This window comes from Sorex fumeus, unplaced genomic scaffold (genome assembly GCF_029834395.1).
Source record: "Sorex fumeus unplaced genomic scaffold, SorFum_2.1 ptg000115l, whole genome shotgun sequence".
Lineage (NCBI taxonomy): Eukaryota > Metazoa > Chordata > Mammalia > Eulipotyphla > Soricidae > Sorex > Sorex fumeus.
In genome coordinates, this window is record NW_026606172.1 from 2,109,764 (window position 1) to 2,222,680 (window position 112,917).

The 112,917-nt window shown below is 38.5% G+C and overlaps 2 protein-coding genes across 2 annotated transcripts; one reads left to right on the top strand and one right to left on the bottom strand.

Moving 5' to 3' along the window:
* Positions 1-39,470: 39,470 nt before the first annotated feature.
* NSUN3 (NOP2/Sun RNA methyltransferase 3) lies at positions 39,471-108,995 on the bottom strand. Its single transcript, XM_056135457.1, has 6 exons — positions 108,935-108,995; positions 108,036-108,145; positions 93,857-94,200; positions 82,351-82,505; positions 81,468-81,589; positions 39,471-39,743 (listed from the first exon to the last, which is right to left on the bottom strand). Exons 1-6 carry the CDS (start codon positions 108,944-108,946, stop codon positions 39,473-39,475), a joined length of 1,014 nt encoding a protein of 337 aa, XP_055991432.1. The 5' UTR covers positions 108,947-108,995; the 3' UTR covers positions 39,471-39,472.
* Positions 71,374-72,377, top strand: LOC130043157 (glyceraldehyde-3-phosphate dehydrogenase-like). Its single transcript, XM_056135458.1, has one exon. It carries the CDS (start codon positions 71,374-71,376, stop codon positions 72,373-72,375), a length of 1,002 nt encoding a protein of 333 aa, XP_055991433.1. The 3' UTR covers positions 72,376-72,377.
* Positions 108,996-112,917: the final 3,922 nt, after the last annotated feature.

Sequence of the window (112,917 nt, forward strand, 5' to 3'; positions counted from 1 at the left end):
AGAATTTTTAGCAGTAGCCAATTTTTTAATCACAACTTTTGCTATTACATTGTGACATGAAATATTACTTGCAAAATTCCTTTTATGTTCATCACTATATATTGTTATTTATTGATCTATAAAAGAAGCATGTTAAACAACATACATTGTAAATCTAAAACTATATTTTAACATACTTTGTATCATTATAATGTCATTGGCAAGTATATTTTATCTTATTCCTTGAAAATTTTATTCTGAGAGAAGATCTTTGTGTTTATAAAATTGCAAGGTTGTAAAGGGTCAAGACCTTGATTAGATCACTATGAAGCAGTCTTACCTATTTTTTTGGCAGGGTGGAGGCACACTCAACAATGCTCAGGGGTTTTCCTTCTGGCTCTGAATTCAGGAATTACTCCTGGCAGTGCTCAGAGGACCATATTCCTGGGACGCCAGGAATTGAGCCTGGGTTGGCTTATTGGCTACATGCAAGGCAAACATTCTACTTGATGCAGTATCTCTATAGTTCCAAACCTGACCTATTCTGATAAAATCTAAAGCACTAAGAGGTGCTTTTAGACTTTCAAAACCAAGAAGTAAATCCAAAGCCAAGAAAAATCACTAAAGACATGACAATGTTGATCCTGTACTATTATATACGCACAACTGCTAGGGATGATCACTACTAAGACACCATTGGACCCAAACATCTTTAAAGATCATTTCAGAGGCTAGAGTACAACAGGTAGAGCATTTGGCTTGCATGTGCCTGACCCAGGTTCAATCTCCAGAATCCCATATGGGCCCCCCAGCATGGTCAGGATCAATTCCAGAGCTCAGAACCAGGAGTAACCCTTGAGTATCACTGGGTGTTACTCCCCCCAAAATGAAATAAATGAAATAAAATAAAGATCATATCAATGTCTCTTCATATAATTCTATACCTCTATGGCCTACTTCAAGCTTTAAACACATCTGTTCCATAGCTAAATGGAAAAACACATTTCTAGTATGGGATGATCAGCATCCATAGGGTTTACTGACTCACTTTGTCCTCATGTATGCTAATGATGTTTCCTATGTTTTTTATGATCAAAAAGGTCCAAAGAAGAATAATATCATGTGATACAACAAAATAATACAAAATTCCATTTTAATGGAATTAATGCCAATTAATTATGACTTATTATAATGTAACATTCCCATTTGTTTACAGCTTTGTTGCTATGCCAGCAGAACTGAATAGATGCAACAGAAACCATATGGTTTGCAGAGCCTAAAATATTCTCTGGCCCTTTACAGAACAAGATTGCCAAGTCCCGTTCAGGAGGAAGAAAACTGAGTTACGAGCCTCTGCTTCTCTGTTCCCATTAACGTCTCATCCTCCAGCTAAATGTTCCTTCCCAGTTTAACCAGACCTAAAATAACAGCTCCGTGGAGAGGTTGTAGTGTGTGCGCCACTCCACAGTAGCATGTCAGGCAAATCATGCCTGTAATTCACATTTTAAATGAGTTAATTATTTAAGTGCTCAATCTTTTAGTCCGTCTATCAGCCAGCATTACAACAAGGAAATGAATAAACATGAGGACATTTCATACTCCTCCCCCCATCATTCATTAAAAACCGTTTCGGAGACTCATTAGTCAGGAGCTTAAGCAGCCTTTATAGGGGCTGATCAGATGCCAGACATCACTCTCCAGACTGTATGAGTACCACATCAATGGAGGCAGCGCAAGTCCTATCAGCTCAGTAGAAATTAACTGTGACTCAGCCTCTGACTGTTTTTCTCTAACTCTTCAGGAAAATCTAATTCCATCCTCGTGATTTATTTAAATTGCTGGGGAAAAAAATGGTAAAGCGAACGAAGCACTTGGATGCATAAAATGATGTGTCACTTGCATACCATGGTGTGCTTTCTATCACCGGGGAATGAAAGAGTCAGAAAAAACTTGGGCAGTCTTTAAAAGCATTTTCAAATCAGAACAGTGCTGGCCGCAACTCTCTCAAGACTCCTAAAAAGCCCGCGGTGTACTTGCCCCTCCCCCCTTTATAGCATTAAGAGGACAAAAATATTCCGGAACTTTCAATTCACTTTCCAAAACACGTCGTCACTTTTAAACAGTTACATTGGCAGAGCCCCTGAAGTATCTTGCACTAAAAGGCTCATGATTGTTCACTTCCTGTTCTTTCTGCCTGCTGAGTCTCCTTCTGGTCCCACAGAGCACGCAGTGGAACAGTACAGAGGGCAGCCCCCTTAACAAAGGGCTCCTTAGATCCAGAGACTTTGGGTGGCATTTTGTCGTAATTAGTTTTTAATGGCTTCTTGCCATTTTTCTGGTCACATCTGGTTGTCGGGCTCATTTGGGGGTTATGAAAAAAAGAGCACTGCAAAAGAGAAAAATCACCTGGTTAATGAAGAAATCACTTGAGAAGGATAATGAGGAAGCTGGTTGAGCTTCTGTTTTGTAATAAAATGTCAAGGCCGGCGAAATGAGTGCCTTTTGAATGCGTATAGTTCTCACACTTAGTCTTCATGCTGCAAATCCCTCTAGTTCTATCTGGCAATGCCTCTGTGGCATTCGTTTAGTGAAGTCGGATCGGATTAATTTGTAAACTCTGGAGAGCTGTTTCAAGTTTCGAAGATTCAAAGTGTATGCCTGGTGGGAAGAAATGTTTATTTTGGGTAGGGAGGGGAAAGGACAGCATATGGGAATCAATATGAACAGAAAAGCCGATTGGAGCCATGTGTTGCTGTGTAAATTAAAGTCAGTCGACCTACCTCCTACCAAACGGTTGTACTTGGCAATAAAGTACTTCCAAGGGAAAATAATGAGCTTGCTCATTAAAAAGTAATAGTTGGTAAAGTAAAATTGCAAAGCATAATTAATGAGCTTGTGAAAAGTGCCAGGAAACAGTTGCCTAAATGTCAGTATCGGGAGTTACACAAGATTATATGTGGCAAGGGATAGTGGCTGGCAAAGCTGATGGCTTACCTCAAACTTCTAAGTTTTCTTTTATGAAAGTATTTTGGCGAGCCAGATGATAGCTGAGGAAGGGGCTCCAAATTCACTCAAAAGGCTCTCTTTGCCCACAATCCCCTGGGCCAGAGGAGCACTTCATCACCAGCCTGAGTACTGAGAACTCTGGCCTACATAGGCAGTCTGAAAATCTCCAGACATGACCCTGTGTAGGCCAGGGGGCTAAGCACTGTTTGTGAGGTCTTCCCAGGCTAGTCAAACTAGTATCCTGCAGGCCAGAAATGCCTGCAGAGGAGAGCTGAAAAGGAATAGGAAGAACTGAGGCTGAGATGAGAGAAGCTGGGAGTGGAGGAAAAGCCACGTGAAGATACAACGTGCATCCTGAATCTGCTTGTACTTGCAGTCATTTACAGCCATTGTCAGGAGGTAAATCAAAAAAAGTCCATTGTTTTGCTTAGGCTGGTTTGAGTCGACTTTCTGTCTCTTTTACCTTAAAAAGAGATGACAGACTGTCAATGAGCAAGATAATCTCTCATAAAGAGTGCAAAGGCTAGCTTTAATGAGACAGCTACCGAAACCTGATTTAATCAATTGCACAGCAACCGTAAACAAGGAAATGATGTAATTTCCCCTTTTCTAGTTAAAGAGAGAATATTGAATAGGGAGAAAGAAAAGATTAATGGGAACTAGCTACAGAATATAGCCTTATAAAATAATGCTGGCTGCACAGACCCCCTTAAAGAGGCCACAGAATTCATATAAGAAATTTCAAACTATAAAACAATGATTGATATACTTATTTTTCTGAGTTTTTATAATATGGTAAAAGTTTGCAGTGTTTATTCAGTGAACAGATATTTCTCCATATATATTCAAAGAAAAATCTGTTTAAAGTTCCCTGTCAATACATGATGTATGAAAACTGAGGCTATATACATAAAAACAAAGCAATATCTAGAGCTGAGTAGCTGAAACAGAGAAAAACAGCTTTTAAAATAATGATTTTAAGTTTGTGAAATCTTAAAATTTGTTATGTATGCATGTTGACAGCACATGCTTTTTCTCAGCAGCATAGACCATATCTGAGCCTAGTTAGCAAGACAAATTAGTCAAAAGGAGGAAGCTGCCAGATGGCGTACATTGTTAATAATGCCCATCTGTGAATTGTGTAGCTAATTTGCGGGTGCATGTGCTGCTTCTCTTCTTGGACAGCAAAGTTGCTAGAATCCCTTTGTAGAGGTGTTTCCATGCTCTAGAGGTTTCACAGGTAACTTCAGGTTTATTCTCAAGCTGTGCTTTTGAGGAAAAGTTGCTTCTTTCTGTTCTAAGAAGCAAAGTCTGTCATCAGTACTTGGGGATTATCATGAATTACTCCATCCTTTCAAATACCTGGAAATTTGTAAACCTAATGTTAAACTATAACCAGCCTGAGGATAGAAACATGCAAAGTTACTGGAAAAGAATCAGTACTAGTTCTAGTCCTTCCAGAAAATAAAGAGGAAGGAGAGGCACCAAGTTTTGTCTTGACAATGCAAAATATGGGGGGGGGGGGGGGGGGAGGGATGGCAGAAAACTTTAACACTAACAGATTTCAAATATTTCTGGTCTCACTGCTAATAGAAGGTAGAAGTGGCATAGGGAGGTTATAGGAAACAGATTTTGAGTTTGCAGGTAGATATATTCTTGTTTCTGTCTGATTCTGTTATCATTAGATAGCATGATTCTTTTGATTGTGTTTAATTCAATTTCATTCACCCCAAATTTATAACTTCATAGATGGTCTCATAATTGGTATAAATTAAAATTCTATAATGTAGAATTTTCTATTCATTTAAAATGCGAGCATTACTATGTATGTGACAGTAATTTCAAAGTTAATAAATTGATTATAAATATTATATTGCATATGCTAAGTTATTATCACCTTATAAAAGTGACAATATTTGATCTTTTGTAGTGTTGTGTACAAAATATACTTTTCCATTGATCTATCTACATTAAGAAAGTAAATTTAGGGCCAGAAAAATAATACAGTGGGTAAGGTGCTTGTCTTGCATGTGGTCAAGCTGGGTTCAATTCCTTGTATCCCATATAGTGCCCTGAGCACTCCAGGAGGGATTCCTGAGCGCCAATTCAGAAAGAATCCCTGAGCATTGCCAGGTGTGGTCCCTAAACTAAAATAAATCAATTTGCCTCTCACTTAGGGTATAGAATCACGAAAAGTCACAAATAGAAGGGATCATATATCAAGTCGCTTAATTCTCTCATTTTATAAAAATAAAATAAACCTCTGATTGGCTAAATGACTTGTTTGAGGGTCCAATTTTTTAGTCTCTAAAGGACCTGAGCATGCTTCCAATCCTGGTTTGAAGCATTCCAATCCAATGTCTGGCACTGCAGGCATTGGTCCCCCTAAGCACCACTAGGGGTCACCCCTGAGCACCACAAGGTACAGCCCTTGTCCATTCCCAACCACACCCCCCCAAAAAAAACCTGGGGGGTAGGGGGATGAACTGAAATAAAGGAAACAAAAGATTTGTTTCCGTATTTCCTCCCAGCTTCAACTGTTTCTGCTTTTACTATTAGCACTGTAAGCAGTACTGTAGTACCTACAAATATATTTCATTCTGGGTACCATTTTTAGGTATGTTAAAAAAAATTTTAAATATGAAATGTATTCAAAATAATTAAAATTCTCTATGATTTTACCCATACACAAAAAAAAACAATATTTATATTTGTATATACCTTACCAGAACTTTTTCAGACATACATTTTAGTGTTTACCCTCCCCAGTGCTGGAGTGATAGCACAGTGGTAGGGCGTTTGCCATGAACACAGCCAACATGGCCAACCCGAGTTCGATTCCTCCGCCCCTCTTGGAGAGCCCAGCAAGCTACTGAAAGTATCTCGCCCGCACGGCAGAGCCTGGCAAGCTACCCGTGATGTATTCAATATGCCAAACACAGTAACAACAAAGTCTGCAATGGAGACGTTACTGGGCCCGCTTGAGCAAATCCATGAACAACGGGAGGACAGTGACAGTGACAGTGACCCTCCCCAGTGCCTAAAGAATACTGAAACAGGAGAGAAGGGAAAAGCCTTGAGATTGAAGAACACAAACTCACAGCAAAACTGTTATCTGTGCCTACTGGGACATAGCCTTAGATAATTAGATATTTAATCAGATAATTGATTAGCATTTTGCCATTCATACAGTCAAGAAGGGTCTTTTTTGTAATAGTGACATTGTTTTCAAATACTTAAGATAGTGAAGGAAGTATAAGAATTTCTACAAAAACTACTGTAAGATAAATAGGTATTCAATAAATATTTATTTATGGGTAAGTAATTTTTTATTCATGGGTGCATAATTAAAAGCTGTATACCAAGTTTGCAGAGCATTGTATTGTAATGCCTGCTGTTTCAATAAAAAGTATTTGTTAGCGTATTTCTTATATTAATAAATTAAAGCTTGTTTTATCAATGTTTTTATTTTTGACTCAGTTTTCCTATTGATTTTCATACTGTTTAATTATTCCAGACAGCTACATAACTAGTGACCTCACCAACGACTCTATCCTGTCTCTGTGGTCACCGATTTCAGCCTTCACCAGTCTACAAACATGTTCTGCTCCTTTTTTTGTTTTCCCCACAAGGCCTTGCTCCCTCTACCATACTGTCACGGTCACGGTCATGGTTCTCCCGTTGTTCATCGATTTGCTCGAGCGAGCCCAGTAACGTCTCCATTGTGAGACTTAATTGTTACTGTGTTTGGCATATCGAATACATCTCCGGGAGCTTGCCAGGCTCTGCCGTGCGGGCGAGGTACTCTCGGTAGTTTGCCGGGCTCACCGAGAGGGGCGGAGGAATCGAACTCAGGTCGGCCATGTTGGCTGCGTGCAAGGCAAAGGCCTTACCCGCTGTGCTATCGCTCCAAAAAATAGATATTCTATTTACATTTACTTTTGTCTTCACTATTGACCATAAGTTCCCTGAGAACAGAGAAACTATTTTTTTCCTTAATATATACCTGGGCTGGAGCGATAGCACAGCAGTAAGGCGTTTGCCTTGCACGCAGCCAGCCTGGTCGAGCAGGGTTCGATTCCTCCACCCCTCTCAGAGAGCCTGGCAAGCTACCAAGAGTATCTTGCCCTCCCGGCAAAGCCTAGCAAGCTCCCCATGATGTATTTACAAACACAGTAACAACAAGTCTCACAATGGAGATGTTACTGGGCCCGCTGGAGCAAATCAATAAACAACAGGAGGACAGTGCTACAGTGCAATATATCCCTAAGTACCTGAAACTAGTTTTTTATATACTACATACAAACATGCAGTTTCTCCCTCTTGGAGAGCCCGACAAGCTACCAAGAGTATCCCACCTGCACAGCAGAGCCTGGCAAGCTACCTGTGAAGTAGTCGATATGCCAAATACAGTAACAATAACAGGTCTCATTACCCTGACCCTGTAAAAGCCCCTAATACACCACTGGGCTACACTAGTACGTGACAGGGCCGAATGGAGATGTTACTGGCGCCCACTGGAGCAAATGGATGAACAATAGGATGACAAGTGCTACAAGTGATACATACAAATATACTTAATACATCAAGCTGTAAATATTCCCTAAATTAAAAAGGATATCTCTCTTTTTTTTCACTATTATAAAAATATGCTGATTTTTTTCTCCATGGATTTTTTTTCACAACATATGTTTATATCTTTCATATTCTAGAAATGAAATTGCTCAATCAAATAATAGAACACCATTAAAGTTCCTACTTTTTATTACCAGTTTTCCCAGTCTTCTCCTAGGGAAGATTTACTCTGTGTGTGTGTGTGTGTGTGTGTGTGTGTGTGCGCGCGCGTGCGTGCATGTGTGTGTGTGTGTGTGTGTGTGTGTGTCTATGTGTCTGTGTCTGTGTCTGTGTGTCTGTGTGGTCTAACAGCAATGTTACCCTTCACCCTAAAGCCTTTGGTCAACTCCCTCCCCAGGTAGTGAGGATTTGCTCTCCAAGTTATGGACATTAATTGAGAAAAGCATAGACACTGAATAGTTGTGAATGATATAACTGTGTAATAAAAGAGACTGTATCTATAGTTTTCGTCTCTCAAGAAGTTGTCTATATTTCAGCACTTTCAATAAATGCAATTTATTGAAGCAGTTTATTGCTTTGATTCTGACTACTTCTAGTAGAGGTCTGGGTCTATAATTGGAAAAATTAACTAAAATTATAAACCTTAAATCCAGAGATCATTAAATCATTGAGTATGATTTTTTTTAGTTTCTTGGTGCCACACTCAGTGATGTTTAGGAATTACTCCTACCTAGCTCTGGGGACCATCTGGGGTGCAGAGGATTGAACCCAGACTAGCTGACTGCAAGACAAGCAGCCTACCCACTGTACCATTTGAATATAAATTTCATATGACAAAGTTAAAACATTTTGTTATCTTGAATATTACTTCATGTCTTCCTACTTATTGATTTACTACTCAACATGTAATGTCATATCTCAATAACTGTCTGACCAAAGTACTGCTCTCACCTTCTTCATTCTTGATAGTATTCTCTTATTGAAGACTGTCTTTATTGGTTTTCATTATATCCTATTGACTCAATATGCTTTGTGCTGAGTATGTCTCCTGTTTGGTTATTTGTCTAAACCCAACCTCCTTTTCTCTAGCCTTATGTCCTTAGAGTATTTTTCCTTTGCTGGTTTGTTTTGTTTTACTTTTTGAATTAGATTCAAGATCTTATTAAGTGCTAGTATCCATAGCAAAGTCAATCACATAACCCATAGTAGTCAATTTTTTGTTTCGAGAAATTTTGCCCAACTCTATTGTAATTTCATGTTTATAAAGAAGCATTGTTCAAAAGAAAATAAGATGGTATATACCATGCACAATCTGCAAGGTATTTTTCAGCATTTTCTATAGGAAAATTTCAAGTCAATTTTAAATGGTGTCTGTAGAAAACTGACACAGAAAAGTCAGCAAAATAATTTAATACATGAAGGACAATGGGTGTTAAAAATGGCACTATGAGGAAGTTTTTAAATGGTGGAAAGTAAGCTTGCAATATTTAAGCATTAACAGATTTTAAATTTGCACCAGTTTCACAGACTTGGACTTTGCATCTAAATCTCATGTAAACAATTTAACAATCAGAACATACATCTACATTACTTTGGAGGGTTACTGCTGGGGGAATTACTTTAATTACATATAATCCTATTTCTTGCTGATAGGGAGTTGTAATACTATAGGGATGTAGATAAAGTTAAGGTCAGGGATTATGTTCTTATGTATTTCTTATTTTCTTTTCTCCACTATTGAATATAACTATTCTTAAGATGAGACACTAAGATAGCAAACACAATGAAACAGAGGAATATACTGGTCACTCTCCTTTGAAGAAATTTACCTTTCTTTCAAAGCCATTCTTGGTAGAGATGTTTTGAAATGACAAAATATTTTTAACATTTTAAAATTACAACATCTGTGTAGCTCTCTCTTCTATCAATGTCATGATTTCTCCTCTCCTTCCACTGTCTAAAACTTCCCTATTTTGTGTTCATTCCATCAGGAACTTACTAGCAAATGAGGTTGTTAGCAAACTAACTAGTTCTTAAACTATTATACGGTAAGTTTTGTTTTACAAAGTCTATACATTTATCTGAGGTAGTTCTGGAAAAAAATGGGGACTATTTCTGGCACTCAAATTATCCAGGTTAGCTCCTCTTGGACTTATAAGGAACACAACTGAAAGTGGTTTGTTATCATCAAGTTTCTTTGGGACCATATTTTCACACTGCCAATAGTAGACTCACAATGTAAAAATAACTGTAGTCAGAGCATCATATGCTAGAAAATAATGTCTATATGCTGGTGGGAAATGTGCACTGGTGAAGAGACTGGTCTTGGAACATTGTATGACTAAAACCCAATCATGAACAACTATGTTACTATATATCTAATGGTATCACTGTATCACTGTCATCCTGTTGGTCATCCAGTAACATCTCCTTCATCCGAGGCCTGAGATTTTAAAAAGTGCCATATTCAAGGCTCTTTCAGGTCAGGAGAATGAGACCCATCATTGTTACTGGGTTTTGGCATATTGAATATGCCACGGGGAGTTTGCCAGACTCTGCCGTGTGGGCAAGACAATTTTGGTAGCCGGCCAGCTTCTCCAGAGTAAGACCTAGATAATAAGATGTCGCATGGCCGTAAATGTGGCTGCGTGCTTCTGGAAGCAGGGTTCTATAAAGTCTCTGGGTCTTGGCCATTGATGGGATCACACGGCTCCGGTGGCAGTTGGTGAGTGTAACGCCTGGAAGATGAGGGATCTGGGTGGAGGAGGCCCCAGACCCAATCCGAGCAGGCTTGGAGATCTAGACTCTGCTTGTTCTCTTCCGGGAGCAGAGTTTTATAGTCTCTGGGTCTTGGCTGTTGATGGGATTACATCAATGGGATTACAGAGTCTCCTACCTCCGTGCCTGGCTGTCACCTGGGCCCCTTGGAGGAGGGTGGGTTGAATTTCCCTCCCCACCCTGAGCAGAGCCCCAGCAGCTGAAGACCTCCGGTTCCAGCCACAGCCATGCTTAAGACCACTCTCCACACGTTCAGACAAGCCTCACACATGAAGGAACTGGCAGAGGAACCCAGGTGTGTGGGACCCGGGGTGTAGATCTCCAAGCCTGCTTGGATTGGGTCTGGGGCCTCCTCCACCCAGATCCCCCATCTTCCAGGCATTACACCACCAACTGCCCCCAGCGCTGTGTAATCCCATCAACATATCTAATAGTGAGTCAATTAAAATTAAAAGCATATGTTCAAATATTCTAGCCCCTTTATTCATGAGATGTGTGGCATAAACTTTCTGGACCTCAATTTGCTTCTCTGTGTAATAAGAATATGACAACCCACTCAAAGGATCTCTATAAGAATGAAAGCATATGCTTTCTTCTACATGGAAGGCATTCAAGAAGTGCAGTGAGGATAGCTACCTACAAAAATATAAACTCTGACCTCTGTCTAATTCCAGGCACAAAAATCAGATCAAAGTGGATTAAGGACCTCAATATCAGATATGAATCCATAAGGTACATGGAGGAAAATGTAGGCAGACTCTCCATGACATTGAAGCTAAAAGCATATTTAAGGATGAAACACCAATGACCAAACAAGTAGAAACAAACATAAACAAATGGAATTACATCAAACTAAGAAGTTTCTGCCCTCCAAAAGAAACAGTGACTAAAATACAAAGAGAGCCCACAGAATGGTGAAGAATATTTACCCAATACCCATCTGATAAGGGGTTAATATCCAGGATATACAAGACACTAGAAGAATTGTAAAAGAAAAAAACCACCAACCCCATCAAAAAATGGGGAGAAGAAATGAAGAAAAAAAATGGCCAAAAGGCACATGAAAAAATGCTCCACATCACTAGCCATCATGGAGATGCAAATTAAAACAACAATGAGATATCATCTCATACCACAGAGACTGACACACATTCAAAAGAACAAGAGCAGCCAGTGCTGTCATGGATGTAGAGGAGAAAGGGACACTCTTTCACTGTTGGTGGGAATGCCCACTAGTCCAGCCTTTCTGGAAAACAATATGGACAGTCCTTTAAAAACTAGAAATTGAGCTTCCATATGATCCCGCAATACCACTTCTGGGAATATATCTCGAGGATGCAAAAAAAAGCACAGCAGAAGTGACATCTGCACCTATAAGTTCATTATAGTACTGTTCACAATACCCAGATCTAGAAACAACCTGAGTGCCTGAGAACAAATGACTAGTTAAAGAAACTTTGGTAGCTCTACACAATGGAATTCTATGAAGCTGTTAGGAGAGATGAAGTCATGAAATTTGCTTATAAGTGGATGGACATGAAGAGTATCATGCTAATTGAAATGAGTCAGAAAGAGAGGGACAGACATAGAAGGACTGCACTCATTTGTGGAATATAAAATAATATAATATGAGATGGACACCCAAGGACAGTAGACACAAAGGCCAGGAATATGGCTTCATTGTTGGAAGCCTGCCTCAAGAGCTGGCGGAGAATGCAGCTGGAATAGAGAAGGGATCACTAAGTCATTGGTGATTGGAGGGATATTTAGGCATGGGAGATGTGTGCTGAAAGCAGATAAAGGAACAAACATAATGACCTCTCAGTATCTGTATTGCAGATCACAATTCCCAAAAGTAGAAAGAGAATATGGGGAAAACTTTCTGCTGTGGAGCAGGGGGAGGGTTGAAAATGGGGGGCATACTGGGGGCATTGGTGGTAGAGAATGTGCACTGGTGGATGATAGGTATTTGATCATTGTATGATTGAAAGTCAAACATGAAAGCTTATAATTGTATTGCACAGTGATTCAATTATAATTTTTTTAAATAAGTGCAGTGATTACTATATTAATCATATCATGAATTACTCCAACATGTCGTAGCTCAAAACAATAATGGTTATTTTAAAATGTCAGTCCTTATCAGTCAAGAACATGGATGCAACTTAGCTAGATGTCCCAGTTCAGAGCTCTTCATGAATCTTTAGACAAAATGTTAGAGAGAGATTCAGTCATCTAAAGGGTTGACTAGGACTGGAAGATATACTTGTCTAGTCAAGAGAAAGACTGATGGATTAGAAAGTGCACACCGGTGAAGGGAAGGTGTGTTTGGAACTTTATATGACCAAAACCAAATCATGAAGAACTTTATAACTGTTTATCTCACTGTACTTCAATTTTTAGAATATTTTTAAATGAAATGAAGTAAAAACTAAAATTTAAGTCAAAAAATAAAAAAAAAAGTGTCTGGAAGCACCTCAACATCTGGAACACATGCAAGGAACTCTTCAAGACTTTTCAAGGGAAGTGCTACCATATCTTTCTTCAGATGAGACAGCCAATATTCAGAAATCAAAGGATTTAATAAATGTCTGACTCCTTTCAAAGAGACTGTTCTTCTCATAAGGCATATCCCTTCTTCTAGAATCTCTTTGGATATGTGATGAGAAATAACTGCATTAGTAAGTATACAAAGGAGTCAAAATGTGGGACTCAGGAAGGACCACACACTAATGTAGAACTTTGTGACCTTGGACTCTGGGCTCAACGGGACCAGGAGAAGAGATCCTCTGACCATGTTCCGCAGTTTCTGGTGACCCAGGGGTCACGCCCATAAGCCACTTCCTGCCAGCCCCAGATAATCTCGTCATCGGCCACTGTCCAGATCATACACTGCTTCTCCAGAAAGGGAGCACAACATGAGGCCCCCATAACCATGCCACCAGACTCCACACCAGGCTGTTTCACATGGGGTGTCCCAGAGGGGGGTGAATGAGAGCCCTCCCCACCCCAAGGGACCCAGCTCCGGCAGATAAAAACCTCCACAACCCAACTGCCTCCACGCTCAAGGCCACTCCCCATGAGCTCAGGCCAAGCCTCACATATGAGGAAACATATTCCTGAACCACACGGCTGCAAAACACTCCCTACCCATTATCCATAATTACCACACCACATTTGATGGGATTCAGACAGTAGGCAACAAATCATAGAGAGACATATATGTATATATATATATATATGTGTGTGTGTGTGTGTGTGTGTGTGTGTGTGTATGCACATATACATATTTTCAGGCTGTAGCGATAGTACAGCAGGTAGGGCATTTGCCTTGCACGAGGCTGACCCAGACTGACCCCGGTTCGATTCCTCAGCCCCTCTCGGAGAACCCGGCAAGCTACTGAGAGTATCACGCCCGCACAGCAGAGCATGGCAAGCTACCCGTGATGTATTTGATATGCCAAAAACAGTAACAAGAAGTCTCACAAAAGAGGCGTTACTGGTGCCCACTCGAGCAAATCGATGAACAATGGGAGGACAGTGCTACAATGCTACGTATTTTCAGATATATATATATATATATATATATATATATATATATCAAAGCTCACATCACCCAAACTTGAACAAGATGTTGGTGATATCCTATAGAATATCTTAATAGCTCCTGCCAAAATAAAACAATCTTCACACTGTTTCCTATATGAACACTCTTATGTAAGCATGTTCAGCAGTTCTTCATAACAGACAATGCAAAATATATTCTTTCGGTTGTGTTTTGGGACAGGGATTGGGTTTCAGATGGAAACATCCCGAATTGGGTGGTAGGAAGGTATAACGGTGGTAGGAATGGTGTTTGAATATTGAATGTAATCAAATATTGTGAACTAATTTATAAAATTAAAAAATTGAAAAAAGTAATGTAGAGTTCATGCCCAATTCAATCAGCTTAATCAAAGGCTGAATAAATAGCAGTGCTTCTACATTATATAAAAAAAGGACCACTCACATTCATTTTCATTACACTAATAAAGCAAGGAGTATATGAGCTGATGTCCTCTTTAAAAATCTTCAAAAAATGTCCTTTCTTTCAAACTTAATTTCTTAAGCTATGTGAGGCACTATCCAAAACATGACTCAGAAGTGCAGTTCTCTCCTGAAGTGTCTGTATATATCATGGAAATGACAAGTAACAGAACATAGGGACTGTTCTGCACACATGAAACTTCAACACTTCCTTTTATGAATTTGTAGTTAAGTGAGAATATGCTCCACCAAACAGCCTGAACTCAGTATGACAGCAGAAGCTAGTCAACAGGAGGAGAAACTTTTCCTCAACCTTCCGAGGATGCCTTGCTGGGACTGAAAATTAAACTGACAAAGACAGATTAACAAGCAAAAAGCAAACAAATTTATTTAACAAGAACTTTTACAGGAAATTAGAGAAATGACCAAACTTGAGTGTTTTTACACCAGGTTTGATGAAGAAAAATAACTGAACAGAAGGATATGAGCTAAAGAGCAAACAGGGGCAAAAAAGCAATTTCTCATTCTCAGTGTTATTCACGACCCTTCAGTGATAAGGGTCCTTCCCTTCAGGTTTAGGGAAAGCACTTCCTGGGAGGATCTTAAAGGGGACAGTCAGAAAGGACTTTCTGAACATACTGATTCCCAAATTCTTTGAGTTTAAAACATTCACTATATCAGGTGCCCATTTTGAGATTAAAAAATCCCACCATAATGAATTTGGATCAAATGGTTTTCACTTATTCAGCCACTGACAAGTAAAGTCAAACTAATCCTTACTTTTTGATAAAAGTCATGTATGATCATACCCATGATTATTGCTTAGTTAGCATAGGTGATTCAAATTTCTTATTTTTGATGCACAATTGGTCTGGCAGCTTTAAGTAGCATGCCATCCTGAGGAGATAATTATAGACTCTGTGTGTGATATATGAATATTTCCAATTTATTTCTAAAAGTTAGTGTTCCTTCCATCAGCTTTTCTATTTGCTAAATATAAAGACCAGTCTTTGTAGTATTACAAAGTGACAGAGATGACAGCCAAAGAACTCACACGCTCTATGAACAAATGAATGACCTAGAATATCCATCACAACATAGAAAGGCAACTCTCATTCCGCAGAATTCTCTGGAGACTTCTTGCAATGGTCTAATGGGTAAACATCTGCCCTCATTTTGAACATAAACACCCTTGTCCTTGCTGCATGGTATTAAATAAATGTACATGGCATACAAAATGTATGCCAAGTATGAGAAGCCAACATTAGCTTGCCAAATAAATACAATTTTAATCCCATCTTGCTCTTTGTCAGGAAAATTATGTATTCTTATACATAAATCATAAGCCCACTATGCTCAACTTCATAATTTGACACCAATCTTTCCTCATGAGAGTCATTACTCAGGTTCTCATCTTTGAAATAGAATGGTGACATTTTTTGCTTAAAAAAGAACTCATTTTAATTTTAATTTCTACCCACCGTGCATTTTAAAGCAGGCAGAAAGCTGTGGGATTCTTGCCTCTGCCCTGTCAGGTCCAGGAAAACCAGTCCAAGAAAAAGAACGTGGAAGATTGGAAAATCCTGTCAAGCCTCTATGCACCCAAGGGTGTTCAGGACGGGCAGAGGGCCTTTCTGATCAACAGTTTTTGACAGATGTCGCATAACTATTGTCCTCACCCCTTTGCCAACTTTTAGCTTTTATCATATCCAAGAATTAAATTCTCAGCTTTGAAGTGGGGGGAAAAGAAAATGACAATATTTATTTCCCATACTTTTAGTTCTAGTTTGCCAAGATGATTACTGAATTGTAAATACTTTCTCACAGGGAGATATGTAAGTGTCTTCTTGGTCTTGTTAAAGATAGAAATTAAGGGGCTGGAGCAGTAGCACAGTGGGTAGAGCATTTGCCTTGCACACGGCCTACCCACGTTCGGTTCCAGCTTCCCATATAGTCCCCTGAGTGCTGCCAGGAGTGATTCCTGAGTACAGAGCTGTGATTCCCTGTGCATCGCTGGGTTTGGCCCAAAAAGCGTGCGCGCGCGCGCGCGCACACACACACACACACACACACACACACACACACACACACAGGAATTAAGTCAGAATTTTCTCAGGGTAGGCTGACTGAGAAGCTAAGGAGTATATTTCCAGTTATGTAGCTGTTTAAGATAATTTAGTAGAAATCCTGACAAAATAACTAAGGAGTTGGTGATTGCGGCCTTAGAAATAAGAGCTTCCTTATTTAGAGGCCAATAAAGGAAGTGAAAATGTGGTTCATGTCAGCAAGGCTCCTGTTCCAAGGAAACTCACCAATTAGGCAGCCTGACAGTATCACACACAGCTTTTTGAGCAAGACGTGGACCTTTGCTTAGCAATATTGGGCTGATGCTATGACACTGGAAGTCACTATGCCTTTGAAGCACTTTAATCTGGCAGTGCTAGAAATCCTTCACATTACATGTTATGAGTTGCAAGAACATCACACTCAAGACATAAAAATCATTATTGTCATAGTTGGGTTGAAATCTGTGATTAGAATGCTGCACATTTCTTGAAATAAGGCATATTCATGTCAAAAATGCAAATATTAAGTATTGATAAATCATTTTAAGCAGAAAACTTCTAAATAAAGCTGAACTTTCTGGTATATCCTTTTGTCCTCTAGGTTGCATTTCTAAAGAAACATCCTGCAAAGCCCGTAAGGGCAGAGTAGTAAAAGAATGTTAGAGGGCCAAGATACATTCTATCTACAACACTTTAACTCCATTTCCAATTCCAAAATTCAAAAAATGTTGCTGGCATCCATAGATTTAAACTCTGATCATTGAGATTCTCGGGGCTGGAGCGATAGCACAGCAGGTAGGGTGTTTGCCTTGCATGCGGCTGACCAGGCTGACCCGAGTCCAATTCCTCCAACCCTCTCAGAGAGCCCGGCAAGCTACCAAGAGTATCTCACCCTCAGCAAAGCCTGGCAAGCTACCTGTGTCGTATTCAATATGACAAACACAGTAACAAGTCTCACAATGTTACTGGGCCCTCTCAAGCAAATCAATGAACAAGGGGAGGACAGTGACAGTGACAGCAATTGAGATTCTCAATACTCATATTTAGTCTTAACTCTGTCACTAATTCTCAACTATCAGAATCTTAACCAATTCAGGTGTGTCGATATCCTTAACTGCAAAGCAAAAAGGATAGAAATTCTAATAAGATTTAGCTACGGAAGTTCTATGATTCTTCAAATTCTGTGTTCCTAGGTCAACTAGAAATGAGTATGCGTCAATAAGTGATATAATCCACACAGGTTTCTGCCATGCCCGTCTTAACCCTGCAAGACTCTTGTTATCACCCCTATGCTTAACAGCTCAGCTTACCTACCTAGTCACCTTCTTTGAATCTCAAATCTACGAAATCCAATCTGTTTGTGGTTACTGGTTACTAGTGTTTCCTATTCTCTCTAGCATTTGACTCTAAAGAACAAATAATTCTTTTTTTTTCTTATTTATTTTTTCCATCAACTACTTCTTACAATCAGTGCTTCCCTTGAGAACTCTAGAATTATCCTATTTATTTTTTCTCATAGTATTTCTACGGATTCAAATGCAACCCAACTAAACATCTGTGCTGTTAGCTTAGCCAGGCCTTTTTTTTTATTATAGGCTTTCCATGCAGACTTCAAGCAAAAATTCACTGTTCTTTACACTTGCAATGAAGGCTTCCCAGGTGATTCTATTTCAAAATGTGGCTTTAAATTTCATTTATGTTAAATCTTTAATCCAAAGTAACTATTTTTCCTTTTTTATATAAGTGCACAATTCTATATCCAACCCATAAGCACACCCACACCCCCCCCACACACAGAGATGGATGTAATTAAAAAATATTTTCAAATATTAGAAGACTAATATGTTACATATATTTTTAAATTTTTAAATAGCCCTGGGAGTATATCAGGCAGTATCCAAATGTGTTCCTTTCATTAATCAAGCAACAGCATGAGAACTATGGTCACATTTACAAATATTCTGGGGACTGAATCAAGAAAATTAAGTCAAAAGGGAAAACCAATGATCTTCATCCCCGTAAATCTATTAAGAGAGTAAAAAAATATGCAATATTTAAAAAAAATTTCAGATTAAACAATTTTGGTTCAGTTTACTAAATGCATAATAAAAATGTAATAGCTCTTTATATTTGAAGATCATGAATTAAAGAATATTAATTATTGCAGTAATAGTAACAATAGCTATTTGTGAAAAATCAGTCATCCCTCAAGCATATTAAATATTATATAGATAAAATAAAATAACTAAAATGTGCACACTAAGATGTAGGTACTTTTTTTAAAGGAGGTTTTGTGTCATACCAAGTGGTGCTCAGGGGCTATCCCTTATTCTGTGTTTAGGAGCAACCCTGGACAGTGCTCAGGAGACCATAGGCAGTGCTAGAGATTGAACTCAGGTCAACTGCATGCAAGGCAAACACTTTCTATACTTTCCCCCCTGTACTATCTTTCCAGCCCCTTTTATATACAGAAAAATAACATTTTTAATGACTGACGCTGGCAACTTAATGGTCACTTTTATTTACCCTCTCTCTCCTGTACCACTGGTCTCACTTATCTTCAACTCCCAGCATTTCCATGCTAAGTAAAGTTAGCTAGAAGAAGAGGGACAGATACAGAATGATCCCTCACATATGTGGGATATAAAGAGATGTAGTAAGGAAACTACAAATGGCAAAAGGCCAGAAGAACATGAGTACCACTCTACAGAACTGGGTGAGGAGGAATAGGATGCAGGGAGGGAACTGGGACCATAATGGGGGAGGGAAGTGGGCACTCTGGTACAGGGTGAGAGGGTGAGGTGCTGTACCAGTAAGAGTGAATTGTGAAGGTAAGTTTTTTAAATTTTTTTATGTTTAAAAGAAAGATAACCAAATATCTTCCTAACTATATACTTTTGATCATTTTGTTTCACCAGTTATCTCAAGGTGCCCTAGATGGTAACAGTAGCACTGTAGCACTGTCTTCCTGTTGTTCAATTGATTTGCTCGAGCGGGTACCAGTAATGTCTCCATTGTGAGACTTGTTGTTACTGTTTTTGGCATATCAAATATGTCATGGGGAGCTTGCCAGGCTCTGCCGAGCAGGAAGGGTACTCTCCGTAGCTTGTTGGGCTCTCTAAGAGGGGCGGTGGAATCAAATCCGGGTCAGCTGTGTGTAAGGCAATTGCCCGACCCGCTGTGCTATCGCTCCAAAATCAATGGTAATAGTAATAAGCATTTTTTGCTCAAAAGAAATAAAATCAGAGCTTTTCAGATATAAGATGAAATTTTGCAGTTAGTTACAACACGGATGGACCTTCACTCTCCTTGAGTGAAGTGAGTCAAAGTAAAAAGGACAATAGTCCCCTGTAATTGACACACTCCTCCTGGAGTGTCTCTTTGCTTTTACATTCTTAAATCAATGCTTTCTTTAAAAATTCTCTTTTTAAAAAGGTGGGAATGGGGAGGAGGCAGGGGAGAATGCTTATATATTCTCATTTATGCATGTAATAGGAAGAAATAGTAAGAGAACAACAGATAATGAAACAGATCCTGAGATTCTGCCTATCTCAGTTTGCTGAGTGGATGAGGGATCACTTAGAGCCAGTGGTGGAAGGATGCTAATACGTTGATAGAGGGTATCACACAGCAACAACAAAACCCTGAAATAACAATAGTGCCTAAATTAAAAAAAAATCACTTGATCACTTGATCACTTGACATCCTGTTCCTCATTGATTTGCTTGAGTGGGCACCAGTAACATCTCCATTCCTCCCTGTCACGTGCTAGTGTAGCCCAATGGCATCTGCTCGCTCCAGGAACACGAAGAGCCTCAAACCGATCGTTCAGGGTCTTGATGAAAAAGTCTGACCATCTTGTAGGTGGGCAGTCACACAATCTTTTGACGTCTCATGGAATCCAATCGGTAACAGCTCTAGTCCAGCAGTCATTTCCAAATCTCATTACTTGTCCAGTCTATCTGATTTTTGATGCCTTGGCAAATGAGACATCATCACTGATTCTCAATCGTGGATGGAGGTCAGAACTCCGTGAGTGAAGTGTGATGCTCCAAGCATAGCTCTTTCAATACTTCTTTGGGAGACCTGAATAGCGTTCTCATCCTGTTTTCATAGGGCCCAGGTCACTAAGGCGTATGTTAATGCAGGAAGAACAGTGGAGTTGAAGAGATGTGCACGGAGCTGGAGATTCTTTGTCCTCTTAGCTATTTCTTCGATGCTCTTGAAGGCATTCCAAGCTGCTCTCTTCCTTCTCACAACTCAGCTGCCAGGTCCACTACCTCGACTACCTCCACTATCCAGTTGCTGTCACGCTCCAGGACACTTTCTGGACACTTGGGCCAAGACTCACGCACAAGTGAAGCCCCACAGAACCAGGTTAGAGGAACATTGTGAATTTGGACTCCAGGCTCAACAGGATGCGGAAACAGAGATCTTCTGCCTGCTCCCACCAATCTCCAATGACCCAGGGATCACACCCAGATGCCCCACCCTGCCGGTACCAGAAAAATACCTCACCAGCCGACCTACACTACCTACACTACCTCCATTACACAACCGCCGCCACGCTCACGCCACTTTCTAGACACATCATTAAGACACTTAATACCCATCTTCCAAGATTACTGCACCATATTTGATGGGGTTCAAATATGATTTGAACCATGGGAATGCCTGCAAGGGTGATTAGAAGCCAGCCTAAAAGCCTCTATTTCTCTTGGAGATTCTGAGGCTACCAAGAGTATCTTGCCCACATGGCAGAGCCTGGCAAGCTATCTGTGGCGTATTCGATATGCCAAAAATAGTAAATACAGTAAATTTTTAAAAAATAATAATAAACCATAGGTTTCTAATATGTCAATAAATTTAACAGTCAATTTTTCTTCCAATCTAAGAAAAAAAATTATCTCTTCAATAGCAACTGATTGAATAGTTAATAGACTTGTCATATAATTTATATGGATGTAGAAGACTCACATTCAGTATGAAAAGGTACATACAGTAACAAAGTCATCAGGTGAGGAAACATTAACCACAAATCTGTCATCTTACGCTCACCACAGTACACACACTCAGTATGGAATGTGGGATGAAATGTGATTTTCTTTCTCTAGTTACTTGTTTCACAGTGTGTAAATGACTGTTTGGTGGGAAATTTGAAATTACTTCTGTGTCAGACAAAATTCTAAGCTGGCCTCTAAAATTCCCAGCATTTAAAAATACACATTCTTTTACAATTGGCCTTTGAGTATGATACAGATAATTGGATTGCTGATTGGCTTACTGTGAGTTCATTAAAAAGGAGAGTACCCTGGGTGAGCGGATCTAATCAGGTGAACATTTAAAGGAAATGGTGGATTTTATTTGAAGAAATTAAAAGTACCCTAGAATGGAAAAGCTTAAGAAGGGAACCATGTGGCAAGCACCTGCCGGAGGCTGTAGCTGCTGAGGCTTGATTTCATCCAACATTTATGTGAAAATTATACCAACAACCAGAGAGACATTGGAAACAATTCACTTTCTAGTCAAATCTCTAGAAGAGGGCATACCTGACTTACAACTTACAACTTTTTAGCCTTCTGAATTCACAAGCAGAGAGCCTAATTAAAATATGCTAAACTCAACTTTTGAAAGTTGTGAAATTATAAAATTATATTCATTTGTACAGACAAATTTGTGTCACAGCATAAGAACATGTAATACATCTGCTTTCTGTATAGAAACCAATCTACTAAATACTTTAAGTTCACCATCTTTTTATTTATTTAATTTAAATTATTATTACTTTGGTTTGGGGGCCGTACCCAGCAGTGCTCAAAGTACTCCTGGCTTTGTACTCAGAAATGACTTCTGATGGACCCAGGGGACCATACCAGATGCCAAGGACTGAACCCCAGTCGGCCATGTAGAAGGCAAGGGCCCTACCCACTCTACTATTGCTCCATACCTTTAACATAGTTTAATGATCTGTACTGTAGATCTAAGGAATCTAAAGTATAAAGAAGTAAAATAATTCTCCAGGTTGCATAATGAAAAAATAATAAAGGCATCATTTTATATTTATATTTGTTAATGAAGGACATATATTTTAATTGCTGCTAATAGAAAAGTGGAAAAGTTATGTTGGCTCTACTGCACGAGCTAATGTTCTGAATCTTAAACTCTTGTGCTTCCATCTCACTTTGCATGGATCCTCCGTCCTTGCTACTGAGAACTTTCTCATTTTTATAGGCATTGAATATAACCTGCTAATTTATTTTATTAAATATTTATTAAAAACCTACTGAAGGAAAGCAATGAATGATGCACTGGGGGAATTCAAACATTAATAAGGTAGCACTTGACCCTCATGTGTTCGGTTACTTACTCATATGGGAAAAAAAAACTCATAAATAATTATCACCAAGCAAAGTTATACTAGTTATTAGTACCACTCAGTTCCCAAAGAAAAATTTACCTTAAGATTTGATATTCATTTATTCATTCATCTGAAAAGGGTTGTTTATAGAAAAAACATAAAGAAACATTTAAAAGCTCACTTCAAACAAAATTGCGTGATTGTGTGCATTCCTTTCTTCCAGAGAGTTGATAAATAAAGGATTCCAGTAATGTTTGCTTCTAACTTAGGTGATAAGAGCAATAGTTTCACTTACTGTCTTCCTACTAGAGGCTAAGCAATGTTTTAAGTCCTTAAACATTCATCTCACTTAGGGTAAGGCCATGGATCAGCAACAGAATCCTGCATTGCAAGTGTGAGGCCTACAGTTAGACCCTAGAACCATACCAAGATGCCCAAATCTGAACTTTGATTTAGGGATTCCCGGTGCCACAACAAAGTATGTGGTCTCTGTTGCACCACATGTATGTGAAGCACGGCAACTAAAGGGTGTAATGCCCAATAAGCACAACAGCTAAAAGTGTGAACACTTAGTCACACACACTGAATGTGTGACTTCTGCCAAGCACTGCAACCAAAAGGGAGAATCTAACCAAATGTTCATCACAACATAAACAAAAACAGCAAAAGAGAGGGAAAGGAGGGGGCAGATTACTTCATACAGTTCTCATAAAGTCTATACTATTGATACCATTACTTTTATTCCAGTTTTTCTGAGGAGGAAACTAGGATTCCAAGAGTGACTTACCTAACATCACATAACCACAAGAGGCAGGGAGATAAAAATCAGAAAGTCTGTGGTCCATCCATACATATATACAGTGTATCTCCAAAAATATGACCATTTTATTTTTAAAGAATAAAGGCGAAATAAAAATCATATGGGGAATAGAGGAAAGAGAAGAGAGTGGTTTTTGCTGCATACTGTATACTGTTTCTCAACATCCAAAGAAAAATTAGAACATGATTGTTGGGTTTACTAATCAGAAAAGATTCACTGGAATCTAAGAAAAAGTAGTCTTTACATATGATAAGGGGACTTTGACTGATGTAATGCACAATAACTCAAGGTAAGTTTTTATGGTTGCTTTTTTTATCTGAAATTTACTTATTTAAACCAAGAACAAAATAGTAAGTGGAAGTTCTGTGAAGACATGTACAAATGAATCGACATAGCATAGTTAGGTATACTGTTATTTACATTGACACAGAAGGAAATGTCTGGATAACAGTGGTTTTCAATCTGAGTATCACAAATAATTATTGGATCATGAAGCCAATTGATTCTCAATCAAATATATTATGCATATATATTTATATTTTTTCTGCATGTATATATATATGTAGTGCTCCTGTATGGTATATTTCAAGTTAAAGAAGAATATTGTCTATTACAAATTTCATATATTATGTACAGGGTTTTATATATGTGTGCCATCTTGTAAATGTGATTCATATATTTTTTACTTTAGTTTAAAACAACTGCTTTAAGGTCAGTCTGTACCTGTGAGGTGAGTGCATCAGCAGCCTTATGGTGCCTTCAGACTTCCAGATACCCCAAAATGGCTGCTGTGCCTTTGGCCAGACCCCAAAAACTTTAGGCAAAGTTTACCAAGAAAGTAAATGGCCAAAAGTTAGGTATGTGGGAGACACACCCACAAACCACCTCCGGCTCAGCTATATAATTGGAGGCATGGCCTCTATGATTCCTGATCGAACTGCTTAATGGCCATGATCCCAGAGACTCAGAAACAAATCTCAAAACCCAGCAGCTTTTGGCAGAAATGTGTCTGGTTCCTGCAGTAGGTTACCGGTGCTGGACCAACGCAGGTGGGAATAGGTTTTGTGCCTTGGCCTGTTCCCCCCCGGTGGCCCAGTGGCTGCCATCCTTCAGAGGCCACTGGACAGTCAGGTTTGGGCCCCCAGTGATGAGAACACGCAGGGCCTCATGGCATGGGGGTGGAGCCGGTCCTGTCCTCCGCACCCCAACGAGACACCAAGTCATTGCCCACGAACAGCCTCTCTGGCTCCTGATCAAGCTGCATAACAGTCATGATCCCAGAGACTCAGAAACAAATCTCGAAACCCAGCGACTTTTGGCAGAAATGCGTCCAGACCGCGCAGTAGGTTACTGTCGCTGGGCCACTCCATGGGGGAAAGGGTGTTGTCCCTCCGCCAGCTCCTCCCTGACGGCTCGGTGGCCATCATCCTCCAGAGACCATTGGACAGTCAGGTCTGGGCCCTCAGTGACGAAACTTGTTGGGCCTCACGGGATGGGGGTGGAGCCGGGCCTGTACTCCGGCTTTTGGCAGAAATCCCTCCAGATTTAAGTGTTAAAATTTCGGAATTTCAAAATCACATGGCCCTACTGCAGCCACACGACATCATATGTTATTTATAACCAGCAATAGAACACAAATTGCTGTTGCCTTTTCAGCAGATCTGAGTGTTGGGGTAAAATCTCAAAGAATAATGGTGGGTCTGGTGTCAAAATATTGAATGTGATCAAAGTAGAGAGAGAATAATGTGGAAATCATCTACCCCACAGGTAGGGGGGGAGGGTCTGGGATGGGGTATACTGGGGTTTTTGGTGGTGGAGAATGGGCACTGGTGAAGGTACAGGTGTTTCATTGTATGACCGAGACTTAGACCCGAAAGCTTTGTAACTGTTTTCATGGTGATTCAATAAATAAAATTATAAAAAATGAAAAAAAAGTAAGGTGGAGTTCATGCACAATTTAATCGGCTAATCAGTGGCTGAATAAATAGCAGTACTCCTACATTAAAAAAAAATTTTAAAAAACTGATTTAACCTCAATAACTCATTTTGACTCTCACTTATCTCAATTTAGATCTTGTCAAAACTCCATAAAAAGTGATGTCAAGGGGCTAGAGAGATATTACAGGAGGTTGGGCATTTCCCTTGCATGTGGCTGACTTAGGGTTGATCCTTGTTACCCAATACGGGCCCTCAGCCTCACCAGGAGTGATCCCTGAGAATAAAGATAGGAGCAAGCCATGAATACTGCTAGCATGGTCCCCCAAACAAAATAAAACCAATCCAAAAATAGGTCATAAATAAGAAATGCTTGAGGTGTGGCATTTTGAGTTGCACATTAAAAGGAAACTCTTATGCTTTTGATATCAGATAGAGAAGTGAAAATTAAAATTAAAGAGATGTTTATTTGTGTTTGGATGAAGGAATATCTTATTTCCGGCAGAGAAAGGGCACTGCAAAAATGTGCACAGGGATGACAAATTCCTCATGAAGCCTAAGATCTATTCAAATGCCTGAGACCCCCTGTGCATATTTAGGGTGACCACAGGACTCCACCACCAAAAACTCATTCGCCCATGACAGTTCTGCTTACATATGTTGGCTTGGTGTAATTATTACAAGCTTGCCCATCTATCCTCAAAAATATCTTGGTTAAATTAAACTTACCTGATCATCTTTTCTAACTGCAAAGTGAAAAATATTTCTTGTTCAAAAAGTACTTCTATTATTTATTTTATTTAGACTCCAAGGACTCTTTTATTCAGCTTATGGCCACTAGAGTAAAAGGAGATGCTTTTGGCTTTGAACCAGATGCTTTTGATTTAGAACTTGATGGTTTAGAAAAAGACTGTATACTAAAGATGTTCTACACTTTTATTTAAAGTGTGGTTTCTCAATGCTTGTTCTTCTGGTAAACCCTCTGAGACACACTTGTCAGAGAAAACACACATCTTTCTATTCAGGATTGTCAAGAAAGACCAGAATGGTATTTCTTAGGCTGAATTTCACGGGCATAGGAAATCTCAGATGGTTCTCAGTTAACTGAGTTCCTGAGAAGAATTTGGTAATATTATATTTCATTTTAAGTTATTCTCAACTTAAAAAAAGTACAATTCTCTACAAAATCCAAAAAGGACAACTGTAAAACTATTTGTGGTATAATACCTCTTTGTATCATCAAGTTAAAATAAAGAAGTACTATTCTAATATTTGTCAAATAATTTTAAAATTCTAAAAGTGTCCTTAATACATAAATTCTGTATTCATGAGAAGTTAGAGACAAAAATTGGTTCACAGGACATCACAAAAATGAAGGGTTTCCTCTAGTTCAAATAGAGAAGACTGGTGAAAATTTTGAGAAATTATCTGATGTATGATAGGCATAGTACCAAGTCTTACACTTCAATAATAAGAATCTCTGACAAATGGGTAAAAAATAGAATATCCAAGGATAAACCCCATATACATGGTTCACTAATTTATGACAAAAGAGTTGAGAGCGTGAAATGGAATAAAGACAGCCTTTTCAACAAATAGTGTCGAAAGAATAGATAATTGCTTACAAGAAATTAAAGTTGGATTCATATCTCACACATTATAATATAATAATCATCAGAGTCCCTGAGGAAGGCAAATGTGATGAAGAAAAATAATAGTTAAAGAAATTATAGGTATTCCTCAGCTTTAATATTTTTTTTAAATGTAGGAGTACTTTCATTAAATATTTAAGTCACTAAACCTGCATATCCTAATTTTCAACAGGTTAATATCTCAGTGAGATCAGTCCTGAGATGGTGGAGTCCAGCTGGAGGTATGGTGGCAATTTTGTATCGTGGAAGCAAGCAGCTGTGGAGGGTTCTGCTTGGGCAGGCATCAGGCTGACCCAACCCCCTCCAATTTACCCCAGTCTGTTCAACCTTGTGCAGGTTTGACATTAACAGTGGCTCTTGATCTCTTTGAGATTTATTTGTGGGTCTCTGAAGCAAGACCTATGGATGAGCTTGTATAGCTGAGCCAGAGGTTGTTAGTGGGTGTGACTCCCACATACCTAACTTTTCGCTCTTTAATTTCTCAGAAAAATTAGTCCTGAGTTGTTGGGGTCTGGCAAGAGGCACAGAGACAATTTGTGGGTATCAGGAAGTCTGAAGGCACCATCAGGCTGCTGATGCACTTGCCTTGTTGGTTACAGGGTGACCTGCGGGTAGAACCACACCTGGTCAGCTTTAAATTGTTTATAGGATTTTGTATCCAAGGTTTAGATTCTACCTTCTGGGACTGTGAGTTACCATGGATGGTCTTGGTCGACATGATGAACTCAGACAGTCTCTCACCCTGTTTGTTCCATTCTAGGCCATGGGTCCCGATGTGGAGTTCTTCGGCTGATCTTCTCGGTCCTATCTTGGCATTAAAATCACCAACAATGATCTTCTAGAAGGTATGGTCTTCTTTATAGAACTTCTCCAGCTCCATATAGAACTTCTCGATTTCTCCTTCATCATAATTGGATGTTGGTGCGTAGACGACAAAGATAGAAACTGCCTGCGGTGAGCCACATCTATTCAACTATAATCGTCCAATTCGGGTTGTTAGGCATTCGAATGAATCAATGCTTATGGCCAAGTTCATGTTGACAAGGACACTGATGCCTTCGACGCCTCTTTTATCACATTTTCCAAAGAACAGTTCTTCTCCAGTGTCCAAAACGGTGTGATTTGATTGATGCCTTCTTGTCTCGGTCAGACCAATGATGTCATACTTGATCTTTCGTGCTTGTACCATCAGGTCCTCGATGGATGCATCTGATGCCAGCATACATGTATTGAAAGTACAGACAATCATTTTTGTCTTTCTTCGTTTTGGCAGCCTAGTTTGGCCTTGAGATTTTTATCAGCCTCTCCTTCCTCATCCTTCTAAATGCTGCCGTATTGGTGACTCCTTCAGGGTCAGGGGAAGAGACCCATTGTAATTACTGGTTTTGGCATATTGAATATACAATGGATAGCTTGCCAGGCTCTGCCATGCGGGCGAAATACTCTCGGTAGCTTGCCAGGCTCTCCGAGAGGGATAGAGGCTTTTGGGGCTTCCTCTAATCACCCTTGTAGGTGTTCCCATGGTTCAAACCATATTTGAACCCTATCAAATATGATGCGGCAATCTTGGAAGATGGGTATTAAGTGTCTTATAATGTGTCAGTCCAGAAAGCGTCCTGGAGCGTGGTGGTGGCTGGGTAGTGGAGGTAGTGGAAAAGGATTCAGCACAATTTTTTGAAAAGGATTCAGCACAATTGACCATATATACATGATAATCAAGCTCATTGAGGTTTCTCGGGAGTTCAAGATGCCGCTCTATCTAACGTTCATTGATTTAAAGAAGGTCTTTGATTCTGTTTGAAGCCCTAGCCAATCAGGGCATTCAAACTCAATACATCAGGATCCTCCATGAGCTGTATTACGGATTCACTACCAGAATCTCACCATTCTACAGGGAAATGATCACTGACATCAAGAGAGGGGTTCAGCAGGGTGATATCATTTCACCGAAATTCTTCAATGCCAACCTCGAGAATGTTGTGCGACAACTGGAATGGGAAGGAATGGGAGTGAAGATAGACAGTGGGCAACTACACCACCTCTGCTTTGCTGATGACATTGTTCTAATAACACCAAACATTAGCCAAGTGGCACAAATGCTGGCCAACTTCGACCATGCGTGTGGAAAAGTCAGACTACAGCTGAATCTCACGAAGACAATGTTTATGAGAAACAGCCTCGTTCCTGATGTTCCATTCACTCTCAATAGGACAAACATCTCCAAATGCAACAGTTATGTGTACGTAGGTCGAGAAGTCAACATGATGAATAACCTGACACCTGAATTGTGCAGGAGGAAGATAGCAGCTTGCAATGCCTTCAAGAGCGCCGAAGAAATAGCTAAGAGAAAAAAGAACCTCCGGTTCCAGGCATATCTCTTTGATTCCACTGTTCTTCCTGCATTAACATACGCCCCAGAAACCTGGGCCCTAAGAAAATAGGATGAGAACGCTATTCGGGTCTCTCTGCTTGGAGTATCACGTTTCACTCAAATGAGAGAAAGAATCCGGAGTTTTGACCTCTGTCGATGGTCCAGAATCAGGCACACTGTCTCGTTTGCCAAGGCGTTAAAAATCAGATGGGCTGGACATGTAATGAGATTTGGAGATGACCGCTGGACTAGAGCCATTCCCAACTGGATTCCACGGGACCTCAAAAGACCATGTGGCCACCCACCTACCAGATGGTCAGACTTCTTTGTCAAGACCCTGAATAATTGGTTTGAGGCTCTTCGTGTTCCTAGAATGAACAGACGTCATTGGGCTACACTAGCACGCGACAGGGACAAATTGAGACATTACTGGCACCCGCTCGAGCAAATCAATGATTAACAGGAAGTCAAGTGATCAAGTGATAGGATTTTGTGAGGTGTTGTATGAAACTGGGTAGGCAGACACAATTGTTACAATTTTTGTTCATTTCTTTTAAAATAATTAATAAAGTACTAAATTTTTCTATTTATAAGTGGCATTTATAATACTGGTTTAGTGTTTTTTATGTATGTGCATGTGACATGGGGAGTCAAACTCAGGGACTCACAAGCAAGTAAGACTCAACCACTGAGCCACATCTTTGGCCCTATCAAATTTGGAAATGTATAAAAATGAAAACAACATGCTAACAAATACAGATTTTTTTTTTTGCAAAACAAGCTAACAAAAAAAATCAGACTTCTGGCATGTTGATTTAATAAACAGGTCAGTTTAGGAAAATGAATGAAATTAATGTAGTTCAAAAATTTGAACTAACGTGGGTAAGCAGTTGTCCTCACAGTCTCCTCTGCCTGGTTTTTTCTTGCCTACCCCCTTGTCTATGTCAACCTTACTATCTCATAAACTCCTTTTAGACATATAGTTCTGCACCATGACTTCACTTTTGACTTTCATATGGAATTTCCTTCAACCCAAATTACAGATCAGAGAATTTTCTGAAAGAGATTAAATAAAATAGTAAGCATATAAATACCTAGAAAATGTCTACAGCACAACAATGATTCTAAATACATTCATAGTTATCAGAGATAAAGCATGCTATTTAAAAATATAAACGGGCAAAGTTATATAAAGATTAAGACCTATGTAAATGTTAAAGATCAAGTTAAAGGAAGAAGCAGTTCCAAATTACTCCGAGTAACTTATGTTAAGAAAAAAAAGCTCTGAATTTATAGATAATAATATTTTTTGTATAATTTCTGCAATGCTACTCTAATCATCTACTTTTGACTGTCCTTGATGTGCTGAACTACAATTTCTTTTTCTATTTTAAGACATTCTCATATGCTGTTCTGCCCTTGGATATTCCTTGTAGATTTGAAGTATCCTCCAGAAAACAATTATGGATTTATCTATTGGCATTCCAATCTTATTATTGAACCTATTTCATTTTGAAATTTTCCCACACTGTATGCATGCCTAAGCATGCCAGTATTATAGTGGATTCTCTATTTAATTTACATCTCTCAGTCCAATGCATAAGCTTTTGAAATTGGTTTAACTATTCTTTCTATTCATTATGGAAAAACTAAGCATTGCAGCTCAAAATATACCCATGTTATTTTCAGATAGAAGTAAAAGAACAAAAAATACTATTTCCAAGCACTAGATCTTTTTAAAAAACATAAAATCCAGTCTTCTAGTAGAACTCTGGATGATTAAAGAGCAAAAAATATGACAAGTCATTTAGAGGACATCCCACTCAATATGCTGGGACACTTACATTTCTTTAGTAGGCTTATGAAAGATTTTTTAAGCTAAAGAATATGTATATATTTATATATATGAAAGAAACCAAGAGTGACAGCGAAGGAGAGTAAGAAATTGGAAGAGATGCAGAAATCAGAGCAAAAGAAGCTAGCATGAAATGCTAAGTGTTCGGGTTTCATGCTGTAGGTAATGAGGTATCACTGAAAAAAGTTTAAGCAGGGTCATGACATAATGGGATTTTGTCAGAGTAAGAGCACTCAAGAAGCATTAGAAAGCTTAGACTCGTGATGTGTGAGGCAGGATGAATTGGGAAGGACATTTAATAGTCCAGATGACTTAATTATGGTAATACCAATGATATTGACTAAGAAAGAACAGTTTTTTTAAATGGTAACTTGTGTCTATTATCTGGAGACAAGGGTGCAGAAGAGAAAAGACTGATCATGACTCCCAGCTTTCTAACTTGTGCCACAAGGCAGCTGCTGCTACTTCTACATAGGATTAGGTGGGTCTCAAAAACAATAGTTGAGAACATTCCCTTTGGAGCTTCAAGTATCTCAGTTAAAAATCAAGAAGGGACATGCTCACCCTTCTGTAAGAGTGTTTCTATAAGAGAGTCGTAGAGTACAGTGGAAGTTTTTGAAAGGTTACTAATGGGAGTGGAAAACAAAACTGACTGAAAAATAGACAGTGATTGAGGGATGTGGAATTCTACTTGGTATGATTTACCTTAAAGACAGTCTTTGCAGATATGGAAATTTGTACTGACTTCAACCTGTCTTGCTTTAAGATTTGCTTTTTTTTTTTTTTTTACAAATAATGCCTGGCCATCTAACTTTACTGGTAGAAACATGATGGACTTTGAGACTGACCTAGAATTGTAAGTTTATTTTAATTTTGTTTCATTATGGGTGTTGGTGGGGAGGAGAAAAACTCCCCCACCTTCCTCCTAGAAAAGGTAGGGCTTACTTCTTGCTCTGTGCTCAGGAATCAGTCCTGGAAGGGTTAGTTGATTATATGGGGTACTAGGGTTCAAAACCATGTCAGCTGCATGCAAGGAAGCACCCTTCTCAATGCACTAACTCTCCAGCCCAAGAATTCTAAGTTTAAATACCACATACAATGGTAAGTAAAGGAGTGAAGGAGATAAAATACTGTGGGGAAAAAAAGGCTTTAAGGCACTAATCATAGGGCTCAAGATGGATAATGAAGAGAGACCAAGAGAGTAAAGAATTATTTTTTTGGTGGGGGGGCAGGGGACAAGAGCAGATATGACTCAAGGCTCAAATCTGCTTTGTGTGTACTCCAAGTGGTGCTCAGGAAAACTTCTGTGGTGCTTGTGACTGAACCAACACTGGCCATATGCAAGCCAAGAGTCTCAACCTTTGTACTATCTCTCCAGTGCTGAAGAATGAAAATCATAAGTGAATTATGGTTTAAAATGTACAGATATTTGGCAATTATACAGAAGCTTGAATGAAAATCTCTAAATAACTAATTTGAAAGAACAGGAGACACTGAGATAATATTTTCTGTAAAAGGAGAAACTGTCCAACGTGGTAACCACTAGTCATCTTTGGTTAATGGCACTTTTAAATTAAAAATGATATTTTTATCATATTAGTTATCTTTGAAGTAATTTTTAAGCCACAGAGTTGCCATATTTTCTGTATTGAATAGTGTAGACAAATAGTGTGGTATAGATAAAGATCATCATGCAGAAAGGACCATTGTAAATTGTGACTTGAGATAATGCCAAGTGCCAGGTGTTAAAGAGAATGACAATAAACGCTATTGAAAGAGATAGTAGAGGAACCAGGAATGTTATAGGTTTCAACAATTTTGCAGAGATGTTGTTTTCAGTCGTAAATAGGAGTTGGGCAAGAGTAAGTTCTCCAAGTCCTCAGTAAACATAAGGGGCTTGATGAGATTGGTGAACAACTAAGCTTTGGTAATGTGCTTGATGGCAGTGTGATCTAAACCCTTCAGGCTTAAAGTAGGGCACCAAACTTCTGAACCACGCTTGACTAATTCAATCCAGATCCTAATCCAGTGATGATCCAGAATCAGTGATTGCTCCAGTTCAACTTCACCTCTTCTAAATCTATTTCTTTCTCTTAATCAATACAAAATATAGAACAAACCTTCTGAGTTAACCCTATATGGCCAGTGTAACTAAACAGCTGATAGTAATACATATATACACACAGCTACAGCTTCACATGAAGATTTCACAGATTATTGTCTGCTCTAGGACACATGACAAAACCAGTCCTTTACTATCATAGCATATCGCTTAGTTTGTGTGTCTACTTTATTATTAAACAAATTTTCTACAACCTAGGATTTACAGTGAAGTATTTCCATGACCAATTCAAGGAGGATAAATATGAGAATGTGGTATGGTTATTTATGTTGGCTTAAAAAATAATTAGCTGTTAGACAAAGATGACTAAACTGGCTAAATACATAGTTTAGATACTCATGGCTAAAAACATCCCATTGAGGGACCAGAGTGGTATAGCACAGTGGATAGGACCCTTCCTTGCACTGCAACCACCCAACCAACCCTTTTATTATCCCGAACTTCCTATGGTCCCGAGTCTGCCAAGAATGATCCCTGAGCACAAAATCCAGAGTAAGCCCTCAGTACCACCAGCTCAGCCCCCGCCTCTGACCCCATTCCTGCTCGGAATACATATCCTATTGGATAATTTATAGTGGCATAAGCGTTAGCTGCAATTTCAGTTGCTTGATTCCTTTTTTTTTTTCTGCAGTGTTGAGAGCCATGAGCCGAAATTCACACTGAGCCTTCCCTGCAGAACAATTTGTAAATCAGTACAAGTTTCATCCTCTTATTCTCTGATCCCTCACTTTAGTGATTATCTTAATAACAGAAATGGGGGATGAAAGGTTGATCATTTTAGAAAGTTAACACTTTGTTTGGATGAATAGAGGGTATTTCTTTCTAAAAGCCAATAAATGTGTAGCTGAAACAAGCCAAATCACATTTTTTTTCTCTTAGACATTACTAATATCCTTTCAATTTGTTCAATCTTATTTATTCCATTACTGCATTTTTACTTGTACTTTAAGAATGAGGAAGAACCTGAATTCTATAGTCTTGTTTCTTATTTATCAATAGGCTATACTTTTTTAGACTCTGCTGATGCTGCCAAGCTGTATAGCTATTTGTGTGAAAAAGGCTCTTCCGTAGCAATATGCAGCAGAAAATTCCTTTTGACAAACCATAGCAAACTTAATTGAGTCATGAAGTATGCCATTAAGTAGCTTTCAATGAAGCAAACAGTCTTTTTCCTAAGGTAGCATATGCTAGCACCAAATTTTAACATGGCTGTATGGTCTCACATGAGTAAGGAAATTGCTTACTTCATTTATAAAAAGTCATGAAGTTAATATTTGAGTGAGCTATTACATCTTAAAGACGTAGATGCTCTATAAGGATTTCTTCTTTCTTAGATCTACTTAAGCCCGTTTAAAAATATATTTTAAAAATGTATTTTGGCATTGAATTTTTAGGTCAATATTTTTTTTCTTTTTGGTTCACACCCCAGCAATGCACAGGGTTTACTCCTGGCTCTGCACTCAGGAATTACTCCTGGTGGTGCTCGGGGGACCATATAGGATGCCTGGATTCGAACCCGGGTCAGCCGTGTGCAAGGCAAACGCCCTACCTGCTGTGCTATTGATCCAGCCCCTTTAGGCCAATTTTTAAAATCTGTCTTTGACTTTTGTTTAATCTTTCCACAATGAGAATCCAAAATCAACTTCTTATATTTTTATTTTACTTGAAATACTACATAATGATAATAGGATCTATTCTGTCATAATAGTATTTCAGGTTCTCCCCTATTGTCTTTGCTGTCTGAAACAATTCCAAATTCTTATGCTGCACTTAATATTTCAGGATGGCTGTTGATAGGGCTTTCAGCACAAGCAGAGATTATCAGCAGACATTAGTTATCCCGTGAAACTCTGTCTGAAAATCTTTCAGATACCCATAGGAGCTGGGTGATATTATAGCTCCAATGTCAGCCCAATGAGTAACATCAGTAATGGGCATCGTTCTTACTTGCCTCCCCAGTGCAGCAATAAGACAAGGAAAAGGAGATTGTAAACCATTGATTTGAACCATATAAATGGGCTGAAAATAAATTGGGCTATCTACTGTATTTGTCCCCAAAGCCAAATTTACCTAACACATAATACAAGTAGTGCTACTCAATTGCATCAAAGGGCTTCTTGGCATCTAATAAGATTGTTGTTACTGGTTCCAATTTTCTTTGTATTCCAGATGAGCTGCATTAGCCTATGCAGATTATCTGATGCTTATCTCTCAGGCATAAAGCCCTCCTGAATGAGGATCTATTAGATTTGTGATGACTTCAGTTAGTCATGTAGCAAGCATTCTAATATATTCTTTTATGTCTACTCACATTGTATCAAAGAATATTTTTCACAAAGCTACTAAAAGGGTAATGCGCAGTTTTGAGTACAAGGTTATATATGTCTATGTAACAGGATTAAGGACAATAGGTCACCTTGATTCCAAGCCACCTGTACATCAGATACTTTTAAAATTAATACAATTTTTCATAATCTGTTTCTGAAACTAGTGGCTGTTCAGTGTATTGATGGCAGAGTTAATGTATTTATTGATAAGAAACCTAAAGTTCTACAATGCAATGTTGAAAGCAACTCAATGCTGCAGAAAATAATCATCAATTATTCTTTACTTTTCAACTGATATCACAGGGCAGCTCCAAATTTTCACTCTAGTTCAGAATCTGCAAAGGAAAGGAGGGTGGAGAATACCTCCATGGGAGAATTCTGGGTATTCTAATCACAGGAAGCATTTCATCAAAGTGCCCTAAAATATTTCTAAACTTTCTTCCACAACCTCTAGTACTGATAAACGTTTTAATGTATTGAGAATAGGGAATTCCATACAAGTGGGAAAACTGAATGATGGAGGGGTATAAAGTCACTTGATAACCTTGATTCTTACAACCCACATCTTGGAGACAGCACAGTGTTGGGCAAAAGGTATTGTATTGGTAGCTGTTTGAATCTTGGCTCCAGCCTTTACTTCTCAGTGTAATACCTGAAAGCTATGAACAGTCTTCCTACTGACAAAAGGAGATTCCAATACTGATTTTTGGAGTGAGAGAAAAGATCTGTCTATACTTGCATGTATCTATACACATAATGAACTTGAATTCTGTTTAACAAATGTTAACTATTTCATTGTAATTACTGTTAATAATCAAATGAGCTAAGATATATATAGATAAGTAAATAGATATGCAGTTTCAGTAATTATGGGAAGGTCTAATCTTATAGAACACAGTATATTCAAATTAGGTTTTATGGTAGTATATTGGAAAAATAATAAAAATAATAAAAAATAATAACATTCAATAAATAGTACAAACAAACTTTTTGAAAAAACTTTAAAATCTACTGTACCTGAGGCTGGAGCATTAGCACAGCAGGTACGGTGTTTGTCTTGAACGCAGCCAACCCCGGTTTGATTCCCAGCATCCCATATGGTCCCCTGAGCACTGCCAGGAGTAATTCCTAAGTGCATGAGCCAGGAGTAACCCCTGTGCATTGCCGGGTATCATCCCAAATAATAAAAATTTAAAAAAATAATAAAATCTACTGTATTTAATATCAGGATTTCAAGTTTTAAAACAAAGCAATAGGGCTGGAGAGATAGCACAGTGGGTAGGGCATTTGTCTTGCACGTGGCCGACCCGGGTTCGATTCCCAGCATCCCATATGGTCCCCTGAGCACCGCCAGGAGTAACTCCTGAGTGCATCACCGGGTGTGACCCAAAAAGCAAATAAATAAATAAATAAAACAAAGCAATAAGCACAACACAGGACGAAATTTTAAAAACTTTTCCATTAAATCTTCTGTATTAAACAGTCTATCTGACTGGGTCCAAGAAAGCCATCTTTTCTTTAAATACATCAATTAAATATAAAAGAAAATGCTGTAAATGATACAAAGGTACCAAAAAAAGAAAAACCCCACTCCTCCAGGACTTATATGAACCCATTTATATATGCTTGCAAAACAAAATAGTTTATGAGTAAGCAAACTGTAGTTTAAAAGCAGAGAACGTAATAAACAATTGAAAAGAATTCAGTTTCAGCAGAATTTTGTGTTTCTGTCCTCAATTTATTAAGAAACAAAAAGCTCACTCACAAATAAATGTAATAGTTTGACATGTGCTATATGATTTTCCTTAAGAGTCGGTAAAATATATCTGGACTCTAAGTGAATAAGCAATTTCTGGAGAAAATACATGATCCAAACCTGAAGCTAAAACTCTTAAGTATATACGCAAAATTGTATCTAATATTCCCAAAGTAGATGTAAAGAGGAAGGGCCACTTAGTAAGTGGTATTGAGTTTTGATAATAATATAATCCACTAGCATTAGGCATCTTCCTCTGCACATTAATATATGACATCATACTTTCATGTAACATTTCATAAAGGAGTGAAATAAAAAGCTCCTCCAAACTGCAACCGTAGTATAATCAGATTCTGTAGTGCTCATTATGACTGCAATTATGTAAGAAAACTCTCCAAATATAGTTCAGTTATTGCAGTTATTAATCATTCTGGTTTTGTTTCAAGTACTTGCTTTATAGCCTGCTGGATAGACTCCATTATTCTACAAACTAAATGTCGAAAGTCAAACATGTGCATGTGAATCTGCTGTTCTAACGGCCTTTCCACATAATTTACCCTTTCAATTTGTATTTGTGAATGCATAAAAAAAAAAAGTGAAGAAATAAAGCCTGTGTCAATAGAGTCACTGACCTTTGCAGTAAACAGAAGATAGTCCTTAACGAAAAACAACTTGGCAAATAAGAAACCTATTTTGCTAGAAGTAGAAATAGTGTTGCTACAAAGTTATTCTCAGAATACCAATCAGTTCCTACAGAAAAAAAGGGGAGGAGGGGGAAGGAAACCTGAAAAAAAAAGCTTTATTTTTAATAAGGAGAGAACTAATGAGAGGCCAGGGCCAGCAAATGTGCATTTTTTAAAGGCTAAAACACAAACATCATGAATAGAATGCAGTTCTAAATGTTATATGCATAAGACTATGGATTCTGACTAATTCAACTACAAAATGCCAAGTAAAAGACAACAGATTTATTATACAGAACAAACACCATCTGTACTGCCTTAAATCACTGCTATAGTTACATTTCTAGGGAAAGAAAAATATACCTGGGACTGGGGAGATAACTCAAAGAGCTGAGGGGAAGGGCGCATACTTTATACATCAAAATCCCGAGGATCTGAGCCCCACCACCACATGGTCCTGAGCTTTGGCAGGAGAGATCTCCCAAGTCCAAGCCCAAGCCCCAAGCCAGGAGTAGTTCCCAGTATGATTGAGTGTGGCCCCCAAACCAATAAAGAAGAAAATGTACCTAGAAATTTCTTAAGCCTAGTTTCAGATTAAATATTAACTAAATGGGATTACAGACTCCAGGAAAGAGACATTGTAATTAATTAAGTACTAATATGAGGCTGGGCTGGAGCGATAGCACAGCATGTAGGGTGTTTGCCTTGCACACAGCTGACCCAGGTTCAGTTCCTCTTCCTCTCTAGGAGAGCCAGGCAAGCTACCGAGGGTATCCTGCCTGCAAGGCAGAGCCTGGCAGGCTACCTTTGAGGTTTTTGATATGCCAAACACAGTAACAAGTCTCATAATAGAGATGTTACTGGTGACCGCTCGAGCGAATCGATGAACAATGGGAGGACAGTGCTACAGTAAAACATGAGGTCAGAGTGATAGTACAGCAGGCAGGGCACTTGCTAGCATGTGGAAAAACCTGGATTGATCCCTGGTACCCCCCAGTTCGACAGGAGTGATGCCTGAGTGAAAAGTCTGGCATAAGCCCCAAGCGCCACTTTGCTAGGTGTGGGCCAAAACAAACAAACAAACAAACAACAAATAGTAATATGAGAGAGCTTAGACATTTAATAATACATTCTCATGGTTTACAAAAACACACATCACCATTTCACGAAGTCCATGATTTTTTCAACTTGGCTACATACATTGGGCCCCAAGCTTTGCCCTTTTCTGGAATCACTAAGAGTTCATATTCCTGGCCAGTGGGAGCAAACGAGAAGTCTTGGGAGCAAGTCGTTGCCATGTCCTTTATGTCCACAGGCATTATGTTACTGAAGGTGTTTAAAATTTCACTGACCACATCCTGATTTTCTGCCTTGGAAAGTGTGCAGGTTGAGTACACAAGTGACCCTCCAGGACGTAATACCTTGATTGCAGACCTGCAATAATCAGGCAAATGTAAAAGATAGGTCAGTACAATAAAACAAAACTGTTGAAAGCTAACCTGCCAATTCTATTCCAATTACTCTTTACTCTGATTTTGAATGTCTTCTAGCCTTACAACTACTATCTATGATATTTCCCAGATGACTGGGAGCACAGTAATCAAATCAATATGGGAAAGAGAGGATGTTGATTACTTCCTTATTTTATTCTTTCACAGAAAAAAGGGAGTAAGAACAAGGAATAATGGGTTGGTCTTTGAATACACTGAGTGAAATTTAAGGTTAGATCTGAACTTAAGGAAAGGAGTTGGGACCAGTAAAAATTGAAGTCATGGAAAAAAAGTAGACTAAGCAAAGATACCCAGAGAATGCCTATATTTAAAGGAAGACAGGTCACGGTCACGGTCTCGGTCCTCCCATTGTTCATCAATTTGCTCAAGCGGGCCCAGTAACGTCTCCATCGTGAGATTTGTTGTTACTGTGTTTGGCATATTGAATATGTCACAGGTAGCTTGCCAGGCTTTGCCGTGCAGGCGAGATACTCTCAAGAGCTTGCCGGGCTCTTCGAGGAGTGGAGGAATCGAACCCGGCTCAGCCAGGCTGGCTGCGTGCAAGGCAAACGCCCTACCGCTATGTTATAAAGGAAGACAGGTTCGGAAAACAAAATCATTAATTCATTAATATATGCAAACTTTGTTCATCGTTGCAGTTAGAAAAATAGCTAAGATAAGGAAACAACTCAAAAATCCAACTGCAGATGAATGGATCAAGAATTTGCAGTATATATACAAAAAGGAATACTATGCAGCTCTAAGAAAGAACAAAACTATGCAGTTTGCAGCAACATGGACGGAACTAAAGAATATCTATCATGCTGACTGAAGTCAGAAGGAAAGAAATCAATACAGAATAATCTCCTTAGTCCATGAAACTTAAAGATACAGATAAAGGTATAAACAAAGGTCCAAAGGCGTTATAATGGAAGAGCTGATCCACACAAGTGAGTTGGTGGGAAGAGGTCTTGGGTTCCTTGGGAGAAGGAGCTGGGTATTCTGGTGATGGGTGTGGTCATGGAATAATGTACATGAAAAATCATCACCTCTCATTATTAGAAAGCATTACAAATCAGAGACTCTCAATTAAAAAAATAAAGGAAAGCTTAAAAAGGAAATTAATAGATGAAAGAGAAGTTTCATTGAAAAGATGGTAAGGAATATTTTTTGAAGGTAGCTTACAATACCACTGAAGTTATTGTTTTTATAGTTTCAGAGTACTACTCCAATTCTTCCACCATTATACCAAGGCCTACCCCCATCATAGACCCCCTGCACTCAATTCCAAGTTTTGTTTTTGAAAAGACTTGAACATATGTGTAAAACTAGATATCAAAGATCAATCAGAGAAAATCAGACATCAAATAATGAGTTAGCTCCAGGAAAGAGGTAACTTTCTGGACCTTCACTGGAAACAACATGACGGCATGAACATGAAAAAGGACTTTCTGCAGACAGATGCAAATATGTGTCACACTGTCTAAACAATAAAGTGAAGGCGAGTTCAGACTATCTACTAAGGAGAAACTAGAAAATGACCAGAGAAATATAAGATAATAAAATACCGGAGAAATTATGAATCAGGAATTTTTCTTAAGAAATTGTGTTCCAGATCCAGGGATATATATAGCTTAGTGATAGAGTACTCAGCTTGCATGGGTGAGGTCCTGGATTTGATCCCACAGAAAGGGAAGGAAGGAAGGGGAAGGAAGGAAGGAAGGAAGGAAGGAAGGAAGGAAGGAAGGAAGGCAGGCAGGCAGGCAGGCAGGCAGGCAGGCAGGAAGGAAGGAAGGAAGGAAGGAAGGAAGGAAGGAAGGAAGGAGAGGAGGGAGAGAAGGAGAGGAGGGAGGGAAGGAAGGAGGGTTTTGTTTGACAGTAGTGTCAGTAGGCTATATCAAACCGTGTAGATGTGTATGTAGTAGACTTACTACTATACTAGGTGTGTATTATACTATCATTTAGGCTTGTATAATTACACTCTATGAGTTCACCTAACTACAGTTATCAATAGTGACACATATCTCAGAATATATATTTGTCATTGATCTAGGAAAGAATGCATGTAAAGATAGGATCTTGCTCAAATGTCTACCTAACACCATGTAAAAAAGTAATATCAAAATGGATTAAGGACCTTAACATCAGACCGGAATCCATAAGGTACACTGAAGACAAGGTTGGCAAAACCCTCCATAACATTGAAGCTAACGGTATCTTCAAAGATAACACGCCACTGGCCAAGCAAGTGAAAACAGAGATAGACAAATGGTACTATCTTAAACTAAGAAGCTTCTGCACCTCAAAAGAAACAGTGACCAAAATACAAAGACACCCTACAGAATGGCAAAGGATATTTGCCCAATACCCATCTGATAAGGGGTTCATATCAAGAATATACAAAGCACTGGTTGAACTCCACAAGAAGGAAACATCCAACTCCATCAAAAAATGGGGTGACGAAATGAAAATAAACTTTCTCAAAGAAGAAATACAAATGGCAAAAAGTCACATGAGAAAATGCTCTATATCACTAATCAGCAGGGAGAGGTTAGATCAAAACAACAATGAGATATCATCTCACACCACAGAGACTGGTCAACATCCAAAAGAACAAAAGCAACCAGTGTTGGCATGGATATGGTAAGAAAGGGACTCTCCTTTACTGCTGGTGGGAATGCCAACTGATTCAACCCTTTTGGAAAGCAGTATGGACGATTCTTGGGGAATTGGAAACTGAGCTCCCATTTGACCCAGCAATACCACTCCTGGGAATGTATCCCGAAGAAGCAAAAAGGTACAGTTGAAATGACATCTGCACTTCTATGTTCATTGTGCATTGTTCACAATAGCCAAAATTTGGGGGGGAAAAAAACCCGAGTGCCTGAGAACAGATGACTGATTAAAGAAACTTTGGTACATCTACACAATGGTATATCATGCAGTGGTTGGAAAAGATGAAATCATGAAATTTACATACAAGTGGTTCTATATGGGAAATATCATGCTAAGTGAAATGAGCCAGAAAGAGAGGGACAGACATAGAAAGACTGCACTCATCTGGAGGATATAAAGTAACAGAACGGGAATCAAACCCCCAAGAATAGTTACATAAGTACCAGGAGGTTTGCTCCATGCCTTGAAAGCCGGCAGCACATGCTGGGGGAAAAGGCAGCTCAGATAGAGAAGGGAACACCAAGTGGAGGGTGTTTGGAGGACTCGCTCGGGATGCGAGGTGCATGCTGAAAGTTGACTATAGACAGAACACAATGGCCACTCAATACCTCTATTGCAAACTACAAGACCCTGAAGGAAAGAGTGAGCAAAAGGGAATGCCCTGCCACAGAGGCAGGACGGGGTGGGGGATGGGGTGGGGGGTGGGAAGGCTACTGGGATCATTGATGGTAAAGAATAGGCCCTGGTGGAGGGATGGGTACTCGATCATTGTATAACTGAAACCCAAGCACGAAAGTTTGTAAGTCTACAACTGTACCTCATGGTGTTTTACTAATAAAAAAAAATCTTGAAAAAAGTAAACAGAATTAAAATTAAACAAAGCCACTGAAGTGTGCAGTTATTTATTATAATTGGTTTTCTCTTAAAATGAAGAAGCTTAGATGCAGATTACCAAATGAAAGACGAAGTGAAGAGATTTTTTTTCTTTTCTTTTTGGGCCACACCCAGCAATGCTCAGGGATTCTTCCTGGCTCTGCACTCAGGAATCACTCCTGGCAGTGCTCAGGGAACCATATGGGATGCCAGGGATCAAACCCGGGTCGGCCTCATACAATGCAAACGCCCTCCCCACTGTACTATCACTCCAGCCCTAAAGAAATATTTTAGACTTTTAACTTTCCAAAACTGATAAAATAACGTTTGAGTAATTCATTCTGATGAACTTTGCAAATGAATATAAAGTATATAGGCACATATAGGCAAACACACAGAAAATACATAACAGATGTAAAAGTAAATGTGTTTGCATGTGTGTTTTTATTTCACCATGCAATCTTCCAATGCCTACTGTGTGTCCTATTATTCGACTCAAATGACACTGTCCTCTAAAGTTCAGCATCAAATTACACAAATTAAGGGCTCATTCCTATAAGACCACCAACTAATTCATGTCAAATTCCAAGCCCAGGCATTCAGTACCTCTAATGAAAGGTTCTGTATCAGGGGCACCCACAAACCCCTGATAACACTCATTACCTCAGAAGATTGACATAGATCTAAGAAAAGCTTATTTGCTAGATCAAATATTATTTAATGATAGGTTCCATAAAGAAAATTCAACCAAATTAACAAATAAGGAGTAACTGAATGACAGGTAGATTATATATTTAACTACAATGACACTTCTGAAGTGACATTTGAACAAACATCTGAGGAGGTAAGAAGTTGTACCGTACAGATATTTGAGGGAAGAACATTTCACACAAAAGAAACAATCAATACAAGGAAGCATGTTCTAGGAAAGAGAACAGTGTAGCAGAAATAGGGTGAACAAGGGGGTAGCGGGATGAGATGAGAACAGGCAGTTAAAAGATGTGTAATGGGTTTTATATGATACTGTAAAACCTTCAACCTTACAATGGAAAAAGGACATCTGCACTTAGATGCAACATTATTGAATTTTAGAACTTTGAGAACAAAGGGAAGATGCTAAACGCCTCTAAAGAAAGAAATGGTTCACCTAAAAGTGTCCAGGAATCATACTGTCTTCAATGGATCAGTGTACTACTGCAAATCCTAGGGGAGAAAAGCAATTTATAGTGGACTCTATTTCCAGCCAGCTGTCAGATAAACACACAAGAAAGATATAGAAATTTTCAAGTAGCCGATGAGTCATAAATTTTACTCCTAGCAAAATGAGGAAGTACATTAAGAGGAGAAATATAATACAGAAAACAATGAATTACACATAGGAGAAGAGTGGAGGGAATGAAGTCCCAGAATGATCACTGCACAGGAGACCTACAGAGTAACTATTGAAATGAAGAAAAAAAATCTACAAGAAGAAGTGAGAAGGATGCTTCATGCGGAAGTAGACTATAGACTAAACATGATTGTCACCCACTTTTGCAAACCACAACACCCAAAAAGAGAGAGAGAGAACAAAAGGGAATGCCCTGCCACAGAGGCACGGTGGGATGGTGGGGATGGGGGGGTGGGAGGGATACTGGGATGCGTGGTGGTGGGAAATGGGCACTGGTGGAGGGATGGGTGTTTGATCATTGTATAATTGAAACCCAAGCACAAAAATGTGTAAATCTGCAACTGTACTTCATGATATCTCACTATTAAAAATAAATAAATAAATAAAAATAATAATAATAAAAGAAGTAAGAAGGAATAAGTGAAATGATTTAAAAATGAGAAAACTTGTAAGATCTGACATGTGCAAGGCAAGAAGAAAAGGATGGTGAGGAAGGGAAGAGATAGAAGAAAGAGATTTCCTCTTATGATCAATCTTCTTTCAGTAGCACTCTAATCTAAAATGAACCCATAAAGAAGAAATTCTAACATGTAGGTCCATTCTGCATAATTGTGACTTATAAGAATTAAACAATGTATATCGATTATTGTATTGTGATGACACAGAGCAATCTTAGCAATTTCTCAGAACAATATGAAATTCAGAAAAAAAGCTGTCAATCTTGACAACAAAACACCATTCAAGAAAAAAAAAAGAATAGAAAGCAGCAGACTCAAAAAAAATCCTCCGTGCAGAATTCCACCAAAACTTAATATATAACTACAGTTTAGTGTCTCCAAATATTAAAAAGAAAAAGTAGAATAGTAAACCAATCAGTATTTCCCAATAGTGAGGTAATATTCAGAATACCACCAAGCTTTCCCCTAAGGGAAAAAATATGCTTGAAACTGTCTTTTTCTGCGATTAGCCTTATCCTACCTACTTCTTTCTTACTATAAATTTGTCCATTTTGTATAGCCTCTTTGTAGACCCTTTCTACTTCCTTCATGGGGTAAGGCCTGCTTTATTAAGCATTCAAAAAGACAATGAGATCTCTACCAGCAGAGTAATAAAATACAGTCAGTAGAAAGGCAGAATAAATGGAAGGCATAGTGAGGGCACAACTATTCTTATCTTACAAAAAAAGAAATATGAAATACTACCTTGGTGGTTTCCTTAAAAAGACCTGCATCCTAGTTCATACATGGATGAACCTATACTTACAGTGAAAGAGGCAAGGGTTTATTCTAAATGCTTGATTTAAATGCTTTTCCATAAGCGCACTATTCCTCTACTTAAGTGTCCCACTCAAATGACCTAAACATTCCCAAGACCTCACCTCCTAATATCACCAACATCTTTGGAATTAGAGTTTGCAGATGGGACTATAGATCCTTCAATGCCGGCTTTTGGAGGTATACAAACATTAAAACTATACCACTTCTTAGAATCTCTGAAAGCTTTGCCAGCAACCATTCTTTTGTAATTCTGATTTCAAAAGGATCCATAATAGTATAATAAATTTGTATAATTTTAAGACAATGCATTTATGGCAATTTAAAACAGCAGCAAAAAGAAATACATAGCCGGTGATATCTTTTACTATATTCACAGAGCATACTGGCTAAGGCATCAGCAAATTTTTCTAAGGTTTGAATTTACTACACTCATTTTAAATAATTTTCTATTAACTATAGCTATAAAAACACAATTTTCAAAAAATTCAGATGCAAATCAAAACAAGTGAGATGCCTCAAACCAAAGAGAATAGCATATACCAGCAAGACTGAAAACAACCACTTTTGATGGGGATATGAGGAAAATAAAATCCTCTTTAAAAGTTGGTAGGAATGTTTCCTGTTTCAGCCTCTATAGAAAATAGCATGAGTACTTTTAAAAAAAAAAAGAAGAAAAAAACTTCTATACGACCCTGTGATCCAAAATCTTGGCATCATTTATCTCCAAAACACAAAAAACATTAATTTGAAAATATATACATACACCCAGATTCATGACAATATTTAGTACAATAACTAAGATATCAAAATATGCCCAATGACATACTCTTAGATTAAAAATGTGTACTATACACACATCATGGAATGCTATGCATAAATAAGAAAAGAACACTTGCAATTTTCTGCAATTCAGATAAAACTGGAGTGTATCATGTTAAGTGAAATAAGTTAGAGGCAAAAGAACAAATACCAGAGAATTTCACACACCTTTGGCATATAGAGGAAATAAACAGACACTACCAAATGAGGACAAATCCTAGAAGTCCTAAACTAAGATTACTAAGTGGGAACGGGGGGTGGGAGGCATAGGGCTGAGGAGGAAAAGACTGACACAAGGAGATCGGTGGAGAATCTTGAGTGCTTTGGTGGGAGTGAAAATGAAATAACTTCTTCAAAAACCATGAAAACACTACACTACTAGGTAACACCGTATTACCTAAACTGTGATTTGAAAAATGGCAAGGATTATTTGCCACAGGACTTATACTGAGCCTAGCTTCACAATTATCAAAGCCAATAACAATTGTGTAAGTATGATTCTCATTATAGTTGCATAAAAGTACATAGAAATTTTATCACTGACGACTAATATGTTCCTGGCTAACTACAAATTTAAATTAACCTCTCTATTATCAGTATGGGCTGATTCTTTTTTGGTCTCATTCTGGCATTCATAATATAGCTTTCTAAAATATATGATTTAAATGCTCACATTAATTTCTAATAGAAAACTGTGTAACAATACAAAGGCATATTAGCAAGTTGGGGCAAAATGGTAGTAGTTCTATCAAACAGATATTTCTGTTTTGCTACTACTAACTGTTTCAGTATCATATTTGTCTCTTTGCAGTAATTGTGATTTCAAAAGTATGTTTTTGGTATTCAAAGAGCAAGAAAAATAGGATCTCTTTTTTTTTTTAATTTTTATTAGTGAAGCACCATGAGGTACAGTTGTAGACTTACAAATTTTTGTGCTTGGGTTTCTATTATACAATGATCAAATACCCATCCCTCCACCAGTGCCCATTTTCCATCACCATGGATACCAGTATCCCTCCCACCCCCATCCCCCCCATCCCACCCTGCCTCAGTGGCAAGGTATTCCCTTTTGTTCTCTCTCTCCTTTTGGGTGTTGTGGTTTGCAAAAGAGGCATTGAGTGGCAATCATGTTTGGTCTATAGTCTACTTTCAACATGCATCTCCCATTCTGGGAGGATCCTCCAAACACCCTTTAAAATAGGATATCTTAAGAAAAAAAAAATATCTTCCAGAGTTCATATAGCCTAAATGCATTATACTAAGAACTAACCTATGTTACTATGTCACTGAATGTATTTTTTTCTCATGAACTAAACTAATTTATATTGAGGTCCACCACTGAGGAGAAAGTACAAAGCTATTCTTGTTATCAGCATTTACCAATACTCAAAGTAGGTTTTTCAAGTTTTGAGTTCATATATGGCAAAAGGTACTCAATTTATGTTTGAACATTTGCAAATCAGTAATCAGATTGGCTCAATGACTGAAGCCAAAAATATTTTATTGTTACTCTAATGAAAATTAAAAAACAAATTTAGCATGTAGTTTATAATATTCTCAATAAAGATTATCAATCACCTAAAACATCAGTATTTAAATATATACTACTTAGCCCATTTCAATAGAATTAGCACACATGTTTCAATAACAATTCACAAATATTTTGTAAAAGAACCAATAACAATAACTATTGTCAGAGGAAAATTGAAGCCACATCCAGAGGTGCTCAGGGTTTACCTCTGGCACAGTGCTCAAGGATCTCTTCTAGCAATCCCTTAGGGGACCATATGCGGTGCTGGGGATTGAACCAGGGTCAGTTACATGCAAGGCAATGTCCTTACCCCCTGTACTATCTATGTAACCCAATCATTATTTTAAATTTCACTCATCATGAACAGAAGTTGATATATATATATATATAAATATATATTTTAAATACATATATAGCACTGTAGTACTGTCCTCCCATTGTTCATCCATTTGCTGGAGCGGGCATCAGTAACGTCTCCATTGTGAGACTTGTTGTTGTTGTGTTTTGCATATTGAATACGTCACAGGTAGTTTGCCAGGCTCTGTCGTGCAGGTGGGATACTCTCAATAGCTTGCCGGGCTCTCTGAGAGGGGTGGAAGAATCAAACCCGGGTCAGCCACGTGCAAGGCAAATGCTGTGCTATTGCTCCAGCCCAAACACATATATATTTAAAACAATTAAACAGGTTGTACTACTTAAAGAATATTCTAATCAGAATGAAGTAAAATATTTAATAGGTATTACTTAATAATCTTACTAAAACTTACTTAACAAGTCCACCAATAAATTTAAATTTCTCAAAGATAAAATATTTTAGAGTTAGAAATACTTAAATACCAATTAAACTTGACAGTGTGGTAATGACCAGAGAAAAATATAACTCAGGATTAGGAAGAAAAACAGAATATATTGGATAAAAAATCTTGTGGAAGACAAAATAATTGTGTAATTATTTAATTAATATAAATTAAATATAAATATAAATGCTAATATAAATTTTGGTACAATGCAGTTAGTCTTTTTCTTTTTTCCCCTTTAAGAAGAAGGAAAACTAAACAATGTCTACTTGAAAAACAAATTTCCTCTACTAAACTTTTCCAAACAGATTATGGAAACTTTATTTCTCAAAAATTTTAAATTTTACAGAAAAGAATATGAATAAACTTCTACTTGTGCTAAAATACTAAATTGCAAGAAAAGAAACTGTAATGCATATGCTGCCCAAGCCCATGTTCGGCTTACACCATGTGGCTGAGCACATGCGGCACTCAAGCACATGTGACACCCACATCTCCCCTCTTGAGATGTGTACTTTCATGTTTTCACGTCTAATGCTGGGATGTGTCTAGGGGCTCTCTCTGCCCTTGGAGAAGCCCGCATTCTCTCTTGAGCGTCTCTCTCTCTCCCTCTCTCCCTCTCCCTCTCTCTCTCTCTCTCTCTCTCTCTCTCTCTCTCTCCCCCTCCCTCCCTCCCTCTCCCTCTCCCTCCACCTCCACACCTTCAAAAACCCTCCAAATAATGCTGGGATGTGTCTAGGGACTCTCTCTCTCTACCCTTAGAGAAGCCTACATTCTCTCTTAAGTGTATTTCTCTCTCTCTCCTCTCCCTCTCTTCTCTCACTTTCTCTCTTTCCTCTCTCTCCTCTCCCCCCCTCCCTCTCCCTCTCCTTCCACGTCCACCTTCAAAAACTCTCGAAATAAAAACTGTTTTAGAGAAAGAAAGAAAGAGAGAGAGAGAGAGAGAGAGAAAGAAAGAAAGAAAGAAAGAAAGAAAGAAAGAAAGAAAGAAAGAAAGAAAGAAAGAAAGAAAGACAGGAAGGAAACTGCAACTAACCAGGTTATATAAAGTCTAGTATTATTTACCTGTAAGTCATAACTGATGCTACAGAGATGGTCAGAAGAGCTTTCTAAAAACACAGGCAGAAGAGAGAAAAAAAGATGTTGTAACTATAGAAAATGAAGCAAAATATTATTTTGTTCAGATTAAGTAGTTTGATATAATACTTAAAACTTAAATGGAAACTAGTAGCCATTTATCTTAGGTTTTATATATTATTCAATATACAAAGTACAACTATAATGTAGAGCTGAGGAAAGTACTTTGAAAGGAAGCAGGATTGCCACTTAACACAACCCATCTGTCATTTCTCTGAATACGTATATTCCCCTCAGAAGTCAGCCTGAGTGCTGATGAGGCTTAACCCTACATGAAAAATGAAATATGATTCTATCTCACATCATGGCTATAGGAAATAAAGTTGGTCTTGATTAACAGGTAGCATAAAATAGAGTGGGAAGTGCTTTACCCCAAGTACTCCTAACTAAAAGTGAAGGACGGTTATTTAGCCATAGGACATATGCCAGACTCCCTTGCTTTATGATAGAGGTTGGCCATATAAATTTCTCCAAATCTTTGGTTGCCCTTAAATGTATTATGGAATAGGTTGCAATGCATTTTGGTCTTAACCCACAGAGTCAATAAAGCAGCTAAAAATAAAACAAAACAAAATGTATTCTTTAACAAGGTAAACTATTACATAAAGTATAATGTCAACTTAAAGTTTCCTGGCATATAAAAATAAAAGTCTTTATAAATGTATGGCAGCACAAGAGTGTATCTGAATGATACTTCAAGTCTACTTTTTCTTAAATTCCACTGTGAAATCAAAAGTAGCTCAGCAATCTATTGGGTTTTTTCCTTCTTAAGTTTGTGGCAGAATTGTTTGGCTTCAAAATATGATGTAAGGCTATTTTCAGTCAAGACAGCTCATGTGGTGTAACAATTTACAAATGTTTTGCTGAAAACATACTAATGTTTGAAAATAAGGTGCTTCCCAATCCTACTAGGGAAAGTGTTTGAAGTAATCTACCAAATATATACTGTGCCACCTTTTTGAAATCCAAAATACATTAGAATTCTGAAATGGTCTCAAATGTTTGAAATAAAATCTTGTACTCATCTTTAGATTCTAATGAGTTATACTATGAGCTATATAAAATATACGTCTAAGTGATATATTAGTTACAGAGCTACCTGTGAGAGTTCAATTACTTTTAAGAAGCAAATAATTTAAAAACTCATCAGATAGACAACTATGCTGTCTCTATGAGAAATTCATATGTGCATTTTCATTCTAATATTAAGTAAGAAAGACAACTTTACTGCATTGTGTTCCTTTAATACACCAAAGGCTCCTTGCTTTAGTCTCTCAAAAATTGATTTTTAGATTCGTAACTGTATTTAAAAAAAACACACAAAACACTGTACAATCAATAATTAAGTCATTTTTTCCAATGTGTACAGTACTTTTCATTGAATTTTTCTCATCCTTGATATATCTGCTTAGAGAAACAGAAAAATTAAGCCTCCAGAACCACCATTCAATACACTGACTTAAAAACCAGGCAAGAAACACATGAGGGAGACTACCTTCGCACTTCTGGATGACTCAAGTAAAACAGAAATCATTTTCTGAGTTTATTACCTTGAGAAAATACACTTGTTTAATGGAAGAATGAGTTTAATACCCTTAGAAAAAAAACTTTATCAAAAAATTAAAGTGTTTAGGGCCATATTGATGGACAGTAGATAAGGGGATTAGATCTAGACTCCCTCCTCGAGTAAGCCCTAAACTCCATTAGGTGTGGCATTATAAAAAGGAAAAAAAAGAAAAATATTACAATTTCTCATAATACTTGACAGCTATAAAAGTTACAAAGGAAAGGTACTTTGAACATAATCAAATTTAAGGCATAATGCTGGAAGATCTGCTGTTCCTGTGGCAAATCTGACTCTCCAGAGAAAATAATTTTTATAATTTTTATAAGAATCTATTAAAACAAGTATATGTTTACATATATTTAATTTTTCTGTTCTAGTTTTTCTGTCCTTGATTAGAAAGTTGGCATTTAGTTGGGGGTCAGTGTTAATCAGATCTCTAACTTTATTTTCTGCATTTAAAAAAAACAAACCCAACTTGTAAAAGAAAGCATCAGTACAGCAAGAGTGCCATCTTTTGACCAAAGGATAAAATGAATTTTCCCCCCTTTTATTAACTGCTCATGGCTTATCAGAGGACAAACTTTTTTTTTATTTTAAAGTTACAATCACTGTCTGTCCAACAATTTCTGATGCAAATGTAATCATGTAAAACAACTTACTCTCGAAAAATTAAAATTACAGTTAACTACCATTGTGATTAATGTATTAACTCCTTATCTTTCTTCAACTGAACTACTGAGGCAACAGTTTATGTTCCTTTGTATGTGAATATAGGTAAAGTGATAAGTGAAATAGACTTAAAAATCCTTTCTTGTCACAATATTAGCATCTGGTTCCCTTCATGTTAGAAATATTACATTGTATATTTTTTAATATCATGCAAGATTATAGTATTTTAAATGAACATAGGCATTAATCTTAAAATTATTGTTATTATTCATATTAAATTAATAGTTAAGATAGTATTCTATATAAGAATAATTTAAAACAATTAATTGCATTCACATAAAAAATAAAAATACTTATGTAATTACTAATGTTAGAAATGTGTGAAAACTATCAGTAGTATTTGCATCTCACTGAACAAATAAACTGAAAATATAAAACATATCTAGAGGACATTGGTCACCAGCACAAATTTCCCTGTAAAAACATTTTCACTCTTTCTTTAAAAGATTATTAAATCAATGGGAATATAACGTTGGTCCAGGAATCAAATGAGATGCTGACTTCTGTTAAATTTTACATAGAACTGATCAGTATTATTAATAATAATGTTTTATGTTTATCTGGTGTTCAATTTAAAAAGAATCGTACACAAACAGACTTACAAATACTGTGGGATGTAGAAGGAAAATTGTCTGACCCTATTTACCAAATGCAATGACCTGACCAAAGTTACAGAGTTAATTAATGTAACACAAAAGTGTCACTCTCATTTAACAGTATGAAAAGGACTGCAAGGTTTACCACCATTATATACCCTGAAGCAAAGTAAAAATGGTAAGTATAGAATTTAGGGCAATGAGACATAGGATACCACATACATATATTTTATCCTTTCAGCTTCCCATGTACTCAGTAAATGTAAAGAAATGCTATATATTTTAAGGTACTTTCAAAACTAAGAATTATTAATCTCTGACATGAAAATCATGGCTACCTACTGCTACTAGAATCAAGGCTAAGAATCAAATCTGAGTACTGTGACTACATACTTGCAAATGGCTACTAAAACATAAAATACATAAATCAGCACCTGCTAAAATGCTCTTGTACAGGGCTGGAGATAGTACAGTAGGTAAGGTGCTTGCCTTGTGTCACTGACCTGAATTCAATTTCCAGCAACATATATGGGTCTACAAACACAGACAGGAATGATTCTTGAGCACAGAGCCTACCGCCGTCCCCCACCCACCCCCCCACACACACACACAATAAAATAAAATGCCATTGCACAGGATTTGTAATGAAGTAAATGAAAGCATATGCCTCATGTTCAGACTATGCCTGAACTGCTTCATCACAGATTAACCATGGATACGATTGCTGAGAAGAACTTTAACATATTACACCCAACAGAAACTCAAACTTCTAAAACAATCTGACTCTAATTTAGAGCTATTTGGGAATTCCACATAATCTGGTAATTACCTAAAATTTGCTTCCATAACTAGGTAACTAACTATATGTTCTTTTCAGAAACTTCTTGACAAATTTATCACAAAACCAGCCTATCTTAAAAGGATTCTTTTCATACTTCATTTTACTATACTGTTTGATTCTGTGTTTCATCATCAATTTAGGAAACTTTTTTCCACTTCACTTCCTGGTACTCTCTATTCATCTCCTCCTTCTTTGAAGTTCCCTTTCAGCTTACTACCTTTCTTCTTCCTATCCCTTAAATATACATTTCTTAGAACTTTATGCTTGATTTCTCTTTTTTTCCCTAAATTTAGATGTTTTATATATTACCTCATTCAATCTTTAAATTCTGGGAAATGAATCATTATACTAAGTTTATAAATGAGAAAACCCAGGAAATAGTGTTAAGCGATGTGTCCAATGTGACTAAGTATCCAAATCAGGATTCATATTAAGGCAGTAAAGTTCCACAGCTCATGCCCTTCACCCATGATCCTAGACACATTTTTTTTTTCATTCCCACTCTAGATACAATCACCAAATTCTATAATTCTTCAGTAAAAATATGCTGCAAGTTTGACTACTAGTTTCTGTTCAATTCCTACTTACACATTAAGACCTCATCTACTTCTTGATTATTGAAGTATTTCAAATGGTCTTTCTTGATAAAGAAATATCTTATGAATTTCTTTGTCCTCTAGAGTAACTATTATCACAGACAAGGCTAAAAGAAAATTCCAAACTGTCTTTTACTAAAGGAAGTCATATAACTAAATTTTACCCAATATCTTTGTATATGTGAAAAGAATATGATGTAAAACATTATTCCTTCCTACTTGTTACTACAAAAATTTAATATAAAAAGCTAGAATCAGCAGCGTGGATCATGAGGTAGAAAACAGAGGGACTTTTGATGCCTAATGGCTGTAGAGATTAATAAACACTATTATTTTTATATTTTATTTTTATTTTTTGCATCACACCTGGCAATGCACAGGGTTACTCCTGGCTCTGCACTCAGGAATTACCCCCCAGCAGTGCTCAGGGGACCATATGGGATGCTGGGAATCAAACCCAGGTTGGCCATGTGCAAGGCAAACACCCTACGCACTCTGCTACTGCTCCAGCCCCAACACTATTATTATTTTATTCTTTCTCTCTTTCTCTCACACACACAGAGATAGAGAAGAAAAACTATTTCAAAAAAAATACTAAAAACATATACTAATTTTTCATCAAATAGTAGGATACTATAACAGAATCTAAAATATAGCACTGGCTTAGTAAGAAAGCAACGGTGGGTAAAGTCAAACAAATACTGCAGGTTAGAAAGTCTGTATAGACCCAGCCTCCACATTTCCTGTGCTCAGGTGCATCCTTCTGTGTGCTCCCTGTCCCGTCCAGCCCCATGCTCCCATCAACTGCCACCTGGACAACTCCCTGAGCACACTCGCAGAGTTCTGCAGTTCACCCACTCAGCCCCCGCCTCTCCTCTGCACAGGCCCTTGGACCCAGGTCTGTGGACTAGCATCAGGACTAGCTGGGGGCATGGCCTCCACTGTAGGGGTGTGGCTTCTTCAAAGTGGGCATGGCCTTCACTTAGCCGGAGTTATATTTCCCGCTCCCAATCCTCTTGACTCACATTCCAACTTTTATCACCTAATACTTTGGAAAAAGTCCTGGCTGTCTCAAACACAATATGACAATAACCCACCAGCCTACTCCGACTCCAACAAAAGACCAGTACGCAAGAAGGGGTACAAGCCTGATATAAAAGAGCACCTCCTCCAACACTTTACTAGATGCCTATCATAAGCCACAGATTAATGTCTGAGAGGAAGGACAAATTCTAGAAGGGGAGACCGACCTTATTCAGAATCCTTTCCCTCAATAAGAGGGAACAGTGCTAGTGAACTTGAAGGTTTTACCTCTACACAACTACAACAGCATGAGGGAACAGCGCAAAGAAGAGGACAAAGAAGAGTCCCGAACCCTCAACAGGGGTTACCCACAAATATGATCTCTCCAATAAAGAATTCTGAGATGAAATGCTGAAGATGTTCAAAGAATCAATGGAGCAGAAATCCAGAAAATTAAAGGAAGAAATGAAAGAAATAGTCAAATGGATAGTCGAGAAAATACAGGAAGAAATGAGAGCAGAAATAAGAAAGCTACAAAACAAAGTGTCACAAATAAAGGATTCAGTAGATGAAATTAAAAACTCAGTGGGTGCCCTCAGCAGCAGAATGACTACAGCTGAAGACAGGATCAGTGAGCTTGAAGATGAGCCACAGAAATCATACAGGCAAAAACAAACAATGGGGAAAGACCTCAAAATAGCTCAAAGGTGAATCAGAGAACTAAGGGATGATGCCAAGAGGAGCAACATTAGAATCATCAAAGTACCAGAAGAACAGGGAGTCAACCCCAATGAAAAAGCCACAGTGAAAGAAATCATTGCTAGAAAGTTCCCAGAGTTGAAGAATGCAGACATCCAGATCCAAGGAGCCAGAAGACTAAAAGAGACCCTAATAAAAACACTCCAGAGCATATCATAGTCAGAATGATGGATGCCGTGGATGGAGACACAATACTGCAAGCAGCAAGTTCAAAGAAGGAGGTCGTACACAAAGGAGCACCCCTTCGATGCTCCTCCAGGCCTGAAGACAATGGTGGGATATGGTGAAAGGGCTCAATAAGGTGAACGCCTCACCAAGAGTACTTTGTCCGGCTAGACTCTCGCTCAAGCTCGATGAAATGATACACCATTTCGTGGATGAACAACAGCTCAGGAACTTCATGGACTCAAAACTAAACCTAGGAGAAGGACTAAAAGGGCTCCTGTAATTCAAGAAGGAAAACACCCATAAGCACAACAAAACCCTTACAGAAAGATGGCACAAAACCCCATGACAATGATCCCTCTCAATGTCAATGGTCTAAATGCACCAATCAAGAGACACAGAGTGGAAAAATGGATGCAGAAACTGAAACCAACATTCTGCTGCTCACAAGAAACTCAACTGAACAGTCAGAGCAAACACTGACTTTCTACAGTTAAAGGTTGGAGAACAGTCCTGCAGGCAAACCACTCACTCAGGAAGGCTGAGGTGGCCATGCTGATATCCGACAATATGGATTTCAGTATGAGGAAGACTGGAGGGGACAGAAAAGGCCTTTTTCTACTTAGCAAGGGCGTGTACAGAAGGACAAAATCACACTCTTAGATATATGTGCGCCTAGTGAGGGACTGGCTAAATGCTTGGAACAATAGCTAACAAATTTTAAAGAGGACATTGCAGGCAATACAGTAGAGATCAGAGACTTCAACATTGCCTTAACACCTCTGAATAGATCAACAAGAACAGAGCTCAGCCAAAAAACACTGGCTTTGTGGGAGGAAGGAGAAAAGAGAGGGCTAACAGACCTATACAGGGCTTTGCACCCCAAAAAGAAAGAACACTCATTCTTTTCCAGTGCACACGGGACATTGTCTAAAGTAGACCATGTGCTGGGTCAAAGAACATACCTCAGTGGAGTCAGGAGGATTGAAGTTGTATCAACTACCTCTTCAGATAGTTGATGTGCTGAGGATAGAAGCAGATCACACGCGCACACGGAAAACCAGATTGAACACCTGGAAGTTAAGCAACTCAATGTTGAACAATGAGTGGGTCAGGAGGGAAGTCAAAGAAGAAATCAAAGAATGCCTGGAAACAGGTGAAAATGAAGACACGAACTACCAGAACCTATGAGACACAGCTAAAGCCGAGGTACGAGGAAAATTTATAGCTCTGCAAGTAATCCTCAGGAGGGAAGAAAGGGCCTATACAGATGGCTTCACTTCACAGCTCAAGATTTTAGAAAAAGATCAACAAAAGGAACCCAAGCCTGGCCAAAGGAGGGAGATAATAAAACTTGGAGCGGAAGTTAACAACATGGAAACCCAAAAAACAATCTGAGAGGTCAATGAAACCAAGAGCTGGTTCTTTGGAAAAGTGAACAAGATTGATAAACCACTGGCAGGAATCACAAGGAAAGAAAGAGAGAAAACCCTGGTAGACCAAGTCTGAAATGAAAAAGGGGACATCACAACAGAAACCAATGAAATTCAAAAGATCATCAGAGACTGTTTTGAGAGTCTGTATGCCAAGAAACAAGAGAACCTAGAAGAAATGGATAAATTCCTAGATTCCTACAATCTCCCAAGACTGAGCCAAGCAGACTTGGAATACCTGATTCAAATCAAGGAAATCAAAACTGTAATCAAGGAAATCAAAACTGTAATCAAAAGTCTTCCTAAAGACAAAAGCCCAGGTCCAGGTGGATTCACTAGAAAATTCTTCCAAACATTTAAGGAAGACCTGTTGCCAGTTCTCCTCAAGCTTTTCCAGGAATTTGAAAAAACAGGTACTCTCCCAGATGGTTTCTATGAGGCACATATCTCCCTAATACCAAAAGTAAACAAAGACACCACCAACAAAGAAAATTACAGGCCAATATCTCTGATGAACACGGGTGCAAAGATCCTCAACAAAATACTAGCAAATAGAACCCAACGACTCATCAAAAAGAGAATGCACCATGACCAAGTGGGATTCATCCCAGGGATGCAAGGATGGTTTAACATTCGGATATCAATCAACATAATCTATCATATCAACAAAAGAAAAGATAAAAACCATATGATCATATCAATAGATGCAGAGAAAGCATTTTACGGGATCCAACACCCGTTTATGATGAGAACTCTCACCAAAATGGGCTTAAAAAGAACTTTCCTCAAGATAGTCAAGGCCATCTACGACAAGCCTATGGCAAGCAATGGGGAAAGACTAAGGACCTTCCTTCTAAGATCAAGGACAGGACAGGGATGCACACTCTTGCCATTTATGTTCAGTGTAGTGCTGGAAGTACTTGCAATAGGAGGCAGGCAAGAAAAAGATATTGGGGGCATCCAGATAGAAAAGGAAGAAGTAGAGCTCTCACTATTCACAGATGACATGATACTATATCTGGAGAATCCTAGGGCTTCTACCAAGAAACTCCTAGAAACATTAGACTTGTACAGTAAGGTTGTAGGCTATAAAATCAATACCCAAAAATCCATGGCCTTCCTATATGCAAATAATGAGACAGGAAAGAGACATGAAAAAAGCAATCCCGTTCATAATCATGCTCCAGATAATCAAGTACCTCGGAATCAGCATAACTAAGGAGGTAAAGGGCCTCTACAAAGAAAACTTCAAAACGCTACTCCATGAAATAGAAGAGTACATGAGGAGGTGGAAACATATCCCCTGCTAATGGATAGGAAGAATTAACATTGTCAAAATGGCAGTGCTCCCCAAGGCACTATACAGATTCAATTTGATCCCTATAAGGATACCCATGAAATTCTTCAAAGGAATGGATCAAGCACTCCTAAAATTCATTTGGAACAACAAACACTCACTAATAGCTAAAGCAATTCTTGGAAAAAAAGATGATAGGAGGTATCACCCTCCCTAACCTCAAACTCTACTACAAAGCATAACAGCTGAAACAGCATAGTACTGGAATGGAGGCAGAGCTGCAGAACAATGGAACAGGGTGGAATGTCCCTGGACACAACCCCAAATGTATGAACATCTAATCTTTGATAAGGGAGCAAGAAATCTGAATTGGAGCAAGGAAAGCATCTTTAACAAATGGTGCTGTCATAACTGGACAACCACATGCAAAAGAATGGGCTTAGACCTCGACTTAACACCATGCACAAAAGTCAGATCAAAATGAATTAAAGACCTCAACATCAGACCGGAATCCATAAGGTACATTAAAGACAAGGTTGGTGAAACCCTCCACGATATTGAGGCTAACGGTATCTTCAAAGATGACACTCCACTGACCAACCAAGTGGAAACAGAGATAAACAAATGGGACTATATTAAACTAAGAAGCTTCTGCACCGCAAAAGAAACAGTGGCCAAAATACAAAGACACCCTACAGAATGGCAAAGGATATTCACCCAATACCCATCTGATAAGGGGTTGATATCAAGAATATACAAAGCACTGGTTGAACTCCACAAGAAGAAAACATCCAATACTATCAAAAATTGGGGTGATGAAATGAACAGAAACTTATCTCAAAGAAGAAATCCGAATGGTTAAAAGACACATGAGAAAATGCTCTACATCACTAATCACCAAGATGATGCAGATCAAAACAACAATGAGATATCATCTCACACCACAGAGACTGGCCCACATCCCAAAGAACAAAAGCAATTGGTTTTTGGCACGCATGTGGTGAGAAAGGGACCCTCCTTCACTGCTGGTGGGAATGCCGACTGGTTCGGTCCTTTTGGAGGGCAGTATGGACAATTGGAATTGGAAATTAAGCTCCTATTTGGCCCAGCAATGCCACTCCTGGGAATGTATTCTGGAGTTGCAGAGAAGTATGGTAGAAATGACATCTGCACTTGTATGTTCATGCTGCACTGTTCACATTAGCCAAAATCTGGAGGGAACCTGAGTAACCAAGAACAGATGGCTGTTTGGAGAGGCTTTGGTACATCTACACAATGGAATACTGTACAGCAGTTGGAAGGGATGAAGTCATGAAGTTTGCAGACAGGTGGTTCTACATGGAGAGTGTCATGCTAAATGAAGTAAGTCACAAAGAGAGGGACAGGCATGGAAAGACTGCACTCATCTGGGGAATGTGGAGTGGCAGAATGGGAGAAGGACACCCAGAAATGGTTGAGATAAGTACCAGGAGGTCTGCTCCATGGCTTGAAAGCCGGCAGCACATCCTGGGGGAAAACACAGTTCAGATGGAGAAGGGAACACCAAGTGGAGGGTGTTTGGAGGACTCGCTCGGGATGCAAGACGCGTGCCGGGTGTGGACTGTAGGTGGCTGCTCGATGCCTCTATTGGGGACCACGGCACCTGAGGGAAGGAGAGAGTAAATGCCCTGCCATAGAGGTGGGGTGAGGAGGGGTGGGGGGGGGTGGGAGGGCTGCTGGGTTCATTGGTGGTGGAGAGTGGGTGCTTGATCATTGTGTGACTGAAACCCGAACACGAGGGTTTGTAGGTCTACAACTGTACCTCGTGGTGTTTCACTAATAAACAAAAAAAATTTTAAAAAAAAAAGAAAGTCTGTATAATTATTACTTTTATGTATCCATTGGCTGGCCATAGTTCCCAAATATATCTAGATATTTCTATGAGGGTGCTTTTGAATAAAGTTGAATAAAGTTGGGATTTAAGATTTAAGTTGAACAGCTACTTAGAATAGAATGCCCTCCAAAATATGTGTGGTTCTCATCCAATCATTTGAAAATATGAATAAAACAAGAAACTAACCTCATTCAAGCAGGAAGGACTTTTGCCAGCAGATAGTCTTTGGAGTTAAACAACAGATTCAACTCTCTTTTTGGTCTCCAGGTTAAAGGGCCAACTCACAGATTTTGAAGTTGCCAGCCTCCACAAATGCCTGAGCCAGTTGTAAAATAAATCTCTGCCAGTACTTCTACCCCCACCTTTCCATCTCGAAACATTCATATATGCACACATATGCACACACACACACACACACACACACACACACACAGATCCTCTTCCTCTCTGGAAACACTATTTTTCTATGAGCAAATTACCCTATTTTGCAATGAGCAAAGTGATTTTAAGAAAATCATTGTGTATGGTATCTTAGAAAATGAACTACATGGTAGCAAAACTTACAGTGACTAAAGGAAAATCTGAAACTGTGAGTGCATATTAATGAAAAAAGCATCAGGAAAGATCTTAGGAATCTGGAAGCAGAAATTGAAAGAATAAGTCACAATAAGGAAGACTCCTTGCCTTAGAGATAATTATCTAAATCACTAAGAATTTAATAATTTGGGCTTCGATGAATGAGAAAGACTACAGAAACTGTGTTCCTAAGTAAAGAAAGGTTTAAAATAAACTCCAAAGAGGCAGCTCTTACAGAACTAATAGTCTCAAACCTTGTCCAAACACCTCTTAGTAGATCCCAATGGGAGAAAACACAAAAGCAGATGTTGTTTCTATGCCTCATCCACCAAAGCAACTTCATACATATAAAAAGAAATAAATTTTTAAAAAACTAAATAAAAGTTTTAAGATGCAAATAAGTACATGCTGTTTACAATTTTGTGAATTTAGAAAATATAGGCAATCTATAATTTTTAAAAAGCTCGAATCATAAAAATGGTTACCTTTGTAAGTGGAGTGAATAGACTGTGTGGCGGACAGAGATAAGGATTGTGAATGTTTATATAATTGTCAAAATTCCTTGAAATGTATGTGTAAAAGTGTACCCACGTTACTAGGGATTTATGGCTCAGTTTGTAGGTAGGTTAAAAAGCAGTTCCTGCAACACACCATCTTCTTTCAGATCTCTGAATCCCTGACAAGGATGAAGTTGGCATAGCAACTGTACCAGCTTTTCCACGAACTACCACCATCATCAATGTTGGATCCTTATAGGTGAGAGGCTATGACAGAGAACTGTACCAGCTCTTCTGCAGACCACCCCCATCATCAATGTTGGATGCTCTATCATTGGGAAGAAGTTATGATAAAGAACTGAAGATTTCTGCAGACTATCCATATTATCAAGGCTGGATGGTTATGATAGAAGACTATAGTTTCTCTTTGTCTATAACAGAAAAGTACAAAAAAAGGTCATGGTTCTCCTTTGTCCTTCTGAGTTCTCAGGTGCTGTGTCTTCTGCTAAATGTGCTAGTTACTAGCCACACTAATTTTAAGTCCCATGCAAGAAGTAGAAGCACAATTATATATATAACTTGTAAAAAATTATAGCTTCTTAAATTGTAACAATTGAATTTGCATAATTTTTTGAAAATTTGTCTTGAAATAAATTTCCTTGTGATTATCAGTAAATGTTTGCTTTATGTACCTATTTTATAGACCTATATACCCAGGATCATGCAAAAGAGTTTGGAGGCAAAACAGGGTCATGAGTGAAAAGTGCTTAGGAAGTCCTGAGCATATAGACTGCCTACCCAGTTCCCATAACTGCATAGAATCTATTTTCTATAAGAAATCTCATATCACTCTCAAGGATTCTTGATAAAACTTTGAATGTGATAAAAATCTCTACTTATAGAATAAAACAGACAATAAGGTATAATTACCTAACCAAAGAAATAGAATTTATTCCTGTTAATTTTTATAAATGCTTGGAAAATTTTGATACCTGCATAACTATTTTTTAGTTCCCTTCTGACAATGTGAACTTTTGTGTTTAATTCAAAAGAACCATCTCAATCACCAGACGTTACTGGTGACTGCCACCTCGAGCAGGCACCAGTAACATCTCCTTCGTCCGAGCCCTGAGATTTTAAAAAGTGCCATATTCAAGGCTCTTTCAGGGTTAAGAGAATGAGACCCATCATTGTTACTGGTATTTGGCATATTGGGTACACCAAAGGGAGTTTGCCAGACTCTGCCATGTGGGCAGGTTACATTCGGTAGACTGCCAGGTTGTCCAAAAGTAAGAATGAGATAATAAGATGTCACGCGACTGCAAATGCGGCCTGGCACTTCCAGGAGCTGGGTTTTGTAGTCTCTGGGTCTTGGCCGTTGATGAGATTACACGGCACCAGGGGGCCAGTTGGTGGATGTGACCCCGCCTACTGGAAGATGGAGGATCTGGGTGGAGGATGCTCAGCCCCAATCTGAGCATGCTTGGAGATCTCAGCCCCGGGACCCGCATGCCTTTGTTCTTCTGCCGGTACCTTCATCTCAATAAACTCGGAAATCTACAGTACTTCTCCATGGAATGGTCTCTCCCTTCTTTTTATCTCAACCAATAAATTTTCACCGATTTAAAAACAGAATTTATATACACTTAGTTCTTTCATACCTAGTACAAATCAAGAGTATGTTCTCAAGGTTTATATATTAAAAACTGAATGACTTCAACCTTAAAAGATAGGAGGAGAATTTTTAGTGTATTAAAAAATAAATATATGTCATTGTAGATAACATTAAAATTTCCAAATAATGATAGTTTAAGCAACCTAAAAGATATTGAACAGGTTAAAGCAATAGAGTTATTAAGCAGTAGAGGACATGCTTATAAAAATAACAAACCTTCTCCAACAAGCTATTTACAAAATAAAAGACATTATTTTTCTCTTTTCATAATTGGTATCATAGATAAGCTTCCAGAGAAATTTAAATCCTGTGAACTATTCAGTATGAATACTTAGCAACTTTGGTCCTGTACCTAATTAAATGGTACAATTTGATATTATTTAGTAAGTAAAAGACTCTGTGTAAGAACCAAGACCACTATTTTTAAATTGAGATATATGGTATCAAAGGTGTCATTATCTTTCAAGGAAAGTTACTTAGGGGGGAAGGACAGAGCGATGGAACTGTGGGTAGTCCATTTGCCTTGCTTTCGGATGTCCTGGTTAAGATCCCCAGCATGCCATATGGTCCACCAAGCACTACCAGGTGTAATTCCTGAGTGCAGAGCCAGGAATAATCCCTGAGTACCACAAAGTGGCCCAAAAACAAAACAAAACAAAAAAAAAAAAAAAGGAAAGTTATTTGGGGGTAGGAGGGGGGATAGTCACTCTAATAAGAGGAATAAAATAACAGTCTTTTAAAAAAAGGTATTAACTTAGCTTGATGCTGCCACTGTCACTGTCCTCCCATTGTTCATTGATTTCTCGAGCGGGCCCAGTAACGTCTCCATTGTGAGACTTGTTGTTACGGTGTTTGGCATAACGAACACATCACCAGTAGCTTGCCAGGTTTTGCTGTGTGGGCGAGATACTCTCGGTAGCTTGCCGGGCTCTCCGAGAGGGGCGGAGGAATCGAACCTGAGCCGACCAGGTCGGAGCTGCGTGCAAGGCAAACGTCCTATCTGCTGTGCTATCGCTCCAGCTTTGATGCGTTAATAAAAATAACCAATTACTATAACAGTGAAATTCATCTTTAATCAGTGGTTATGAGCATCAAAAAGCTTTAATCTTTAAACTATTCTTTGTTTCCATCAACCCCTAAATGCTTAATCCCACTACATTTTCCTATATTTTCTTCTTTAAGCAACTCAGGTAATTGTTTCATTTACTTTTTTATACCATTTCATTTTTTTTCTTTCACATTACATTTTTGGCTTCTAACATTTCTTTCCAGTGTTTCTATTTTTGTTCCTTTTCAGTAGTTCCCATTTCTTTCATTTTTTCCACTGTTTGTCATCAGTTAACTCTGTTTGTTTTAGTTTACTATTTCTGCTAGCAAACAGCATTCTGGGCAAGAAAGCAATTTTTTTTTTAAAAACATCCCCATCTCTATTAGGACCAAAGAAAACATTAAGGTGAAAAGTTGAAGCTCATGTACAATTGATCATATAAATGCAGATTGAAAATTAAGTTTCAGGTACTATAAGTATCTAAAACAGATATTTCTAGTTACTCAGCATGATCATCAGTTTCAAATGCATTATTTTACAAGCCTTGAGGGTATTTCACTGTGCTCACAGTAAGTAATGAAGTTCTAGGTATCAAACTGTTTATTATCAAAGAAGTTCTATAAATTCAAGATAAAGAAACATGACCAAGTTGGCTATTTTCAGTAATATCATAGCCAGCAGCTATTCTTTTGTCAGCCTAATATACAAAACAACACTGATAGTTATCTTCCCTGAACAGGCAGTAGGTTTCTCCCATGAAGAAGAGATATTTTTTATACTGTACGGGTAAGAGATCAATGATGACACTAATCCCCCTTAAATAGATCATGGAAACTTTTAAAATATTTATTAAAGGATTTTACTTGGCGATCTCAAGGTAAGTGTATCTTCACAACTGTTAAAAAAAAATGGGTAGGGGGTAAGGACTTAAGAATTAAAAACTCCCAGCTAAGACTGAACATAAGGAATCCAGTTTTGTGCCACTTAAGTTACTGAACAGTATCAACAGAACACATTAAGTTTGCCTAACTTCAAGATGGCAATCTTTATATTAAATTTAATGTCCCCACTCATCAAAAAAATGAAGAAGTTTAGAATAAAACCATAAACATTGATTTAATTTTGGCCTTTGGCCAATGTGCATACAAATAGATTGCTTATCAGATTTATGACAGCTTAAAACAAAACAAGAGAAACAAATAAAAATTGTTCAAATTAAATCCTACAGTTTTAACCTGATGGGGCTTAGGCTTCTAGCTGCTTCTGGTTCAGCATACAAGATTCTATTCAAATTTGTCAAAGAAATAAATAAAACACTCCTGAAATTCATATGGAACAATAAACCCCCACGAATAGCTAAAGCAATCCTTGGGAAAAAGAAAATGGGTGGCATCACCCTCCCCACCTTCAAACTGTACTACAAAGCAGTAGTAATTAAGACAACATGGTACTGGGCTAGAAACAGACCTGTAGGCCAATGAAACAGAGTTGAATATTCTGTCAGAGACCCCCAAATGTATGACCACTTAATCTTTGACAAAGGAGCAAGAAATGTGAAGTGGAACAAGGAAAACCTCTTCAACAAATGGTGCTGGGAAAACTGGATAGCTACCTGCAAAAAAATGAACTCTGACCTCTGCCTAATGCCAGGCACAAAACTCAGATCAAAGTGGATTAAAGACCTCAATATCAGACATGAATCCGTAAGATAAACTGAGAAAAATGTAGGCAGAACTCTCCACGATATTGAAGCTAAAAGCATCTTTAAGGATGAAACAGCACTGACCACGCAAGTGGAAGCAAACATAAACAAATGGGACCACAAACTAAGAAGTTTCTGCACTTCAAAAGAAACAGTCACCAAAATACAGAAAGAGCCCACAGAATGGGAAGGAATATTTACCCAATACTCATCTGATAAGGGGTTAATATCCAGGATATACAAGACACTAGAAGAACTGTACAAGGAAAAACACTCCAACCCCATCAAAAAATGGGGAAAAGAAATGAACAGAAGTTTCCTCAAAAAACAAATACAAATGGCCAAAAGGCACATGAAAAAATGCTCCACACTGCTAACCATCAGGGAGATACAAATCAAAACAACAATGAAATATAATCTCACACCATAGAGACTGGCACACACTCAAAAGAACTAAAGCAAACAGTGCTGGCATGGATGTGGAGGAAAAGGGACAATCTCTCACTATTGGTGGAAATGTCTAGTAGTCCTGCATTTCTGGAAAACTATATGGACAGTCCTTCAAAAACTAGAAATTGAGCTTCCATATGATCCCGCAATACCACATCTCGGAATATATCCTGAGGATGCAAAAAAGCACAGTAGAAATGACATCTGTACCTATATGTTCATAGCAGCATTGTTCACAATAGCCAAAATCTGGAAACAACCCAAGTGCCCTAGAACAGATGACTGGTTAAAGAAAGTTTGGTACATGTACACATGGAATAGTATGCAGGTGTCAGGAGAGATGAAGTTATGAACTTTGCTTATAAATGGATAGACATGGAGAGTATCATGCTAAATGAAATGAGCCAGAAAGAGAGACAGACATAGAAGGACTGCACTCATTATAAAACAACATAACATGAGGCTGGCACCTAAGGACAGTAGATACATGGGATAGGTAAAATGTTCCATAGCTGGAAGTCTGCCTCATGAGCAAAGGGGAGAAGGCAGTTGGAACAGAGAAGGGATCACTAAGAAAATGATGGCTGGAGGAATCGGTCGGGATGGGAGATGTGTGCAGAAAGGAAATAAAGGACCAAACATGATGACCTCTCAGTGTAAGTACTGCAAACCATAATGCCACAAAATAGAGAGGATTATGGGGAATAATGTCTGCCATGGAGGCAGGGGGAAGGTAGGAAAGGGGGGGATATAGTGGGAATATTGGTGGTGGGGAATGTGCACTGGTGGAGGGATGTGTGTTTGATCATTGTGTGACTGTAACCCAAACATGAAAACTTGTGACTATTTCACTGTGATTCATAAAATTAAAAAAAAAAAGATTCTATTCAAGTCCCCTTCTTCCCTCAACATGGCTCTTGAAATAATTCTACAGAAATCCTGTCCTTACAGAGCAGAGTCTGGAAACAACCTTCCTCCAAATCAGCATTTCTCAAGTGGGGTCTATTGGTAAATAGTGGGGCCCTGGGATGTCTCAATTAGGCAATAGGTGAAAAATCATGTAAATGTGGAGTCCACAGAATGAGACAAGGGGCAACAAGCAGAAGAGGGGAAGCACAGGGGAAAAAATAAGGTCAGAAGAGACACAGTCAGTAAAAGGTTGAGAATCACTGCTCTACACAATTCTTTGGAAGAAACCAACAACCATCTCCTATCAAAAAACAAAGTCTTCTGACTCCCGCAGGGGCCAGGTTATAAAAGAATAAAAATTCCCTAAAGTTTACTAAAAGAATTTTAGTGATCCATTTAGGTCAATAGCATGGTGAGTTCAGATACCTGCAGTGAGTGACAGAATGAGGCCAAGTGCCATCAAAACCTTTTTGGTGAAAGAAGAAACTGCTGCAAGGATTTCTGATGGATAGATTTGGCCTAATCTTGCCTTTTCAGACTTAGGCCAAATCTTTTGGACATAAAAGTCGTTGTTCCTAGCAGAAAGAAAATTCAGAGGAGGTAAAAAGAAAATGAAAATCAAGTAATAATTAGGAATATAAAAATGGTTAAAAAGAAAAAAATTAGTGCTTCCTCCAAAATCAAAAACACTCATGTCAAAACTTTCCATACATAAGTCACTAGGAGGAAATTTAAAACAAATAAGTATATATATATACACACACATATAATATGAAATAAAAAATATTATGTGTCCCTATGTTTCAAATGCATATTATATACTTTTTACTAAATAATAAAATAAATAATTATTGTTTTCTAAGTTTCATCTTTCTTTTCCTGATTTTTGGACCAAATCCGGAGTGCTTGGGGATTACTCCTACTTCTGTGTTCAGGAATCACTTTTGGCAGTGCTTGTCAGCCCACATGTGGTGCCAAGGACAGAACTAGCTTGCCCACATGCAAGACAAGCACCTTACCCAATTTATCTCTCCAGGTCCTGCACAGCTTCATTTTTTTTTGTTAGTCACTAGAAGCCATTTAAGTTATTGAGGAAAAATAATTTAAACCCCTAACACATCCATGAATAATATGACAGTGAATGAACTATGACAAATTAATAAAACACCTAACATATTGTAAACTTATTGACAATCACCACCCATCTGCAATTGCTATCATAGGATGATCCCCTAAGCATTGTCAGGGACATACAAGTATAAAAATAAAAATTATTAAACCTCAGCCAAGGCTAATTGATAAATATAAAAAGAGGGGGCTAGAGTGATCGTACAGTAGGTAAGAAATTTGCCTTGTATGTGGCTAACCCAAGTTAATCCCCAGCACCACATATGGTACTCTGAGCCCTGCTAGGAATATTCCTCAGGAACAGAGCTAGTAGCAAGCCTTGAATACTGCCAGTTATGGGTCAAAACACCAAAATAAGCAAAAATGAAAAATAAATAAAGAGGATATCACTATATATCATTGTTATTTAAAAAATAAGTGTATTACCTTATGACAATGAATTTGGATGCTTTAATAAAATAGTACAATTACCAAAGAATTAAAAATCTTGTTTTCATGTTTATATACAGAGGACATATGGATCATAGCTGATATGCTGTAATAGCTACCTTTAGGACTGAAATAAGAGGTTTGAGATGAGATTCAGATACAAATCATATTTTTTACTTTTATTAGAGATATAGTTGGAGTTGCTGGCTAAGTTTAACACAGAGGATTGAATTACCAAATCAAATTCATATTGACAAGAACTAGAAGTCTCACTTTACAATAAATTTCAAGGACACAAGAAGAGAGAAAGACCTAAGGTTTTTGATATGGCTTTCTTATCAAATCTTTGATAAGATTTATTTTATTTTATTAAAAAAAAAACCTGGAGTTTGAGGAGTGAGCATCAGCCAGTGGTGCTTAGGGCTTACTCTTGGCTTTGCAAATTACCAAATAACTACCAAAGAATTACTCAGGGCTTACTCTTGAGTCTGCAAATTGCCAAATTACCTAAGGAAACACACCTGGCAGTGCTCAGGGGACCATATGGGGCACCTACAGCCAGGTCAGCCCCTACAATGCAAGTGCCCTACCCACTGGATTCTCTCTCCAGCCCACAGCTTCCCAAGTCTTCTTCAGGTATTGGATATATATTTTGTAGCTCAGAATAAGTGAGTTTTCTAAGGTCACAAACCATGTCACATAATAGGGAGTAGTTGACTTATGTCATATCTCCAACATGCCTTATGGATTTTACTTGACATTCTCCAGATAGCCATGCTTCATAAAGCTAGAGTCTAGATTGCATTTGCCATGAGCAATCTTAGCTGAGAAAATATGCTCAAAGCATAGTAACATTCCTTAGTCTATTTACCAAGGAGGTCAATTATCAGCATACATATGTGAAGATTTAACTGGGTTTTCTACCTTTTTTTAACTGAGGCAGTTCTTTCTTAGAAATAAAAAATATATATAAAAAAATGACTCACAGACTGGTAGCTAAACTCTTTCTGATAGAGTTAATTATGTTCTTATCTTCATTTTAAAAAACAAAGCAAAAAAATGTATTTTTTTCATTAGGATATTTTTGTAACTACTTTGCATTTATCAGATTTTGTCAGGATAGAGCAGTCTTAGAGGCATCAGACTACCTCAATAAATAAGTAAATAATAAATGAGTAATTTACTATGATGCAATCATTTCAAAAGTATGTCCTCAAAAACCACTTGAAACTTACAATGCTCACAATAAATTAAGTTGAAAACAAAGTATGAAATTGTATACATCAGTGACTTCTGCTATTGTAATATATATATATATATATATATATATATATATATATATGCAGTCAAAACACAAGTCCGTATCATAGTCTCTTTCAATGGATGGCTTATTTTATTTTTTACATGTCTCCACGTGTTCTAAATGCCTCATGAGATGTTTTACTTCATTACTAGAAACAGTCATTAGGAAGCTATCTTCAGTTTTAAATACCTATCATTTACTTATTTTGCAAAATACACCTTTTTTATAACTACACCCATCCTTAGCCTGAGTAAATTTTGCTATCCCTTTACCACCTGCCTATTCCCCCCTCTACTACCATCTTAGCATATTCCATAATTCCCCCTAGGACCGTCAAGTATTACTTGCTTGATAATATCCGCAGCACCTAGAAAAACGACCTAATTTTGTGGCCAGGACTCGGTCTGTTGCTCCACATTCCACAGAAACCGCCTCTTTCCGGTGCAGCGCCCAGCGGGCACCACATTCCTGGCAGACGATGGTGAAGGTCGGGGTGAACGGATTTGGCCGCATCGGGCGCCTGGTGACCAGGGTGGCCATTCTCACGGGCAAAGTGGAAATCGTGGCCATCAATGACCCCTTCCTGGACCTCAACTACATGGCCTACCTGTTCCAGCATGACTCCACCCACGGCAAGTTCCGGGGCTCCGTGAAGGCCGAGGACGGAAAGCTGGTCATCAATGGGAAGGCCATCATCAGCTTCCAGGAGCGAGACGCCGCCAACATCAAGTGGGCGGAGGCTGGCGCCGAGTACATCGTGGAGTCCACGGGGGTCTTCACCACCCTGGAGAAGGCGGGCGCCCACCTGAAGGGCGGCGCCAAGAGGGTCATCATCACGGCCCCCTCTGCCGACGCCCCCACGTTCGTGATGGGCGTGAACCATGAGAAGTACCACAATGAGCTGCAGATTGTCAGCAACGCCTCCTGCACCACCAACTGCTTGGCCCCCCTGGCCAAGGTCATCCACGACAACTTCGGCATCGTGGAGGGGCTCATGACCACCGTCCATGCCACCACGGCCACCCAGAAGACCGTGGACGGCCCCTCCGGGAAGCAGTGGCGCGATGGCCGAGGGGCGGGCCAGAATATCATCCCTGCTTCCACGGGGGCCGCCAAGGCCCTGGGTCGGGTCATCCCGGAGCTGGACGGGAAGCTGACGGGCATGGCCTTCCGGGTCCCCGTTCCCAACGTGTCGGTCGTGGATCTGACCTGCCGCCTGGAGAAAGGTGCCAAATACGATGAGATCAAGAAAGCCATGAAACTAGCTGCCAAGGGGCCCCTCAAGGGCATCCTGGGCTACACCAATGAACAGGTTGTCTCCTCCGACTTCAATAGCAACACCTACTCCTCCACCTTCGATGCAGGGGCTGGCATTGCCCTCAATGACCACTTTGTCAAGCTCATTTCCTGGTATGACAATGAGTTCGGCTATAGCAGCAGGGTGGTTGACCTAATGGTCTACATGGCCTCCAAGGAATAAGACACTCCAAGCCCAGTAGCCCCAGCGAGAGCACTAGAGGAAAGAGAGGAATCTCAGGAGTTCTTCCCCACTCACCTAACACACCAAAGTTTCTTCCCCATCTCACCCCTAACCTCAAGTTTCCATCCCAGACCCCCAGAAGAGGGGAGAGGCTTATGCAGCACTGCCTTGTCATGCTACATCAAACAAATGACGTTGTAAAATGACCCCCTCCCCACCTTCCTACCCCTACCCTGCCAAATAGTATACATGCATGGTTAATAATTAACTTTTGAAATAAAATGTTGATAAGCTCTTAGTTTCTAGATTGCATTTTATGCTATCATTCAACATCTGAGATGTACTTAGTATACAATTACTATAAACCACAGGTAAGGATGTCTCCTCAGACCTTCTATAATTCTTCAAGAATTTCATTTAATGGGCAGTACTTGTCTCTTGATGATAATTTAAAAGAAATGTGCTTTCTGCCCTCCCCAGAACAAAATTTTTAAAACTCAGAATCTCTTGTCTCTTCCACCTAACTTAAATAATTAAGAAGTAGAGAAGAGGAGAAATAGTAAAACAGTAGCAGTACTTGCATTGGTTTTATTTTCTTATTCAAGCACTCGCCTAAGTAAATGATGATACAATGCAAAGTGAACGGAATCAGTAGAAGCAAATACAAACCTAGTTGAAGTTGGTGTAAATCCTTCATTTGAATGAACCTTACTCCAAAGATGACGCTCCAGGCTCCACGGTCACTAGGTATACCTTATCTCAGCTTAAGAGCATGTCAGAAGAGATGTTGGTGATTTTTTAATGTTTCTTTTAAAATAGAATTTTTGCTGTCATAATGTCACTTGTTTAGCACTGTTATCTGATGATTTATATAATATTTTAAGACATTACAAAATAATCTAAGCTTCCTTTGTCAGTAAGTTCACAAATTGGATTTTACTTGTCAAGTAGTAAAAAAGGAAAACCAGGAGGGGTCAGTATTTTAAACTGATTGATTGATTTCCTCTGAGAAAATGGTTGACATGATACATTACTGCAATAAGATCTATACTTTTGCTATAAATCATTCTTCAGTTCATGCTTTCCCACATAAAATTTGTGTAACTTTGCTTGCACAAACATCATGACAACTTCCTGAAACAACTTTGTGTATATAATAATATAATCAGTGTATTTGCCAGCACTATTTTCTTATGATTATGCAATACAAACATAATATATAACAAAAGTGATTAGTCAAATTAATTTGAGATATTTTTTAATGAAAGTATACATTCAAATAGTACCCCATAACCAAAGGCAATGGAACTGGAGAGTTGGTCCACAGAACTGAGCTGGGGGGTGGGGAGGGGCAGGTTTGGTGAATAAAGGCAAGAGGGCCTTTCAGACATTGGTAAACAAAAAAATGATCTATGGACAATATTCAACTTAACAGTATATTCATGCACATATTCTCATCTTCGGAAAATATTTTTCAGAGACAAATATGAGTCTAATAGAAGATTCTAACTTTTCCATTTCTATATGGGTAATTGAAGAATAAGTATTCAATAAACTCTTATGCTTACTGATCTCTCTCATGTCATCACTCACAATAGTTTCCTGTAAAGTTGTCATGGAGAAATTTATTTTCATGACTGTATACAATTCTAAACACAGTAACTCAAAGCATTTTACAAATTTTCATATCTACTAATATAACTTTTTTAACATCAAGAAATTTCTATCAAAATTATGATCACAGGGGACTGAGAAATGACGAGCACTTGTACTGCGAGCTTGAGGTCATGGGTATGATCCCCAGGGCCGTAGCATGTACAAATTGTGATTCCAGCACCTCTACTGTTTGGCCTAGAAGTTTTGCTGTCTGTGATCCCTGGCACTCAAGAAACCACTGGATACAGCATAGTGAGATACAGTGTCAGTGCCATAGTTGGGTGAGCACCACAGTCTGGATTGCAAACCCTGGCAAAATGTGCATGAGCACCATGGCAACCCTGAGTAAGCAGTGTAACTGGAATCTGTGGAAGCATCACAACTAAAAAAGTATAACGTCCAATGGCCAACTGTGTGTATAACCCCCTAGCCATCACAACACTTGAAAGAGGGAAAAGCAGAAATTGATCACACATTCATAAAGTTACACAAGATTAATAGTTGGTTTGATAATATCCTTCAAAAAGCAAATTTTGAACATTATCCTATTTAATATAAATATGAATAATTTCTAATAAGGTAAAGTAAATGAACATGTTATCATGGAAGGCATAAAATATCTTGAGCATCATATTCATAAGCATATACAGACAAATATGTAGTCTTGTAAAATCAAGAAAGTCTTCTTTATTAACCTCTTAACTATATATACACTCCTTTTGTGTATTCTTCATGCTACTCTGTTTACTTAATATCTGTCCAGGAAACATTGTTTTCTTACTTTCTAATTGCTCATTCCAGACAAAAGTAAAATTATACTACTGATCCTTGATAATTTGATCAAAACTCAGACACATCATTGTGCTTGTTCTCTTTCATATTTGCACTTATACCCTTTATTTCTAGTGGTGAAAACCTTAAAACAAAAGGGTGAAAGGATTCAATGACAAGTTAGAGAAACACCTTTTTATATGAAACAGTAGTAGAGAGGGCAGTTGTTTTGCATGCAACCAAGCTGGGTTCAATCCCCGGTACCACATTTAGTCCCCCAAACACGGCCAAGAGTGATCCCTGAGCTCAGAGTCAATAGGATGCCCTGAGTTGTCACAAGGTATAGACCCAAAACCAAAAATAAAACATAATCTCTCCTAAAAACCCAGGGAGCAGAGCACGTCAATGCAGAAGAGCATTATGGTCACTATGATGGTCTTTCCAATCATATGATTACATGAAAGCTTATGTTCATTATGACTGTGAATCAGCTTTGTGCCCTGCCTGCCATTACACTGCTACAGTAAAAAAAAGTCATACCTTTTGTAGAGCAAGAGCATAAGAGAATAAAATAAAAATCTTTACCTGTTTGGAATAAAGTGCTGTGAGGTTTAGATCATGCATGATCTTTGTGACAATGACTGAAATGCTATGCGATGTTAAAAATAATATACTAGGGCAAGAACGATAGTCCAGCAGGTAAAGCCTGTGGCTGACCTGGGTTGGATCCCTAGAATCACATACAGTTCCCCAAGCCAGCTAGAAATCATCCTTAAGCACAGAGCCAGGTATAAACCCTGAGCATAGACAGTTATGACCCAACACTCACTCTCCCCAAATAAAATCAAATAAAGTCATTACAACTAGTTGTATTTTTTAAGAAAAATATACTAAATGAGAGGTAATAACCTAAGACAAAAATACTATGCTTCTGTTATAAAACAGCAACATAATCAAATTACTTAAATTGCTTTACATTTATGTCTAATCGCCATTCTTTTGTCAAGCTAATCTTGCTACTAATTTAACTTGATATCTACATTATAAATATTCAGTCCCTGTAATTTACTGTTTTTAAACAAATATTTGCTGATTCCCTTCTTTATGTCAGATATCAAATAATTTGCTAGGAATAAAAACATTAAGACAATATCTGCTCCCTTTAGGTTGACAGCTCTGTTGAAGAGGGATAAGTACTGAGGAAATGTCAAGCAGAAAAACAGACAATCAATATACTTTTACACTACAGCAAGAATATAAAGAGATTAATTATCAATCCTAGAGTCACATAGGCCTTCAATAAGGAGATGTCAGAACTGATTCCTAAAGAACAAATTACTTATCATTCCCTAAACTGGAGGATCAGTTAGAAGGACACTTAAGTATAAAATAGGAAATGCTCTGGCTTCTGACATGACACTATATGGCGAGTCAGAAATTGCTTAGTTGGAAGCAAAAAGAGTCCTGAGATGATAAGTGGTGAAGTGAAAAGAAAACCAGAAAGGATTTGAATAGCATACTAAAAAGATTGAAACAGTATGGGTAATGGGTAACAATTGCAGGATTTCAAGGAGAATGATATGATCAGATTCACATTTCAAACATATCTGAAACTTCTCTACATTTACTGTGGAGAGGGAAATAGTAGATATCATACCTGAAGACTTAGGGCATTGAGGCGTCAGTTGTACGGATTAGGTGACAGATGCTGGTGGCTCAAGTTGGGCTATTAGGATGGAGAAAACTATAACAGATACAATTGAAATGTCTTAGTGATTGATTGGGATATAAGGGAAAGGGGAGTTGGAGAGGGATTTCTGACTTAGGCAAATGAACAGTGGTATGGCAATTACTAAGAGAAAAGAGAGGAAAAGATGCAGGATTGTGGGGTTTCTTTTTTTGATTTATGCTTTGCTGATTTTCAAGGAAACAACAAGCACTAAATATATGAGATCTACACAAAATACATGAAAATACCCAAACTTTTCATAAATAGAACTATTCTGTTATTGTTTTAGATGATGTTATTCTTTTCTTATTATTATAGCTTAGGCAACATGGTTATAATGGTGTTAAAGTTTATGTTAAAGTACAAAGCCATTGCACCTCACCACCAACAAACTGCCAAAGAACCTCTAACACTGTGCTTATATTACTACTAGTATAATTTTTCGTTTCCTCCCATTTCCTACCCCACACTGTTTGGAAGCCTCAGTTCCTTCATGACAAGTTGATTTTCTGTGACTGAAAGACTTTCAAACTGAGTTCTCAGATAAGAAATAAAATAAATAGGTCTAGAGGGAAAGATCTGATTTAGATGTTAGTGATACACTAAAGAATGTTGTAATGGCCCCTGCCAAAATAGAACAATCTCCACACTGTCTCCTATATGAATACTTTTTTTGTAGCATTTTCAGTGGTTTTCCATAACAGACAGCACAAAATATATCATTTCGGTTGTGCTTTGGGAAAGGGATTGGGGCTTGGAATAGAAACATTCCAAATTTAGTGGTGGGAAGGTGTAATGGTGGTGGGATTGGTGTTTTAATATTTACTGTAATCGAATATTATAAACCGCCTTATAAAATAATTTTGAATATATATATACGTATATATATGTACTTATATATACATTTGGGCTGGAGCCATAGCACAGCAGGTAGGGTGTTTGCCTTATATGCGGCCAACCCAGATTCAATTCCTCCATCCCTCTCGGAGAGCCCGGCAAGCTACCGAGAGTATCCTGCCCACACAGCAGAGCCTGGCATATTGAATATACTTGTGGCATATTCAATATGCCAAAAACAGTAACAACAAATCTCACAATGAAGACGATACTGGTGCCCGCTCAAACAAGTCAATGAACAATGGAACTACAGTGCTACAGTGCTACAGATACATATTTATAGTACAACAGTTTATATCATTTGAAGTCATCAAATAGAGAAAAGTGCACACATTCAACAATCTTAGAAACCAAAAATTTATACATAAGAGTAAATTAATAGAATAAATAAGAACAAAATCATTAGATCATATGATCATAAAATTTATGACATTAGAATAATTTAAGAAGAAGCAGTCAAAATTACCAAGCTCAAAAGAAAGGGTGAACTATTATAGATGTACTAGAAAGCATTTTAGTACATGTTTTGAATTATTAGAATCTCAACTCCATTTTCTGTTATGCAAGGAAATTGCTAGCATGTGTTTCCAATAAAACTTCTTTCAGGACATATATATAATATATCTGTATATACATATTATATATTTTATATATTTTATTATATATTTTATATATAATAAAATAAAATTATGTAAATATCCAAAATAAACTGAACATAACATTATGTACTGATGAAAATGCTACAGAACTTGTAGAGAGCAAAGTAGATCTATAAGGGAAAATCTAAAAGGAATTGTGGGCTAGGCACATTGTATAGAGGTTAAGGACTTCTCCTGAAAATGGCCCATACTCATTTAATCCCTGGCATCACATATGGTTTCCTGTGCTCCACCAGAAGTGATTCCTCAGCAAAAAGTCAGGAGCAAGCCCTGAGAATGTCCAGTAATAATTGGCATAATTGTGACCCCCGCTTATAATAAAAAAGAGAAATATTTAAAACAAAATTTATAAAACTATAAAATAATATATATAATGGTAGCCCTATTTATATATCAAATTTATAATAAGTTATTGAGAATGTTTAGAAGAGTATAAATCTTGATTCAAATGGTTTATTCTATGATGAAAAAATCTGGAACTTATTTGGGTTTGTAGTCAAAAACTCTTTTTCCTTAGATTTGCATTACCTGAATTTACAATAAAAATACTGCAAATATAATATTTGTACCAAAGAACACATTTTATTTAGGTTTTAATAATAATCACAGGTTTAGAGGAATAAACAAAATTTGTATTACATTGAATGAGACAAATAGGAGAAATAGAAGTATATAAATAACATATGGAATTTAGAAAATTCAAAGATTAGTAATAGCCAAAAAAATAAAGGAAAGGTATTTCATGATACGGAGAAGAAAAATTATATCCTCAGAAGCTTGGTTGCTTTTCTCAGTGCTAAATAAGAGGTCACAAATGTAATAAAACATAATATGATTTAATGTTCCTGTAAGGTATAAAGTATTAATACTAGCATGGCCAGAATAAGAGGTATAGCTAAGAAATGAGACAAAATGCTTGAGAAAGAAGACTTAGAGCAGAATCCATGTAACATCTCAAAAGTAGTAACTCGGGAATTAGAAAGGAAAGACAATAAAGAATTTTTAAAAATATTTTAGGGTTAAGCTAAATCACTGAAAGCATACAGAGTCTAACTACCAAATCAGAAAAGTGTATAAAAACCCTTTGGTTAGTGCTATCAGTAAGCATACTAATGAACTGATACAGAATCTGTTAAAAGAACAAGACCATGTTTTATTATTGGTTGTAATACAAGACTATGCCATATGTTCATTTCTTTATTGTCAATTAAAGCGGCAAATAAAATTTTATATTCTTCAGATGAATGTCGTGATAATTTTTATTTTTAATTTTTGGGAATGGTACACAGCCTATTTGTAGAAGTTCCTATCAAATGTAGGGCTCCTTTACAATAAAAATATACTTATAAGTGGGTGAGAGAGATAGTGTGGGGCTTATGGCAGTTGCCTTGTAGGCTGCCCAACAAATCCCTGGCATTACACAGGGTCCCAAGCACAGTCAGGAGTGAGTTATGACCACAGGGCCAGGAGAAAGCCCTGAGCACAAACAAACAAAAAATAACAAAACCCAAAAGTATTCATAAGTATAAAAGGAAGAATGAAAGTTAGACATAAAGCATTGTCAGAGTATATATAAGCTGCCACATATTCTCAATCTACATACAAGAAATCCTGAATGGTAAGGCACGATTTAACAATATACATTCAAATTTTAATGTTAGTCAATGTGTGTTACTATACTGTCCATGATAAGGTTTTATGCATACGATGTTCCAATAAAACACCCACTGGTATCCTGTTTCCCTCCATCATTTCTCAGGGTTTCCACCTCAAACCTTCCTCCGCTGCTACCGCACTCTGCACTCTATTCCCCGTATCCACGCCATGGAAAATTCAGTTCTGTAGACAAGTTCTCAGATTCTGTTTTGATTTAAATGAATTTCAACAGAATTTTGAGAATTGTGAGTAAACATATTTCAAATGTCCCAGGAGTTTTTATTCAGCATTAAACTAAACTAAATTAGTATAGGGTACAAGTAAAAACCACTTTTGAAACCAGGACAGGATGTCCCCAAATGCCTCTGTATTAATGAAAATATAATATCTCTTTGTGGTGATAAATGATAACAAAGAGCTACAACTACCTAGGAGACTGAGTCACTTAGACCAGAATTCTCCAACGTTTCACACCTGCAGACTGCCACCCGTCCTGTGTACTGATCCTCAGACCAGGAAGGGGATAGAACAATGGTTTTCAACCTTTGGACACCCAGGCACAGATTCACAAACAGGAGGCTAAAGAAACTGACCCCCCCACACACACACACACATAAAAAGCATACACAGATATGAAATTGCATTGCCTAAGACCCCTTTAAAAAGGGCTGCTCAGATTCTGGTGAAAGAAAGCATAGGATGATGGAATCCGGTAGTGGGATAATAGGTTTCCAAACATATAGCATAATGACCCATTTTCAGAAAAAAAAAAAAAGATGAATACTTACAACACCGACCTCCCCAATTTATGTCCTTAAAGCAAGGACATAAAAAGCACTTCCCAATTGTAACTTAGCCTATTATGATGAGCCCTGGGTCATCAACTGTTCCTCCCCACCACACCAGGGATGCCACTGCCCACTACAGAAAACACAGATAGGCAAAGTGGTACAGTGTTGTTCATGAAACCCTATTGCCAACAATACTGTAAACCACCATGCCAAAGTTATATTTTAAAAAAAAAAGGGGCTTTCTTTTAGAGGTAAAGACAGGAGGTGTGGGGAGAGGGCTGCAGTTGGTGGAGGGATGTGAACACTGGTGAAGAGATTGATGTTGAAACATTGTATGCCTGGAAACCCAATTATGAATAACTTAGTAATTCTGTCACTGTCCTCCTGTTGTTCATTGACTTTCTCGAGCGGGCCCAGTAACGTCTCCATCATGAGACTTTGTTGAATATTGAATATTGAACACGTCACGTGGAGCTTGCCGGGTTGCCCTGCGGGCGAGATTTGCCGGGCTCTCCAGAGGGGTGGAGGAATCAAACTCAGTTTGGTTATGTTGGCTGCGTGCAAGGCAAATACTCTACCCGCTGTGCTATCGCTCCAGCCATCGCTCCACCATGAACTTAGTAATTCATGGTGACTAAATAAAATGGAAACGTTTTTAAAGGAAATGTGATTAAAAATAATTAAGGATTAGAACTACATATCATTGAAGGCCAGTGGCAAAGGGGCAGCATCATAAAAGCTGAAAGGAAAATGGGGGATAATTTCTAAGATGGGAAGATATTACTGATACCCGCATAGGAAACTGCATGTGAGAACTTTCTTATGTCATGTTACTTAATATCTACTAAAGTCTGTAATTATTAACGTATACTTAATCATGCCTTTTCCAACTAAAATTAAAACTCAAATACAATTTTATATTGGACAACTTACCTTAAGAGTTCTACCTGCAGAACAGGCAAATTCCTCCTCTGGCTTATTCTATAAGCAGCCTTCTGAGAATCAGACGAGAACAACCAACTTCTATCATTTGAACACGGAGCATCAACTAACACCTAGAAGAAAAGGCATAAAATGTAAATTATGAACAAAATACATTCTTAGATGCAAAGAATAAAACAATGAAAAATGACAAAAATAGCAAGAAATGAAAACTTTCATTAACATTTATTATAAAACCAAAACATAGTTAACTCTTCTCCATGAAATCTCTTCACTATTTTTTCAAAAAAATGTTACTTTTAATGCCTGGTTTTCATTTCTTTTATACCCTTATTTTTTGAGAAAGGAAGAATGGGAGGATGAGGAGATGACTAAAAGTCGTATAGTATTTCATACTATGATGACTACAACATCATATTTTATACAGATATGAATTTTAAACATATCTTCCTTTCTTTTCTGAATTCTCAGAATTTATTTTTAAGAGAAACATTTCAATTTCAGTTTCTTGAAATTTTCTCCTTTATTTCAACCACCATTTTCTGAAATGTTGGTTGAAATGTTACCAAGTTACAGCACTGCATTGCACATGTTAGTCTATTGACCCAAAAACTAATGGATCTTTTCCTGAGTATCTGTGAAGTACCTGGAAATAAAGACCATTCTATAATAACAATCACATTGGTACCACTTCCTTTGAACCATGCAGACCAACAAATGAAAACTGCTTCCATGTTCACTTCATCAAAATTTCCCAGGGTACTGAAAAATTGTGTCAGGCTAAGTATGGAAGCAGATGGAAAACAAACACAAAACAAAATGTTAATGGGATCATTGGGAGCCTACCAGTCTGTCACAATGCAATAAAAAGTACCTTGTCAAATGTTTCTGGATGAACATCTCCCATTTCTCTGCCATCCAATTCAGACACTTTAATTACATCTATCAAAGGTTGTGGGATGAAAGATTCTAAGGTCTGTCTCAACCACCTCAATCTCAGACTGTTGTATTCATTACAATGAAGAAAACCTAAATATAAAAAATTTAAGTCTTTAAGTAAATACAAATAAAACATTAAATTTCCCTTTTAATTAATTTCAGAAAATAAATCTATCATAATCATGTAGAAATAGGACGCAAAAGGAAATGTTATATAATTATTATATCATAATTATTATAATCATATAATTATTATAATCATAATTATTCTATGATATTTAAAACAAGATACATACAAACAAAACAAAAAACAAATCATGCTCCTCAGATGTTCTCACCATTTACTTATATAAACAAATTTAATCTTGGAGGTGAAAACCTCTACACAATGATAAATTATGAAGAAAATGGCACTTATAACCTAAGACTTCAGATATAGTTTTTCCTTTATAACTCTCTGCAAGAGTATAATAATAACTGGATTTTTTTCCTAGCCTTATTATGTTTTAGAAGACTTTTTCATGCGGTGAAATACTAACAAAACTATGAGGTAGGTGTCATTATTATTTGTATCATACTAATGAAGGAAACTGAGGCTAAGAGTAATTTGGCAATGTTCACATAGTAAGAAACCCAGATAACTTGGCTCCGAACCTAAAATACTATTAAGTACCATGCTATATTGCTTCTCAATTAAGAAAGCTTTCAGCAAATGGTTCTGTCACTGGTAAAAATGTTGCCTTGGTTGCCCTTGATATATTTAAGTATATATGCATATATTCATTAATATGTATACATGTTTACTAAATGATAGCATAAATTATCTGTGGTGTGAGATTAATCAAATGAGTTTATTTTGTGTAATATATTTAATTCAAATTAAACATACAAAAATTTTAATTGTTCATAAGGCCACTTCCTCTTCACAAAAATTATTTCAATATATAACCATCTCCCCAAACTTTTAGTTACCTAAAATACTTTTCTCCAAAATTACTTCACCTCAACTCCCTGATTTTTTTTTTAATTCCTACGTTTTAGTAATAAAATTTATATTGAATGGCACTATTACATTTTTTCTGCCACCCTCAGAAAGCATAATGAATTTATCACAGTTGCTTCTGATTCAAAATTTGGATCGGTTTTTCCTTCCTTTTTTTATCAGTAACTCAAGTCAACTTCCTACACCATCAAAAATGAGATTATTTTTTTAAAAAAAGAGATATTTTAAATGCAGAAACTATCAAGGAATAACATTAAAATTACTTAAAAGCTACTGTCTTGTTTTCACCCCTGTTCTTATTGCAGCACTATTCACAATTCACAATACACAAAAACCTGCAAACAACTCAGAACAGATGACTAGATAAATAAACTGTGGTGTATATACACAATCGGATACTTCTTAGCTATAAGAAAACATGCAATCATGCAATTTGCTATTACATTGATGGAACTGGAGGGTATCATGCCGAGTGAAGTCAACCAGAAGGAGAAAGTCAGATACAGAATGATCTCTTTCATATAAAGAAACATGGTATGAAAATAACAGATAGTCAAAGACAACTAAACTTATCAAGGGCACGGAGGAACCCTGAGTCAATGGGAGTGGGGAAGGGACACTGGTGGAGGAGGTGGCATTGAAATCTTATCATTAACAGAATTCTAAATCACCATGCTTAAAAGAAAAACTTTATTCAGACAACTACCATTTAACATTTTGAAAAATATCATACTATATCCTGTCACTGTCACTGTCACTGTCCTCCCATTGTTCATCGATTTGCTCGAGCGGGGCCTAGTAACATCTCCATTGTGAGACTTGTTGTTACTGTATTTGGCATATCGAATACATCATGGATAGCTTGCCAGGCTTTTGCCGTCCAGGCAAGATACTATATCATTTAATGTATATACCAGCCTATAAATTTCTATTAATAGAATGATATTATTTTGGTGGGATGATTTTTTTCTTTATCCTTCATCTCCCTCCTCTATCAACTGTCAAGCTTCCCTAAAAAAGGAACACAAAATATCATCCTGATTTATCTCCACAAAAATGATGTATGCACAAAATACATATGCATACGTGCACGTAATCTATATCCCTGAGAATTATATTGTATAGATACTCTCCCCCTTGCTCTCTACAAATGCCAATGCTTCAAGAGTACAGTATCAATATAATCCCAAATCAACTGTAGATCTAAATAATATATGACATAGATATATCATTCTTTACCAAACCATTACCTATTATTGGGCATTTATACTATCACCACTAATAAATGCATTCAAAAAACATGTAACATCCTACACGAACAGGAACCACAGTTGCCCTTGATATGTTGATATAACTGTCAGTTGTCAGTCAAAAGAGCAGATTGAAATAATTCTCTTTCGTGGAAGTGATTAAGAGTCCACACAGGTCCATTCAAGTACAAAAATATGAAATTTACATTGGACAAGAGCAGGGGTCCTATTTTACAAGCCTTGTATCCCACAGGAGCTAATCCCCATTCTGACAACTCAACAACCACAGCTTCCAGGGTCCCCACAAGGCGCAAGCCCAGTTATCAGAATTACTGCATTCAGCAAGGCCTAAAACATAGCTTCTCCAACAGCATGCTATTATTTAGTTAATTTTTCTCCCAGCATATATGCAGTTTAACAATAAGGATCATATTTATCATAAGCAAAGCTTCCTATGAACACAATCATAATCTCTGTCAAGCTACCAGGAAAACAAAGGTAGGGAACTAAAGGAAAATTTTAATGTAGAAAGGGAAAACTGACTTCACCCACTCTTTACTCAGACATTATTTGTATGCACATACATGTACACATCTGTATCTACATACATAAATATATATTGGTTTTTCTCATTAATTTCATCGTTACCAACCTCTAATGACTTATCATCCTACACTAAATAAAATTCAAACACCTAACCTTTTACTCAAAGTCTGTAATAGTGAAACTTTAGGACACATTTCAGTTTTAACCTCATACTGTACTTCACTAACAAATGCTGTACTCTCTCCACTGACCAGCAAGGTCATTTCTCAACTATCCCATCATGCTTACCCTTTTCTGCATCTCCTATGAAGTATTCAAGCATGTTGATTACTTTTTGAATAACAGGACTTTAGATGTACATATGAAAGGAGCTCAGAAAATGGCCTCTGGGCCGGAGCGATAGTATAGCCGGTAGGGCGTTTGCCTTGCATGCAGCCAACCCAAGTTCAATTCCCGGCATCCCATATGGTCCCCCAAGCAGTCAGGGGTAATTCCTGAGTGCAGAGCCAGAAGTAACCCCTGAGCATTGCTGGGTGTGACCCAAAAAGAAAAAAAGAAAAAAAATGGCCTCATTTTTGTTAGGGCAGGACAGTGGGAGGGAAAGTTGTACCTTAAACATCTTATCATCTTATTTCACAAATAGCAAAGTTGTACCTTAAACATCTTATCATCTTATTTCACAAATAGCAAAATTTGATTGATGTACATATCTATGTTGGTGGCTTCTGGAGGATTGGTTGAAATACTTTACAGAAGGTATCTGAAACCTCTGGTCTTAATCTGAAATCACTAGGACACAGGAATAGAATGGTTTGTTATGGAAGGTATGCTGTCCTAGGGCAGCACAAGTAAGCTGGAAACGAATGGAAGCAAATCATTTAAGGAGGGAATACAAATACAAGGAGTTTGTAATCAAGGTTGCTCGAGCTATATCTCTCAGGAAATTTCCAAAGTTCTATTTTGTTGGGCCTGGGAAGAAAGGAAGAACAGTTTGCTCCTTTCTGGTTTCTACTTCCCATTCTAAAAGTTAAGGTATATTCCACAAGTCCGTAATTTCCATAAACCTCAGGTCTGTGTCACCTAACTTCAAGTCTTCGACTCCTGGTCTGCAGACCGCTGAATGTCTGCAGATGTAGAAAGATTAAAGATGAATGGTTCATTGCAGTGGCTATAACTGCCAGTCCACAGACAGTATGGCAGACAAGTGCCAGTCCGCAGATGCAAAGAGTTTGAAGAACCCTGACTCGGGCCCTGCATGCAATGCTAAGGAAGCCAGAGAGTCCCAAAAGCAGTTATAGCAAGCACTAAGGTATGCTGATATTTCTCTCTGTGGGCACACATCTGAAGATTCCTTGATTTGTGACAGTGGTTGCAATACCAGTGGACAACAGCCAGAAAAGCAAGAGACTCAGGATTTCTCCAGTCTGGAAACAATTCTGATAGTTCAAGCTCTGAGGGAGGAGTAAGAATAAATAAAAATTATGCCTATAGTATGCTTATATAAATTTAAGCATATATAAACTATATACAAAAATTTAGATCAAGATAAATTCCAAGATATTCACTTCTAACAGCTATAATATACTTCAAAGGAAAAAAAAGTCATAATGATCTTTTGTTCCATTTCTCTTTTTTTAATGATTTAATGATTAAGTTTTATCTATAATTTTAATGAAATTTATAAATTATTTGTAAATTTATATTTTATAAAGGTTGTCATTTTTAAGATTTTTTTAAATGCACATGAAAGAGGAAGCTCTAAATTAAGTCACCCTTTACAAAATTCCTTATAAATAAAAGAATCCTATAATGCTTTATCATCAATTCTTACATTTTCATGAAGCAAAGAAAATCAACAAGAAAATTTTCAGGCTAAGCAAGTACTCCCATGTCAAAAGCTAAATTTAGTGTAAAACTTACCTCCTAGGTTCTCACTGTTTCTTAGATTTCACTACCAACTATATAGAGATCACTGATGTGTTAAAAAAGATGCTCGTCTTTCTTAAATTCACAAAAGATATTTAAAAACTATTTTCAAGGGGGTATGGTGCCGCCAGCAGGTAAATCTGTACCTGTGAGGCAAGTGCATCAGCAGCCTGATGGCACTGTCAGACTTTCAGATACTCCAAAATTGCTGCTGTGCCTTTAGCTGGACCCCAAAAACTTGGGGCAAAGTTTACCAAGAAAGTAAATGGCCAAAAGTTAGGTATGTGGGAGACACACCCATAAAACCCCTCTGGCTCAGCTATATAATTGGAGGCATGGCCTCTCTAGTTCCTGATCAAACTGCTTAATGGCCATGATCCCAGAGACTCAGAAATGAATCTCGGAACCCAAAGGCTTTTGGCAGAATTGCGTCCTGTTCCTGCAGTAGGTTACTGGCGCTGGGCCACTCCAGGTGGGAATAGGTTTCGTGCCCTGGCCTGTTCCCCCTGGTGGCCTGGTGACTGCCATCCTCCAGAGGCCACTGGACAGTAAGGTTTGGGCCTGAAGTGACAAGACACGCGGGGCCTCACCAGATGGGGGTGGAACAGGACCTTTCCTCCCCATCCCAACAAGACCCTAAGTCGCAGCCTACAAATGGCCTCTCTGGCTCCTGATCAAGCTGATTAATGGCCATGATCCCAGAGACTCAGAAAGAAATTTAGGCATCTTATAATAGCTCCAAGTTGAAATAGAGCTTTACACTATTTATATTCACTAAACAATAGAATTATGCAATACAAGGCATCAGAACCCAAGTCTTATCTAAAATTTAGTACAATGAAGTACAAATTTCATGCCTAAATTTTCAAAGATTTCAATTTTTTCACATACATTTTATCTAAAATAGTAATTTTTACCTCAACAAAAATTTATGTAAATTTAACAAATTTCTGAAAAAGACTCTGAAGCTCATACATCCGTACAGTGACCCATGGAAAGGAACTAAACTGGTAGCTTCATTCACTAATTTACTTTAATACTCTTATCTTAGGGGGAAAAATAGGCAATTCTGTCTATTTTACATGTGAATTATTCCTTGGTGTTATAAGCCATAATTAGGATCATTTGATATGTTGGTGCAAAAACTGAAAATGAAAATGAAATGAAAATGAAAATAAAAATTATTTTTGTCCATATACAAAAAGTTTTGTGAAGACTAAGTTTCCCTGAGATACCCATAAGCGATATTACAAATTCATATATGCATGCTTAATAGTGAATGTCTTAAGACATGATTGACAATGGATTAGAATATAGCCGCACTTCAAAGCTCTGGGTTTGTCATGGGTTGTATACAGGGCTCCATGCAACAGTCACAAAGTGAGAAGCTGTCTGTCCTCGAGAAGATAATGAATGACACTAGGTAAGGCAATAGCTGAATAACACAATAATAATAACACAACAGAAGCAAGATCACAGCAATGAAAACTTGAACTCAAATCACAGCTCTTCCACTTACCTTTAGTTACCTCTACTTCATCTTTTCTTTTCTTTTTTCTTTTTTTTTTTTTTGATTTTTGGGTCACACCCAGAAACGCTCAGGGGTTATTCCTGGCTCTGCACTCAGGAATTACTCCTGGCAGTGCTTGGGGGACCACATGGGATGCCAGGGATCGATCCCAGGTCGGCCACGTGCAAGGCAAAAGCCCTACCCACTGTGCTATCGCTCCGGCCCCCTACTTCATCTTTTCAAAGCATTTAATAATGCCCAGCTAATGAAATTGCACAGCTAAATGAGATATACGAAGTGACAGCTGCACCGCTTCTCAAAGCCATAGCAACCCAGAGAGAGGTTTATGTAGAGACACAACCTAAAATCCTGGAAAAATAGATCACTAAAACATGTCTGGGAAACAGATTTATGAAAAAAGATTGATATATTCCTTGGAACATAGAAACTTTATCCAAAATAGCTATTTAATATTTAAGTTGTTAGAGTAAAGTTTCATCTAATACTGAGAGTTCAAGCAAGTCTTTCTACGGAAGTCTACTCCTACACCAAAAATTAAAGAATGAGAGGATTTTGCAAGGGAAAAAGTGGGGAAACTGATATTGTAAGTTATGCAAAAGGATTAGGGGGTCTGAGGGAGTAAGATGCAAAAGTAATTCAGAAAAGAGAGAATTCTTCTAACTTTTCTCAACCAGTGTAGGCTAACTAGAGGCCCAACACTCAATAGGAAAGAGAATTTCAAGGCTGAAGGGATTTAGACCTCAGCAAGAAGAGTGATTAAGTTACTATTCCAAGATAGGTCATTCATAGTATGGTTAATGCTTTATGCTTTCCTATGAGTCAAAAATTTTTTTGTACTTTTCTTGACCAAGGAAAAAAAAAGAAAGAAAAAAAGATACAAAGGATATCACTCCATTAACAAGAGGAGAAGGTAGACCCACAACCTAGCAGACTAAGTTTTAAATCAACCTAAATATGACCTCTTTACTCATTCAAAGTTCGTGGTCCAAACTAAAGCCCTCTACTTATCTAAAGAAATTTGGTGCAGAAATGCACACTAGTACAGCCATCATTTTCACTTTTGCTTATAAAAGCCTTGATTAGCATTGCTTCTGCATTCCAAATTCAAGCGCTGTAGCTAACCTAATTTGGGCTCTGAGCATCAGCATGAAGACATCTGTATTTCTTAGTGCACCATTATCATTAGTCCTACTTAGATGAAAAGCTACTTTACTTGGAACACTGCCTGTAGTTCATTGCCCTTGATGTAAGAACAGGAAGATTGTTCTCTACTTCAAATTCCAGAATATACAAGTTTGTCTTTGGATTCCTAATTAAATCACCTTCCCTCCCATAGGCATGTTAAAATATTTATAGCATACTAATAAGCCTAATTTAGGATTAAGTGCCCTTTCTTTAATATGGTACCCACAGTTGATATTCTTCCATCATATACAATATCAAAAACTCTATATTTAAAATCGATTTATCAGCAAAAGGATGATATTAACAAACACAGAAAGTGGAAGTAAAAATAAATCTTATAATATATGATTCCACAAACCTCTGTTCAAATTATAATCATAATAAAAATATCTGATGATTTCTTATACAAAAATACAGCAAGTTTCAGTGATACCATTTTAGTGACAACTCTAAAAATATATAGCATGTTTTCTTTAATAATGCATATTTCAACTAGATTCACAGTTCCCATGATTTCTTTTTTCTTTTTCTTTTTTTTTTCTTGTAATCTACTTCAAAAGAAATGCTCTAAAGAAAGAAAAAAGTCAGCAGTCTTCAAACTGGCCTTGGGGATATCTACCTACTTTCAGATGGATAGGCAGGTTTAAATAGTTTCAAAATTCAATTTTTAGATCATCAACTCCCTACAGGAGAACATCTTTTGTCAAGGAATCTTCTTTCCTAGGAGCTATGTGGTTTTTTGTTTGATACGTGAACAAAGACAAAAACTAAATCACCTTTTGCAACCCATTTTAAAAACAAAGAAAATATCTCCATTCAAGATAGCCTTTCACTGAATTTAGGAAAGAGGGGAAAGCTTCCCACCCAGCCAGAAATTTTGTTTTTGTTTCTTTGATTTTGGGCCATATCTGGTGATGTTTAGGGCTTACTCCTGGCTCTGCACTGAGAAATCACTCCTGGTGGGCTCTGGTGACCATCTGAGGTGCTGGGGATGAACTCAGATTGGCTGCTTGCAAGGCAACTGACCTACCTACTACATTATTGCTCCAGCCCCACAGCCAGAATCTTACTCAACAAATTGTCCTGAGTTGTAGAAACCTCAACATTGAGCCTGGAAAATTAGCACAGGGCCTTAGAGCCTCTGCCTTGTAAGCATGTGGGCTGGAATTCAAATCTCCCTGAAAGACATAAGTAACTGCTATCTCCACTGCTCTTCTGTTGGAACTTGAGTGTCATGCTGTCTGTGTGCCCTTAAGACACAAGTGATGTCCAGCTGCACCACAGTCAAGTGTGTGTGTGTGTGTGTGTGTGTGTATGTGAAAAAGGTGGGGAGGGTGCTGTCACACGAGCACCATAACTTTAATAAGCCATATAAATAAACTTCACCATCAGGAAGTATAACCTCTGGCAAGCATGCGTAAGTATAGTGCAGTGACACCCTCCCAACCCCACCCCAAACAGATACAAGCACCAAAACCAGTGTGTCTAAACGAAGGGCACTCCCTCTCAGTGAGCATATACAAGCACCACAACTAAAGGAATACAAACCCAATGAGGACAGCAGCCCAACACCAGTACGACAGCAGTACGACACCACCCCAATTATGTGACCCCCAAGAAAGCACCACAGCTAAAAAATGTGCAAGCCCCACCTCCAGGTATGTGTGAAACCCTCTGTCAGAAAATGGGCAGCTCCACACACCAGGGCCCTTGCTGAGAAAGTGATTGGTTCTAACAGTTAGGCAACACTGACTTCTGGAATTGAGATGTTTTCAATCCTTTGACTTAACAGAATTTAAAAAAAAAAATACCTGGAGATTGCTCATCTAGTAGGTTTTAAAAATAGCAGTTGATGAAAAACATCTATGGGATCTGACATTGTAAGTTAGGATCCGAGAGAACTAGGGAAACATTTATAGCACAATGCCCAGCCCTTTATTAAACCATTGTTACCTGAAGTGAGCAATATCACCCCTGTGGGGTGCTGGAATAAAAAAAGCGTGAGAAGCTGCCTCGGGTGCCACTGGGAGTCACTTTCTATTCATTCCCTTAAAGAAGGTAGATTTCCAAGGGGACACAGAATAATTTTTTTTTCCTGAAAAGGAGCACTAAACCAAATCCATTTGGGATACTACAGCCTAATGTATTTGAATGAAGACATTTGCATTTATGAAAACAAAACCACCAAACAAACCAACCAAATCCAGTTGGTTGGGCACTATCTCCTCCATCCATAAGAAAAAATCATCCAGGGAAATTTAAAGTAACAAAAAAAGTTTCATCCTCTATTAGAAAAGAAAAAGTATAATGGATGTTGATTCATATATTTTAAAAATTTTTCTAAAAATATAAATTGAGCCAGAGAGATAGTGCAATAGGTAAGGTGCTTGTCCTTTACGTTGCTGACCAGAATTTGATTCCTGGCACCCCATATGCTCGCCTGAGCCTCTCCAGAAGTGATCTCTGTGCACAAAGTCAGGAGTGAGACATGAGTCTCACTATGTGTAGCCCAAAAGAAAAAAAAACACATAAATAACATTCATCGCATCATTTTCATACTACTACATCATAGTAATGTCACTTCAAAATGACTTTTGAAGGCAGCTCAGATAGAGAAGGGAGCACCAAATAAAGGTGTTGGGAGGATCCTCCCAGGATGGGAGATGCATGCTGAAAGTAGACTATAGACCGAACATGATTGCCACTCAATGCCTCTTTTGCAAACCACAGCACCCAAAAGGAGAGAGAAAACAAAAGGGAATGCCCTGCCACAGAGGCAGGGTGGGATGGGAGGGATACTGGGATCAGTGGTAGTGGAAAATGGGCACTGGTGGAGGGATGGGTACTGATCATTGTATAATTGAAACCCAAGCACAAAAATTTGTAAGTCTACAACTGTACCTCATGGTGTTTCACTAATAAAAAATTTTAAAAAATGACTTTTGAATCTTTTAAGATTACAGTAACCCATACTCAACTCACATCCCTCATAAACACTGAAATGGGACTTTCTTAATTGAAATGTACTATGAATGTAAAAGAGATAATCTAGAAAATTTTCCAGAAAATGAGACTGTAGAATATTTCATTAGGGCAATCTTTAGTTTGTGGGGCAGAGATTTTTACAGGGGTTAAAACATAACAACTTGCATGCAGCCGACCCAGTTTGATCGTCACACCACATGTTAAAATTATACTTTAGATATATGGTTATAATGAAAACAATTTTGCCAGTTAATACTCTTTATTAAATAGACTATCAAAAACTTAAACTTTTAGGTGCAATTGTCAAGTGTTGGATAGAACTGTCTTAAAAGTTCACAATCAGATGATATAAAAAAATAGGATGCTAAATGTATGTTTCTTGTTGCAACAAAACTGGCAATAATATTAATAAGAGTTCAAGAATTAATGCTAATCATAAAATTTAAAAAAAAACCTTTGTCACTGGCTTCCTTTGTCACTGGTTTTCATATTAGAATTCATACTACCTGGCAGATCTGTGTTCACAAGGTATTTTAATTTTGTTCCCCAATTTTTTTTTTTTTTACTTATAGGAGTCATTGTAGCACCGTAGCACTGTTCTTCAGTTGTTCATTGATTTGCTCGAGCAGGCACCAGTAACATCTCCATTGTGAGACTTGTTACTGTTTTTGGCATATCAAATAGGCCATGAGGAGCTTGCCAGGCTCTGCCGTGCAGGCGAGATACGCTTGGTAGCTTGTCAGGCTCTTTAAGAGGGGTAGAGGAATTGAACCCGGGTCGGCCTCATGCAAGGCAAATGCCCTACCCGCTGTGCTATTGCTCCAGCCTGTAGAAGTCATTATGTACCTTAAATAAGATGTTCATTACACTGATTTCCTCAGCTCAAATTTCCATTCTTCTGATACATTCTAGTTTTTAGGCTTTCAAAGTTTACAAGCACAATTGCACATTTTCCCCAGAGAAGAAAGCATTTTGTAAGCTAAGGTCGAGGATTACTAAAGTGAGAGTACAGTACCTGGATAAGCACACTGCAGCAGACCTATGGATTTGCCTCCAGGAGCAGCACACATATCCAGAACCTTCTCCCCATCTCTTAGTTCCAGAGCCAGTACTGGGAGAAGAGAGGCAGCATTCAGGAGATAGTATCTCTTGAGTTGTCCCACTCGGTGTCTTTCTGAAGGCATTCGGTCAGGAGTTCTGCTAAGGTAACACTTCACTGACTTGGGATAGTAGGGTAAGGAGCCTTGAAAGAGGGCATGATAGCCCCTCAAACGTAGATGCGCCTCCAGCTCACAGGAATAATTGAATCGGTTAAGAAGAACAGCATATTGCCAACATGATGGAGATGTTAGTATATCCCTAGAAATGAAAAAATGAAAAAGAGAAAAGCAGCATTAATAATATACAAACTGATACAATTTTAGATTACCAGCCAGGTGAATGAGGTCCTAGTTTGACACAATATTTACCTGTGACTTACCTGTGATTTTTCAGAGCCAGGATCAGTATGACTGACTTTTCCTTTGGTCTCAGGCTACATTTGGGTCAGGTCAGAGTGTCATTTTTTAAAACTTTGACTTTTTTTTCATTATGTTTTTTTTTCATTTTGATTGAATTTTGCCCACGGAAGTTGTATTTGTCTTGATTACCAAGTTCTAGGACCTTTAATTCTACAGGAAAAGGTCTGCCTTACTTGCCTCTGCCTAAGTGGCTTGTGGCAAAACAGCTTGCCTATCTATCTATCTATGAATGTATGTATGTGTGTGTGTAAATATATAGCCTATATATCCTATTTATATTGCCTATATATTGCCAATTTATGTATTGCCTATATATACATGTATATGTATATATGCATATATACGTATATGTGCATATATATACATATAGATACATATATACATATATGCTTTGAGGACATCTCTGCATACCACATCCACACCTTGGCCTCTCTACTTGCTTGTACATTTTCCAAGTGAAGGCCAACTCCTCCTAGTTGATACCCTCCCCACCCCTGGGCCTTTTAGGACCAGAAACAGATCCTCTTTCCCTCCACCTCAGTTCAAGCCGCCTTGCTGGACTTCTGATGTCTCTGCAGGTCTGCACCACAGCCCATGTCCATAATTCTGCTTGTTGCTGCTTGTATCCTCACAATTCCACTCATCACACCTCACACTGCACGCACTCATAACTCCTGCAGTGAACAAGACTCAGAAAGGGGAGCTCTGTTTGCCACTCCCAGTGCATTTTTTAGCACCATTCACTCCCCACAGAAAAGCCATAATGTGGTAGTGATGGTGGTAAGAAATCCCAGGGCTTTAATTCACAGCTAAGGGAGTGCTCAGAGTCAAGATGGCATTGAAGTTAGTCTCATAATCCACAAAGTCTCAAAATCACAAACCAGAAGCAACAAAAAAGTCAGGTACAGAAGGAAAAGAGCAACACTCAACTAATTCTTCGGAGAGCTCCCAAGCAATAACTACAAAGATTCGCCTTCAGAGCACAGCAGATAAAGCAGGGAAGCCAATTATAGAAGCCTACCAAGTTCAGTGAGTGAAAATAATAGCACAGAAGGCTCCCCAAGGACTAACCAGCCACGTAATTTCTCAGATAATGACTTTACAGACACTGTGGTTGAGAATGTTTAATAAACTCAAAGTAACAGTGGCACAAGTAGTAAATAAAACACAAAGACATAGGAAAGCAGAAACGACAAAACTACAATCAGAAGTAACAGAACTGAAGAGTATAGTATGCAAGAAGAAACCGCCTCCACTTAACAAACCTCAAAATTAATCATAATCAACTCAATCTAGATTTCTGCACAAGGCTGTTTTTTGTTAAGAGTCAAAAGTTCAAACCAGAGATGAAAAATATTATCCTTAAGGGGTATTTAAAGCTAAGGAAACAATTTAATCATCCAATGACAGATGAGTAGAAAATAACGTGGCACGTACATACAAAGGATATGTCAGAAATGATTAATCTTGCTTTTTTGTATCAACATGGACAATACTGGAAGAAGTCATGCTAAGAGTAACAACTCAGGAAAGAAAGATTTGTTGAGTTGACTCAGATGTGGGCTATAAAAAAGCAAAATCAAACAACAGGAAAACCAGGACTCTCGACTGTAAAAGTGTTTTCAAAGGTGAAGGGGAGCTTGAGGATTGAAAGAAAGGGGATCCAAAGGACCAGGATGACATTTCGGCACTGGATTGTGGAGTGGTCATAAGAGGTGTGAAACTGTCTCTGTGTAACACCAGCAGTAAGCCAACATTTTCCCATTATGTCTCTACAAAAGAGAATAAATAGAAGATTCAGTTTTAAAAATTTCCTTTCATAAAAATAAAACTATGGGGAGCTAACTACAATGAACTCGTTAGAGAATTAATGAAGCAATCAGGGTCTCAGATGATACAAAACCAAGAATAGTTTAAAAATTACTTACGGAGTGATAAGGCAAGCTTCCCCTAGCTAACAGTTATTTTCCTGGTTTTCCTTTCAGTTCAACAGATCTCTTAACAATCAGAAGCTCATGTCAACTGACAGATGATACAGCAGGAAATATTTAATTTATTTACTAGCTGACCTTTCTAGCTGAGTTATTTGAAAGCCTCATTAACCATGGTCAATTAAATAAATTCCAGCTGCTACTCACCCTGGAGTTGCCTCTGTGAGAAAAGGCTGGATTGAAATGGAACACCTGCAACTTGAAGTGTGCCCTGTGAATTTCAACTGGGAACTAATATGTGAAACTGCTTTCTCCTTTCACTGCCTCTTAATCTGATGGTGTGTCATAGGCACCAATGATTCTATTTCACTGCTTTGGAGGATGACAACCTCTTTAAATACATGCAGTCTCTGATTCAGTAAAGCTGATGTACAACCTAAAATTATGCAAGTTCTTTTGTGATGTTAGTGAGTTTGAAGACCACAGTTTGGGAACCAATGCTTCCAACTGGTCGCCAAAGGGAAATCCTTTTAGAAATCTTATTAGCTGTTAGAAATCTTATCTCAGTTCATTCCCATCTTACCTTCCAAACTGCACAAAAGCCTTGCCAGGGTTTTGAGTCGTGTGGTAACAGAGTAAGGATGATCAGAAATATAATTTAATCAATAGAGACTAGACTGACGTGGATATGTCTTACATGTGACAACCTCTAGGCAACAAAGAATATGTACTTTCAATTGGATTTTTTCTTCATAATTCCTAATGCCAATTTTAAGTGCTTATTCTTTTAAATAATTTGAGTCAAATGATTCATAAAATGTTTGTGTACACAGATAGCAACTTTAGAGGGATTAAACTGAATGCAATAAATCTAAGGATAAAACTTCTTTTATATTTACTCTTCTAAACCTTGGCCACAATGTTCATCCAAATAATAATTTTCTTTCACATCTCTTAATGAAAGTTAATCTTGCATATTTCCTTTTAACCTTATTATTTGAAAGAATTGTTAGTTTAGAAGCACCACTGGGTGTTTTAATTTATTGTTTTTTAATTACCCAATGTATTAAATTTTGAGACAAAGAGGAATTAAGTTTGGGGCAAAATGAAAAAGGATGGTATATTTGGAGAATTGAAAGGAGCCTGGTGTCCATCCGACAAGGGGTTGATATCAAGGATATACAAAGTACTGGTTGAACTCTACAAGAAGAAAACATCCAACCCCATCAAAAAATGGAGAGATGAAAAGAATAGAAACTTTCTCAAAGAAGAAATCCGAATGGCTAAAAGGCACATTGAGAAAATGCTCCACATCATTAATCATCAGGGAGATGCAGATCAAAACCACAATGAGATATCATTTCACACCACAGAGACTGGCCCACGTCCACAAGAACAAAAGCAACCGGTTCTGGCGCGGATGTGGCGAGAAAGGGACCCTCCTTCACTGCTGGTGGGAACGCCGGCTGGTCAGCCCTTTTGGAAACAGTATGGACGATTCTCAAAAAATTAGAAGTTGAGCTCCCATTTGATCCAGCAATACCACTCCTGGGAATATATCCCAGAGAGGCAAAAAAGTATAGTCGAAATGACATCTGCAATTGTTTGTTCACTGCAGTACTCTTTACAATAGCCAGAAACTGGAAGAAACCTGAATGCCCGAGAACAGATGACTGGTTAATGAAACTTTGGTACAATTACATAATGGAGTACTATGTAGCTGTTAGAAAAGATGAAGCCATGAAATTTACATACAAGTGGTACTACATGGAAAGTATCATGTTAAGCGAAATGACTCAGAAAGAGAGGGATAGGCATAGAAAGATTGCATTCATCTGGGGAACATACAGTAACAAAATAGGAGACTAACACCCAAGAATGGCAGAGATTGGTACCAGGAATTTTGCTCCATGACTTGGAGGCCAGCCACACGTGCTAGGGGAAAAGGAAGCTCAGATAAAGAAGGGAGCACCAAATAAAGGGTGGTGGGAGGATCCTCCCAGGATGGAAGAAGCATGCTGAATGTAGACTATAGACCAAACATAATTGTCACCCATTGTTTCTTTTGCAAACCACAACACCCAATAAGAGAGAGAGAACAAAAGGGAATGCCCTGCCACAGAGGCAGGGTGGGATGGTGGGTATGGGGGGTGGGAGGGATACTGGGATCTGTGATGGTGGGAAATGGGCACTGGTGGATGGATGGGTATTTGATCATTGTATGACTGAAACCCAAGCACAAAAATTTGTAAGTCTACAACTGTACCTCATGATGTCTCACTAATAAAAATTTAAAAAAAAAAAAAAAAGTAAAAAAAAAAAAAAGGAGCCTGGTGTGGAGGTAACACAGGTGGTACAGCACAAACCTAACATGTGTGAGGCCCTGACTTCAATCCCTAGAACCCCATGACCCCTGAGTATTACTGGGCTGAAAAACCAAATCTTTGGGCCCATACCAAAAAGATCATTTAAAGAGACCCCTGTAAATTATATGGGGGCCAGTGTTATAGTACAGTAATAGGGCATTGCCTTGCACAAGGTCAACCTGGGTTAGATCCCTGGAATTCCATATGGTCTTCCAAGCACTGCCAGGAATGATTCCTGAGTGCAGAGCCAGGAGTAACCCCTAAGTACTACAGGGTATGGCCAAGCCCCCCGCCCCCCCCCAAAAAAAAGATGGAGAAGAAGTCCAACAAATGGAAGAGGGAGGGCACAGTAGAAGATATAAACCAGGTGCTTTATTTCATACCACCTCCAGGGAGTCATGAGAAGTCTGAATCATGAGAAATCATGAGAAATCTAAATCTAAGTCATGAGATGACCCTTTACTGGTCTCTGAGATTAGATGATCAAATGTACCAGCAGCCAATTAACTGAAGCCTATATGGGAAAGGGGAGATATACCGGGGATATTGGGGAATATGGGTGGTGGGGAATGTGCACTGATAGAGGGATGGGTGTTTGATTATTGTGTGATTGTAACCCAAACATGAAAGCTTGTAACTATCTCACAGTGATTCAATAAAATTTTTTAAAAAAACTGAAGCCTATAAGATCAGTGACCAAGTCAATGTTTTGCTAATACAACATTGATACTATTTTGAGAAGGGAAAAAAAAAGTGCTATTCTAAGTTGACATGAAAATCTTCACTTGATTAAAAATGTAATTCCCAGCATGCATATAATGTAATATATAAATTAAATTAAAGGTATAAATTACATCACTTTTTAAAGTGTACCCAGTATAACCTAAATACCAGAGTGATTTGATAACCACTATTTTCCACTTAAATATTCATGAACCAGGCTGGGATGTGGGCCAGCTGGTTGAACATATCTTATATTCGTGAGGCCCTGGGTTGGATTCCCAGGTCCACAACACAAACAAAATGCAGTTTTCTTGAACAGAAATACATTAATCTACATTCTACTTCCCCAGTATATTTTGTTTTGACATCTTTAGCACATGGCTGGCCCAGCCTACCCAGGTTCGATTCCTCCGCCCCTCTCAGAGAGCCCGGCAAGCTACGAAGAGTATCTCGCCCGCACAGCAAAGCCTGGCAAGCTACCTGTGACATATTCAATATGCCAAACACAGTAACAATGAGTCTCACAATGGAGACATTACTGGGCCCGCTCGAGCAAATCTATGAACAACGGAAGGACAGTGTTACAGAAAACACTTCTCTCACATAGTTTTCACTGTAGCCTTCAATCACAAGTACTAAAGTAATAAAATTTTAATTGTTATTCATATATTAGTATAAGACTAATCAAACAACTTACAGATTTGGTAACTATTAAACATAAGAGGAAAATGTGATAGTTTTGATGAGCCAGAGAGGTAGTAAAGTGGATAGGTCACCTTCCTTGCATGCAGCTGACCTAGTTTGATCCCCAGCACCACATAAGATTTCCCCATCACCACAAGGAGTGGTCCTTGAGCACAGAGCCAGGAGTAAGCCCTGGGTACTACTCAGTGTGGCTCAAAAACCAAAAATAAAATATTTTTTAAAAATAAAGTTGATATGAGCTTTTGCTCTCATATTCATAACAGACCTACAAAGAACCAAAGTCCAGTACCAATTTCATTCCTATTTTGTGTTCTTTTGGTAAATGCTAGAAAATGAAGTCTTCATTTAAATGCATGAAAATTAAATATTTTTATATCAATGTCTGCCATTTATTGGAAAGTTATACTCCAAAATCCCTTAGTAATCCAACGAAAATATTTATCTGTACACTGACAATTCCACTAGAGTTCTTTTAGTTGAAAGCAAAACTCAGAAACCATCTGATCTGTCAAAGAATTAGTAGATAGTGATTTCCTTTTACCCTTACAATGACCATCAAGTGTCTGGCATCTGGAGGTTTTGAAATGCAGGTTGGAAGTCAGGATAGTGAAAATGTACCTGTTTATATAAAGTGGGAAAGAAGAAACTGTAGAAAGCTATGACAGGAGAGTTCATGCCTGCTAAGGCACATAACAGAGCAGGGTTAATTTTCTAAAACACACACATAAAGTGGAGAATTTCTAAGTGGAGTTCTGTGACTTGAATGTGTCATATGCACCTTGAAAAACTGTATATTATACAATGTTTCTTGCTTATAATTTTCAACCAACTTTCCTGTTTTAATCTCTCCTCCCACTATTTCTTCTTACCATGCTATCTAAATTATGAGGATACAAATCACTTTTTCTGGAGAGATAGCTCAAAGGGCATGCATTGCATGTGGAGGCCCAGGTTTGATCCCATCACTGCATAATCCCCAGCATACTAAGACTGACCCCTTAGCACCCAAGGGTGCTCAAAAAAATTTATTTTGCGTAGAACTTGCTAGGCAGAACTGATATCATCTTACAATGTCAATTTAAATTTTAATGTTTAGGGGTCCGCAAGATAGTCCAGTGGCTTAAAACACTTGCTGAGCAACAGCAAGGTCAGTGGCTTAAAACATTTGCTGAGCAAGGTCAAAAGCTCACATAGCACTTCTACCCTCACACACTCTGGGTATTCTGTAAGAATGTGTCAGAAATGTCTAATGACCAATAACTTACACTTATTAGTGTAAATCCATGAGCTTAATCCCTTTGCAGCCACATGTGTCCAGACAATGCTGAGAGCACCACTTACCAGTGAAGGAGCAAGGAAGAAGCAAGTAAATAAATTGTCACGGTCACGGTCCTCCCGGTGTTCATCGATTTGCTCGAGCGGGCCCAGTAACATTGTGAGACTTGTTACTGTGTTTGGCATATCGAATACTCACGGGGAGCTTGCCAGGCTTTGCCATGCGGGCGAGATATTCTCGGTAGCTTGCCGGGCTCTCTGAGAGGGGTGGAGGAATTGAACTAGGGTCAGCCATGTTGGCTACGTATAAGGCAAACGTAGCCCTACCCGCTGTGCTATCGCTTAAATTGTAATGCTTAAAAATAACAGAACTCCTTTTTATTCCATTGCTACTATTAACCACCAGAGGGCACTCACTTAATTGTATTGTAGGTCTGGCTAAGAAAGAATTCACTAGGGCACAATTCTTAGACCTATGCCCAAGTACACTTTAGAACCGTTTTTCCCCTATCCCTTGGCTATGCTAAAGATGAGCTGATGCTCTCCCATTCCTTGACGCGGAGTCCCTCATTTCTCAAAGAAGAGCAATCCATGATCATATGTGCTGTTTAGAGTATCCAGACAAGAAGTCCTCATGGAAGGTTTGTTTCTGGTAGGGAGAAAAAGCTCAAAACACCTCATACCAGCATTCCCTCTGTCAGGGATATGTGTGCATACACACACAAGGCTAGAATCACAGACTTAAAAGCAGTACGCAAAGTCACAAACTGTGATGCACAGTTGGCACTGTTTCTAACCTGATTTAAATGGGTTAAAAGGAAATCCTTCAACAGGGCTTTATTTGCAGACTAAGGGTAAAAAGTGATGTAAAGGTGTGTTCCCTTATTTTCCCCAAATGATCATTCTACCAGCTTCACAGATTCTGGTAACACAAGCTGTGTGGGAAAATTATTTTTCTCCATAGGTCAAATTTAAAAGGGCAGTTTTTGTTGTTCATTCTCTTATCAAGCGCATGTAAAAATTTCTGAATTTAACATGTTTCCAATTAATTCTCCTTTGTATATATACTTGAGGGAAGGATATCTATAAACTGTCTGAGTAACCAGTGCCTACTACAATGCTGGCATATATACAGATACAAACTTACATACATACATGTTGGTAAAAAGGCTAAGACCCTCACTTGTCAGTGAAGAGACAAATATTTAGTAAATTATGACAATAATATAACCTCAAAAGAATTACAAGTCATATCAATAAAATGCAATGGGAACACAAAAAGCCGAACTAATCTTACCAAAAGCATATGTGAGGGATTGAGCAAGAACTGACTAATACCAGTAACAGAATAAAAAGAATGATAACGCTAATCAAAGAATTATGTCAAATAGTCTAAAGCAATCAGAACTATATGTCAAATAGTCTAAAGTAATTTGAATTGGCATAAATTCATTTTATCTTTTCAAATAATTATAGAAAATAGATACTATTTTTTACATAGTAGGAAATATATTACTTAAGGATGTGGTGAGTCAGGTAGAGACGTTCAATAACTTAGCCTAGGTCATGTGCTAATATGCAAAGTTGGAATTTAAAACCACACTTTTTTACCACTATATAAAGGGAAATGGTTAAAACCCATCCATGACAGAGGAATAGCATATTCAATCACAGAAGCACAAAGGACCTTTAGAGATGCAATAAAATCTCTAATCCTAGCAGAATCGAAGCAGGACAGTGCATGGGGAAGCAAACAAGAACATGAAAGTTACAATATGAGAGCTATGAAATGATAAAGGCCTAACTACACAATAAGGTAAAGGTAAAGGCCCTCCCGTTGATCGTCGATTTGCTCGAGCGGGCCCAGTAACGTCTCCATTGGAGACTTTGTTGTTACTGTGTCTGGCATATCCAATACTCTCGGTAGCTTGCCGGGCTCTCCGAGAGGGGCGGAGGAATCGAACTCGGGTCGGCCATGTTGGCCGCTTGTAAGGCGAATGCCCTACCCGCTGTGCTATCGCTCCAGCCCACTACACAATAATGAGGATTAAAATGCTAGAAATAAGAAAATTCTCAGGTAAAATTTCTCAGGTCAGAGTAATAGTATAGCAGTTAGGGGGTTTGTCTTGCACACTGCTCTCCCGTTTTGATTCCCAGCATCCCATATGTTCCAAAAACACTGTCAGGAGTAATTCCCGGGTGCTAAGAATGGCAGGGTATGACACAAAAACAAAAAGAAAGGAAAAGAAAGGAAAACAAAACAAAATTACCTGGTAAAGAAAAGAATTCTGGGGCCAGAGAGATAGTCAAAGGGTAGGGCACTTGCTTTGCATATAGCCAACCTGAGTTCATTCTCCAGTGTGTCATATAGTGCCATATAGCCTCAAGTCAACCAGGAGTGATCCCTGAGCACAAGCTCTGAGCATCACTGGATATAACTCAAGCACAAAAAAAAAAAAAAAGATAAGGGTAAGAGATATAAGATGCAAGTGCAGAAAAGTTCAAAACATGAAGCTCGCAACTCTCTCTGGTAGAATCTCGGACAAAGATAAACTTCCTTTTAAAGATTTGTGACAAAGTGGAGTTCGTGCCTAATTCAATCAGCCTAATCAATGGCTGAATAAATAGCAATACTCCTACATTAAAATAAAAAAAATAAATAAAAATAAAGATTTGTGACAACATGTATAGAAGGGCTACCAACCAGAGCCTCAGGAAGATTTGGTATATAGGTTTACTCAGTCTTTATTACAGAGGAGGAAAGGTACAGAGGACAAAAGAGGAAAGTAACCAAGGATGCTTTAATTGAGTGGAGTGTACAGCAGCAGGTTTGCTGTATACTAAGTGTTGCTGTCAGAAAACGCTTACCCACATGAAACTATTGCTTGGGGAAAAGCGGTACAGTTTGAGATGATGGCATTTGGGGGGAAGTTTAATGTTATACCATATAGGCTTACCCGAAGAAAAACCTGAATGCAGCAGAGAGAACATTAAATCAGAGTAAAAATAACTTTAGATGTTTAGATGGTCACTAGGAAAGAAGTATTATAAAAATTAAAAATAACCCCCCACGAGCGGCTCTCCAGCACAGCCACGGCCCCAGAAGCACAAGGACTTAATGCAGAACCCGGCAGCTTGGAGCAGAAAAGTGAACGGACTATGCATTGACCCAGGCCATCAAGTCTGCCGGAGGGGAAAGGGTGTTGCCCCATTCGCCCTCTCCTCTCTGGAAAGAAAGATGGCGGCCACATGGGAGCCTTGTGGACAGCAGGTATGAGCCGGGAGTGTGGGGGCGACTAAAACCTCATGGGAAGGGGGGCGTTCCGGTCCGTCCTTCACGCCCTACCGAGGTCACCAGTTCCCCCCCACGAGCGGCTCTCCAGCACGGCCACAGCCCCAGAAGCACAAGGGCTTAATGCAGAACCCAGCAACTTGGAGCAGAAAAGTGAAAGGACTATGCGTTAATCCAGGCAATCATTTCTGCCCAGAGGGGAAAGGGTGTTGCTCCCTTCCGCCCTCCTCCCTCTGGAAAGAAAGATGGCGGCCACATGGGAGCCTTGTGGACAGCAGGTATGAGCCGGGGGTGTGGGGGCGACTAAAACCTCATGGGAAGGGGGGCGTTCCGGTCCGTCCTTCACGCCCTACCGAGATCACCAGTTGCCCCCAAAGCGGCTCTCCAGCACAGCCACGGCCCCAGAAGCACAAGGACTTAATGCAGAACCCAGCAGCTTGGAGCAGAAAAGTGAACGGACTATGCATTGATCCAGGCTATCAAGTCTGCCGGAGGGGAAAGGGTGTTGCCCCATTCGCCCTCTCCTCTCTGGAAAGAAAGATGGCGGCCACATGGGAGCCTTGTGGACAGCAGGTATGAGCCGGGGGAGTGGGGGCGACTAAAACCTCATGGGTCGGGGGGCGTTCCGGTCCGTCCTTCACGCCCTACCGAGGTCACAAGTCGCCCCCCGCGAGCGGCTCTCCAGCACGGCCATGGCCCCAGAAGCACAAGGACTTAATGCAGAACCCAGCAGCTTGGAGCAGAAAAGTGAACGGACTATGCGTTGATCCAGCCCATCAAGTCTGCCGGAGGGGAAAGGGTGTTGCCCCATTCGCCCTCTCCTCTCTGGAAAGAAAGATGGCAGCCACATGGGAGCCTTGTGGACAGCAGGTATGAGCCGGGAGTGTGGGGGCGACTAAAACCTCATGGGAAGGGGGGCGTTTCGCTCCGCCCTTCACGCCCTACCGAGGCCACCAGTTGCCCCCCACGAGCGGCTCTCCAGCACGGCCACGACTCCAGAACACAGAAACCAATTTCTTAACTATCTGACTTTCAGTAGAAATACTTCCAGGGTCAATAGGTAAAATAGCAGAAATCCAAAACCAACATTTAATTCTTGAACCCAGCTGTAGAAAGCAAATCACTTCACAATGCTTTTTCAGCATGTCTGATTTGGGGGGGGGGGGGGGGGAAACTCTAAATAATAGTGGTGAATCTTTTATTGAAACAATCTAATCAAAGCGGATAGAGTGTTAACTAGAATTCATCTGCCTCACAGGGACGGGGAGGGGTGGGGGGTGGGGTTTTATTGGGGTTCTTCATGGGAGAAAATAAGTATTGGTAAAGGGAAATGTGTTTGATATTTGCATGACTGAGACATAAACCTGAAAGCTTTGTAACCTTTCCCACAGTGATTCAATAAATAAATAAAAAAAAAAAATTAAAAATAAATGCTAAATCTTCCCTGCTACTTAAGAAAACTAAACTTAATTTTTAAAAATTATTTTCTACATAGGTGAGAAATGCACTTGCCTCTCTCTAGAAGCAAACAGATTAGCTAGGCATGATGTTATGCCTTGCAAATAAACTATTAAAAATGAGAAATATTCCTTTTTTAATATGTCCATGCCACCTTCCATGCTCAGAATTTCAAAGCTGAGAAAGTCTTTATTTGGCCTATGGCAAATTTTAGCACATGTTTATGCAAAACTTAAATTACCATGAAAATCTAACAAAAGGGTAGGTGAAGCAGAAGGAACAACTAATTAAATGGAGTTGAGGTTCGCTGCTCATTCTGTTTAGGGTCAAATAATAATTTATAAATCTGCCTGAGCACATTAAACAGAAAAATAACTCATTAGACAATGAGTACTCAAATTACTATAAAATCTGAAGACAATATACCTTCTTGAATTTTTTTTTAAAAATCATCCAAGTATGCCTAATGACATCCCAGATACGCAAGACATATTGAATAGAGGTTAGCAATAGAAGTTTTATTGAGTCAAAGAATTTGGGCACAATTGGGCAAGTTCCTTATATTGTGCAGTTTCCTCAGGTGAAACAAATGAGAAGCAAAAGACTGCCTGGCACAAGAAGGCTGTAACAACTGTGACTTAGACTATGAAAACCTTTCAGGAACGTGGATTTATTACACACTACTATTCATTGTTCTCTGTGAAGGAAGACAGCCGCTCTCAAACTGTGCTTTGAAATAAAAACCACAATCTGATGCCTGAGATATGACCAAGGGGCAGACCACCTGAATTGCATCAGAGGCCCTGGGATGAATCCTTCCATGTTGTCCGGAAACACAATTATAGGTAGTCTTGTGGACTACTAGTACTGCCACACATACACACACACACACACACACATAGTATATTTTCATATAACAAGATTTGCAAGTTTCTAAGAGTAAACACCATCTAACCCAGTTAGATATTCAAGAGCAATGGAATTTTCCCCACTCAGCAAAATTTACTGTGCTTTGCCCCTAACTCTGTACCTTTGTCTCTCAGTCCAAAACACTTGGTTTTCCTCTCTTACCACCATGAAGTCGATAACTGGCTTCTAACGTATTTGCTGACACCCTCAGGCTTTGTTAGAACAGACAAGTTACGTTTGCTTATTTTTATCAGATTACCTGTGGACTCATCGTGGTTTATGATACTTAGCAAATAGGAGCTTATAAAGCTGTAATCACAACTCTGCTCCCATATAAACACACCAGGGCAGCAAACTGCAAGCAAAATTGACAGGACTACAATCCTCCTCTTCATATTCCGAAAGACCTGGTGTACTTACTAAGCGCTCAATATAAAGAGCCCACAGAGACATTCTGACCAGAGATAAAACTCATTAAACATCCAAACCATTTTTTTTTACTTATTCACAAAATGAATGTCTGTTTTGTGTAACACATTTAAAGAATTTGTGTTTGAGCAGGCATGTGTGTTCAAGAGTCAGCAAGAGCTCTCAGGAAGAAAGAATGACTACTGAATGTCTTTAGCTGAGATGAAAGCAGAACTAGATTTAAGGATCTTTTGTATCTCCAAAACCAGTCAACTATTTTCTAAATTGTTAAGAATTTTCTCTCACAGTGTAATTAATTCTGCCACTGTGGAAGGCAGTCCTATTTTAAGGAGCAAAGCAAGAAGCAAAGCCCAAGGCAAGCGCTTAACATCTTACTGTCACTGTCAAGTGTTGTTCCCCCCCCCCCCCCTTTCTGCCAGCCTCTTATATGACTGACTTCTCATTTCTGTCCTTTTTTGGTCACAGTGGGAAAGGGCAACCAGGTTCAGATTCTTTATATTTTACCTGCATAGAACCCCTCCCCCCAAAAGGGCTTCTATCTTCCATTCTGTGGCAAAGCATCAAGAGAGGAATCAATCATACTAACCTTACTGTATTCCAGACATCTCCAAGTTCTTTGGAATATTGTTTTTCAAAATGATCCAACACAACTTTGCAAATCTGTTTTGCAAACTTCCTCTCAGAGTTTTTATTCAGCTAAGATAATAAGAAGAAAAAAAAAACTGCTGACACACTGTTACCAATACAAATTTATTGAACTTCAACATCAGCAGCCCTTTTAAAAAAAATAATACGGGGCGGGGGGGGGGGTGGGGTGGGGAGGAAGGGAGTTAATGACTAGTTTCTCACTTGTACTGTTACTATAATTGTATTCGCATTGCATTACGATACTCTTATGGGGGAGGGGGGGTGTTCCTCAAACGATTATTGCTCAAACGTGATGCAAAGACTGAAGCATAATATAGAGATTAACAGAAGAAGGTGAGTTAAAGGACCAATTTAAATCCGTGCCTTCAGAGGCTAGATTTAGGGAAAACAAAGAGCATGCCAGAGCTATGTTTACAACTTTAATATTGAGCCCCCAATCATTCCCAAAGAAACATTTCAGTTGGCCGGTTTTCCCAGACACTTCGCGGGCAATCCCGGCTCATTCATTAGGATGCCGCTTATTTGCGGGGAAATTTTCGGAGGTCGGTTAGCAGCACGACTCTCAGGTCCCAGGAGAGGGTCGCAGCTGAGCCAGTCCGCGAGGAACCGGCGTTCGGGGCTCCGTGGCGTGGACAGGAGGAACCCGAGTTGGCCGGCAGAGGCGCGGGGCCGGAATCCCCGCGGTGAGGAGCACGAGTCCGGAGCTTCCCGCCGGGAAACTGAGCAAACAGGGAAGTGACCCTTTTCCCCCCAACCCAGCCTTCACCCCTTCGGCTCCACTAAACGGGAACGCTTCCGTGAGAGGCGCCCAGCCCACTACCGGATCCCAGCCCTCACCCGGACCAACATGATCCCACCAGCAAGTCTGCAGCACACGCCAGCTTAGGACACCCTCGACCAAACCGAGACGCGACCACAACTTCCGGCATCTGCTGGAACTCGCGTCCATCCCCACTTCCGGCCCCGCCTCTCGCGAGAAAACCTTTCGGCGTGACTGAACTCTAGCCCGCGGACCGAGAGGCCGTGAAAGGCCCCGGGACGGCCCTTTGGGGCGTGGCGGTGGAAGAAGGTGGCGGTGAGGCCGTTGCTGGTGAGCGCGGCCTTTGGAAAAGTCCAGCCCCGAAACTTGACTGGCTAGTCTTTGTCATCCGAGGTTCAGTAAAAGAGTAAAATAGTGTTTTGTTCTCTGTTTGTTTTAAAATCGCCTCAACGGGGCTGGAGCGATAGCACAGCAGGTAGGGCGTTTGCCTTGCACGCGGCCGACCAGGGTTCGATTCCCAGCATCCCATAAGGTCACCGGAGCACCGCCAGGAGTAATTCCTGAGTGCATGAGCCAGGAGTAACCCTTGAGAATCGCGGGTGTGACCCCCCCCCCCAAGAAAAAGCAAAACATAAAATCAAATTGCCTCAGTGACCGGTATGACAATAATAGCTGGGAATGATCACGTGAACGAGAGCTGAAGGTTGAAAGTAAAGGGATATTCTTGTAAACCATAATGCGAAGAGGAGAGGAGAAAGGGGGGGGGGGAGAGAAGGGGGAGGGGAAGAGAAGGAGAAGGAAGAGGAGGAGGAGGAAGAGAAGAAGAAAGAAAAGGGAGGAGGAAGAGGAGGAAGGAAGGAGGAAGGAGGAGGAGAACAAGGCAGGCAGTGGATGGTGATGAAGGGAAGGAACCTGGAGACACTGGTGCTGGGAAATGGACACTGGTGGAGGGATGGATGTGAGTACACTGTATGACTGAAATCCAATCACTAGCAGCTTTGAAAAAATAAAAAATTTAAAAAGCAAAAAAAATAATAACAAAATTGGCTCAGTTGAAAAGCCCGGTGACCAAATTCACCTACCCATTTTGAGTAACTCCTGCCACCCCTATTAGCCCCTTTTCAGAACTCAAGATAAAAGGAAGGGATGGCTGTGATGAAAAATAATCAGACACTGTCATTTCCTACATTAGTACCACTAGTATTTCTTGAAATCTAGGCAGTTAAATGATTAAATTCATTGAAATCTGGAAGCAACTAGGGAAGCAACTAGAGACTAGGAAACAGAATGTGTATTATTTTCACTATTATGATCGTGATGATCATTATTTCATTATATGAAACCCCTCCAAACTAGGCAACATGACCCTCCAAAATAGACCCCTCTCCCAGCTTTGCGAGAGGCAGTGCAGCTGGTTCTCAGGTAAGTATTATACCTAATCTGAGACCGCAGTTTATTTACTTTCATTTTAGTATTATAATTATGCTTCTTTGTAACAGTTTACCGTGCTTAGGAAAGGAGGTTAAAAATATTTAAATGAGGGGGTGAGATAAAAAAAAATCCATACTTAATACGGTAATATGGTGACTGCTATTAAATGAACATTTAAACCACTTTTCTCGATTCACTGTGTAAACTCTGCATTTTGAAGCCCTTGATGCTCAAAATACAAACATATACTACAGAGCAAGCCTTAGGCCCATGTGAAAACACCAGTGTTAAAGTTCAGTATAGTTAAGTCAATTCCCCGCTATTCTAAAAATGAATTTCATTTTGGTGCAAAATAGAATACTAAGGCATGAAATTAAATGATGCAACTTCTTGAATGTTGAGGGAAGAAATCAGTCTACATTTCATCCCCTAGAGATCTTATATGTTCTATGTTTTCTATACTCGTTAGAGAATGTTACACTTTTTGACTTAATATGAAGTATATTTGCAAGGTATATGAAAGAACAAAGGAGTAAATCAAATATATCAAAATATTTAAATAAATATCAGTTTAGAAGTTTATCAAAAAGAAACTAGCTTACTTACAATATTCAATCTGGCAGAGCATTAGCTCTTTAATATGGATGGCAGAAAGACCTAAAACATATGCTATCAAAGCAAGAAAACAAAGCAACAATTACCCAGGTGTCTGAACTGCCAGTCTGTTTACTGGTGTGATATAGGTATCAAAATAAATTTTTTCTTAAGCCACTGGATCTAGACAATATTGGACTTCGACTTGGGGTGAGTAGTTAGCAGACACTCTCATTTTATCATTTTTGGCATCCAACACAGTGTAGGCAATATAAAGAAGATAATTATCAGGACTCTGAAGTAAATCACTGTCACTGTCCTCCCATTGTTCATCGATTTGCTTGAGTGGGCCCAGTTAACATCTGCATTGTGACAATTGTTACTGTGTTTGGCATATCGAATACACCACGGGGAGCTTGCCAGGCTTTGCCGTACCAGTGAGATACTCTCAGTAGCTTGCTGGGATCTCTGAGAAGGGCAGAGGAATCGAACTCGGGTCAGCCATGTTGGCTGCGTGTAAGGCAAACGCCTTACCCACTGTGCTATCGCTCCAGCCCCTGAAGTAAATATTGCTTGTAAATATAGTTTAATCTAAATTTTAACTCATTTTTTAGGGAGCATGTAAATCTAGTAGTGCAATGGAACAAGTATATAATTGTTATGGGCTGTAATTTGTCACCTTTATTTTTCGTTTTTTGGCACACCCTGCAGTGCTCAGAGGACCACATGCGGTGCTGGGGATTGACTGAACCCAGGTCAGCTGCATGCATGGCAAATGTCCTACCCACTCTACTATAACCCCAAGCCCTGACTTTTACATTCAGATGTTTACTTCCTAATATTTAATATCTCAGAATGTAACTTTAGAAATTGATCATTTTTACAAAGGGACATATTAAAAGGCTACTTTTAGAGTGGGTAATTCAGCCTGACTGGTGTCTTTATGAAAAAGAGAAATATAGGTCAAACCGAGATACAGAGAAAGGACGATGGGGCCTGCAATTAGGTGGCTGTGTTTACAATAAGAAGAAACTTTTCTGCCCATCTTTGATCTTGAAATTAGAGGTTTTAATATGAGTTATGTCTTCACTTCCAGTACCTTCTTTTCATTATTGTAGTTGCAATAAATAAGGGGTTGCTCATATACTTGAATGAGGTGCTTGTACATTTTTACCTGTGGGACTCTCTGGGATTTACACATCAGTTCTTTGTGCTTGCACATTCTTGGTCAGTATTCATCAAGGTTTGCATTCCTTTAGCTGTGGTGCTTGCAGAAGTTTGCTGCAGGTCACACTCTTTAGTTGAGATAAGCTACTCAGTCTGGTACCCTTACGGCAGCCCTAGCCACCTAATACCTTAAATAGAAAATTAAGTTTTTAACTAAAGTGTATGTATGATCATAATAATCAAAGATCTCTTATCCATTTACCTAGGTCATATATTCTATTTCATCATTACACATAAACTGTAACAGGTTCTAAACAAGCAAATGATTTTCTTATTTTTCTTGGATTTTACTTCTGATTTTCCTTTTCCTTAAAGAAGCAACTTCTATTACTCTGCTCAAGAAGGTAACAGATTTCAATATTGAGCCATACTACCATCCTAATGTAAACTTTGAAATATATGTTTTGATTTTTGGATGAGTGAAATTTATGTCTTAGGGCGTTCGCCTTACACGCAGCCAACATGGCCGACCGGAGTTCGATTCCTCCGCCCCTCTCGGAGAGCCCGGCAAGCTACCGAGAGTATTGGATATGCCAGACACAGTAACAACAAAGTCTCCAATGGAGACGTTACTGGGCCCGCTCGAGCAAATCGACGATCAACGGGAGGGCCTTTACCTTTACCTTACCTTTACCTAATAAACAGTATCCAAGGGTCTACTGTAAAGCAGACCCTACTTTAAAAAAGCATATCCTACTTAGACATGAAAGCCAAGAATTACAAAATTGTAAGTTGTGTATTTATTTGTATAAGCAGTTTAGCTTTTGATAAAATTTTGATATCTAGAAGCATTAGAATTCTTTAGTGT

Excerpts from the sequence above, each read along its gene's own strand:
- NSUN3 (XM_056135457.1), bottom strand. Across the intron at positions 82,506-93,856 it reads GCTGCAGTGTGCTTATCCAG|GTTTTCTTCATTGTAATGAA; the intron begins GTACTGTACTCT and ends TTTTATATTTAG. Across the intron at positions 39,744-81,467 it reads CTGCAGGTAGAACTCTTAAG|GTCTGCAATCAAGGTATTAC; the intron begins GTAAGTTGTCCA and ends TGATTATTGCAG.
- LOC130043157 (XM_056135458.1), top strand. The coding sequence starts at position 71,374 with ATGGTGAAGGTCGGGGTGAACGGATTTGGCCGCATCGGGCGCCTGGTG.